The following is a 144,179-nucleotide window of genomic DNA, read 5'->3' on the forward strand; positions in this document are numbered from 1 at the left end:
CTATTGAGATTAATGAGATCCTGCTTGTCAGTGGCCAGACAATGGATCCTTTGAATTGGCTATATCTGAAAGACAAAAAAAAATTAGAGAACTCTCATCCTAAACAACTGCCTTGGAGAGCCTAGTGGCTCAGTCATTTAAGGGTCCGACACTTGGTTTCAGATCAGGTCATGGTCTCACAGTTCGTGGGATTGAGTCCCTCATCGGGCTCTGCTCTGACAGCGTGGAGCCTGCTTGGGACTCTCTCTCTCTGTCCTTTCCCCTCACTCACTCTCTCTCTCTCTCTCTCAAGATTAATTAATTAAAAAGAATTAAAAAAACAGAAACTAAATTGACACAACTGTCTTATTGGTACCTATAAAAGGGCCAAATTAAATAGAGGACACACAAAAATATAAAGATTAGCCTTGGGGACTCCCTTAACAAGATGAAAGAACAGAAGTTAGACTTACAACAAAAATTAAAACCAACATAAAGGTCTTCTCACAATCCAGCCCCACTGCCTGTTTTAACTTCCTTTTCCCTACAAGATTTACAGAGAGCGCTCTGGCCTGATCTCCAGGTCCAGGTATACAGGTTACTTGTGTACAAGCTGAAAGTCAGGAAGTGAATTTAGCAGAATCACCTGGGACTGGCAGTAATGCTTGCTTTGTGGGGTTCTGTAATTAGCTTCTCCCAGCTTCAGGTCTTCCTATGCAATGATCTTAGCAGATATTTCCTAGACTCTCGCTCCCCAAAGAATTAATGTCCCATAGACAGCAGCAGATTCTTTAAATTATAAAGCCCCTTTCTCCCCAGTTTTAGAGGATCCCACTGAATTTAAAAGGAATTAAAAAGAATTAATGGCTATTTACAAACCCACTCAGAAGGATCTTGTTTGGCTTCTAAGGGGTAGTCTTCCCATCCATGATTACATTGTAGTTATCAGACTAGCCACGTAACCCTCTGGAACATCCCCCCTCCAGAGGAAACAGGTGATCAGAATTTCTTCTAGGCCTTCCTACAAATGATTAGCTGAGGATCAATATTCAAGGACTGATAGACTTTTCCCCTAAGGTGAATCAATTCAAGGTTGAATCGCACACTCAGAAAGGCCTCTGTTAAAACATTTTATGCAGACTTCACAAAGGCACGTTGCATTAAACCCTGAAAATGCTATTTGTCCTGGCTGAAAACTGACAAGATATTTAAAAAAAAAAAAAATTTTAATGTAGCTCTGTAGTCAAAAGTTGGCCAGATTGGAAGCTGCTACTCAGAGCCTGATAGAAAATTTTAAAGACCTTCTCTCCTAAGCTAAAGAAAAACTATGTACCCAGGGGGAAAGTAGCATATTCAAGATAATGTAGTTGGATGGGTAGATCAGTCTATGATGTCACTGATGTTGCAACCCAATTCCTTGGGGATTAAAAACAGCTGTCCTTATTTTACAAATCCTTGCAAAACTAGAAACATGACCCCAGAAACAATTCAATGTCAATCTTTCCCTTTTACCAATCCCCAAACCTCCCTTCTTTATCTCAAAAGGCTTGTAAGTATTGTCCTCAGGAAACCAACATTTTTGTTGGAGGATCTTGGGTACTTTCTCTGTACCTTTGTGATGAAGATTTTCTTTTCTTTTTTTCTTTAAAAAAACTTTTTTAATGTTTATTTATTTTTGAGAGAGAGAGAGCACAGGGGAGGGGCAGAGAGAGAGGGAGACACAGAATCCAAAGCAGGCTCCAGGCTCTGAGCTGTGAGCTGTGTGTGCTCACAGCTCAGAGCCTGATGCAGGGCTTGAACTCACAAACCGTGAGATCATGACCTGAGCCGAAGTTGGACACTTAACCAACTGAGCCACCCAGGAGCCCCTGTGATGAAGATTTTCTACTCGCATTTTCTTTATAACCAAAGAGCCATTCTTCGAAATGCAAACTTTAGAGAGAAGTTTCTTATCGCAAGGGGGAAAAAAAAGAGGAGAGAGGAAGTATAGGAAATTGGGCATAGGAAAAATCTTCTCCACAAATGTTAGTAACTACAAAATCTCTGTATCTATCCATACGTCTGTGTATTGCTATGTGTGTATATTTAGATGTGTGATATTTTTCTGCCTCTGAATGTATTGTTAAAATTAATTTATAAAAGAGCTCTATTTAATTGGCTTAAAAATTAATCCTTTCTAAATTAAGTGTTTCTAAATCTCAGAAATATAATAGAGATTAACCCAAATGTTTTTGAGTTTTTGTGATCTAGGATAATTTTAAGTAAAATAAAAGCTAGTTTAAGTTTGTTGGTTTAATTAATACAGACAGGTCTTTAGTATTAAATATAGTACTTTTATTCCACCTAAGTTTACTAAAGGTCAAATAAGCTCAAATTATCTCTGTTACAGAATTTGTCAGCAAGAAAGATAACTTAAGATGATGGCTAGCTGTTTAACGTCACATGAAATTTTCATGACTAATCTAAACATAGTTGTTAAGAAAAATTGAATTAGATAAGATGTAAGTAAGATAAAAATTTATGAATGAACTTGTCATAATATTTATGTTTTAAGGTATGTTTACTTAAATACTTACCTCAAATCATTTTGGTAACTTAAAACCTTAGAGTTTTGCTAAGCTGAATTAGATGATGGATAATCATTAAATATCTAGATAATTTACAAATAAGAAAAAATATTGAACATTTATTACTAGCTCTTCTGCCTATGAAAGCCTTCCATTTTGTTCAGCTCCACAGAACTCCTTTCCATTTGCTACATGGGAATCTGCTTGATTCATGAATTTTGCCAATTACATATTCAAATTTACTCAGTTGAATTTTGTGGGTTTTAGAATTTTTTTATGTTTATTTATTCTGAGAGAGAGCGATTGAGAGCAAGTGGGGGAGAGGCAGAGAGAGAGAAAGAGAGGGAGAATCCCAAGCAGGCTCCCTGATGTCACAGAGCCCAACACGGGGCTCGAACCCACAAACTGCGAGATTATGACCCGAGCCGAAACCAAGAGTTGGATGCTCAACCCACTGAGCCACCGAGGCACCCCATGTGGGTTTTTTTTTAAGTTTATTTATTTTTGAGAGAGACAGAGAGACAGAGAGAGAACAAGGGGGGAGGGGCAGAGAGAGAGGGGGCAGAAGATCTGAAGCTGGATCAGCGATGACAGCAGAGAGCCCTAAGATCATAACCTGAGCTGAAGTTGAATGCTTAATGGACTGAGCCACCCAGGCACCCCTGTGGGGTTAAAAAAAAAAATCTTTATTTATTTTTGAGAGAGAGAGAGACAGAGAGAGAATGAATGGGAGAGGGGCAGGGAGAGAGAGAGAGAGAGAGAGAGAGAGAGAGAGAATCCCAAGCAGGTTCTGCACTGCCAGTGCAGAGCCCAACTCAGGACTCAATCCCACAGACCCTGAGTTCGCAACCTGAGCCAAAATCAAGAGTTAGATGCCTGACTGATACACCCAGATGCCCTGAATTTTGTGGGTTTTTAAAAACACCATTAAAGAAAAAGATATTTGGATCTGTTGGTAAATATGTGTCACATTGAAAGATCATACTGTGAAGAAGCCTATGCTTCTAGAAATTATGAAATGGATTAATAAATTTGCCAATGTAAAGAGTGCTGGTATGACACATTTCACAATTGCTTACTTTTTAGTTTTTACTAGGAATTAAGGTTTCTAAAGGCTAAGAATTCTAATTAATATATGGGACTAATGATGTGGAAAATTTTGGGGTTTGGAGCCAACAGCCAAGAAAGAATTCTTGAGATGTCATTAGTGCAAAAAGGTGGTTTTATTAAAGCACAGGGACAGAGCCCATGGGCAGAAAGAGCTGCACTGGGCTTGTGAAGGGTGACTGATTATATACTTTCAAATTGGGAGGGGGTTAGGGACAGCATAAGTCTCTAAGGAATTTTGGCAGCAAAATTTTGCAGGATCCTGAGGGGGCTAGCTGTTGTTAGGAAAAGGTCACTTATAACTGTCTAGTAAAACCTCAGGCATGAGACCCTTCAGATGCCTATCAGTGGGCCATATGCTTGGAGGATGATTGCTAACATATATTTGGGGGGTAGAGATAAAGGAAGTTTTCAAAGGAATTTTTACATGTTAAAGTAGACTTACAGGATCTTGGGGTAAGGGGTAACTAAATATTGTATTTGAGAGAGATATAAATAGACTTAGATGCAACCAGATAGCTTTAAGGAGATAACGTTGACCTTATGGAGCCAATAAAGCCTATTGTAAAAATTGGCCTGGTACCAGCTTACAGGGTTTTCAGAAGCCTTACTAGGTAAGAAAAGTCACTTCAGGGCAAGCACAGGAACTTCAGGATATTTTGGGGACCTTGACAAGAGGAGAATTCGTCTAAATCTCTAGGTATTGCAGGCAAAGTCTTATGGCAAGTCCTTGGTGTGGCTTCTTAGCCTCAAGAGGCTTTTAAAAATTCAATCGTAGATTCTTTACGAAAAGGTCCAGCCAAGTAGATTTAAAAGAGCCTAGTGGTCAATTACTATCCTTGATGTACTTATGTAAATAATCAGGCCAACTTTATTGAAACTAGATTTGTTTTGCAGATGAATTAGTCTTGCTGTGATTATCTTTGATCAAAATGAGAGCAATTGTACAGGGAAAAACTATGTTTCAGTAATATACTTTTGTGGATATAAATTCTAGTGCTGTTAATTGTCTTTGAGATTTTGTTTTCTACCTATAAACTGGACTAGACTGAATTCTTCTAATTTACTCCAAAATTCATCTATAACTCTTCAAACTGACATTTCCAATTTTCTCTCACTCTTTTGACTTGGAATCATTGAGAATTAAAACTGTCCTATTCCTGAACCCATGCAAGCCAAAGCTAGACAACTTGATATAAACCTCAGATAAATCACCACAACCATTAATGTACAGATAATCTTCATGCCCACCACTGTGCACGCCATTCAGAAAGACCACCAGAGACATTCAAACTGCAAATCAGAAAAATCTATCAGATTGTTACTGCCTGCCCTCACTCCATCCAAAGATGCTTCAAGCTGGACATCTAGAAGTCTTGTCTGGCTGCCTTCAGAATTCAGAAACTGGGATTATGATCTGCTCCAATTATGAACCTTTGTTCCCCCCCCCCCCCCCCCCCCCCCCGCCAAATGGCTCTTATTAAATACGTGATTGCTTGTACCATAGACCTAATATTTGGAGCCCACCTCAATCACTGTCTTTCGAAATGATACCCAACTAGGGTTTTGTTGTTGTTGTTGTTGTTGTTTGTTTATTTATTTTTTTTGAGAGAGAGAGAGAGAGAGAGAGAGAGCATGAGCAGGGGAGGGGCAGAGAGAGACAGAGACACAGAATCCAAAGCAGACTCCAGGCTCTGAGCTGTGAGCACAGAACCCGATACAAGGCTTGAACTCATGAACTGTGAGATCATGACCTGAGCCGAAGTTGAGGCTTAACTGACTAAGCCACCCAGGCACCCCTGAAATGAGACACAACTGTTTAACTGAACTGGCCTATTCTCAAGACTAAGAGCCTGGTTCACTGAGCTGGAGTAATCAACCAGCTTAACTTCTGGACTGTGAAACTTCTTGGGGAAGTTTCAAAGGTACGAGTGAAGGGGTTCAGAATAAGTCTCCCCAAGGGCACCTGGGTGGCTCAGTCAGTTACGTGTCCAACTCTTGATTTTGGCTTCGGTCATGATCTCATGGCTCATGAATTCAAGCCCTGAGTCAGGCTCTGTGCTGACAGTACAGAGCCTGCTTAGGATTTTCTCTCTCTGCCCCTCCCCTGCTTGTGCTTTCTCTCTCAAAATAAATAAATAAACTTAAAAACAAAAAAGGACAAGTTTCCCCAAAATGTGCCACTTTGGCATGTGGACTATTTTCAGCTGAAGGCACTTAAAACCCAGCAGACTCAAGAAAAATTTTTACCTCTCCTTAAACTACCTGAAAGAATTTAGATAGGGGGCTTGGCTCAGAAAAAGAAGTTTACCAAGTGATAACTTTTTTCCTAAACGGCAGGATAAACATCTAATTACCAAATATCTTCTCTGCTTTTCTAATTGTTCTGTGAATCACCCTCCTCCTCTCTGAACCCCTTGGCCTCTATCCCATTCCTTAGCTTAAGATGGCATATAAGCCTCAATTGTCAGGTTTGTCCTTGAGTTTCATGGCCTTATGGGGCTCCCATATGCAGGTAACCAACTTGTTATTCTCTTGTTAATCTGTTTTATATTGATTATTAGAACCAGCCAAAGAAACTGGAAGGGTAGAAGGAAAACTTTTTCCCTCTCAACAATCTTGGGAGATACCATGTCTTTAACATAAATACTCGGTTTCAGTGACAGAACCTTAGAAACCAGGACCATTAGATTGTGGGATATTTCTGGAGGGACGTTTCATGTATTTATTTGTAAATTACACTATGTAAGGAGAAAGGCTGGCTGTCTGCTTAATTTTCTGTTACTATGATTTCTTCTACTTCCCACAGCGTATTGTCTTTACTGATAAAAATTTTCACTATGTATATAAGGACTCTTTTTTTTTGCCCCATATTTTAATCCTTTCAGGCAGCTCTGTCTCATAGAACTTTGATGATATTTGTACTCTGTGATACATTAGCTACTAGGTACATATGGCTATTGAGCATTTGAAATGTGGCTAGTGCAACTGAGGAACTGAATTCTTAACTTCTGTGAAAGAAAAAAAAAATTATTCATGAGATTTGTTGAAAATGGTGAGGTAGGAAGACTTTATTCAAAGTGAGGGGGACTATTGCAATAGGTATAGGGACTACCGCAATGGGTTATGCAGTGGTGGAGAGATTGAAATCAACTTTGAATGGGACAGCATCCAATCAAGTAGATAAACTGAGGAGCTGTACAAATCGAAAAACTTTTAGAGGCAGAGGGGGCAGGAACAAATTATACTAAGCAGAAAAGGAGATTGCTTACTGCAAAATTACTTTCCTTCAGAGGATGGCAGCGGTCTATTAGGCAGATTACCTAACTAGTGCTGATCAGGTGACTCCTAATTGACTCATTTAAGATCCCATTCGTGGGAGAGCTAAAACAGTAATTAAGGGTAGGTTTGGTGACAGGCGGCTTAAGAAGCAACTCCATTTTAGGACCGTTGTCTTGTTTTTAACACAGAAAACAATCTACATTCTGACTAACCTAATAGGATTCTTGCTGAAGGCAGGCCAGGGTGATCAGACATCACCTGGGGGATAGTGGAAAATGAGGAACCTGATTAAATGTCCAGGGTGAACAGATATTGAGAATGGGGGATTCTGGATAAATTGGCTTAGTAAGATACTTGCTAAAATTAGACAATGCAGAGAAACACAAAGTCCAAAAGTCAAGGCCTAGTTGAAAAAGTACTCAGAGGAACCTGTATAGAATTTGGTCAAGGTGTGAGTCTTTGTCATTTCATTTAATTTTAATTAAAATTTAAACTTCAATATTAGACAGCATAGCTAAAATTTTTCTAACCCTTCACATTTTTTATGATGATATAACAAGATACTATAAGCATTTAGAATTTACCAACAATGAATTACCTTAACCTGAAAAGAGATGATTTCCATAACCAGCATGTTTGGGCTGTAATAGATGACTTGTCCTTTTTATAGGTAACATTAATTTTTAATCGTGTCACGTTTACTTAACCACCTGTATTCTTCCTAACTCCGGGAGAGGCTGCCTCTCCTTTTGCTATAGTGGATTATTTGGCACAAACCCCTCAGGTATACAAGAGCTGACATCAGGGCTGGTTTATGCTCTCTTGTGAGAGCTGAGAAATTTGTTTCAAAATTGGACACAGGCTGCTAAACTGACCTAGATGACGTTTAAAATAAAATGACAATCTCGCATTAAAAAAAAATTAGGAGTAAAGAGAAAAAGAGAAATGGGACAGCAATAAGTAAGGAGGTCTTCCCAAGGGATTTTGTTGGTCCGCTCCATTCCTGGGAAATTCGCGGTACTGCTTCACCTCCCCTGGTCCGGGGAGCACAAGTCCTGAGAGCGGGTCACCTTCCGCCCAACTTCCGACAACAGCCTCACGGTGGTCCCCTTGGCCCCGCCCCCTCCACCTGGGCGCCCTATGGGCCACGCCTCCCCAGGGCGCCCCGCCCCGCCGCCGTCCGATTCCGGGAGGCGCGAGTCGGCGCGCTGACGTCCGACGCTCCAGGTACTTTCCCCGCGGCCGGCCGGGCCCGGCGTGGGGGCGGGGCGGGGTGCGGAGCGCGCATGCGCCGCAGCGCCAGCGTTCTCCCCGGATCGTGCGGGGCCTGAGCCTCTCCGCCGGCGCAGGCTCCGCTCGCGCCAGCTTGCTCCCGCCGCCATGTCTGCCACCGTCGAGCGGGAGTTTGAGGAGTTGGATGCTGAGAATCGCTGGCAGCAGCTGTACTTGGTGAGTCACGGGCTCGCGCAGCAGCCGCAGTCCTCCGCCGAGGACCCAGGCTCGCGCTCGCCGGCTCCCTCCCGCCTCCCCCGCCTTCTGCTCCGGGCGGAAGTGGCGGAGCGCGGGCCGCGTCAGGGGCGCGCGTGCGCCGACCGAGTCTCTGATCCCTTTGGAAAAAAATGACTTTAGATGGGGTGGGGGTGGGGGGGTGTTCTTCGTGAGCGCAAGCGCAAAGTCGGTTCTCGAAGGCGGCTCCACAGCGGCACCTGGTGGCGGGCTAGGACAGGCTCCGCGGCCGGGGGTGGGGAGACCCCGGGAGGCTGGGGAGTACCGGTGAGACCCGTGGGCGATCCGAGAAGCTGCTGGGGGCCGTGAGGAGCCTGGCGAGGTTTGGGCGGGGGGCGCGGGCGGGCGGCGGGGAGCCGGCGGCAGCCTCGCGGTCGCTCGCACGCTCCGGTGCCAGGCTCTGCCCATGGACACCTTTTTCGCTGGCCAGGTGTTCTGTGGCCGCGCGGGCGGAGGCGGACCGCGGCACCCATTTCCAAAGGCGCGGCCGGCTCTTGCCCCGGTTGTTGTGGGTGACTCCGGGGCCTCTCGAAATGGTAGTGCCTAACCGTAGTGGTGGCGGAAGCTCGCGGCGAATCAGCAGTCATCGTGTTTTCAGAGAGCGCAGTGTCTTCAGCGCGTGGGTCGTCCTCCACAAACAGCTTCCAGACACGAGAAAAGGGTTTGGTTGTGTTAGTTAAAAGAAAGAATAAGGATGTTCTCTTTTAAATTTTATTTACTGAGGAATAGTTAACGTACAGTAAAATACACAGATTTTATACATGGAATTAAGCGAGTTTTCTAAATGTATATACCTGTGCAAGCCCCAAGTCAAAATAAAGAGCTTTTCCATTACCTCGAAGGTGCTGTCATGCCCTTCTTCCATCTCAGAGACCACTGTTCTGATTTCTTACCACCATACAGTAATCTTGCTTGTTGTTAAACTCATCTGAATGGAATCATGTAGTTGAATTCTTTTGTGACTAGATCAACTTGAGAACCCTTTAATTCAAATAGGATTTTATGCCTTTTGAAATGATTTAGATGCTTGTTCTGTACTGTTTAATTATTAGCATATTATTCCCAAGGTTGAATTGAGTGGTTGATGAGTTAAATGCTGCTGCTCCTGCTGCTCGGTTCACTCTTTTTACATTAAAAAAAAAAAAGTTTTCCTGTAAATTTGGATGATTCTGGGTTTTTCCCCATTTCATTTAGTTAAATGACAGTAAAAAGTGTTTCCTTGGTCATTATGATTAGAATGTAACATTTTCTTCTTGAACACATTATCAGGAAGTGTAATAAATACCCTGATTCACAGGAGTACAGAGTATGTTAGAATAGAGTACTAACTTTTAAGAATGTTGGTAAGGGCTTTACCATTTATAGAACATTTTAAATGCAAATTCTAGTAGGAATCTTTATGTGAGAGCCTGCCAGCTGTCTCTTCTTCTCCAGTTACATTTGTTTAAATAGAAGCTTCTGTTTCCAAGTTGCTAGCAGTATATCAAAATACAGCTCTGAGAAGAGAAAGGTGAATGCTGCAGCTTAATTCAGCTTAACATTTTGGTTAGACAGTTTGATTTGGGGGGGGGATGGCGGTATCATTAATATCTTTGAAAATTTAATGAAAACTGTAATCCCTCTCACCAGAAAAATGTACTTTCTTACATCCACTGAAAATTTCACATTTAGTTTCAAGGAGTTCAGGAAACCCTTCCATGGATTCATGCCAAGGAATCCTTCAGTGGGTTGTTCATTGCTCTTATTATTTTTTCCTAATGGAAGAAGAAGAGCACTCGTTTGGTCAGTAGAAATCATGTAATAAATATACCCTCTCTCTCTGACCCTCCCCCTGTTCATGCTCTGTCTGTCTCTGTCTCAAAAATAAATAAACATTAAAAAAATAAAAAAAAAAAGGGTGGGGGGGGCACCTGGGTGGCTCAGTCGGTTAAGCGTCTGACTCTGGCTCAGGTCGTGATCTCGCAGTCAGTGGGTTCGAATCCTGCGTCGGGCTCCTAGGCTGACAGCTCGGAGCCTGGAGCCTGCTTCGGATTCTGTGTCTCCCTCTCTCACTGACCCTGTTCATGCTCTGTCTGTCTCTGTCTCCAAAATAAATAAATATTTTAAAAAATTAAAAAAAAGAAAGAAATCATGCAATATACATGCTATTACAGTAAACGTAGGTCACGAACCAAGAAAGTTAGTAATGGAAAGCAAGTATAGGAAGAGATTTTCCTTTGACTCTAGAATATCCATTCAGCCACACTACAAACGTATTGAGCATCAGTGGTGTGCCAGTCCCTAGCTTTGGGCCTTGGAGATTCAACAGAGAATGCAACAGAGTTCCTTCTCTTGAGGAGTTCACATTCTAGGACTTGTTCTTTTGAGGGCCTCATTGCAATTCCCCATTTTCACTCATTTACTTGTAACACATCTATTATGTGTCAGCATTAGACTGAGTCCCAGCCCAAGGATCCACCCTGCCATAGAGTAGTAAATAGGTAAGAAGATGAAAACATAAAGTAAGAAATGCAAAAGCTAGTGTTAAGCACAGGGTGCTGCCTAGTCACCCAGAGGGGTGCACCTGGGAATTCTGGTGATGCTTCCTGGAGAAGGGATGACCTTACCAAAGTCTTGAAGGACAAGTTGGCCAGGTGTAGAGAATAAAGGAGGGGAAAAGAATTAGTGCCCCAGAGAAGGAAGGAATGTGTACAAAGGCACAGATCATAAAATCCCATGAGGACTACCAACAAATTAGTAAGATCATTCTACTAGTGTGATGGATGGGGCTAACTGTAGGCAAGTAGCACAGAGAAGTAGTCTCTTGAAATAAACCTGAGGAGAAATGTTGACCTCCTGAACTAAGGCAGTGGCAGGAGGAATGAAGGAAGGGGGGATACACATTTGAAGTGGGAGGGGGATAGATGTATTTGGTCTTGAAAATTGTTCAATTCAGTTTGAGATACCTGTGAGACATTAAAATGGAAGGAAATCGTTTAATATATCAATTTGGAGTTCAGGAGAGGCCTGAGCTATAAATAGCATTTTGGAAATCATGAGCACATAGGTGGTCTTTGAGGTCCTAGATGTGGATGAGATCCTCCAGGGAAAATAGGGAGAGTTTGGAAATGCTGAAGGCCAACAACAGAAATCTTGACCACCAACAACAATTAAGGGCATAGGTAAAGAAAGAGGAGCTTGCTAAAAAGAGTGGAGAGGAATAGCCATGGAAGTGGGGAGACAACCAATGGTGGGTGTGAAGGGAGTTGATGGTCAGGAGGGCCACATGCAGCAGATGGCACAAAGTCAAAACTGAAAGGGCCTTTTGATTTAAGGACTGGATGATCAATAGATACCTTTTTTTTTAATTAAAAAGTTTTTTTTTTTTAATGTTCATTTTTGAGAGAGAGACAGAGTGTGAGCAGGGGATGGACAGAGAGAGAGGGAGACACAGAATCTGAAGCAGGCTCCAGTCTCTGAGCTGTCAGCACAGAGCCCGGCCCGAGGCTTGAACCCATGAACCGTGAGATCATGATCTGAGCCAAAGTGGGACGCTTAACTGACTGAGCCACCCAGGAGCCCCAACAGATATCTTTAAAGAGAGCAATTTCATTGGAGTACAGAAGTCAGATGCTGAGCATTGAGAAGAGAAGGTGGGAAGAAGTACAACCAAGCAAGTGTAGACTGTTTTTTAAAATAAGCTCAGCTTGACCAATGGAGTGGGGAAGGTAGCTAAAATGAAGCACATTTATGTCCCTTCACTACTGAAAACCTTCAGTGGTTTCCCATTGCTCATAATGTAAAATTCAGATCCTTCTGTGGCTTGCAAGACCACATGGCCTGCCTGCCCATATGACTTTCTTCCCTCTTTTCCCCTGGGTTCTGTTCCTTGAAAAGTGCATGACCATTCTCCCCTGAGGGCCTTCATAATTGTAGCTGTCTTTGCCTTAGCACAACTTCTCCCCTTTTCCCCCGCACTTTTGCTTAACTGCCTCCTACTCATCCCTGAAGTCTCACTTCCTTAGGGGGTGCCTTCCTGACCCTCCCATGCAGGATATAATCCCCTGTTACATACTCCATAGCATCACATGACTTCCCCTTTCATAGCAATGTGTTGGATGCAATGCAGCAGCAGATTATTTAGGGAACACAAATTTGCATTAAGCAAACCACTGCTAACTTGAGTAGGGAAAAGTGTTTAAGTGGGCTCTCTGCTTTGATTATCACAAGACAGGGTGGTATTTGTGTTAGGTTTTTTGTTGTTTTTGTGTGTGGTGTTTTTTGTTTTTTGTTTCGGCAGTGCTAACTGGATTAGGAAAAGAAAAGCTTTGCTGTTTGTTTGTTTTTTTTTAACTTTTTAAATGTTTATTTGTTTTGAGAGAGATGGAGAGCACAAGCAGGGGAGAGGCAGAGAGAAGGTGAGAAAGAATCCCAAGCAGGCTCTGCACCATCAGCACAGAGCCTGGTGTGGAGCTTGAACTCATGAACTGCAAGATCATGAACTGAGCCGAGATCAAGTCAGCTGCTTAACCAACCGAGCCATGCAGGTGCCCCAAGAAAAGCTTTACTCTTGAGCAAAAAGTAGATGTAACTAGAAATTGGACTTGCTTAGTGGTATAAGAATTTTTACTTTACACCTTCTTGAAAGTCTTGCAGGAACAGTGAATTTATTATTTGAGTCTGAAACTCTTCAGCCCCTTACTTTTTTTCACCCAGTTTGAAAAGTTGGTTTTATAACACAGCTTTTGATAATAGGAGATTTTGTGTCAGAGCCAAACAGACTATGAATTTATCTTTTTCACTACCTCATCAGAGCTTCATGCAGGCAGTGCCAGTGCCTTGCACAGCATCAGGCACCTAGTGGGTACATGGTAAATATTGTTGAATAATGACTTCTTACCAGAAAAGGGTGACTTGATATGTTTACATGTTGGGGTGGGGGTGGGGGGAAGGATAAGCCTAAAGAGAGAGGTTGGAGGTTGAAAAATAGAAGGAATTACTGTTGGAGCCAGAAACCTTGGAAAGCAAGGTGCTGATGGGAGTAAGAGCACACAGGTTGAAGAACTGGCCTTGAAAGGGCACAACTAGCAGTAGTGAGATTGCTAGAAAAATCTAATTTGGTCTGACTGACAAACTAATGACATTAATGTAGTCTGAGGTTAACTCTTGCTTTTTGAGAAATGTTCATGATTGCTTTTTTGCTTTTAGTCACTGCTGATTGCTGTCTGAATCAGGCTGGGGCATGAGAGGGGCAGAGAAAGAATGGAGTTTTGTGAGCTTTCAGGGAAGGGAGTACAACTGTAGGGAAATAGCAAAAAAAACCAAAAAATGTAAGCCATGGAATAATGTTTCTAGTAAATGGTGGCTCAGAAAGAATTTGGTTGACTAATCAGAGTTTAGGAACCATGGAACTCTTAACTGGTCATTTTTCTTTATTAGAAATTTGTAGTTCAGGATGCCTGGGTGGCTCAGTTAAGCGTCCAACTTCAGTTTAGGTCATGATCTCACGGTTGGTGAGTTCGAGGCCTGCATCTGGCTTTCAGCTGTTTAGCGCACAACCTGCTTTGGATCCTCTGTCTCCCTCTCTTTCTGCCTCTTCCCCGCTTGCGTGTGTGCACATACACTCTCCCCCCACCCTTACCCCCCCCCCCCCCGCCCTAATAAATAAACATTAAAAAAAAGAAATTTGCAGTTCAAATATTGTCAGTAAGAGCAGGTTGTGAGTTTTTTTTGTTTGTTTTTGTTTTTAATGTATTTATTGTTTGAGAGAGCGAGAGCATGCACGCTAGCAAGTGGGGAAGGGGCGGAGAGAGGGTCAACAGAAGATCCAAAGCAGGCTCTGCGCTGACAGCGGCTAGCTCTATGCGGAGCTCAAACCCCACGAGTCACGAGTCACGAGATCATGACCTGAGCCTAATGCTCAGTCTACTGAGCTACCCAGGCGCCCCAAGAGCAGTTTTTTACTACTTGGGCGTCAACTACGTTTTGGAAGTAAGGTATCAAGGGAAGTCTTCTAGTATTTATAGTAGGTAGTCATAGGGTAAAAAGCAAAGCCTGCTTACTCTAAAACACTTCCTTTTGCATTGTGTACTACCCATTGCCCTGCAGTTGTTTAATCTTAGGGTTTGGGGTTTCACATCGTTGCATGTGCTCTTGCTGTATCAGATTCCTTGAATTTCCTTGAAAATAGCCTGTTTTCTCACACCTTGGAGTCTGCACATGTTGGATATGTTCTGTGCCTACCTTATCTATCTAGGAAACCTCTTTTAGACTAGACTGTGGTCTCTTTAGGCAAAGCTATATGTTCCTTCTCTGATTCCTGAACCCTCTGTGTTCTTTTATTGGAGTATAAATCACATCGTTTTAGAATTGTCTGTTAGCTCCTTAAGGAATGCTTTGTTTTTGTTTCCGCACCATTAGCCTGTAGTTCTGAGATGTTAGATGCCCAGTAGTCACTAAACAAAATAATACTGTTTCCTTTTAAAATGTCAGCACCTTGGGGCACTTGGCTGGCTCAGTCAGTGGAGCATATGACTCTTGATCTCAGGGCTGTGAGTTGGAGCCCCACATTGTGTGTAGACATTACTTAAAAATAAAATCTTAAAAAAAAAAATGTCAGCACCTTGGTTTATTCCAGCCCCCTCATTCACAGCTGAGGAGACACCCGTCCAACATGAGGTTATGATTTATGTAAGGTTACCATATCCAGTGGTGGTACAGATGGGATCCAAATCCTGTCCTTATTTTTTTTTATTTAAAAAAATTTCTTTTTTTACATTTATTTATTTTTGATAGAAAGAGACAGAGCATAAGTGGGGGAAGGGCACAGAGAGAAGGAGACACAGAATCCAAAGCAGGCTTCAGGCTCCGAGCTGTCAGCACAGAGACTGACGCGGGGCTCGAACCCACAAACCGTGAGATCATGACCTGAGCCGAAGTCAGATGCTCAACTGACTGAGCCACCCAGGCAACCCTGAATCCTGTCCTTATAATTCTCATTTCTGTGTTACCCCAATTTGTCAGTGTGACTGCTTACATTGCTTTCTCCTTAAGATCTACTTGAGATTAATGGAACAGAGGGAGTCATTTAAATTTTTCATAGCAAGGAGGGAGTGGAATGTATTATAATAGGTGGGGTCATTTTGGGGATTGGAGGCCTTTTACACAGTATCTAGGATCCATGGATTAGACTGGAAAGTGATTTCCAAGTCCCCTGAAACTGTATGTGTGAGTGTACCTGAGTATTTCATTTCTAGGTGATTGCATAGCTTTTGTCACATTCTCACATGGATCTCTATGACAATAGGTAAGGACCACTGTTTTAAGAGAGAGCAGCCTTGGGAATGGTACCCCAATAGAGAATATATAACTGGAAGTTATAACTAGGTTTGCCTCTGATATATGTTCTGTAGTACTGATGCCTGTCTGCAATTGTGGAAATTCAGACAGTCACAGTTGTCCCCTAGCCTTTCTAGCTTGCCTCTTTTTCATTTTTTGATTTTAATGTTTATTTGTTTCTGAGAGACAGAGACAGAGCACAGGCAGGGGAGGGGCAGAGAGAGAGGGAGACAGAATCCACGAAGCAGGCTCCAGGCTGTCAACACAGAACCCAACGTGGGGCTTGAAACCATGAACCATGAGATCATGATCTGAGCCAAAGTTAGACGCTTAACCCACCAACTGAGACACCCAGGCGCCCCTAAAAAAATTTTTTTAATGTTTATTTATTTTTGAGAGAGTGTGAGCAGAGGGGCAGAAAGAGAAGGAGACACAGAATCTGAAGCAGGCTCCAGGCTCTGAGCTGTCAGCACAGAGCCCAATGCAGGGCTTGAACTCACAAGCTGTGAGACAGATCATGAGTTGAGCCGAATGAAGTTGGATGCTTAACTGACTGAGCCACCCAGGTGCCCCACTTTTCTTTCTTTCTTTCTTTCTTTCTTTCTTTCTTTCTTTCTTTCTTTCTTTTTTAAGCCACTTGTATTTCCTTTCTTTTTTTGGTATGTTGGAGATCTTTACACATTGAGGAAGTTAAGTTTTTGTCATATATTGCAAATACTTTTCAACCTATCAGTTACCTTTGACTTTGTTTATGGTATTTTTTCATGTAGAAAACTTACGTGTTTGCAAAATCAGATTTATGAGCCTTTCTAGGTTTTTGTGCCATGACTTAGAAAGACCTTGTCTATCTAAGGTAGCCATCCAATTAAATTTTTTTTGTGTGGAAAATATATAATAAAATGTTCCATTTTAGCCATTTTTAAGTGTACAATTCAATGTCATCAATTCCATTTATATTGTTGTGCAACCATCACTGCTGTTTCCAAAACCCTTTCAGCACCCCAAATAGAAACTCTGTACCCATTAAGCAATAACTCCCTATTTCCCCCTCCTCCTGTTAACTTCTGCTCTACTTTCTATCTGTGAATTTGCCTATTCTAGAGACCTCATGGAAGTGAAATCACACAATGTTTTTCCTTTGTGTCTGGCATTTCACTTAGCATAATATTGTCAAGGTGGAACTATGCTGTAGCCTGTTATCAACTTCATTCCTTTTTATGGCTGACTAATATTTTTTTGTATGTATATACCACATTTTGTTTCTCCATTCATCTGTTAATGGACATTTAGGGTGTTTCCACCTTTTGACTATGAATAATGCTGCTGTGAACATGGCTGTGCAGATATCCATTGGAGTCCTTATTTTTAATTGTTTTGGATTTAGACCTAGAAGTGGAGTTGCTGGATAATATGGTAATTCTGTGCTTAGCTTTTTGAGTAACTGTGAACTGTTTTCCTTAGTGGCTGCAACATTTTACATTCCCTCTAGCAGTGTTTGAGGTTCTGATTTCTTCATTTCCTCACAAACACTTGTTATTTTCCATTTTTAAAATTATAGTCATGCTAGTAGGTATGAAATGGTTTAGATTGCATTTCTGTAATGACTAAGCATGTTGAGTATCTTTTTCATGTGTTTATTGACTGATTGTAAAACTTTGGAAAAATGTCTATTCAAGTCCTTCACTTTTTTTTCCCCCTAAGACTTCATTTTTTAAGAGCAGTTCTAGGTTCACAGGAAAATTGAGGGGAAGATACAGAAATGTCTCACATACTTCCTGACCCCATACATGTATATCCTTCCCTTTATCAAAATCCCTCGCCAGAGCGGTATGTTTATTATAATTGATGAGCCTACATTGATATGTCATAATCATCCAAAGTCCATAGTTTACCTTGGGGTTCATTTTTGATGGTGTACATTCTGTGGGTTTAAACAAATGTATTTGAATCCAGCATTATGGCATCATACATAAAAACCCTGTGCTCTCCCTATTCATTCCTACCTCCCTTTCCCAACCCCAGCAACCACATTGATTTCTTTTACTGTCTGCATAGTTTTGCCTTTTCTAAAATGTCATATGGTTGGAATCCTGTAGTAAGTAGCTTTTTCAGATTGGCTTCTTTCACTTAGTAATATGCGTTTAAGGTTCCTATGTGTCTTCATGGCTTGATAGTTCATTTCTTTTTTTTTTTTTAATTTTTAAAAAAATGTTTATTTATTTTTGAGAGAGAAAGCATAAGCAGGGGAGGCACAGAGAGAGAGGGAGACACAGAATCCAAAACAGGCTCCAGGCTCTGAGCTGTCAGCACAGAGCCTGACGCAGGGCTCGAACTCACAAACTGTGAGATCATGACCTGAGCCGAAGTTGGACACTTAACCAGTTGAGCCACCCAGGCGTCCTGATAGTTCATTTCTTTTGAACACTGAATCATATTCATTTGTCTGGATGTACCATAGTTTGTTTATCCCTCACCTGCTGAGGGGCATCTTGGTTGCTTCCAAGTTTTGGCAGTTATGAATAAAGCTGCTATAAACATCAGGTTTTTGTGTATATGTAAATTTTTTACTTCTTTGGGTAAATACCAAGGAGTGCAGTTGCTGGATCATATGGTAAGAGTCTGTTTAGTTTTGTAGGCCAAAACAGCCAAACTTTTTTAGGACTGTACCCTATTGGTGGGAATGCAAACTGGTGTAGCCACTCTGGAAAACAGTGTGGAGGTTCCTCAAAAAGTTAAAAACAGAACTACCCTATGGCCCAGCAATTGCACTACTAGGTATTAATTCAAAGGATAAAAAAATACTGATTTTAAGGGGCACATGTACCCCAGTGTTTATAGCAGCACTATCAACAATAGCCAAATTATGGAAAGAGCCCAAATGTCCATTGACTCATGAATGGATAAAGGTGTGTGTGTGTGTACACACACATACACAATGGAATATTACTCAGCCATCAAAAGAATGAAATTTTGCCATTTGCAATGACATGGTTGGAACTAGTGTGTATTATGCTAAGTGAAATAAGTCTGAGAAAAATACCATATGATTTCACTCATAATGTGGTATTTAAGAAACAAAACATGAACATAGGGGAAAGGAAGGAAAAGTAAGATAAAAACAGAGGGAAATAAATCATAAGAGACTCTTAACTATAGAGAATAAACTGAGGGTCACTGGAGGGGAGGTAGATGGGGGTGGAAGGATGAGCTAGATGGGTGATGGGTGTTAAAGAGGGTGCTTGTTGTGATGAGCACTGGGTGTTATATGTAAGTAATGTATCAATGAATTCTACCCCTGAAGCCAATACTGCCCTATATGTTAACTAACTTGAATTTAAAAAATTTTTTTTTTCAACGTTTATTTATTTTTGGGACAGAGAGAGACAGAGCATGAACTAACTTGAATTTAAATGAAATCTTGGAAGAAGAAAAAAACAAAACAAAATGGCTGTACCATTTTGTATTATCACCAACAATGAATGAGTTACTGTGTTTTATGTCCTTGTCAGCATTTGGTGTTGTCAGTGTTCCAGATTTTGGCGATTCTAATAAGTGTCTGCCTATTTTTATGTTGTTTGTCCTCTTGTTCAATGGTAGGAGTTCTTTGTATATTGTGGTTATTAATCCCTTATCAGATATGTGATATGCAAATATTTTCTCCCAATATGTGTTTCCTTTTAAGTGTATATTGTTACTTGATGTTCAAAAGCCTTTAATTTTGATGAAGTCCTGTGTATTTTTTTTGTCACCGTGTGCTTTTGGTATCACGATGTAAGAAACTATTACTATATCCATGATTATGAAGATTTTCAATCCCTGTGTTTTCTTTTAAGAGTTTTGTAGAGTTAGCTCTTACATTAGGTCTTTGATCTGTTTTAGTTAACTTTTGCATATGGTAATGGTCCAGTTTCATTGTTTTGCTTGTGGATATCCATTTTTCTCAGAACCATTTGTTGAGAGATTTTCCTTTCCACGCTGAATGATTTTGGCCTGCTTGTTGAAAATCAAGATCTGAGGGTTTATTTCTGAATTCTATATCCTGTTCCATTGATCTCTGTGACTGACTTTATGTTATACCACATTGATTTGATTACTATAGCTTTGCAGTAAGTTTTGTAATTGGGAAGTGTGTGTCCTCCAACTTTGTTACTCTTTTTCAAGATTGTTTCGACTCTTCAGGGTCCTGTGAAATTCCATATGAATAGTGGGATGACTTTTTTCATTTGTGCAAAAATTGTTGCTGGTATTTTGATAGCGATTACATTGAATTAGTGTATCACTTTGGGTCATTTTGTCATCTTAGTATTTAAATCTTCCAAACCATGAATATAGGATGTTTTTGTATTTATTTAGGTTGCCTTTAATTTCAGCTGTGTTTTGTATTTTTTAGTATACAAGTCTTTCACCTTTTTGGTTACGTTTATTGCTAAGTATTTTATTTTGATTCTATTGTAAATGGGATTATTTCCTTAATTTCCTCTTTGGATTCATTGCTACTGTATAGAAATACAACTGATTTTTGTGTGTTGATTTTGTGTTTTGCAGCTTTGCTGAATTTGTTTATTAGCTCTAACAGGCTTTTTTGTGTGGGCTCTTTAGGATTTTCTACATAAAACATCATGTCATTTGTGAATAAAGATAGTTTAACAGCTTTCTTTCCAATTTGGATGCCTATTTATTTTATCTTATTATTGCCCAGTTGCTCTGGCTAGAACTTCAGTACTGTGTTGAATAGAAGTGGTGAAAATGGGGGGGTAGGGTGGGGGGGTACCTGGCTGGCTCAGTTGATAGAGTATGCAACTCTTGATCTGAGCCCCGTGTTGGGTGTCAAAGATTACTTAAAAATAAAATATTTGAAAAATAAATTAAAAAAAAAAGTAATGAAAGCGGGAATCCGTGTCTTGTCTCTGACCATTTTTCCTCCTAAATAACTGCCTGCTTTTATGATACTGTTTGTTGAGTATCCTATACCTCTCTCCTTCCTCTTCCCCCCATTTGCCATCTTTGTAATTTGCGAAATTCCTATATGTGTGTATTGGGTGAATGAAGCATGAGCAAATGCCTGTATGATCTGATCTCTCTGCACTTGTTCATCCCCATTTCTTGTATTTTCCTCTCTTAAGCACCACAGGTTTTGTGTTGCTTATACTTCTTGTAAGATACCAGTTATTCATGCTTTCATTTATGTTTTATGTACCTTCACATCTTTGTGACTTTGAACAAGCTGTTTTTTCTACTTAGACATGTCATTCCCTACTTGTTTACATGGCATACTCCTGGTCATTGTTCAGGTTTATTCATGCACTGTGATCTTCACTTCCCCAGGTGAAAATAAATCCACTTTCTGTGTTTATTTATTTGTGTATTCTTTTTTTAGTTTATTTTTGAGAGAGACCGAATGTAAGCGGGGGAGGGGCAGAGAGAGAGGGAGATACAGAATCTGACACAGGGCTTGAACTCATGAACCAGGAGATCATGACCTGAGCCGAAGTTGGATGCTTAATCGACTGAGCCACCCAGACAACCCTCTGTTTATTTTAAATGTGAGCATACTTTTCTTATGGTACTTATTAGACTGGCTCCTTGATAGTCTCATGAAAATTCTCAAATTTGATTATAAAAAAAGAGAAAGTCATTAGATACAGTTGTACAAATAGCAGTAAACATTGACAACAAGAATAGTGATAGATAATGATAAGTGGACATAATTTTCCAGGTTCTTAATCTCATTCAGTAGAGGCTTTTTGTTGTTGTTGTTCTTATTTATCATTGAATGACCAAAATACAGTGATAAGAAAAAATCTACATTATTATTTGACATGAGAGAAGGGTCCTACCCATATATTTGAGACTTAGAGGATTTTTTTTTTCATTTTTATTGAGAAATCACTATACATTTAAGGTGTACAGCATGATGGTTTGATTTCCATGTATTGGAAAATGATTACGTAGGTTCAACTAACATCCATCTTCTTGTATAAATCCAATCAAAAGAAAAGAAAGGAAGGAGAAAATTTTCTTGTGATGAGAACTTTTAGGATTTACTGTCAACATTTCTCTGTATCACACAGCAGTGTTAGCAATAGTTACCATGTTGTATTACCTCCCTGGTACTTATTTATCTTGTTAACTGGAAGTTTGTATCTTTTGACCACCTTCCTCCAATTCCGAAACTGAGGGGATTTTGATAGTAAACAGTGTAAGCATCCACAAAAACTTGGGTAAGAGCTGATGCCTACGTTTTCTGTGAAGATGAACAAATGTTAGGCATGTGAAAAATTCAGCTCCTCAGAGACTCAACGGGGTGCCTGTGTGGCCCTGACTGGTTCGTAGACTCTTGGTCAGAGGTCATGATCTCAGTTTGTGAGATTGAGCCCTGTGTCAGGCTCTGCACTGAGAAGCCTGCTTGGGATTCTCTCTCCATCTCTCTCTCTCTCTCTCTCTCTCTCTCTCTCTCTCTCTGCCCCTCCCCTGCTTATGTGCACGAGCTCTCTTTCTCAAAATAAATTAATAGACTTAAAAAATTTAAGACTCGCTAGCAAAATAGTGCAAAATACCAAGTTAGCTTGACAAAAATCTCTGCATTTGGGAAAAAGATTTTTAAACTGAATATTCTGAGAAAGCATTTAAAACACATAAAGGTCTCAAATCTTTGTGATAGGCAGTTCTGAAAGAAAGACCCTGAGGTGATACAATGATCAAAGAAATAATGGAAGAATACCTCTGAGCTGAAGAAAGCCTTGAATTTCAAGATCAAAGGGGACCAGAAAGTCTTCACCAGGAATATATTTAAAAAGCAGGAAAACCTGCATGAATTTCTGCATGCATCCTGATGACTTTTCTAAGTATTCAGGATAAAGAAAAAGCCCTGCAAGGTAGAAAAACAAGTAATCTTTAGAGAAGAACCATTGACATTTGCATCAGACAAATGCACTCTGACATTAGATGCCAGAAGATAATGGAGAAATGTCACCCAAGAGCTGAGAGAAATGGAATAGGTGTAGAAAGTACGTTTGGGCAGTGAAGCCAAATACAATCTAGAGTTAACGCTAATAGTTATACTTGTAAACCTTACTTAAATGATAACTATCTTTGAAATAATTGCACATGTTAAAAAATATGGATCCAAAGTTCTAGCTTATTTCAAGAAGATTTGGGGGATTGAGCTGTAGGAAGAGAGAAGTGAAACCTAGAATAATTGTACTATATATTTACCAGTAGGGATTTATTAATAGATATTTTCACATTAGTAGAAATATATATAAGTCCAAACATGCTTTTGCAAAATTTTAAGACTAATTCCTGGTAAAATAGGAAATGGTGCTTTTACTTCTAAATTACTGGAAGTAAAGAGGAACAAAGAAAACGTGATTAATACAGAAAAAAAACGGGGAAAAGGAAATAAGGAAGCATAACATAGAAAACAGCTAATCGTTTCTGGGTGAAAGAATAAATCAAGACTGCCGTTAAAGACTAGAAAATAATGAGATGACACTATTCTAAACTTAGAGGATTTGAAGTTTAGAAGTTTGGACAGTCTTTAAAGTAAGAAAAACAAAAAAGAATATTAATGAGCTAAGTATTGTATTCAAGCTAGAAGAATGATAAAATGAAACAAAGCTTTAGAAGGGCAGATTGAATACACAGGAAAGGTAGAAATGAATGAGTAAGCATTTCCTCTCCCCTTCCAAATAGGTAGTTCAATTTTACCTATGATTATAGCCCTAAAACTAATGTGTCATCGACAGATATTATCTAGAGATAAAGTATAAAACACCATTCCCAAATTTATTCTGGGGATATAAAGAATTAGTAACACTATGTATAGTGTTATATAGTGTTACACAGTTATATAGTGTTACCATAGTAACACTATATAGTAACACTATAAAATTCATCCTCATTGATTAAAGGACAAAAAAATAAGTGTAGTCATATTGAGATCAGTTAAAATTGAGCAACAAAAATTTTTTGAATACTTAAGAATATACTTAGGAAATGTGTTGGGTTTTACAGTTGCACCAAAAACCTTAAAATACTTAGGAATAAACCTAACCAAAGAGGTGAAGGTCTATACACTGAAAACTATAGAAAGCTTATAAAAGAAATTGAAGAAGACACACACACACAAAAGAAAAGTATTCCATGCTCTTGGATTGGAGGAACATACACTGTTAAAATGTCAATACTACCTGAAGCAATCTACGTATTCAGTGCAATCCCTATCAAAATAACACCAGCATTCTTCACAGAGCTAGAACAAACAATCCTAAAATTTGTATGGAACCAGAAAAGACCCCTAATAGCCAAAGCAATCCTGAAAAAGAAAACCAAAGCTGGAGGCATCACAATCCCGGACTTCAAGATATATTACAAAACTGTAATCATCAAGATAATATGGTACTGGCACAAAAACAGACACTCAGATCAATGGAACAGAATAGAGAACCCAGAAATGGGCCCACAAACGTATGGCCAACTAATCTTTGACAAAGCAGGAAAGAATATCCAATGGAATAAAGACAGTCACTTCAGCAAGTGGTGCTGGGAAAACTGGACAGTGACATGCAGAAGAATGAACCTGGACCACTTTTCTTACACCATACACAAAAATAAACTCAAAATGGATGAAAGACCTAAACGTAAGACAGGAAGCCATCAAAATCCTTGAGGAGAAAGCAGGCAAAAACCTCTGACCTCAGCTGCAGCAACTTCTTACTCAACACATCTCTGGAGGCAAGGGAAACAAAAGCAAAAATGAACTATGAAAAGCTGCACAGCGAAGGAAACAGTGAAACTAAAAGGCAACCGATGGAATGGGAGAAGATATTTGCAAATGACATATCAGATAAAGGGTTAGTATCCAAAATCTGTAAAGAACTTATCAAACTCAACACCCAAAAAACAAATAACCCAGTGAAGAAATGGGCAAAAGACATGAATAGATACTTCTCCAAAGAAGACATCCAGATGGCCAACCGACACATGAAAAAAATGCTCAACATCATTCATCACCAGGGAAATACAAATCAAAACCACAGTGAGACACCACCTTACACCTGTCAGAATGGCTTACATTAACAACTCAGGCAACAACAAATGGTGGCAAGGATGTGGAGAAAGAGGATCTCTTTTGCACTGCTGGTGGGAATGCAAACTGGTGCAGCCACTCTGGAAAACATTATGGAGGTTTTTCAAAAGATTAAAAATAGAACTACCCTATGACCCAGCAATTGTACTACTAGGTATTTATCCAAGGGATACAGGTGTGTTGTTTCGAAGGGACATATGCACCCTGTTTATAGTAGCACTGTCAACAATAGCCAAAGTATGGAAAGAGCCTAAATGTCCATCGATGGTTGAATGGATAAAGAAGATGTGGGATATATATACAATGAAGTATTACTCAGAATCTGAAAGAATGAAATCTTGCCATTTGCAACTGCGTGGATGGAACTGGGGGGTATTATGCTAAGCGAAATAAGTCGGTCAGAGAAAGACAAATATCATATGACTTCACACATATGAGGACTTTAAGACAGAGAACAGATCAACATTAGGTAAGGGAAACAAAAACAGGGAGGGGGACAAAACATAAGAGACTCTTAAATATGGAGAACAGAGGGTTACTAGAGGGGTTGTGGGTGGGGGGGATGGGCTAAATGGGTAAGGGGCATTAAGGAATCTACTCCTGAAATCATTGTTGTACTATATGCTAACTAATTTGGATGTAAATTTTAAAAAAGTAAAATTTAAAAAATTTTATTAAAGAAAAAAAAAATGGATTCTACCAGAGCAGTAGGTAGTGTTCCGCATTTAAGCTGCTGAACAGTTATTTAGTGCTATAAATAGTCCCAAATACTATGCTAAAGATTTTTCTCTTAAAAGAATAAAGTTATTATAAGAATTGAAGAAAAAAAAAAAAAGAATGTGCTTTTTACCTTGTTGGCACAGGATATCTCCTGCCCATTTCCACCCCTGACCCCTAGTGGCAAAACCAGTACCCAGGGCAGGCACACGTGAGAAGGACACAGGTCAGCAGAGCCCCCTTTTTATCTGCAACCCAGCCCAGCGATTTCTGCTTGTTCTCTGGCTGGAACTGTGTCACATGACTATTCTTACCTGTATTGGAGACTGGGAAATACAGGTTTTTAGTTGGGCTAACTGTAAGTTGGAAAGTAAAATTAGGAACTTTGAGTAAAAAAGAATGGGTATTGGGATAGGCAACTAATATGTACCTCTGGAGCTGCTTTTTTAAGTATTGGATAGGTTCTGTGTTGAATCGACTCTAGTCTGGCATGGTGAAGAAAAAAAACTATTAGGGGTTTTAGTCTTCCTAAATGCACTGAAATTAAAGAAAGGTAAAGAAGAACAAATAATAACATTGGAAATGAGAGAAGGACCCTGTAAGAGTTATGTGGTTTTTTATTTTAATTAACTGAGAGAATAGAATGTATTTGTTATGAATATATTTCTTAACCCAAGAACTTGGCTGTTTTATGGTGTTTTGTAAATTAAAATTTCTTCTCTACCTCTATACTTGGGGCTCCATCTATTTAATTTTTTTTCTTTTTTTGGTAACATCAGTAATGATTTGTCACAGTGTACACAAATAAGTGTGTTTCTTTAGGCTAAAAATTGGAATCAGAAACTGACAGATAAACTTAACTGTGGAAAATAGGTTTAAATTTTTTTTAATGTTTTATTTTTGAGAGCGCGAGTGGGAGCAAGTAGGGGAGGGGCAGAGAGAGCGAGACCCAGAATCTGAAGCAGGCTCCAGGCTCTGAGCTGTCATCACAGAGCCCAACATGGGACTTGAGCCCACAAACCTAAAGATCATGACCTGAGCGAGATCATAACCGACTGAGCCACCCAGGTGCCCCCGGAAAATAGGTTTATATGTATAACACAAGCATTGAAGAAGGGCTCATGTAATGGAGGGACCCTCTGTGCCCAATAAAAATTTTTTTTTCTTAATTGAAGAAGTTCTTGATATAATCCGGATAGCAATCCCTTACCAGATACATGATTTGCAATGATTTTTCTCCCATTCTGTGGATTGCAACAACTTTTCAATCTGATTTTAAAACTATATAACATTAGAACTGATATTATACTAGTATTCATTAGAATTTTAGTTTATTTAGGGGCGCCTGGGTGGCGCAGTCGGTTAAGCGTCCGACTTCAGCCAGGTCACGATCTCGCGGTCCGTGAGTTCGAGCCCCGCGTCGGGCTCTGGGCTGATGGCTCAGAGCCTGGAGCCTGTTTCCGATTCTGTGTCTCCCTCTCTCTCTGCGCCTCCCCCGTTCATGCTCTGTCTCTCTCTGTCCCAAAAATAAATAAACGTTGAAAAAAAAATTAAAAAAAAAAAAAGAATTTTAGTTTATTTTAAAGTAATATATGAACTCAAGAATATATAAATATATGGTTTAAAACCCAAATGGCACAAAAAGTGCCCAATAAAAAGGAGTTAAAAGGACAGGTTACTTTGGAAAGAAAGAGGGACAGGGTAAGGGGAAAGCCTTTAGCTATATCTGATTTATGGGGTTTTCTTTTTTTAATTATGTAAGTTTCAGGTGTACAACTTTACTGTTTGACATCTGCGTACATGACAAAGTGATTACCACCACAAGACTAGTTACCATCCATCACCATGCAGTTGGCCTCCTTCATCCATTTCACCCACCCTTAAACCCCCTTCCACATAGGTAACCTCTAGTTTGCTCTCTGTATCTGTGAGGTTTTTATTTTGTTTTGTTTTGTTTTTAGATTTTACATGTGAGTGACTCATACAGTATTTGTCTTTCTCCTGTGACTTATTTCATTTAGCATACCTCAAGGTCTATCTATGCTGTAACAAATGGCAAGGTTTCATTCTTGTTTATGGCTGAGTAGTAGTGCATTGTTTTATTTACATATATTTCGCATCTTCTTTATCCTTTCATCTATCAATGGATGTTTAAGTTCTTTCCACATCTTGGCTATTGTAAATAATGCTGCAATGATGTGTTTTATTCCTTTTCTAAAAAGATTTGAATGAGATACTCAAAAGTGGCAATAAATGTTTAATTTCACTGATGGTAACATGAATGTGATATATATTTTTCTGTTTGATAGCTTTCATTATTAAAACAACTCTTTAGTTACATAAATCTGTACCCTTCCCTAGATGTTCACTTTTCCTCCCTGGAAGTTACTAACTTCTCATCTTCTAGAAGTATTCGGTGTATTCTCAGGCATATATATGTTTGAGTGGAGTGCTGCCTCCCCCCATGAGAGCCTATTCTTTTGTACTTTCTTTCACTACACAGTGTATCTTTGAAATCCTGTCATATCACTGTAGCACTTGGTGTCCTTTTTCCTGATTCCCATGTATTCTGCTGCGTTGGTGCATTGTGATTTATCTCCCCAGTTCACTCCTGAAGGACACTTAACATTCTTGCTAATTTTTCACTGTTATGTACAGTGCACATCCTTGTGTGTACATCTTCACACATACCTGTGTGGCTATGTGATATAAAACCCTCCTAGAGGGTAAGGAGGGTGAATCAAATTTATGGTCTTATTAAATCATTCTCAAAACATTGTATCTGTGTACGTTCTGTCAGTCATGTATGAGAATGCTTCTTCACTCTTATCTGCATAGTGTTTCAGAATTTTTTATTCTCACCAATTTGTGTCTCTACAGTTGATACAGAAGAGCTATTAACAGAAAACCGTATGTTTTAGTATTATTTCATATTAATATTTTTTATATGTTACTAACTTGCAATATGAAATTATTTGTACTTTGTAGTGTTTCAACTCTATAAAGTGTTTCAGATTATGCAAATAAATATAAGCTGAGACCTGACTGTTTAATTTTACATATAAAATTTATTACTTAATGTTTAAGAATGTTTATAATTAATGTGTGGAAATAGTTGACACTTTTTCATCTTTTCAGCTAATTACAATTATTTGTTAATGCGTTCATGGAAAAGTATTTGAAACTGAAAGGTAGTATTTCTTTTTATTTTTTTTGAAAGGTAGTATTTCTAGCCAACTTTTTTTTTTTTTAACGTTTATTTTTTAGAGAGAGACAGAGTGCAAGTGGGGAGGGGTAGATAAAGAGGGAGACACAGAATCCTAAGCAGGCTCCAGGCTCCAAGCTGTCAGCACAGAGCCTGATGCAGGACCTGGACCCACAGACTGCAAGATCATGACCTGAGCTGAAGTCGGATGCTCAACCAGCTGAGCCACCCAGGCACCCCTCTATCCAACTTCTTATAGGAGATTGTGTAACTTTGGTACTAAAACTGAATAAATAACATGCAAATAGAAAATTAGAGGTCAGTTTAACTTAAAAACATAGGTGCTTACATTTTATTTATTTTTTTTTTTTAAATTTTTTTTTCAACATTTATTTATTTTTGGGACAGAGAGAGACAGAGCATGAACGGCGGAGGGGCAGAGAGAGAGGGAGACACAGAATCGGAAACAGGCTCCAGGCTCTGAGCCATCAGCCCAGAGCCTGACGCGGGGCTCGAACTCACGGACCGCGAGATCGTGACCTGGCTGAAGTCGGACGCTTAACCGACTGCGCCACCCAGGCGCCCCGGTGCTTACATTTTAAATTAAATAATGATGGTACATCCAGACAGTGGAATATTATTCTGCACTAAAGAGAAGTGAGCTATCAAGCCATGAAAAGACATAGAGGAAACTTGAGGTCATTTTACTAAGTGAAAATCTGTTAATTGTAATTTAGCACATTACCAGAGTAAAGGAGAAAAGCTATATGATCACTTCCATAAATGTAGGGAACACACTGAATACAATTCAACACCCATTCATGATAAAAAAAATGTTTAGTCAACTAGAAGTTGAAGAGAAACCATCTTAATTTGAAAAGGGTATATCGATCAGAAACTCAAAGCAAATGTTATGTTTAGTGGTTAAACCTTAGAGGCAGTTGTTTACAAATCAGGGGAAAAAGTATGTCTATTTGATATTGATTAGGCAGTCCTAGCCAATGAAATTAGATAAGTAAGGGAAATAAGAGGTGTGAATAAATAAGAAATATGAAATATAGGGAAGAGACAGAATGATCACTATTTGGTTATATTGAGAAATTCAGAGTCACTACAAAATAATAGAGAGCTCAGCAAGATTGCTGGATGAGAGAGAAGCATTAAAAGTCCGTAAAAACAATTGTGTGTGTGTGTGTGTGTGTGTGTGTGTGTGTGTGTGTGTGTATGGCAGATTGCATTTTCCAAAGTAGCCAAACCAACATACATTCTCTGCACACACAGTGTGAGTGAGATTTCCTCCCACTGAGAGGTGGTCTGTGTTTCACTACTCTTTGCATCTTAGAAGGCTCAGTGGGTGAAAATACGAACTATAAAGTTACCTGTTCTGGGGCTGGTGGCATATAAGAGGGTGTGGAACCCACAGTAAGGTCATTTGCTAAGTGACTTCAATAATTTATTTATGCTTAATTTATAAAATTATCTGGTGCCTAACTTAAAATGCTTTTTCTCACATGTGATAGTGTGACCAAAGACCCAATTAATTTTTGCTGTTAATGCACACTTTAAAACAATTTTTTAATGTTTATTTTTGAGAGAGAGAGAGACAGAGTGTGAGTGGGAGAGGGACAGAGAGGGAGGCACAGAATCTGAGGCAGGATCCAGGCTCTGAGCTGTCAGCATACTTAACCGACTGAACCACCCAGCTGCCCCTCACTTTTTACCAGAATTCTCAGAAAAACGTATTCTATTTGGGTGAAAAAACAAATTGGGTGATACACCAAACAGCTGAGTGCCTAGTGCAGCTGTGTCCTCACAGAATTTCTTCCATTGTAGAACACAGAAAACTGTAAGGGTCCTAAAATGAGCTTCTGGCCTAGTGGTGGTTGCTAAGCACTTATGGCTCTAGAAATAAAATTTGAGGATATTTCTGGACTCAAAGTAACAGTAAAGTGGCATAAAGATGAATAAATAGATTAAAGGTTTTTTTTTTTTTAATTTTTAATGTTTATTTGTTTTTGAGAGATAGAGTGTGAGCAGGGGAGGGGCAAGACAGAGGGAGACACAAAATCTGAAGCAGGGTCCAGGCTCTGAACTGTCAGCAGAGCCTGACACGGGGCTCAAACCCACAAACCATAAGATCATGACCTGAGCCAAAGTCAGCTGCTTAACTGAGCCACCCAGGTGCCCAAGATGAAGAAACAGATTAAAGTTTTAAGGTAGAAACTCCAAAATAGAGATGGGTATTAACCCATCTGAGTGTGATGTGTTTAGCCTAGATACCTCCATTGCATTAGTTCTGTATTATATAACGTGTTTAAGGTTACTTGTAGGGGTTGAATATTGCATGGCAATATATAAATTCATCAAGAGCAGAGACTTTGGTGCCTGAACGACCTTTGTTGTCCTGCCACTTACTGGTTTTGTGACCTTTGACAGATTGTTTTATCTCTCAGAGTCTGTCATCCCTCACAGGGATAACTGTTCCTACCAGTGTTGTCAGAATTGAAATAGATAACGTAGGCAACGTGCTTTGTGTTGTACTTGGCATATCATAAGTGTTCAATAAATGTTACTGTATACTGGCTGGGAAGGTATCTGTTTTGCTATATACAATTTAAGAGGAATATTAAAATATATTTTTGTTATTTTAAGGAAATTCGCAATGAGTCCCATGACTATCCTCATAGAGTGGCCAAGTTTCCAGAAAACAGAAATCGAAACAGATACAGAGATGTAAGCCCATGTAAGTATTTGTGGTTTTGTGTGCATGTGTATGTTGGTTTGTTTTAGGCAGGTTACGGTGAAAAAGTTTGGGATAGGGTTGATAAATACAGTGGGTTTTTTTGCATATTAACATAATAAACGTTCTTTAAGGAAAAATTTCAAGGTCTAGAATAGAAGGAAGGAAAACTGCTCATAATTCATCCTTCAAACACAGCCACCGTTACTTTGGCGTACTTTCTACTAATCTGTTTTTCTTATGCATAATTTCCTTTCTTTAAAATAATTGTAGTCATATGTGTGTATGTGTATTCATAAACATACTTCCTTTTCCTATTATTCCATAGGCTTTGTAAGTTTTACTTAAAATATTTATCAGTATAGTTTGCTTTTTTCCCCAAATTATAAAAGTTGTATGTACTCACTGCAGAAAACTTTTAAAACAGAAATATGTAAAGGAAAAAAACCCATAATTTAAAAACAAATAAAAACTTTTGGGTATATATTCTTTTTGTATTTTTTCTGAACAAACATATATACACATTCTTTTAAATTTAAAATTAGAATCCTTCACATATTGATTGTAGCTCTTTTCCCACATAGCAATACATTATAAACATTTTCCTATATTAAGTCTTTTAGTGGCTTTAATAGTGGCTTTGGATGTGCCATTCTTTTGTGTAACGGTTCCCTTGTGGTTGACCATTTGGATTCTGATGTACCCACTCATGTACATGCAATGATGGTTCGGTGTTAGTGTGCTGAGTCCTCCTGTATAGACTGAATAATCTCACTCTATTCAAGGTCGCAGATTATATACCCTTATGTATGTTGTAGTCCTTGTTAGAAGGGTATGGACGTTCCATTGAAAATCTAATTACTGGGGGGAAAGTCCATACTTTATTTCTTCCATGAACAATGTTTTTCTTTGTGTCAACCAAGTACATTTCCATGAAAAGTATGTTGGCTAATTTTGGACAAATCAGATGGACTAATCTGTTAAAATATTTCATGTCTGTTATCAATTACTTATTAAATACTAGGTTTCTCTTTCCATATGGTGTGGGTGTGTGTGCAGGGAATGGGGTTGTGGGCAGTGGTTGTAACATTTAGGTGCTCCTTCACCCTCTTCAAATTTCTGGTTGAATATCCTTGAGCTAGAGACACTAATCTCCAGTGTTTACCATGACTTTGAAGACCCTATGTTCCAGGTGTACACTTTGCTTTGTTGCCTTTAATTTAAAAAAAGAAAAAAACAAAAAACCAAACTTTTTGTTTTGATAATTGTAGATTTGCATGCAGTTGTGAGAAATAGCACAAGGGTATCTTGGCCTAGTTTTCCCCAGTGGTAACCTCTTATATAACTACAACCAGGAAATCCACGTGGATGCAACCCATTCAGATCTCCCCAGTTTTACCTGCACTTATTTGTGGCTGTGTTCAGTTCTTTGTGGCTCTGTTACACGGTAGAGTGTGGGATTACAGTCTGGGCACAGACCAGTGGACCAGCCCTACCACAAGATCCCTCCCTTTTGTGGCCCCAGCCACCTTGCTCCCTTCCTCCTATTCCAAGTCCCTAGTTGCCCTTGTTTTTTTTACATAAATCTGTTGTAATTGCAATCACTGGATATGATAATTGATGTTTGAATTCCCTGATTAGTTTGATCAAATTGATCTAAATCGAGGAATTGGTAAAAATTGGAACTGAGATGCTTAAAAGTAAGACATTTGTAACTTAAATTCCTCTCAACTATACAAGTCAATGAAATGGTTGTGATTTGTCCCTTAATGTTAGACTTATTTACCCAACCACCTGTTGGACAGGCCAAGTTGAAGGCTGCAAGGAGAGCTTGGTTGTTACCAAGTGTACTTAGTAACCCTGCCTCCATCCTCACTGGCTTGGGCTCTTTTTTCTGCTAGTCTTCTCAGGAAGAGAGCCATTCGCCTTGTATGGGTACCTAGTATTAGGGACAGGCATTTCTTCCTCAGAGGAGGTGTGGCCCCATGCCCCCTGCTGTCTTTCTGGTCACTCTCTCTATATGGTGGTCTCCAAAGCTGCACTCTGCTATGGGCATGCCACTCAGTGAACCCTGTCCCTGCATCTTCTCCTTGTAGAAGCCTGGCTCTCCCCTGAGTAAACTACCTTTCTGTCTTTCTCAGGTAGAGGCTACTTGTTCTTGCTTCCCCTGTAACCACAGAACTTCCTAGTCCAAGCCATTACTCTCCAACTTGCATATTATAATGATCTCCTCTGAGACTCATGCCATCCAGACACATCACACTGCTGCCCTTGGATCTGTCCCGACTTACAGTCCCCATGTCGCAGCCTCCTCTCACATATTTGCCAAAGGCTTGAATGCTGAGGACGCCGTTCACTGTCTTCCTCTTTGCCCTCTCCTCTCAGTACCTCTTTCTTTGTGCCTGGATGGCGTCGTGTCCCTGGGAAGGAACCATGTAATGCCGTAGACTTACAGTTCTGGACCTCTCAGCTCACAACCTGAAATCTTAAACGCCGCTATCTTGACAGCTACTTTCTGTCTTCTTAGCCCTTGACTTCACCAGGATGTTTAGTTCCTTGATTTTTTCACCTATTGTAGTACATTACTTCCTTCCCCACCTTACTTATTGACTTTCTTATTGTTCTAATATGTTGGAAAAATAATCTCTGTGGGTCTGTAATTCTCCCTAACCCCATGAAACTTTGTCTCAAGTAGTTTGTTGTTCAGCTTCTGTAAGCTATCATTGGGTTCATGTGTGCACTTGGGTAAACTTGGGCACTGATTGGACCTGGGGTGCCTCACTGTCCTCCTACACACCGTTGTCATTCCCACTGCTCCTCCGCTCTGGCTTGTCCCACAGGAAGCCAGCTCTCAACCCACCTTCATGCCCACTACTCTCAGAATGTGATCTGCCTTCAGTCCTGCAGAGAAACATTTTAAAAATCAGGAAATAACTCTTCAGCTTCCACCACCTGGAAAGTTAATATCTCTCTGCACTCATCTTAAGTCCCAGGAGAAGAACCTCCCTGCTCTGATCCTAGGTTTGTATCCCAATGCCTCATTCCTCCTCAGGGACCTCATTCTCTGTCATTACCACTCTTAATCGTGTCTTCAACCTTTTTCTCACATCTCCTCTTCCTTATTCTATAAATGTGCTTCAGCTTCTTGTCATCTCAACCCTCTTCTCTCATCTCGGCCCCACTTGTCCTATTACCTGTGTGGACATAAGCACGTGCACACCTGTGTGCACAGAGTCTCAAAAGAAGACATCATACTATTTGCCTCTCCATCCTCATCACCTATGCATTCTTCAGCCCATGGTTCTGCCCCAACCTCCCCACTGAAACCTTTATTCTAAAGTACCATTTTCAAGCTTTCTAGTTTTGAAATGCAGTGAGGGACTTTCCATTGGTTTCTTTTCTTATCCCTCTGTGACTTTTGATAATGTTGACTCTGCCTTCCTTCCCTAAAACCATATTTTTTCTAATTTTGCTGTTACTTCTCTGGCTAGTCACCCATTTCAGAGCTTACCTTCCTTAGTTGACTTTGTCTTCTTCAGGGTTCTGTCTCTGTCTCTCCTCCTTCTCACTCTTAACAATTGTATGTATGAGTGGTCTCATTCTGTGGGTTTGTTACCATCTTTCTGCTTATCACCCTAAATCTCATCTTCAACCTAGGTCTCTCCTCTCAGCCATAAACCCATTTATGCAAGGCACTCATCTCTGTGTGGATGTCCTGTAGCTGCCTCAGACTCAATATGTCTAGATACTGAGCTAGCATTCCTCCCACACAGTCCATTGGTCCCAGCCCTGAGACCTGCTTTTTTCCCCATCCATAAATGGTGCCACTGTTGGCACATTTACTGCAGCTAGAAACTCAGACTCCTTTCCCATTCAGGTCCCATATCTACTTGATAACTAAGTAATTATAATTCCATTTTCACAATGTGTGGGGTTTTGTTTTTAGATTTTTAAGTAATCTCTATACCCATTGTGGAGCTTGAACTCACAACCCCAAGATCAGGCATCACATTCTCCACCAACTGAGACAGCCAGGCATCCCCCAGTGTGACCAGTTTCTGGTATCATTACTTTTTTGGAACATCCTCCTCTTTCTGACCCAGAACAGTCAAAATCTTCTTCTAATTATCTACAACCACTTCCCACTGGGTGTTATTCTCACACAGTGGAGGAGGTCATGAAGGTGGTGACTCTCACTAAATCTAGACAGCCCCAGGAATGTGTATTTTTTAAACACTCTCAAGATGATGTGGATGTACCTTACCTGATTGATAGTCACTTTATCATTTAAAAATATATTTCCATGCATAATACTTGACAGTTGTTGATTTGGTTCAGAAAACATGTATTGAAAACCAGCTACTGACAATATGCTTGCGTTGAGAATACCGTGAATATGTGTACCATGCCCTCTGATAATTCATAGTCTAGTGGGAGATACAGACCTGTTGTGCTTTATGTATCATGAGCTAGTACTGTGTATTGGTGGAGCTGTGTCTGAGGAGTTAGGGGTGGCTTTTAAGAGAATACATGGTGGAGTGCCTGGGTGGTTTAGTCGGCTAAGTGTCCGACTTCAGCTTAGGTCAGTGATCTCATGGTTTGTGAGTTTGAACCCCGCATCGGGCTTTGTGCTAACAGCTCAGAGCCTGGAGCCTGCTTCAGATTTTGTGTCTCCCTCTCTCTCTGCCCTTCCCCCACTTGCACTGTCTTTCTCTCTCTCTCTCTCTCTCAAAAATAAACATTAAAAAAATTTAAAAAAAATACATAGTAACCAGCTAAATAAAGGGGAACTGAACATAAATTATTTTTTTATGAGTCCCAGATTTTTCTAGGTTTTGATTCAGTAGGTCTGGAAATCTGTGGGTTTTTTTGTTTTTTTTTTTTTTTAATTTTTTTTTTTTTCAACGTTTATTTTTGGGACAGAGAGAGACAGAGCATGAACGGGGGAGGGGCAAAGAGAGAGGGAGACACAGAATCGGAAACAGGCTCCAGGCTCTGAGCCATCAGCTCAGAGCCCGACGCGGGGCTCGAACTCACGGACCGCGAGATCGTGACCTGGCTGAAGTCGGACGCTTAACCGACTGCGCCACCCAGGCACCCCATGGAAATCTGTGTTTTTAAACAGTCTCTTCCTTATGTGATTCTTATATACCCAGCTTGGCACCAGTCCTCAGACTGACATATAGAAACTACATTTGGAGGTGTGAATATGAAAACTGTATTCAAACAGGGATATTTTGAAATAGAATTTGAAGAAGTCCACAATCTTCCTATAATTGCCACAACCAAAAGATGCCTCTATTGTCTCCATTAACTGTGAGACAGTTGTGAAAGAGGCAAGAACTTGGTTGGTTTAGAAGAGAGTAAAAGATTGTAATAATCACTTGAAGAGTTATATTTATACTTTTAGAGACTGCTGGTAATTTTAAAAGTTTCTTTCTGCTTTACAGGTAGAAATTCTGTAAATCCTGTATTTGGTCTAACTGTCACCTGTTTTCACTGGCTCTGAAGCAGTTTTTTTTTTTTTTTTTAATTGTGGTAAAAAAACCATATAACATAAATTGACCCTCTTAACAATTTTTAGGTGTATGCTGCAGTACTGTTAACCATATGCACATTGTACAACCCATCTTTTCATCTTGCATGACTGAAACTCTGTACCCATTGAACAACATCAGTTTTCCCTCCCTTCAGCCCCTGGCAACCACCATTCTACTTTTCGTTTATAACAGTTTGATTACTTTAAATTCCTCATATAAATAGAATCATGCAATATTTATCTTTTTGTGACCAGCTTATTTCACTTAGCATAATATCCTCAAGGTCCATCCATGTGAAACTGTCAGTTTTTAAAGGAAAGTAACACAAAGACTTATGATTCTGGTAGTGTGACAGGTTATATAGTCCATAGTCCTTTAGTGCTACAAAACAAGAAGATTCTCAATAAACTTTTAAAAAAGTTACTAGGTGGGGAGGAAGTAAGGAAAACTTGCAGAATTCCTGTGCCCCTCCACCTCCAAAAAAACAAAAACAAAAAACTCACCAAATGGCATAGCTACCCTGAATGCAAATGCCAGTATTAGCTCTGAGATTTGTATTCACTTAATAAAATAACCTCAAGATCGATTAAGCAAAAAAGAATAGAATTATAGGAAGAAACTGACAAGTCCATATTCATGGGCTTCTTAATAAGATGAAATATAAGTAAAGAAATAGAAGATTTAACCACACAATTAAGCTTAATTTAATAAGAAAAATATGTAAAACCTTATGTCCATTTTCTTCTAGGACTTTGGAATATTTATAAAAAATGGACCATTGACTAGGCTGTAAAGTAAATCTTAACAATTTAAAAATTGCTGCCTTACAGGCCATGTTCTTTGACCAGAATGCAATTAAATTATAGATTATTAATAAAAGGATAAAAAATCACATAAATTTGGAGATTTAAAGATTTCCAAGTAATTCATGTGTCTTGGAAACTTTAAAATGCTTAAAAGTGAATAATATGTAAAATATGTAAATAAAAAGTGAACAATATATACAATGTTTATATAAAATAATATATAAAACCTAAAACTTTAATAAAGCAGCAAAATAGTAATACAAAGAAAATATGTTGTCTTAAATGTATTACAACAGAAGGATAAAAATTAATGTGCAAAGAATGTGCCCCAGTTCTTTCTGTGAGCTCATTATAGAACTTTGATATCCAAACCAGAAAAGTTAGTAAGAAGACTAAAAGTTACAGGCATATCTCCCTCATGAATATAGATGTAAAGATTAGCAAACTGAATACAGCAGAGTCTGTAAGTTTATTTTAGGAAGATAGGGGTGGCTTAACATTAGAAAATCTTTAAAATGTTGGTTCACCACAGTAACTAGGTAAGGGAGAAAAAATCATATGAACATTTCAGTAGGTGCAGAAAGATTTTTTAAAGTCAGTTCTTGCTCATGATTAAAAACAAAACACATAGCAAATTAGAACGGGAGGGGGAACTTCTGTAACTTAATATAACATAAGTCTAAATGATAACACATTAGAAACATTTTTTTAAAAATGAAGAACAAGACAAGGATGCCCACTATTACCACTTCTGCTTAACATTGTGCTTTAGTCCTAGTCACTACAGAAAGAAGAATAAGAAATGAAAGGCATACAGATTGGGGGAAAAAAAATTAAGACAGAAACAAAGCTGTCATTTTATCTGGTGCCATAACAAACCACCCCAAAACAGTGGCTTAAAACAATAGCAATCAGTTATCATATATACAAATATATGGACTCAGGAGATTCTTGCTCAGGGTCTTTCATGCTGATGGTAGCTGGGGCTGGAGTCCCCTTGAGGCCTTCCTCGCTCAGTTGTGGGCTGTTAGCCGACACACCTACAGGTGGCATGTCCATGTGACCTGGACTTCCTGGCAAACAGTAGCCAGGTTTCAGGAGTGAGTGTTCAGAGAGAGCCAGCTAGAAACTGCATTGCCTTGTGCCACCTAGACTTAGAAGTCACTCCAGTTCCATCACATTGTGTTCATTAGTGGCCATTCAGGTTCAAGGGGAGAGGACTGAAGCTCCGCCATTAGGTGGAAGAATTAACCAAAGAATTGTGGACATGTTTCAAAACCATCAAAATTATAGATGATACTGTTTTCTTGGTAATCCAAAAGCACAGATATATCAAAGAATTACAAGGAACCATTTTGATAGTCTCAGAATTATAAGACAGTAGATATTTGAGTTATTAAAATAGGTCTTTATACCTGACAGGGGTATGCTTATCTTCCTTAGCAGATTTAAATAAAAGCTGTTGTATAATAGTAATCAGAGCAAGTATAGATATACTTAAGTTTTATAGTAACTCTTATGTAAATATTTGTCAGTATTCTTATCACATCTGAAGTTCAAAAATAAAGACCTACTGCGCTTCGCATTCTCAAAATCCATTCTGTTGTCAGCTTCTGTTCATTCTTTTCTCATTCTTTGTTAGGACTTTGGCCTTTGGTTCTGTCTTTAATTTTGTTCTGTTGTTGTTGTTGTTTTTAATCTTTGATCTTAATCAAGGCAAAATCAAAGCTGTTTTGGACTTTTAATAATTTGTTTCTACAGGTCACTGCACTGGAGGGGACCCAAGATATAAGAATTAGAACTCTTGGTGAAGAAGCTAGAATTGATTAGGTGGGGAAAGAAAACTTGAACTGAACAACATGATAGCTGACTTCAGATACTTGAACTTCAAATGACAAAAGGAATTAATTATCCTGTATTAAGCTCAAACAATAGAACTGAGGTTCACAAGTGAATAGCACAGTTGGTGAATTTCAGGTCAGAATATGCAGGATCTTTCTTGCCCTGAAAAGCTACTATTTAAACATACAAATGAACCATATGAACTAGTGCACTCTCATTATTGTAGGTCTTTATTCAGAGTGTGGACTTCTCATTAGAGACATTCTAAAGAGCATTTGTGAATAAATTGTAGAGGATTGGTTAGATAATTTTGAAATATCTCTTGTATGCTTCACTTCTTGCCCCATTCCTCATCCCTTCCTCACTTTCTTCCCCCATTTGCCATTCTCTCCTCTTACACTGTTGATTCCTTAACAGGTGCAGCCTGGTTTTTTTTTTGTTTTTTTGTTTTTTTAATTGGACTACCTATCCCCCAGTAAAGTTTTGTTCAGTCTTCAAGACATAGGTATCACTCCTCTGAGAGGTACCTACTGAAAGTTACTAGTTTGCTTCTATAGCACTTTATTTCTGTATTCTGGTTCTAATCTTACTGCCTTATAATTTTATTTATTGCGTTTACTCTGTAGAGCAGTGACATTTAACAAGGATGCTTGCCATCTCCTAGGAGACATTATGGAAATTTGTGGGGGCTTTTTTCTTCTGGTGTATTTTTTTTTTCAACGTTTTTGTTTATTTTTGGGACAGAGAGAGACAGAGCATGAATGGGGGAGGGGCAGAGAGAGAGGGAGACACAGAATCGGAAACAGGCTCCAGGCTCTGAGCCATCAGCCCAGAGCCCGACGCGGGGCTCGAACTCACGGACCGCGAGATCGTGACCTGGCTGAAGTTGGACGCTTAACCGACTGCGCCACCCAGGCGCCCCACTTCTGGTGTATTTCTATTCAACTATCTACATATGTTAACATATAAATTACTTTGCATTTATTTTTATTTCAATTAGGGCATTATTGATATTTAAAAAATTATAGTTTCTGTTATCTCTAATAGGGAAGCTACAAAAGGTATTAAAGACATCATTAAGCCTCCCCTCTGTCCTCTGAATAATTCAGTCTAAAAGCCCTTGGGGTTGGGGACCCACATGTGGAAGGCATGTAGGTAAGGGAGGGCATCTTGGGGGGGCATATTTGAAGAGTTGAGGGAAGGTGAAGTGAGCCCTATGATGTTAGATTAGAATTAGTGTTTCAGTGGCCTGGCTCAGTCAGTTAAGCTCCTGATTCTTGATGTTGGCTCAGGTCATGATCTCATGGTTTGGGAGATCGAGCCCTGTGATGAGGCTGTGCTTTTGGCACAGAGCCGGCTTGGGATTCTCTCTCTCCCTCTCTTTCTGCCTCTCCCCCACTTATGCTCGTACACTCTCTTGTTCTCTCAAAATAAATAAATAAACATTAAAAAAAAAAAGTAGCCTGGAATGTCTTATAGTCCCAGAAGGTTAAGGATGCTGAAGAAATGATGAGGCTGTGTCAAACGGATATCGAAGCCAGCTTGAAGCCCATGGGCCAAACTTGGGAGTGATTTGAGCGTTGAAATAAATAATGATTATAACCTACTGAATAAAGTAGGAATCCATGAGTTTGTACTTCTATCAGTAATATGAATAAATGGGGAGAAAGGAAAGATCCACCTTAGTGTAGGATGTCAAGTAATGTTGAAATAAATGCTAAACTTGGTGGGTAAAACTTTGATGAGGAACAAAATATTTACATAGTCTTAAAGTGTCCTTATACAAAATACTTATTAATACAGGAGGAGAATAGTAAGTGTGCGGTGGAGAAATCTGGCAGACACCAACCTTAAACAGGTGATCATGACCAATTATGGGACACATCACATTGAAATCCTGAACTTCCCCTATGGAATGCAGTGAGTACAGAACATTACTCTGTGCTGAACTTGCCAAATGTGTATTATCTAAACTCATCCATGGGGAAATACCAGACAACTCCAATGGATTGACACTCTGTAGTCTTCAAAGGGTTATAAAATAAAACCCTTCCCAGGGAAGACTGAGGAATGGTTCCAGTTTAGAGACTAAAGAAATATGACATCTAAATGTAACATGTGATCATGTATTGGATCCTTTTGTTTAAAAGGTATTATGGGGGAGTGGGAAACGGTACCTGGGTGGCTCAGTCAGTTATGTGTCCGACTCTTGATTTTGGCTTAGGTCATGATCTCAAGGTTGTGGGATTGAGCCCTGCCTTGGGCACTGTGCTGGGCATGGAGCCTGCTTAAGATTCTCGTCCCCTCCCTACCCTTCAGCCCCTTCCCTGCTTGCATGTGTGGGCACATGCACGTGCTCTCTCTCTCTCTCAAAAAAAAATGTATATTCCCTTAAGTACCACATGATCATTGAAAGATTCCAATAAAGAAGTTTAAAAAAAGAAAAGATATTAGGACATTTGGTGAAACTTGAATGGGGTCTGAATTAGTAAAGTATCATTGTTAATTCTATGATTTTGATGGTTGTACTGTGGTTAAGTAGAATTGAGTCCTTCTTTGTAGAAAATACACACAGAAATGTTCATGGATAATCAGGTATCATGCTTGCACTTGCTGTCATGATTTAGGGAAAAAATTCTTTGTATTTTTCTTGGCATTTTTCTGTAAGTTTTGAAGTTATTTCAACTGAAAAAATTTTTAAAGATTATTTAAAGGGGAGGATACTGAATGCAAGTCAACATGTGAAGGCAAGAAAAGGAAATAAAAGGCATACACATTTGAAAGAAAGAAAGAAAACTGTCTCTATTTGCAGATAGTCTAGACATGATAGTCTACATAGAAAATCCCAAGAACCTCCTAGAACTAATAAGTGAGTTAAACCACGTTGCTGTGTATAAGAGCAGCATATAAAATTATCTTTCTGAGGCACCCAGGTGGCTCAGTCAGTTAAGCGTCCGACTCGCATGATCTCGTGTCATGATCTCGTGGTTGTGTTGCGTCCACATGACTCCTGAAACAGAATGCTACGGGCACCAGTGACAGTCACAACAAAGTTTATTGCAACGAGAGGCAAGGCCGACCGGTCGGCACCGACACTCTTCATCAGAGTGCGGCCTCGAACAGCCTGGGTACAGAGTTTTTATAGCCGACCACATCGTCTTATCATCACCTGGGAACAGAACAAAGAAATAGTTCCCAGATGGGGGTGGAAACAGTTCAGACTTTCTGCCGTTAAGCCACAACCAGTTGACATCCTTGTCCCTGCCTCTGGCACCACCTTTTCAAAGTTCTCAACATGCCCTTGCCCCACTCCAGTCAATCACCAATCCAGTTGATTTTCCTTGAACTTTTTGTTCCCTTGATTGATAGGACAAGGCTGTTATCTCTTAACCTACAGTGTCAAAACAAAGCTGTTACTTCTCAAGGCTACAGGTTAGCCCTACACTAACCCTTACAGTTGGTAGGTTCGAGCCCCGCGTTGGGCTCTGTGCTGACAGCTCAGAGCCTGGAGCCTGCTTCAGATTCTGTGTCTCCCTGTCTCTCTGCCCCTCCCCCACTTGTGCTCTGTCTCTCTCTCAAAAATAAATAAACATTAAATTTTTTAAAAATTATCTTTCTACCTACTAACAATGGACACAAGGAAAACAGGATTAAAAATATAAGGTCATTTGCAGTTGCTCTTAAAAAATGAAATATCTTGGAATAAATCTAACAAAACATGTATAGGGCCTGTCTGTTGAAAACAACAAAACACTGATAAAAGAAATCAAAGATGATCTAAATAGAGAAACATACCATGTTCACAGATTGGAACTCTCAATGTAGTAAAGATGTCAGTTCTCCCCAGATTTTTCTGTAGGTTTGACACAATTCCTATCAAAGTCTCAGAAAGATTTCTTGTAGATACAAACAAGCTTACTCTTAATGTGTGTGAAAAGGCAAAGGAACTAAAATAACTAAAACAATTTCAGAAAGGGAGAAGAAGGTGAGGAAGAATCATTCTGCCTGATTTTAAGACTTACTGTATTAACTGTGGTATCAAGATGATGTAATATTGGCAGAGGAATAGAAACATAGACTGGAAAACAGAACAGGGAACCTAGAAATGGACTCGTGCAAGTATAGTGAATTGATTTTTGACAGAGGTGCAAAGAAATTTAACGGAAGAAGGATGATCTTTTCTACAGTCAGTACTAGAGCAATTGGACATCCACAGCAGCCCCCCCCCATCTCAACCTAATATTCCTTATACAAAAATTAAAGTGGATCATAGACTTCAATGTGAAGTATAAAACTTTTAGAAGAAACAGGAGAGAATTCAGGACCTAAGGCTAGAGGAAGAGTTCTTAATGTGACACCAAAAGCACTGTCCATGAAAGAAAAAAATCAGGAAATTGGACTAAACCAGAATTAAAAGCTTTTGCTCTGCTAAAGACCCTGTTAGGGAATTGAGGATGAAAAGACAAGGACAGACTGGGAGAAAATACTTACAAGCCACAAAGAACTCAGACCTAGAAAATAAAAAGATCTCTCATAATTCAATAGTAAAAGACTAAAGCGTAAAACAAAAAAAGTCCAATTAGGAAATGGGCAAAAGATTATGAACACAGATGTCAGTAAGCATATAAGCATATTAAAAACATCATTAACCATTAGGGAAATGAAAATTAAAACAATGGTGGTGAGAGTGAGAGATCACCACACACCCACTGAACAGATAAAATAATGAAGCCACAATACTCTAAGAATGTAGAGAAACTGGATCTCATATAAAGCTAGTGAGAATGTAAAATGTGTAGCCACTTTGGAAAATAGGTTGGCAGTTTCTTAAACTAAACATACCTTATACAACCCAGCCATTGCACTCCTGGGCATTTATCCTAGAGAATTGCAACATTATGTCCATACAGAAATGTGTGTGTGAAGGTGCATAGCAGTTTTATTTGTAATAGCTCCAAATTGGAAACAGCCAAAATGTCCTTCCAACAGGTGAGTGGTTAACAAACTAGTATATTCATACCATGGCATACTACTCAGCAATAAAAAGAAATGACCTATTGATAACATGCAACAAGTTGGATAGATCTCAGAAGACTCATGCTGAGTCAAAAAATCCAATCTCAAAGGTTACATATTATATGATTCCATTTTTACAGCATTCTTGAAATGATAAAATTATAAAGAACAGATTAATGCGTTAGGGATGGGGTTGGTGGGGAGTATGACTGTAAAGGGATTGCACAGAGGATCTTTGTGGTAATGGAACAGGACTGTCTATCTTGATTGTGGTAGTGGTTACACAATCTCCACGTGTGATAAAATAGCATAGAACTGTACACACCCACACAAATCTGTGCCCATAAAACGAGAAATTGGAGTACAGTCTGGATTATACCAATATCTTTCCAGGTTTCTGAATTTGATGGCTTCCTAATTTGGGTACTGGGTAAGGGTACTGTGCTAGGCAGTGGGAATACGTAATGAACATGACAGGATCCCTGGCTACACAGAGGTTAACCCTAACAGAAGGCCACAGATGGCTGGAGGTGTGGGCACTGCTGCTGCCCCAATTTCTGAGTGTATCAAAATCTTATCATAATGGTAGCCTTCTAAGAGAGGACCCCCACTGTAGCCATGGCTCATCACTTGGGCAGCTCACCTATAGAGTACTTACACTGGAAGAAGGAGCAAAAATGTACAGGGAGGGAACTTAATGTCCTGGGGAAATGTGGCACATCTTCTAGTACCATGGGTTATACTTGGAACGTGGGAAGGGAAGGTGTGATTGCTTATATATTAAAATACAGATGCATAATGAAGTAGAAATTTTAAGTTCCTATATATTTTTAAAATAGGACTTTCCAAGGAGTTTTGTAATGGATACTTGGAGTATATTAGGGTCAGTCGGTAAAAATAATCAAGAAGGATTTGTCTAGTCCAGCCATTTCATCTTACAAGAAAACTGAGACTAGTGATGTGGCTGTTATCACAGGTTGTAGTAACTAAGTTGGATGCTGATAATGTTTCTGAAGTAGCAGGTTATTCTTTTCACAACTGTGAAATCACAGCTGTGTCTGTGGTCATGTAGGTTGGTAGAGCCAGGACACACATCAGAATCTACATCTTTAGGCCCCGTAGATGGTCTTTCATCTGCGCCACAGAGTTCCAGATGCCTATGCTGGAAAGTTCTGGAGGTGTCTGAGCTCTAACCTTTTTACTGAATTAGGTTACTCTCCAAGTCAATTAACATAACGTCATCTCCCGCATAGGTTTCACAATGGTTTAATAGTGATTTGTCATTCTAACAAAATTCTACCGTAGTTTAACAATTTAAATATGAAAATTTTCTGGAATTCAGTGTATAAACAATGCTTGAACACTTGCCAACCTAAATTGTTATGGCGCTGTACTGGGTAGATGCTAAGAAGATGGAAGTAGAAACTTTTTCTCTGAGTTGAATTTAGGAGGTGTGACTAATCAGTACAGATTTTCTTAACTTTCTGAACCTAACTTGCAGGCTCTTTCTCTACCCTTTGTTCATTTGGGCTCAAGCTCCATTATTTGTGTCCCTCAGACATGTTGGGCACATACCCACCTTAAGTATTAACTTTGCTCTGTGCTTGGAACGCTCTTAACCAAAATATCCATATGATTGACCTCCTCCACTCCTCCAGGTCTTTGCTAAAATGTCACTGTCTTAATGAGGCCAACCTTCCCCCCTATTTAGAATTGTAACCTATCCTGCTCCTCCTCCCCAGCATGATGTTCCCCTTCACTCTGCATTTTCCCCCCATAGCATTTGTGCTGTATAACATATCATTTACTTAGTTGTTTTGGCTGTTGTTTCCTTTTCTGAGAAGGTGAGCTCCACAAGAGTATGGATGGGTCCTGAGTGCCGAGAGCAGTGCCTGGAATGTGGAAGGATTTACTAAATATTTGGTCTGTATTGTTTCTGTGGTGTCCCATGGACTTTTGGATGTAAGGAAGGTACTTTCTGCCAACTCCCTCTACTCTCCATGCTCTCTCTCTTCTTGAAGAGGCAATTACGAGTTTCAAGGAGATGGTTGAGGTGTTGACTGATAATATTAAACTAAAGTTTCGTATGTCTTATTTTATACGCACTATTAAAGAGGAAGGATATCCGTGTTCCAGAGTATATTAATGTATTTTACACATTTTTAAAGGATACTTCTCAGGCGTTCTTTCCATTGCAGAGACATTTAGGGGTAGATTAAAGACCTGTTTTTAGATTTGGAGATGTGTGGAAGTCAAATTTAATCAATGACCTTGCCCTATCAAGCGTAGAAACTTGAAATCTTGATAGTTTGAATGAGTTGGAAGTCTCAGTTACCCTATTGTTTCAAAAAGAGGGGACCTACTGGAACAACATGTATTTATTTACTTGGTTAGCAAGTTGGTGGTGGTGTGCACTGGGATGTGTTTCATTGTAACTCTCTCTGCTCCTGCCGCTGTTTGGCTCTGTACTCATCGTCTCTTGATTAAATTGTTAGTGCATCAGTGTGTTAACTTGTCTTCTTGTTCCAGTCTATCCTCTAGAGTGCGCGTAGTTATTTTCTTGAAATCAAATGTGCTTGTGTCAGCCCTTTAAAGAGCTTTATTAAGGTAACCTGTGCCTGGAGTGCAGCACACAAAACCCTTCAGCGTCTGGCCTTAACATGTTTTGGGATCTCTTTTGGCTACCCAGTTCTTGAGCCTTTTTGAATTTGCCAGTCCATGATACACCATTCCTTTTTCCTTTTGTGTGTGTGTGCTCCTTCTTCCTCTAGGTAGCAAAGCCTGCTCATCTCACTTGGCTTCCTTAGGGATCAGTTGGTCAGCTTTCTTCACACAACGCAGTGCAATTAAGATAGTGGTAGGAATTACTACTTAATAGAATTTTTTTCTTTTTAAAAGCTTTAAACAAATTATTGTTATCTTTATGTTGCTGTTGCCTGGCTCCTAAAATATATTTGTTGAATGAAAATTGCATAAAAGTTGTTGAGGGTATTAAATGTGAAGAACAGAACTTCATGGTGAGGGTTCCCTTAAACGGGCTATTTAGAGAAGGTCATTCATAGGCTGGATCTTCACGGAAGTGAGATTTGTGTGACAGAGATGAGACAGAAATCGTACCTGATGTGAAGAACAGTGGAAGGCAATGGAGGAAGAACTTAGGGTGTGTGAAAAGGGTGGTAAAGGAGCCAACTTGGACGTATCAGAGATAATGTAGTGTGGGAATTATGTAGTCCCTCAAGTTACAGACCTAGTTTGAATCTCCTCTTGTGCTCCTCTAGTGTGTGTATGGTTATGACTTGACTCCCTGAGTGTCAGTAAAATGAGCATGATAATGTCAACTTCATAGGGTTGTGAGGACTGAGAGAAGTAACGCGGTAAGATGTGTCATACGATAACTGACACATATAGGCACTAAATCCTATATAGCGGTCCTAGTTGGTTATGTTGTCAGTAAAGGAACTATTCATCAAATTGAGTTTTATTTTCAGAGGAAACAGTTGAAATGTTACACTCTTGTATGTGTTTCTTCATTAATGCTTATGATGACTTGGATTTTAGTTCTAGCTTTTTTTGGCTCATTGCTTGATTCATGAGAGAAAATTATATTTTTGTCTCAAGTATTTAACTTACAGAGTCGAAGATGGTTGACATGTCTATAAAATGTTTATTAATTTTTGAGAGGGAGAGAGACAGAGTGCAAGCAGGGGAGGGACAGAGAGAGAGGGAGACAGAGAATCCAAAGAAGCTCAAGGCTCTGAGCTGTCAGCACAGAGCCCAGTTCAGCACTCGAACATACAAGTGGTGAGATGGAGATCATGACCTGAGCCAGTCAGACACTTAACGGCTCAGCTACCCAGGTGCCCTGAAGTGCTTTGCATTCTTGCAGGGAGGTAACATGTGAATATAGACATCAGTATTTGAAAACTTAACAGTTTCCTCCTGGTTGAGAACAGGAGAATCAATGGGGAACATCTTTCAATGCTGTACTTACTAATGGAGACATGGTCTTCTTGCCCAGTTGATGATAGTGATTGTTTATCTCTACCTTGGTGTAACCTAGGGAGGATAGTTATGATGGATGTAAATCCATTTTCCTGTTTGACCTGGAAGACTTTCCAACTTTCCAAAAGAAGATCTTTTTACAATTACGATAAAAGGTGAACCAGTGAAGCGGTGTTAAAAAAAAAAAAAAAGGCTTATTATGACATTAGTGAAAGAGGAAGCTAATCTGTATTGTCAGCTCAGGCCACAGCTAGAGCGTCATTTCTTGACAGATGAAACCATTTCTCGGAAAACATACTGTTTGAGGGTGGGAGGTGAAGGGAATCTTCATCAGATGTTTGCTTAATTTTTATCCAGTTTACAAGCTGCAATTCTATTGGATATTGCATTTCTTTATTCTCTTGGTGACAAGAATTAAGAGCAGATGATGCCCCCATTAAAAAAAAAAAAGCATATGTTCTTGATAGTTCGGCTTTTGGTGTTATTAGATGTTGAGAGATAAGATTTCCTGTGAAGCATGGTTTGATTGCTTGTTGGTATCTCTTGCAATGTAATTTGAACTGTCTTCATTTTTCTCCCTTTGCTGAATTTTTTTTTTCAACGTTTTTATTTATTTTTGGGACAGAGAGAGACAGAGCATGAACGGGGGAGGGGCAGAGAGAGAGGGAGACACAGAACCGGAAACAGGCTCCAGGCTCTGAGCCATCAGCCCAGAGCCTGACGCGGGGCTCAAACTCACGGACCGCAAGATCGTGACCTGGCTGAAGTCGGACGCTCAACCGACTGCGCCACCCAGGCACCCCTGCTGAATTTTTTTAAAAAATAAAAAAGAGGGAGATAACCATATACTTACCTAGAATGATGATAATAATACTGTGGGCTTTAGGGCTTATTACTTAGAGCCCAGGTGTTAGAGGACTCCGTCTCTTTGATAATCGCATTTCAGAGGTTTCTGGGCAGAATAAACTCTAGGAGAGGAGAAAGCACTTAACTTTCTGATGTTTTTGTTTTTGCATTTTTGTACTAATTCAGAAGTCCGAAGTTTGATTTGGAATGAACACTTCACAGATTTGGGGCTGCCTGATAATAACAGGGCAGAGAAAGGGGACATTTGACTCCCAGGTTGTGAGGGGACCTGTGTCCACTCTCACAGATATTTTAAACCATACATGAAGTGATTCTGAGTTGGGGAAGAGGCATTGCCTGTTATAATTGTTACAGAAATCATAAAGTCACAATTTCTCATAAAAAGGCTGTGATAGTTTCAGTTCCTGAAATGTTCTGTATAGTTACTATCTTTGTAGATAGTTATAACATGATGTTTTATTTAACACTAGAAACTGTCTTGCTTTTGTTTCCTTTGAAATCAAAAAGTTAAATACACTTTAAAATTTTATTAATCTCCTTAATAGAAAAGAAGAATTAAAATAAATTTCTATGGCACAAAAACAGACACATAGACCAATGGAATAGAATAGAAACCCCAGAACTAGACCCACAAACGTATGGCCAACTAACCTTTGACAAAGCAGGAAAGAACATCCAATGGAAAAAAGTCTCTTTAACAAATGGTGCTGGGAGAACTGGACAGCAACATGCAGAAGATTGAAACTAGACCACTTTCTCACACCATTCACAAAAATAAACTCAAAATGGATAAAGGACCTGAATGTGAGACAGGAAACCATCAAAACCCTAGAGGAGAAAGCAGGAAATACCTCTCTGACCTCAGCCGTAGCAATTTCTTACTTGACACATCCCCAAAGACAAGGGAATTAAAAGCAAAAATGAACTACTGGGACCTTATGAAGATAAAAAGCTTCTGCACAGCAAAGGAAACAACCAACAAAACTAAAAGGCAACCAATGGAATGGGAAAAGATATTTGCAAATGACATATCAGACAAAGGGCTAGTATCCAAAATCTATAAAGAGCTCACCAAACTCCACACCCGAAAAACAAATAACCCAGTGAAGAAATGGGCAGAAAACATGAATAGACACTTCTCTAAAGAAGATATCCGGATGGCCAGCAGGCACATGAAAAGATGCTCAACGTCGCTCCTCATCAGGGAAATACAAATCAAAACCACACTCAGATATCACCTCACGCCAGTCAGAGTGGCCAAAATGAACAAATCAGGAGACTATAGATGCTGGAGAGGATGTGGAGAAACGGGAACCCTCTTGCACTATTGGTGGGAATGCAAATTGGTGCAGCCACTCTGGAAAACAGTGTGGAGATTCCTCAGAAAATTAAAAATAGACCTACCCTATGACCCAGCAATAGCACTGCTAGGAATTTACCCAAGGGATACAGGAGTGCTGATGCATAGGGGCACTTGTACCCCAATGTTTATAGCAGCACTGTCAACAATAGCCAAATTATGGAAAGAGCCTAAATGTCCATCAGCTGAAGAATGGATAAAGAAATTGTGGTTTATATACACAATGGAGTACTACGTGGCAATGAGAAAGAATGAAATATGGCCCTTTGTAGCAACGTGGATGGAACTGGAGAGTGTGATGCTAAGTGAAATAAGCCATACAGAGAAAGACAGATACCATATGTTTTCACTCTTAGGTGGATCCTGAGAAACTTAACAGAAACCCATGGGGGAGGGGAAGGAAAAAAAAAAAAAAAGAGGTTAGAGTGGGAGAGAGCCAAAGCATAAGAGACTCTTAAAAACTGAGAACAAACTGAGGGTTGATGGGGGGTGGGAGGGAGGGGAGGGTGGGTGATGGGTATTGAGGAGGGCACCTTTTGGGATGAGCACTGAGTGTTGTATGGAAACCAATTTGACAGTAAACTTCATATACTGAAATAAATAAATAATAAATAAATAATTTCTAATAATGTAGGTGAATTTGAGAGTTTTGTTTGTAATTAGTCCTGAGAAGAAAATATAGGTTCAGGGAACATTTGTAGCCACTTCTAAATAGCTATAGAGTTTTCCTTAAGGATTACCTTTCTTTTTTAGTCTTAATCTAGAAAAATTAAAAACTTTTTTTCCTGAGAAAATTCAGTGTTCTTTTGCTTTTGTTGATTATATAAATAAATGTTAGAGGGAAGTAGGGCCACTGTTTGGGGCCAGATTGTGCAGGACACTGGGTGTCCTTCAGGTAACACCTATTGGCTAGACCCCAGGGCTCCAGGGAATGTATCTGTGCTTTTACCCTTGTGTGATTCAGTGTTTTCCATGTATTGGAATGACAGCTGGTATAGATTTTGAAGCTGAAGGGAAAATAACTGAATTCTAGTTCAAGGTTCTGAGGGGAGGATGGCAGAACTCTTAAAAACAATCTGCCAGAGGTCTTTCTCTGGGCTTATTTCCTCCATAACTGTGGAAGGGTCCCAGAAGGCAACCTGCAAGATAACTGAATTCCTGGAGGTTCCTGGGAAGGAATCTTCCCAGTTTTTATGGATTCTTGCTTCTGTTGGCCAAATTGCTTTTTTCACTTGTGCAATAGATATGATTAACCTTTGGGGTTTGTGTTTTCTGTGATTACAACATGAGGAAATACATTCCTTTTGTATTATATTTTAGTGGAATGTGAATTTTAGGGATTGTGTAGCATTCTAAAAGCATACATCTCCTGATACATGTTATACAGGAGATGTATGGTCTTTATTTTGCTAATTAGGTAGCTGACCTTTTTACCATCTCACATAATTTAACAGTTAAAGGGTGATTAAGCTGTTAAAAAAAAAGTGTTTAAAAAAAAAAAGTGCTTGCTGACATCATCTTTCCGAGAACACTAGTATAAGCGATTTACTATAACAAGATCTTAGTTTTTCCTGTTGGCAAATGACATGTAATATTTACAGAGGTCTTGGGTTCAGTCCAGGAGAAACAGTTCAGATAAATTGATGTGTGAAACTGTAGCTATTTAACATTTTCTTTCGTATGGAGATCATGTGAACAGTTTTTTTAGTTTAAAAGTGGGGAGAAAAAGGACATTTAGTATAGATTTCCTTCAGGGGAGCAGCTTAAATTGAATGTATTCTCCAGAGTTAAACATCAAACATCTGTTCAGTTTATAATTCAGTTATATTCTTCTAACAGTTGTATGTTTAGGATACTAAGCCAGTGTTAATTCTGTTGTATGTACATGCCTTCTGTCCCTGAGAAACCTTCTCCTCCGTTTCCATCAAAATGCTACAAGGTTGGGGTGCCTGGGAGGCTCTGTCCATGAAGCGTCCAACGTTTAATGTTAAGCGTCCGACTTTATTGGCTCAGGTCATGATCTCACTGTTGGTGATTTCAAGCCCCGCTTTGGGCTCTCTGCTGTCAGCACAGAGCCCGCTTAGGATCTTTGTCTCCCTCTCTCTCTGCCCCATTCTGCCTCCTCTCAAAAATAAATAAACATTAAAGAAATGATACAAGGTAAAGTTTTGTAGTCCACATTTTTAAATCAGCATAATTTCTAAATCTGTGAGATTTTTTACTCCCCCCCACCAAAGCATGATTTTTAAGGGCTCCATTAAAGTAGTGCATCTTTCATATATATTGTAATTTACCTGTTATTAGGCATTTTGGAAATTTGTTATTTCCCCTTTTGTGTGTGTGTGTTACTGTTAGACTGTGCTTATCTCTGGGTATATCCATTGGTTTCATTCACAGAAACGGAAACCTTGGATTTGTAAGAGTTTATGCCTATAAACCAGACATCTGAAAGTTCTCTTATAGTCTCATCTAGTGCTTACTAAGGGGCTAGCCATGGCCTGGACAGCACTTCAAAAAGGTTTTGGAAAAATAAACTTTACAAAAATTTTTAATTAAAAAAGAAATTATCTCTTCAATTTAATTTTTATATTTTGATTAATAGATTAAATTTTTTTTTCATATTTATTAGTCTCTTGTGTATTGTCCTTGTTCATCTTTTAAAATGGGGTCTCTGTCATTTTCTTATTGATTTGTAAGTACTCTTCGTATCTTAATCCTTCTTTGGTTGTATATGTTGTAAATACATTCTCTTAATTTTGAGGCCTGCTTTTTCTTTTTTTAATTGAAGTATAGTGGACATACGATATTATACTAGCTTCAGGTGTACAATATAGTGATTCAGCATTTATATGTTTATATATAAATTTTATATGCATTATAAAATGCTTACCACAATCAGTGTAATTACCATTTGTCACCAGAGAAAGTTTTTACAATATTATTGGCTGTATTCCCTATGCTGTACCTTTCATTCCTGTGACATTTACTTACTTTATAACTGGCAGTTTGTAACTCTTAATCCCCGTCATCTGTTTCACTCATCTTCCCACCCTCCTTTCTCTGACAACCACCAGTTTGTTCTCAATATTTATTCATTTTATTTATTTTATTATTTTGAATTTTGAATTTTTTTAATTTTTTTTTTTTTTTTTTTTTTTAAGAGAGGGAGGGAGAGAAGGGGGAGAGGGAAGGAGAAAATCTTAAGCAGGCTCCATACGCAGGGTGGAGCCCGACACAGGGCTTGATCCCATGACCTGAGCTGAAATCAAGAGTCAGATGATCAACCAACTGAGCCACCTGTGTGCCCCTGTTCTCTGTATTTATGAGTCTGTTTCTGCTTTTTTTAATTTGTTAATTTTTTAGATTCCATGTATAAGTGACGTCATACAGTCTTCCTTTTTCTTTTTTTTTTTTTTGGCCTGACTTATTTCAATTAGTGTAATACCCTCTAGGTCATCCATATTGTTGTAGATGGTGAAATTTTTACTTTTAAAAGCTAGAAATATGTCTAAACTAGATATGTTTATCTATTGTGTTATAACACAGTCTAATGAGGCGTCTTTAGTTGTCTTGTAAAGAATTAGAATATTCTGGAGCGCCTGACTGGCTCAGTCAGTACAGCATGTGTCTCGATCTCAGGGTCATGAGTTTGAGCCCCATGTTGGGCATGGGGCCTACTGAAAAAAAATTAGAATATTCTCTCTGTATTTAAATATTTTTAGCACTTAATTTAAATATAGTTAAATACTAAAAATTATTTAAATATAGTTGAATGCAGATCTATTGAGGAATGAAGCAAATGTAGTTACCATGGAAATCAAGTCTCCTCTATTTGAGGCCGGTTGTGGTTTTTTTGGTATTTTTGTTGTTTTTTTTTTTTGTTTTTTTTGTAGGTAGACCTATCAATTCTTAGACCCCAAGACTCTAAATGATCCTTTTACTTTTAGGAAGGTAGGTGCTTTATTCCTTTCACCATATTTTACTCTTTGGTCAGTTTTTCTAGTTACAGTAGCTAATCAAGTACAAACAAAAGCATTTCCAATACCACAGTAACAAACAAAAAGATTTCATTTTTATACTTCCAAAAAAAGGAATAATTTAGGACTTGATTCAACTCTTTTGTGGTGCTGTTATTTTTCTTTGCTTTGTTTCTTCTATCATTTTATTAATACCTAGAACATTAATATCAATAAAAATGAGAAGTTTGAAATGACAATTATGGTTTGTCATTCTCTATTTCAGATGATCACAGTCGTGTTAAACTGCAAAATGCTGAAAATGATTATATTAATGCCAGTTTAGTTGACATAGAAGAGGCGAAAAGGAGTTACATCTTAACACAGGCAAGTGATGTGGTGTCGAGCAGATGCCTGGCAATGCAGTTATTGTGGTTGGTATGCTTTGAAACATAGCTAAAAGTATGTCTTTACTTCTTTTGGAAATGAGATGCTGTTTGTTTTTTCTGTTGTTACATAGTAGAGTGTAGACATTTTAATGTTTTGCAGGTTTGTATGTGAACATGAAAGTAATTTTTAATGTTGCACATTCCAAGAAGGAAAATGTTTTAATGAAATGGTTTAGGCCAATTCTTTTCAGGCAAATTATCTTCCTTGCTTTATATTGATACAAAGCGTTTGTTAATGCTTTGTTAAGTTCTCTTCACATAACTTGTATCATAACCAGAGGCCCTTTGAAAGCCCTTCTTGACCCACTTCTCTGACATACAGTTTCAGAGAGTTTGAACATGCCTTTGATGGGTATCTGCCCTTTGTTTGGAGTGAGGGTGGTAAGACCAGGTGCCCAGAATACTGGCTAGGAAGCCAGAGACCGTAACAGTTCCCTTTGGCATTCTGCCTGATTGCTTCTTGGCACATTGGCCACACCCATATTCTAGCACTACTACTCTTCCATTCTTAGATAATAAAAATTATTTTGGTTTATCCACACCAGCTTCCCTTTATCAAATGACAGAGACTTAATGAACAGTACTGCTATATCCCCCAGTTACTGATTTTTAAATTTTAAGTATAAGCTGTATGTTCATAATATTTGAGGTTTTTAAAAATGTAGATCAGAATAACCTATTATTGAAAGAGAAAATGGGTGGCTCGGTTCATTCAGTTAAGTGTCTGACTCTTGATTTCGGCTTAGGTCATGATCTCATGGTTTATGAGAGCAAGCCCTGCATTGGGCTCTGTGCTGACAGTGTAGAGCCTGCTTGGGATTCTCTCGTCTTTTCTGTCTGTCACTCCTCTGCTTACCCCTCCTAAAAGTAAATAAACATTAAAAACAAAACAGAGAAAACAGTTTCATATAGTAAAAAGATTAGACTATTTCTAGTTGGCAGGAAATGAAAATAATTTTACTTAAAGTAAAATGCTCCTGTATGTCAAAAAAGAAAAAGAGAAACAATCTAAGTTAAAAAAAAACAAAAAACTGGCAAAGAACATAAATTCATAGTTCAAAGAAAAATATAAAGGTAGACAATATACATATGAAAAGATACTCAATTTTTCTAGTCATGAGGGAATATACATTTAATAACCACTTTTCACCAGTCAGAACAGCAGAGATTTAAAAGTTTATAATACTCAGTGGTTACATATGTATAGACATAAAGATACATGTGAGGGTGTTTATTGAAACTTAATTTTAATAGTACCGGACCAGAAAGAATAGGACAGAAATAATTTGTGAGGGACTGGCTAAATAAATTATACATATACCATTAATATTGGTTATTTCTAAGAATTAGGAATACATAGAGTTTAATTTGTCATTTCCTGCCCTTTTGTAATATTTGGCATTTTTTATGAGCATTCATGACATTTTTAATTAATTTTTTTTAACATTTATTATTGACAGAGAGACACAGAGCATGAGCAGGGGAGGGGCAGAGAGAGGGGGAGACACAGAATCTGAAGCAGGCTCCAGGCTCTGAGCTGTCAGCACAGAGCCCAACGTGGGGCTTGAACTCCCAAACCGCAAGATCATGACCGGAGCCGAAGTTGGATGCCCAACCGACTGAGCCACCCAGGCACACCCCGCATTCATGACATTTTTGATAAACTCATTTTTAGAATTTCAGTTTATTTTCTATTTGAAAAAGCTATAATGTTCAAAAATAGGAAAGAATAATTACTCTAGATCCCTTATCACAACCCTCTCTTTCTCTTTCTCTTTCTCCCTTTCTTCCAATTTCCCAGTCTCATTTATTGGTTCTTCTTATTGTAGTCCAAATTTTGTAGGTGTTTCTCAGGATTCTGATTTAGGAGTTTTTTCCCCTTTTCAGTTTACACTCAAGGCTTCAGACTCTCTGGAACCATATGTTCAACCTTCGTATCTTAAGAGAATGTAGACTCTGGATTCATAGTATTTATGCCCAAATCCTGGTCCCACTGCTTCACTGGGTATTCATCCATCTAACAAAGATTTATTGAGTATCTACTGTGTGGTAGGCATTAAATAAAATAGACATTAAGTAAAAATGCCATTATGAACTTTACATTGTAGTGAGAGATAAGATTAATAAGAGCTAGGAATTTTGTAACATTGTTCTGTACTTTATGTTTTGTGTGATTTAAGGCTCAGGCTAACTCTCTCTGGTAAATACTGTCATCACCCTGATTTTATGCATGAGGAATCATCTAAAGAGACCAGGAACATTAAACAACTTTACCAAGGTCATACGGGAAGTGAGCTGAAGCCAGAATTTGAAGCCCCATTGACACTCTGGGCCATGCTCTTAATCATTCAGCTCTACTAGCATAATAAAATTGCTGTGTGACCTTGGACAAGCTACCTAACTCTCCAAGCTTGTATATATATCTATATTATTGATATATAAATATATCTATATTATCTATGGAATGATGTTGAGCAAAATTCTTATGGTGCCTGGTACTATGGTAAGCCCTCCAGTGATTATTTGTTGTGGCATTTGTTATTACTTTTTTATTTGTAGCAGTAATAATGATAATAATTATAAAATATTAGAATATAAATACATTTATTAAATATTAGAATTTAAACATTTATATAAATATAAAATATTATAAAGTCCATAACAATAAAGAAAATACCTGATTAACGCACTCCTAATTGTGTTTAAGCATCCTGTCCCTGTTGGACTGCTCTGCATGTCCTGACAGAATCAGAGGCTGTTTTCAGTTTTTTATTCTTTTCTGAATTTCCACCCTATATTTTCTAGGTCTTTACTGGATATTTTTTTAAGTTTATTTATTTTTGAGAGAGAGAGAGACAGAGCATGAGTTGGGGAGGGGCAGAGAGAGAGGAAGACATAGAATCTGAAGCAGATTCCAGGCTCTGAGCTGTCAGCACAGAGCCTGATGTGGGGCTCAAACTCAAAGACAGCAAGATCATGATCTGAGTCGAAGTTGGATGCTCAGCTGACTGAGCCACCCAGGTGCGCCTCTCTTTTTTAATCAAGCCATCTCCCTTCCTGTTTTTCTCACCTGGGCTAAAGCTGTCCTCATCATGTACTGAATCCTAATGCAATAGCTTTTTAACTTGTTTCCTTGCCACCAGTCCCTCCCATCCTAATCCATCTTTAACAATGCCACCAGAATTATTTTTGTAACATACAAATCTGATCATACCACTTCTTAAAAACTTTGGTGACTGTTTCCTGTATTCACTCTGGTTTCGTACACACTTCCATACTTCCACTTCATCCTCATTGATTGCTTTGTCTCTCCCACATTTGCCCTGAACTTGCATGTGCTTTGCCTTCTGTTTGGAATGCACCCTTACTCCCCATCCTTCCATGACGCCTCCCTATATCAGTGCCCTCGTCATTTTTAAGGCCCTGCTGTAGCATCCTTCCTACTCCTGAAGATCTGATGGTTTACCCCTTACTCTTATGGCACTTGATATTTTTCAGTTAGTAGGACAAGGACTTCTTGCCTTTTTACTTAGTAAGCTCTTTGAAGGCTGGGAATATTTTAAAGGACAGAGAAAACTAGAGATGCTATATGTTTAATAAAACCTCAGCTGTTCTGATTGTCCTTTGTAGCTTATTATTTTTATCATCTTTTTCCTCTGAGTTTTTGCAATTAAAATATATATATATCTCAGTCCTTGGTTTAAATCTCCATTTTGCAGGAAAAAATTGATAGTATTGGGGCACCTGGGTGGCTCAGTTTCTTAAGTGTCTGATTCTTGGTTTTGGCTCAGGTCACGATCTCATGGTTTTGTGAGTTCAGGCCCTGCGGATGCTGTCTCTGTCTCTCAAATAAATAAACTTAAAAAAAAAAAAAGGCTTTAAAAAAATTGATAGTATTGCTTGTAGATGGGAAAACTGAGCAATAAACCCACCCCTCTCCCTTTTGAGCCACCAGTGGAGTGTGTTTTGTTTTTTTGTGTGTGTATACACTAAGGAGTGACTTCTCTGGTGAATTGATAGATCCATTTATTTAGATGAAAGAAAGGGCATTGATTTTACTGGGGATTTTCTCATTGCTCTTTTTTATTTTTACACTTTGTTTTAGAAGTAGATCAAGTAATAGATAATGTACATTGAGGACAACAGTATCTTCAAACATTTGGTTGCAGTTTCTCAGTATTCTGAGATTTCCAACCTTTTTATAATTTAGAAGCTTAGAGTTTATTAATTCAAATAATATTTCAGAGCATCTGCTATATACTAGGGAATACAACTGCCTAAAAGATGCTTTCAGCCTTGAACCACTTGAATCGTCTTGTTTGACATGGGAAGCTGATGTTCCAGAACACCTGGCCTCCAGCCCCTGATGCTGCCTGTCACTCTGCCCTGTGAAAGGGACGCATGCTGCCTTATTAGCTGCAGTAGAACCTCATTCACTTTCACCTTTAAAATTAGTTCCAATTTGGCCGTGGCCTTTTCATCTCTTATTTGCCCTTTCTTCTGCCCTATGCTACCATTAAGCAAAATGTGAAGATAATTGGAAGTGCATAATATGATTTGATTTTTTTCCCCCATGACAATATTGTAATATGAACCATTGCCCCTTTTAAGTCTGCTATTGAGGTTGTACATGCTGTGGTTTTTGTAGATTAGCAGCTTTGTAGTGGTTCAGGTACTTTGATATTTCTGCTTTTTCTGGAAATCTTTTGCCAGTTAACTTGGGTGGTTGGTTGGCTAGTGATGGCATAGATTTCTTCTTTTGTAAGACTGCCATGACAGTCAGGGCCTCTTTTCCTAATATGAAAGCTGAAGGGGACAGAAATTTCCTTTGCAGCTAGAACTGGACTAGTCAGATACTCCTGCCTGTGATCTTGACTTTGGTTTATTTATAGGTTATGCGTAAATGCTACAGCCACCTTAGTATGGCGATGCCAGCAAAGCAAGGTGATAAGGAGTTGCCAGTGTCAGGAGCACTGTACCAAGCTGACTGGTTTGAGCAGAATCTTGCCTGGACGTTGGTTCCCACCAAAGCCTGGCTCTCCAGCCCTCAACTCCGAAAGTCATCTGATAGCCTAAAAAATTCCTTTTCTGCCTAAGTAAATAAAAGTCAGTTCTGATCACTTATAAACAACTAGTACAGACCTATTTTTTAAATCAAGTAGATTTAAAGTTATGATTTACTTACTATGATCCAATAAACTGTTTCAAACCAGAAACATACTTGAAGGAATTTTCTTTGAGCCTTGTTCCATCTCCTTTCTCTTACCTACTTTTTCTTGCCTGTTCTTACAGGGTCCACTTCCTAATACAGGTTGCCATTTCTGGCTCATGGTTTGGCAGCAAAAGACCAAGGCAGTTGTCATGCTAAACCGAGTTGTGGAGAAGGAATCGGTAAGTAATACTTAATATTTACAACTTGGCGTACTCCCTGTTATCATTAGCTTATAAATGTTTTCATATTTGTTTTGGGATGTTGATTCATTCATTAGTTTGGCTTTGAATTGCTGAAGTCTAGAGGTCAGTCTGTTTCTGACCAGAAGAACTCTAGTATAACCTTTTCCTTTCTTGCTGTAAGCATTTAGGTAACGATTGCACACCACTACCCTCCAAGATGTAAATGTCATGAAACAAATATTGACCAGTAGCGATACGTAGATCTTTGGAATCCCTAGGCTTTATTAGAATTTTTATAGTTTATTGGGGCTCCTGGGTAGCTCATTCAGTTAAGTGTCTGACTCTTAATTTCAGCTCAGGTCATGATCTTACAGTTTGTGGGTTCAGGCCCCACAGCCTGCTTGGAATATTCTCTCTCTCTCTCTCTCTCTCTCTCTCTCTCTCTCTCCCCCCCTCCCTCCCTCCCTCTCCTTCTCACTCTGCCCCTCACTCCCCTGCTCACACACTTTCTCAAAATAAATAAATTTTTAAAAATTTATAATTTACTATTATCAAAATCGTGAAAATTTTATAAAAGATTAAAGTCACAGGGTTGGTTTTTTTTAATCTTGATAAATTTTAATTGGCTCTTAGGCCATGAGACGTGTAAAATTTACATGTATCAGTATGGAAATGTATAAATTTATTAAAACTTTAGGTGCAGTCTAAACAAGTATTAATAATTATTTAAGTCTTTAACTTTTGTAGCTTTAGGTTCCTTTTCTGTCAAAGAAGCAAATTGGAAAGTATTGTCTGTAAGATCTCTTCCAGCCTTAAGATCTTGGACTGTTCTACTTCTTCAGATGCCTGATTCTTACTTTTTTCTAAATTCATAGTTGGTGGCTTTTAATGGTGATACAAATTATTCTACTCTCTTTCTAATCTGAAATGGCACTGACATACCAGAATGTCCAGCAGTGTCAGCATAGTTTTTTATGGTGGCTTTTTCATGGTTTTCAGTGTGACTTAAAAATTAAGTGATGATGACATTGTTTGAACAGTTTGAGCAGCATTGCAAACTAGATGATTTATAAGTCTCATCTCTCTTTTTGGAGTATAATTACTAATTAATAAAAGAAGACTGCCCATGGAAATTAGAAATCATATTTATAGTGCTTGGATCTAGATACTTAATAAGATTCAAATTTAATTATTTTGGGGAAGATTATTTCATGGGTGGTATTACTTTGTGAAGAGTCCCATAATGTCTTTTTATGGTGTTAGCAGTCATTGCTGGTCAGGGCTTACTTAGTTCCTTAATTAATTAGGGGTTATGAAATAGTGGTATTTCAATTTTATCATTCCTTCTTGAATTTTTGTTGGAATACTTCTATAAAGAGAAACTTCCATTCTTGTTAGTTGACACTAACTAACTATATAGGAAAAGAAGTTTTCAAAGTAGAGTTCATTTCCTAGTGTCCTCAACAGGTGACCAGGTAGGTTTTTTTGGTGTGGGGCAGGCACTGGAGGGGATCAATTATTATGAACTCATAGATTCAAACATACTTGATTCGTTTCACTCCATTGCAGTTATTGTCCTTATTAGTATTCTAATATTATTATCCTTAATATCCTTAATAAATAATAAGGATAATAATAGTATTATCCTTATTAGTATTCTAATTAACCCTCCGCTGGTTGGCAGAAATCTCTTCAAGTTGGGCTCTGAGTCAGAAACCTAAGAGTCAAAACCAAAGAGTCTTTAATAATTTTCTTAATATCTGGAATGACTACTTGTTGAAGCTTATGTTAACCTCTTCTTCATAGAGTCAACCATGTCTCTAAGGAGCCTTGGTTTCCTTTTAATGGGCAATGGTATTTCAAGGTGGCAGTAAAAATAGGGATGTTTGATGTTGGACTGGTCATTATTTTTAGAGCTTTTCAGTGAAGAGAGCTAAGAAAAAAATATGTTTGTGTGTTAGATAACATACTTCAAGGGTTCATACTGATACTTTTGATTCAAATTTAGAACTGTAGGGGTTGGCATAACCCTTTCTACCTTGTATCTGTTATCTCCTTTTTCCATACTATGAATCCTGCTCCTCAAAGACACTACGGATAAAGAATATCTTATAATGACTCTTTACCTTTGTTCCATATTACACACCAAAAATACTCATAATTAGGGTATCAACTCCAATACCAAAGTAATTACTAAAAAAGTTTAAAATTTTTTCCATCTTCTGTTTTTTAAGTTGTATTTTACCTACGTTTTCAGAGTATATAACATACTATAGTCTCTTTCATATCCCTTTTAAGCTCTTAGTTCTACGTGTAAATATATATTTGATATTCATTGCCAGTGTTGTTGATGTCTCTCCAGTTGTCCTGTCGATAGCTCATTCTCTAGTGGATCCTAAGGAAGGACTCATGGGCATTAGAGTTCCTGATTTCTTACCTGTCAATGACAGTTTATCTGCTGTCTTAATGCTTAAAAGTCACTTTGGCAGGATATAAAATCTTGGCTCACATTTGCTTTTCTTTGAGCAACTTAAATACATTATTACTCCATTTCCTCCTGGCATAGCAAATTATTGCCAAAGTAAATTGAACATCGTATTTTATTTCCTTTATAAGTCACATGGTTTTTTTTGTTTTTGTTTTTTTTATCTAGGTTACTCAAAGTAATTTTTTTTTCTTCAAATTCCATTAATTTTACCAAAATATGTCTTTGGGTTGGTCATTCTGGTTCAGATTTTTCCAGGTGTGTAGTGTGGTCTTTCAGTATATGATTTTTAAAGAAAAGTGTATTGATTATACTTGTAAGTATTTTCTGTGTGCTTGCTTTGATGTTCTTCTTTGGGTCCTCCAATTACGCATGTTAGGTTTTCTTTGCTTATTTTTATATTTGTCACTTTCTCTCAAATCCTATGTCTCTTTCTTCATTTCTTTTTTATTTCAGAAATGTCCTCCTTTCCTCATCTTTTTCTCCAGAGACAATATCTGCAGCATTTATTCACACCTCTTTGCCTTTCAATTTAGTCTTCATTTCAGAATTGATATGTTCTTTGATTCCTAATTTTTTTTTTTTTTATGTCTCCTGTCACATCATTTCTGAGTTGTTCACATTCTCATTTACTCTCTTTTCACTTCTTGTATCATATTTAAAATGTCTTTTAGCACCTTTGGAAGTACCAGCTCATAGTATTCATTTGTTTGGAGGTATTGTTACTGTTTGTGATTTGTAGTCGTTTCTGATTTGGACAGGGAGAAGTGGCCCTATTTTATAACGTTTTTCTGGTGCATTCTTCCTGATGAAGTGGCTCTTTATCTCACCTTGCCTCAGTCTGGTGCCCTCATAATTTGGCTTTGGGGGAGATGCTTTTATTGTCACAAATAGGAATTCCATATCAGTAGTTCTGCCACAATGTAACAACTCTAGGTAGAGGGAGCTTATCTTCTGATTTGCTTCTCTGACTTAATTTTAGTAAGTAAATATACAATGTTATTTTCAGAATAAGTAGTATTTAGTAGCAGATTCATGGATATTTTTAGAAAATACTTGTAAAATAAAGCCTTTTCAATACTGTTTGAAAAAAGATTCTTACAAGAGGTTGATACTTTTAGAAATATGAAGTGAATACCAATATGATGTTAAACTGTAGGTTACCATGCTTTAGAAGTGACGGATTCATTTTTATTTTATGAACATACCTACCTGTTTATGACTTTTTTAGTATAAGTTACAGGAACATTGTGCAAACCTGCTTTTATAAAAATGTCAATCTTCTTAAAATACATTAAGCATCAAACATAGTGTAATTGTTCATAGATTTGGGTACTTGAAAAAAATATAGCATGAATGTGTGTGGTTTGTCTTCCTTTCCCAGCTTTTTATGATTTCATCATGTCTATGAACTAATATATACATATTCTTAAATTTAGGTTAAATGTGCACAGTACTGGCCAACAAAAGATGACCGAGAGATGCTATTTAAAGAAACAGGATTCAGTGTGAAGTTCTTGTCAGAAGATGTGAAGTCATATTATACAGTACATCTACTGCAGTTAGAAAATATCAATGTAAGACTTTTCATCCCAAAAGATTGGACCTTATGTGTTGATTTTCTGAATTATTCTTTGTCATTAGATTTGAAGCTTGGGGCTGCACATACATTTCGATATTGTCTATAATACTATATAATCATAATCATTATGTTTCATATTTATGGTAGCTCTCTGAGGACTCCTGAGAAAACCTAGAAGTTAAGAATTTTAAAGTTCAGCTTGATATATGAGGATTGAAGATAATTTATTAAAATTTCTTGGGGATTGAGAGGGAGAGAGCTTTAGAATCAGGCCACCCTGGATTCAAATCCCAGCTCTGCTGTTGAGTTTAAATGTCCTTGGGACCTGTTTCTCAACTTTCCTCATCTGTAAAGTGGAGATTGTAATAGCTCCCTTTCAGGGCTGTTTTGGCAATCAAATGAAGCGGTGTATGCAAAGCACCTGATGCAGAATAGGTGCCCAGTAAACACCATGGCACTTGGTACTTACAAGAGTAGCAGGCTATTCAAGAAAATAACTTACTGGAATGTTGTTCATTCGAATGATTCACCACAGAGAAATTTGAGGGAAATGGTGAAATAAGTTTAGCATATGGTCTCAAGAACATTTATTTGGATCTTTTCCAGAAATATAAGAATTGTTCCTTATTTTTTGGTTGAGATATCTGTACATGGTGGATTGTGAACCTGCTGCTGTTAAGCTGGGGATCAGGACGTTTCTCCCCCCTTTTACCATCTACCTGTCTTGTGTTGTAATTGGGATAACTGGAAAATATGAAATGAGAGTGATTCTGAGATGCTCTTAGGAGCCAGGGAAACTAGAAAATAGGAAAATGTTTGCCAAAAAATAATTTCAGGAATACATCTGTTTCAGTTAACCATTAACTGAATTAAGTGATTAATATGTGATCATTGTCCAAAAAAAGCTTTATAGAGAAGGGATATATAAAGTGCGCACGTGCATGCACACACACACGCACACACGCACACACATGCACACACACACCACAAATACACGCACTTTTAGTTATGTAGAAATACCTTGTATAGTTGATCTCTTGGAACCCCTCTGTTTTTTGCTGCCCACTCTAAGCACAGGTGCACATAGTGTGCTTAGGGCCCACTCCCAACTGCCCATGACATCCATAACTAAGCTTTTCATGTGATCTCTTAGGTTATCTAAGAAGTCTCAGGGTTGGGAATTACAAGGCTTAGATTTATTTATAAATTTCCCTTACTGTAGTTATTTTGCACCAGCTATTCCATTTACATATGTCTTTAAGTTGCCCTGAGATACATCAATAATTGTTTGTGCAGTGCTTATTCCCAGAAACAGAACTGCTTTTCCATAAACTTCTCATAGTTCTCTGAATCATCTTCTCTTGGTATTTATCCCAAGTACCTCATCTGCTTTGGCATTAAAATTAATTTGGGGCGCCTGGGTGGTGCAGTCAGTTAAGCGTCCGACTTCAGCCAGGTCACGATCTCGCGGTCCGTGAGTTCGAGCCCCGCGTCAGGCTCTGGGCTGATGGCTCAGAGCCTGGAGCCAGTTTCCGATTCTGTGTCTCCCTCTCTGTCTGCCCCTCCCCCATTCATGCTCTGTCTCTCTCTGTCCCAAAAATAAATAAACGTTGAAAAAAAAAATTAATTTGGATGGAGAGGGTCATAGATATTTTTCCCTGTTTCTGAAACCTATCCTAATTAAGAGTTGATTAACATGATAAAATAGAATGACTTTTATATTTTATCATTTTGCAAAGCACTTTTACGTATATATCACTTGACCCATATTCTTCCTATGATTTGATAGAGTAAATATTCTTAATATCTCTGTATTTCGTGTATTTTTTAAAAACCTAAAATCCATTAGGTTATAGGATTTTTTCCATAAATAGATTACTCAGCTAATAAGTGACAGGCTCTAGAACTCAAATCCAAATCTCCTGACTTGTAATGATATGGGGCTAAGTCTTTTGAAAAAAGTATGAATTGTCAAAGTAAAGGAAAACCCTTGGTTTTGAAGCATCTTTCTGGATTTGAGGCCCGCATGTGAACTGGCCGGCCAACCATTGGCCAAAACTGTGTTTTAGTTGCTAGCAACTGTGAGATTTCTTATTGGCCTGGTTCAGAGTCCACCATAATTAATAGCAATATTATGTTTACATTCTACTTTACAGTCTTTAGTAAGAGCTAGGAATGTTAGAAGAATAAAGTAGCATTTCAGTGTGAGAAGCAGAATTGCATTTAACTAGGTATTTCAGTTCTGGAACCAGATGGTCTGAGTTTAAATTCCAACTCTGCCAATCCTGGCTGTATGATTGGTCCCACTATTTACCCTCTGTGCCTCAGTTTCTCATCTACAGAATGAGGATAAGGACGCACGTACCTCAGAGGGTTGCTGTAAGGGTCAAGTGAATTAATGCTGTTAATAGGCCTAAGACTCCATGCAAGAGTTACAATTATTAGCTTTAGTTGTGTGTATCTGTTTACTTTGTAATATTATTGAGCTGGGAAGGACTGCAGGAGCAAGGGCAGTTGACCAGAACAAGTTGAGGGAGACAAATACCAAAAGAGAGAGAAAGGTGATAGTGCAGTAGGTGAGTGGTCAGCCACCTCACCCTGAGCTGCAGAGAACCAGTTTGCTTCTAAAGGAGTCTGACTTGTATGTATTAACAGGTCTGAGGCCAGGGCTATTGTCTGTGCAGACCCTGCTTTTTTAGAGGCCTCTGGTCTAAGAGAGCAGTAAAGCTGCACGCCAGTGAGAGCAGTAAAGCTGCACGCCAGTGACACTTCCCAGTGTCTTCATCAGAGCTAAGAGTCTGAACTTTTGCCCCTGAATGAAGAGATTCCATCTTTGCTTTTAAAGTGGCCCCATGGCTTAAGCTACGAAGGAGCTTTTGCAGGGCTTTTAAAATATAAGGTCATCTAGAGTGCTTATTTGTCTTTCAGGATTTTCTTTTCAGTAGCCCTTCACTATTTTCCATAATATTTTTGGCCAGCTTTATGTTTATCAAGTTCCAGGAATACTGTTGTAATGCTGGCTGCCTTCTATTTCTCTGTCCCTGTAGAGTTGCCCAAAACAGGATGAGTGCCTAATTATTGTGATGCTCAGCTGGGATTTGATTCAGAATAGTTTAAACAGTTTATCCCACCTGGAATGTTATCTTCTCTTCTCTGCCTATTTATATCCTGCACATCCTTCAGTACCACCTTGTGGCCCATTCCTTACTTAGGTCTTTCTCAACTTATCTCTGACACATTCATTCTTGACAGCTATGATCGTCTTACACTTCTGTCCATAATTTAAATTTTACCATCTTATAGTATAGGTATTTACTTTGACTCCATAACAAGGTTCTCAGCTCCCTGTGGATAGTCCTTACCTGTTAACTCTGTGCTCCCCTCTGCCATTGCACTGAGTATGTGGTATTCTAAAACACAGTCATGATCCTTCCACCTTGCTCTTAAAAAATCCTTCTGTTGCAGGGGCATGTAGGTGGCTTAATCAGTTATGCGTCCAACTTCGTCTCAGGTCAGAATCTCCTAGTTCGTGGGTTCAAGCCCTGCATTGGGCTTTGTGCTAACAATTCAGAGCCTGGAGCCTGCTTCATATTCTGTGTCTCCCTCCCTCTCTCTGTCCCTCCCCTGTTCACACCCTGTCTCTCAGAAATGAATAAACGTTAAAAAAAAAAAAAAAATTTTAAATCCTTTTGCGGACAATGCAGAAGTCCAGGGCCCAGCACAGCCTGGTCCTTCCTACTTGTCCACCTCCATCTCCTTCAGGCACTCAGGGTTTGTTCTCAAACAGGTTGTTGGTTGGGGGCCCGCACCTCTGTGTATTGCTTTTCTCTCTGCTTAGAATGCAAGCCCCATGCCTACCTGTTTCTGTCACTCTCCTCCTGATCTAGTGAGTTCTGTTCATCTTTCAAAATGAATTGCAGTAACTAAATCTTTAATACAGATTGTACAATGATCATGGCAAAAATTGATGAGGGACTGAACTAAGGCACTTACAGTGAGATACAGATTTGATAAAAAAAAAAAAATCTGCATTTAGGAGATAAGGTTCCCAAACTTCGCTACTCCTTCATGTAGAGGAAGTATTAAGTACATATTTCCAAAACACTGGAAATGTGGAGAGGCTTACAATTGATAGGAGCTTTTTAGAAGCTACAATAGAAGCAATTGGTATAATTATTTCAGAAAAGGTATCTGTTAAGCATTTACCATGTGCAGGCATAAGTTGGGTACTTTACATTTAATGTTTCATTTATTTCTCACAATAGCCTTATAAGGTAAGTACTGTTTGTAACCATTTACAGATGACAGTATTGGGCTAATGAAAGTCTTCTGGGAATATTATCTTGGTACTTCTGTAAATACCTGAAGTGTGAAAATAATTGGGCCTAGGACCAAAGAACTATATAGATTTCTTTATAATAGAAATATAAATAGAAAATTCATAATCTTATTTATCTGTATAAAATAATAGTTAAACTTGAATTTGAATCACTTTAGGTAGCATACACTTAAATTGCCATAGCTGACTCAATTCATAGATTATCTTCCTGGCTTCCATATATAATGAATTAGATATCCTTCAGAGATAGAATTCTCCTTCAACAACTGTAAATAAGATTTTGTCTTAAAAAGAGCAGTGAACCACTGACATTTTTGCAGTGTGGTATACATAACACAGCATTTTACAAAGAAGGTTTGGCAGGCACGTGCACATGGGGATGGAGACGGGGGGCAGCCACCTAATTGCGGTTGCAACCAGGTGTGCATGGGGTGTGAGGTCAACAGTGGGAGGGAATGGAAGACGCCAACTGGGCAGCACAGGAGGACTGATGTGATTTGGTAACCTGGGAGAAGAAAAGGCTGCTTCCACTAGTTTTGAAATAAGGAGTTTGTCAAAAATTGTTAAGTCTACGTGTAGAGCTTGTTTGGAATAAAGATGAATTTTGTTTTAGCTCTGTAGTCTTTGGCTACCCTTTTTTCCCTCCTCTCATTTTTTTTCCAGCATGAAGAGGAGGGAAAAGAGATCTAATCAAGCATATAAACATTCCTTTTTTTATCTCAGTACTAAACATATGGATCTTATTGCTTCATGAAGTGGTCCGTTGGCAACTGTATGATTTTTGTGAGCTGTGATTTTGAATCTTGTTTCAGTAGGGGCACATTAATAAAACTAAACTTCTCAAGAAGTTCTTTAATTTGGTCCTGTTAGGGGAAAGAAAAAGACTGATTCTCAAAAATCTATTAGTGGGGAAGACTGCATCATACAAACAGTCGTGAACATTTCTGGAAACTGACTTTGAGTATCCCAGACAGCATGACCTGAATTTGAAAAAAATCAAGAGACTGCTAGTCTTGAGCCAAAATCATACAAGCAGAGAAAAAGGAAGCAGTTGCTTAGGATTGTGGGTTAACTATAGGTTTTGAGCCAGGAGGTGATGCAATAAGTGAGCATACAACCACTTGGGAACACTGAGTCACACCCTGCAGAGCACGGCTCGCAGGAGAGTGGGGTTCTGGTGCCACCCCTCTGAGACCTGGGCGCTGCAGCAGGTCCACACAAGACCTGCTTGGAGCTCATATGGATCAAGTCTGGCCCCGCTGTGTATTGTCAGCACTGCATAGCGGCAGATGACCACAGCAGGGCAGTTGTCAGGGGAGAAAAGGGGTTAAACACTCCCACTGAAGTCTTAGACCCCATTTAAAGTAAAATGTGACTGAGTTCTCTATGGCTCTGAGCCAGCCAGAGACCAGCCACTTTAGCCCATTCCTCTGTTGATGTTGTGTTGTTACGTGTCCATTTATGGCTTTGTAAGAGGAAACTGAAGTTTAGCCTTCTTAATTTGGATTGTTTTAAATATCATTTTTAATAAAGTACATTTAATTCCCTTTTTTTAAATATATAGTAAGATACAGTCTTTTCAGTGTACAGTTCTGAGTTTTGACAATGCATTCAATTGTATAACACCCCTCCCCCATCAAAGTACAGAGCACCTCCATCACCTTCCCCCTGTGAGTCTTACAAATTTTCCCAGGTTGCCTGTGTACAGTCAGCCTTACCCCACTCCCAGCTGCTGGCAACCACTGAGCTGGTTTCTATCCCTATAATTTTGCTTTTTTCATACTGTCATATCAATAGGATTATATAGTATATAGCCTTTAGAGTTTGGCTTCTTTTCACTTACCATGCTTACTTAGGAATTTAAAAGGAAATGATTTGAAATCTAGTAATCCCAATGGTCACTTTAATTAATAATAGAGAAATCATCTAGTACCTTCAGTATATTGAGAACCTATGGATCAGAGTATCTTTGGAATTGTGAAAGCCAAATGTTAAGAAAAATCAATCACTAGAAGTATATAATTTGAAATTAAAAAGTTTCTGTAGTGTATTTTATCAGTGTTATACCTCATATAACCAAATCTGGGATTTGGGAGTCTTAATCTCTACTTAAAAAAAAAAAAAAGGAAAATTTATTTTCTAAAAAATGAAAGCTAACCTTAATTTTGAAAACTGGTACCAAAAGCACAATGCTGTAATAATAATCTTAAGCTCTTAACCATTAAAAATAACTTTTTTAAATGTTGCTTATATGGCTTCTCCCTCCAAAAACGTCCTATAATGAAACTGAGAAATTGTGCAGAGACATGCTTGAGGGTTACTGCTTCGTTTACAGAAATGAAGACGAGAAGGCACCGAAGTGCTCCTTGGGGCAAAAGCAGCTGGCAGAAGCTTAGGAACATTTTCATAATGAGTTAGTCAGAAATAAAGCTCATCAGGAATATCCAGGAAGTGATAGTGAATGCCAGGCAGGCTTTAAGAGACAGGAAGCATTTAGCATATTGGTAAACCATTTTAGCACATCACAAAGTCATATAAACAGTTTTAAGATTGGAAATTATTGCCATGGGGAAAAGCAGCAATTAGAAGAGCAATTTCAATAAAAAATGTGAAGATTGTTTCTTTAAATTAATTCTTGAGTTGCTTCTCTGATCCTGGGTAGCACAATCTACAAGATGACTCGTATAACGAGAAAAATTATATCTGAAAAATCTTGGGAGTGCTTAAAAAGGAAACCACTAAAGAATGTAAAATTATACTGGTGAATTTTTTTTTAATGGAAGAAAAAAACCCACGATATATGAATTAAAATCCTGGCAACATGTATGGTTCAGGTTAGTGGCTAAGAACCCAGACTACTGCTTCCGATTCTGGTCTGCTGTTTTCTAAATCTGTAACCTTGGGTAAATTGCTTAACCTTTGGCCTCGGTTTTCTCATCTAGAAAATGAATTTTAATAGGATTGTTGTATGAGTTGAATACATAAGAAGCTTAGAACATGCCTGCGAAATAATGTTTTAGAAATGTTAGCTATTATTAATAAATTCCAGATTCTCCTAAAGAACTCCACACTTGTGTGAGTGATTATCAGAAACCAAATGAAAAATCATGGTACAAAAGTCCATAAGGATTAAAAGCATTACACAAAATACATAATCTCTCTGAAATAATTTTTTTTTTTTTTTAAGAAATTAGAACTAACTCTTCCCCCCTTGATTTTCACTTTGTAGAGTGGTGAAACCAGAACAATATCTCACTTTCATTATACTACCTGGCCAGATTTTGGAGTCCCTGAATCACCAGCTTCATTTCTCAATTTCTTATTTAAAGTGAGAGAATCTGGTTCCCTGAATCCTGAACATGGGCCTGCAGTGATCCACTGTAGTGCAGGCATTGGGCGGTCAGGCACCTTTTCTCTAGTAGATACCTGTCTTGTTCTGGTAAGTGCTTCTTATCTAATTTTAGTCTTGTTTAATTTTTACTGTTTCCACTGGCAGAAGTAAGCTCTAATACCACTATCCCAGAACTGTGATTTTCAAACTTCTGCCTTCTTTCAGAAAAACCTAAACAAACCTCATTCATACCCTTTGAACTGCCTCTTGTGAGAGTGCTGGTCCTGTGTCCAAGGTGATTCTAGAGATCTCCCAGAAGACTTTTTTTTTGTTTTTTCCTGATAGCTTTATATTACAAAAACAATAAGCCTCCTCCCTCTTTGTTTCTCAAATATAAATTGATACGTAATATTGAATTCCTGCCTCCTCAGACAAGCACTTCATTTCTCTTGCCTGAGTTTCCTTATTTATAAACTAAGGATAATGGCACTTTTCCTCACGGGGGTGTTGTGAGAATTAAATGAATTAATACATTTAGAGTACTCTGAAGAGTCTCTGGTATTTTGTGAGATACAAATATATGTTAGTATTGTTAGTCCCCTGAGACTCCGATATGTGCCCCCAAGGGCTGTATTCTTTCTCACCACCCCATTCCCAGCCCCAGCCTGGATACAGGACATTTTTTAAATGTCCATTTTTCCTTACTTGGGTACAGAGCACCTCTAGAGTATAAGAATAGTTGAGTCTTAATACACCTACCGTATTACTTTACCACTCTGCCTATATGTAATATACCTCAATCAGAAACTGAATTGTTATATGGCAATTCATGTAACAATTGTTACATGTAGCCAATTGTTACTGGCTAGCTCAGTCAATAGAGCATGCAACTCTTAATCTTGAGGGTCATGAGTTCAAGCCCCATGTTGGGCATAGAGCATACTTGATTTAAAAATAAAATAAAATTTTTTTAAAAAGATGTTTAAAAAAAAGCCAGAGTGTTACATTAAAGTGAACTTTGACATGTCTAAAAACTCTGGTGTCTATGCAGTTAATGGTGAATATTAAAAACTGGATTGTGTGTTTGTGCCTATTCCCTGCCAAACATAACTTCCACTTTTTGTTTTTCATTTGTGGTGAGGAGTACGGTGGTTATAATACCAGATCTATAGTCCAGGGCTGGTGGGGCGACTCAACAGTGTCATAGTGCATCTAGGCTCTTTCTGTCTTCTCCACCATCTCTAGGTGGCTACTGGACACAGACATGAAGCAGAAGGGCATTGGGCAAAAAAAAATTATTTCTGCCAAGACCTTTAAGAAAAAAAGAAGAGCACTAATCTCAGTGGGTTTATCTTTACATTAAGCCAGAACTGGCCATAAATCCTTCCTTAGGCAAACACTGGCCAAACTGAATGAGATTACTGTGATTGGTTTGGAATCAGTTGTATATCAGCTAAAGGCTTCCACCTACTGCTTGAACAGTTGAGGTGTGGGGGTGATGGTGGATTGGGGTGCCTGTTTTGTACAGAAAGAGTTACAGCTGCAGTGGTAACTTCTTGTTCTTGGGGGACACACACTGCTCATTGTAAAGCGCTTAGCAGCTATCCTGTATTGCTTCTTTTCCCTAGACCCTAACAACAGAAGGCTTGAATAATTTTTACCTTTCTTGCAGATGGAAAAAGGAGATGATATTAACATTAAACAACTGTTACTGAATATGAGAAAATATCGAATGGGACTTATTCAGACACCAGACCAACTCAGATTCTCATATATGACTATAATAGAAGGAGCAAAATTTATAAAGGGAGATTCAAATATACAGGTAAATTTTTTTAGGGGAAAAAAATACCTGTGTATTATATATGATTAGCATCAAATAACTGCACTTCATTTAAGCACATATTTTCTCCCTTCCTTCCAAAAAGCATATTTACATTCACGTGGTAAATCCAGCTGGCTGTCTTAAAACTAAAGTTTAAGCTTATTGCCTCATACATACCTCAGCCTCATGTTAAATCCTTCCTGTTAACTCAGAAGCCCCAGTGGGAATAAGATTTCATTAAAGAAAGCGAAATGTTTATGTAAGGAGGGTATAAGCATTTAAGTATTAAAATAAACCAGAAATCGTTCGTACTTTCAGCTCATTAAAAACCTGACCCGTGATTATAGAATAATTCATGTAATAAATACTTAATTTTATAACAGTGAGCAACTTGAGTACTTATGGCAGACATAATGAAATTCCAGTACAAAGTTATGTTTCTCTGGGTTGCTGGCTGTACTCTCATGAAGATATTTTTATTCCACATTTGCAAAGACTACGTTCAAAGACTGATATCAGAAATCTGTGTAATGTACTAACATAAAATGTAAAATAGAAACAGAAATAACAACAGACCCCCATTTCTGGTCTGATCTGATCACATAGTATTGAACATAAGTCGATAAAATCTCTTTATGTTTCTCTTATGAACACATATACTGGCTCTTTCATATCTGTGATTACTAGCCAAGACAGGAATATTCTGAATAAACCGCCTTTTATAACTTAGATCAGACCATCTGTCATAATGGAATTAAATATAAGTTAGGTGTCGTGTAGATTTCAGAGACATTAAAATATTCTTAAGCAGTTCTGTTCCTCAGCTAACTCTTCTCATCATTAGTATAATTGTAACTATTCAAGACAAACTATTACCAGTGAGATTTTAAAGTTTTATTAAAATCATGGGGCGCCTGGGTGGCTAAGTCGGTTAAGCGTCCGACTTCGGCTCGGGTCATGATCTCACGGTTCATGAGTTCAAGCCCCACATCGGGCTCTGTGCTGACAGCTCAGAGCCTGGAGCCTGTTTCAGATTCTGTGCCTCCCTCTCTCTCTCTGACCCTCCCCCGTTCATGCTGTGTCTCTCTCTGTCTCAAAAATAAATAAACGTTAAAAAAATTTTAAAGTTTTATTAAAATCTTGCCATTGGCAACATCATGAATGGAGCTAGAGAGTATAATACTAAGCGAAATCAGAGACAAAGATAATTACCATATGATTTCGTTCATATGTGGAATTTAAGAAACAAAACAAGCAAAGGGAAATAAGAGAGAGGCAAACCAAGAGACTTAACTGTAGAGAACAAACTGATGGTTACCAGAAGGGAAGTGGGTGGGGAGGTGGGTTAAATAGGTGATGGGGATTAGGAAGTGCACTTGTGTTGATGAGCACAGAGTGATGTATGAAATTGTTGAATTACTAAATGATATACGTGAAACTAATATAACAATGTATGTTAACTGGAATGAAAATAAAACCTTTAAAATGAAGAAAGAAAAAAATAAAGTTCATTTAAAATGTTTTTTTCAAATATTTATATAGCATTAAAGAATACTCTTTAGTAAAGAAAAATATTGCATCAGTCCACAAGGTAGTATGTAGCTTAGCTTAGCCCACAAAGCGTGAGACCCTTCTTCCATTAGGAAAATGTCTTTTTTACCCCAGTGAACTCTCCAGTTTAAATCTGGAGTTTAAAAAAGTTAAGTAGTTATACCAGACTTTTTTCACACACTTGTATGTTCCCTAGTTGTTTCACTGCTCATCTCCTGGATGTTCTTAACACACTAATTGTAGGGAAAGTGTGCCATCCTTTGGATAGTATCTCTCCCTCCACTTTAAAATTTTTTCAAGTTTCTTTAGTTTCAGAATATATACACACTTACTTTGAGAATCTTTTTCACTACAGAGATGAATTTTATGAACATACTTTTTGTGGTCTTTATTATTATGACAGTGTAGTTTGTGACTTGAGAGAGTTTTTTCTGTCTCAATTCATCTGGTACGGTGTAGCCATCAGAATCTCCTTTGGCTGCATTAGCACTTCATACAAACCCAAGGCATTCTCTGCCCCTTCTTCAGGAAGACATTGGAAATGTCTCTGTATTTTTCAGGTATTAAGGATCAGAAAAGCCTATTACCCATTTGGAGGGGTCAGTTTCCACAGAAATGACTTAAAGCTCCTATAATTTATATGTGCTGTAATTTTTTTAATTATAATGATAATTAATGAGTATCTGTATTTTAATGAGTAAATATATATGGGTTTATCTTACATAGATATTTTTCTCCTCCTGGAACTTTGCTACAATACTGTAGCCATTAACCACATGTGTTACTGAGTACTTGAATTATGGCTAGTTGGAATCAAGATCTGCTTAAAGTGTAAAATACATACCAGATTTTGAAGATTAAATACAGGGAGAAAAAGTATAAAATGTCTCAATAATTTAAAAAATATTGATTATATATCTAGGGCACCTGGATGACTCAGTTGGTTGTCTGACTCTAGATTTTGGCTATGGTCATGAACTCACAGTTCATGAGTTTGAGCCCTGTATTGGGCTCTGCACTGACAGTGTGGAGCCTGCTTGGGATTCTCTCTGGCTCCCTCTCTCTGTCCCTCCCTTCCTCTCTGTCTCTCAAACTAAATTAAAAAAAAAACACTTTAAAATATTGATTGTATGTTCAAATGACAGTGTTTTTTATATTGGGTTAAATAAAACATAGCTAAAATTCATCTTTTTTTAACACAGCTGCTAGACATTTGAAAATTGTAAATGTCACTATATTATATTTCACTGGACAGTGCTGTTCTAGAACCTTAGCTTAGAATAAAAATCTAAGAAAAGGAAAGTTCCCCGAGATCCTAAATTATAAGATCTAAAGTTAATGTAGAAACCCCAAACTGCATGAATATAACTGTAGCCCATGAAATTGTCTCTTTTGACATACAAGGATATGATAGCCAATTTATAAAAAGACTCTTCTTTCTCTCCATATGCCTACCTCCTCCTCTTTACCTCTGAATTTTAGGGAAAGTTAATATTTGTAAGAAGAAGGAAGCTTCTTTCTTTGTGAGCATGGTGGCCAGGGGTGTGGGAGGGTGATACTTCCTGAACCTGTGTCCCCCCAGAGAACTGTCTGTTCAGCAGCACCCAAACCTTATTTCTTAGTCTCTGTTATTTGTTCCTAAAGGGGATATCTGTCTTCACCTTCAGTCTTAATTTAGATTTGTATTGTGTGAGTGGTATTTTCATTATTGGATACAGTTTTATGGTAGTCTTCCTATGAAGGTTTTTGACATATGTGGATAGAAAGTGATTTAGAACCTGTCAGGAGAAAGGAGAGCTGTTAATATACACATCAAAGGTGATTGTTTCTGAAATCAATAAATACATGCTACATAATTGTAATCATTGGGAATTTCCAATGACCTTGACCTACGTAGATAAATACAGGTTAAGTTCTAGTTGTCTCTAAAAACATATCATTTACCGTACATCTTTCTTGGCACATGGCTGGGCATAAAAACACGTTGTAGTTACTGGTATTACCACATATTAGCACACTCCCGGTATCCATGATGACAGCAAACTTCACAGAGTAAAATATCCAGATTGGCAATTCAGAATTAATCTTGTAAGATCTCTAGTTGGTAATTTGATACTACTACTAAAGCAAATGATTTATTTTTAACAAATTATAGTGGGTTTCAAGTTTAACTGCTCCTTCGAGTGACTTTTCTTCAGTGAAAGATGGGTAGGGTGGGGTTGCAGGCACTGTGCAGGGTGATGTGCAGGCAGCACGTGATGTGTAGGGTTTCGTTCAGTGTGAGTGTAGAATTAGAAAGGGAGATGAGAAACTCTCAGTCCAGATAAGCTGTCCTCCAGGCCTTCAGATGAGAGCTTGAATGAAGTAGCTGAATGCAGTATTGATTCCTTGGCTTCACCAGTCAGCAGTGACAAGCCTAGGCAGATGATTCTGGAGTGCCTGCTTGCTTGTGGGTCACAGGGAAGGCAAAGTTGAGTGAGTTTGCTGCCCAGAGACATGGCAAAATGACATTTTCTTTAAAAATTCACTAGCATTAAATATCTCCTTTCCTCCACTCCCATCCCTTTTGCTGAATCCTTTTCATGTTGACAGATTCTGAAATTTGTTGCATATTCTGGGAAATGGTCCAGTAAGACTTCATTTTTGTCATTGTTTTGTTTATTGACATTGTTGAGTTTTGTCCAAGTATAAGGCCAAGTTGATATAACTAGGACCCCAGTGAAGAATTGAAATTAAAAAAAAAATTTTTTTTGAACAGCCTAAATTCTGGAGACAATTTCACATTTTTATTGGGTACTTTCTTAAACTATGTGGTATCTGAAATTGATGAGCTTTTCACAGGTACAGTTAATCAGGGATTATAGCATTAAAATCTGGGCCTGCTGTTCATTAGCTGCATAACCTGGGCAAATTACTTCTGTTCTTTCAGCCCATCTCATCTGTAAAAGGGGATAATCATAGCAGAGGTAGCACCTCCCTCCTGAGGTTCTTCTGAGGATTAAGAGCTGGTGCAGTTGAAGTTTTAGGTCAGTGTGGGTATAGTAAGTGCTTGAAAAGTTTCCCCACATGCATCTTCAATATACAAAATGCTGTCTGGACTGAGTAACAAAAATGTAAAACAGGGGAAGAAAGAAACCTGACATAGTCATCTGAAGTGAAAACATCTTACTCTTGGAGCACCTGGGTGGCTCAGCCAGTTAAGCATCCCACTCTTGGTTTTGGCTCAGGCCATGATCTCATGGCTTTGTGGGTTCGAGCCTCGCATTGGGCTCTACACTGGCAGTGCGGACGGAGCCTGCTTGGGATTCTCTCTCTCTCTCTCTCTCTCTCTCTCTCTCTCTCTCTCTCTCTCCCTCCCCCTCCCTCCCTCCCTCCCTCCCTTCCCTACTCATGCTGTTTCTGTCTCTCTCAAAATAAATAAATAAATAAACTTTAAAAAACACCTCTTACTCTTACGTTTCATTACAACTATTTCTCAAATACTGGCAGAATGTTCTTTCTGGATGTGGTTTACATCACATCCTATGAGGTCCTTGCTTAGGAGAGGTTGGTTCCATTCCATTATTTCTCACATAAGTTCAGAGACTTCTTTCATTGATGTCTTTCTTTCTGGCCTCATCTCTCAGGGCCAAGCTCCACATGTTCTTCATCTGCTTAGTCAGATTGTACCATACTGTATTACACCCTGTCCTCCAAATGTAGCAAATTACAAAATTTTACATTCTCTAAGTGTTTTGTAAATTACTTTTAAAAAGAGACACATTAATTATGCATCACAATAAAATAGCTATATATGGGAAAGGTGGAATGTGGTAAAATGCCTTTTTCCTTTTTAAGTCCTCTGTCGTAGGTAGTGAAACAAGTTCGAAACTAATTTATCAGTGTATCAGTGAATTTTCCGGGGATTTTTTTTAATCTGAATATATAAGCATTGTTTTTAACCATGCAGTTTTTTAACCAAAGCAACTCCAGGGAAAGATTGTTTCACTACATTCCAGACTAGTATAAATTACAGTGTTACATCTCTGTTCAAGAACATTAAAATCCTCAGGCAGTAAGTTACAGAGTCTCTTATTCATTAGATTCCAGACTCCATGCTTCTGTGATAGGATCTTCTAAGAGGGCCACCCCTGTCCACACCAGGTCATTTTGCACCAGTTTCAGAGTCACAGATCATCCAAACCATTGGCTCTTGCTGCCACCTTTTCTAGTCTTGTCATTGTCAGAGAGATGGATTGTTGTGTTCCCAGCCCTGGAAGGACTTGAGGTGTTCCCATGCTGAGGTTATGCTTGTCTTCTCCCTCTCTGGCTAGCACTTTGTCACTGCCTTCATCTTCCAGGTGCCCAGGTACACTTTGTACCTCTTCCTCTCTTATAAGGGATGGTGACATTGAGGGCAAAGGAATCTAACATTTGCCAGACATGGTGCTAGGCATGTTATGTCTCATTAATCACAACAGGTGATGACAGCCTGTTTGACAGATGAAGGAAATGGAATTTCTCTTCATCTTGGTCTAAATCCCGCCTCCTCTATAAAGTCCAAGCATGCTAGCAGAGTTTTCTCTAGCCTGGTGATGGGCTTGCTACCTGAATCTGCTAGCATATGTGGTAGGAAAAAACCAAATTAAAGTCCTCTGGCATCAGAGAGACCTGCCTGGAGATCTCACTGTTGTTTCTCCACCAGACCAGACTGTGGCAAGGAACTAGGACATGCTAGATCACATTCAACTGCCATCTTGGTCACTGTTCCAGTGATAACATACCTGTGGGTTAGGAGTCCAGCAGAATCTGGCTTTAGCTAAAATCTTCCTATGACTCATAGTTTGGTGAGGTCCTGGTATAGTTTATCTTAAATAGGTTAAAGTCCACTAAATTTCATTAAGATTCAACTATATAGTGATGTATATAAATATTAAATGCTATATTATTTTTTAATTTTGAACTTACCCATCTACAAGAGGTTTTGGTAAAATGCCTTTTTTTTGTTGTTGTTAGCATCACAGGGTTTTCTTTTTTTTTTTTTTTTTTTTTTTAATTTTTTTTTTCAACGTTTATTTATTTTTGGGACAGAGAGAGACAGAGCATGAACGGGGGAGGGGCAGAGAGAGAGGGAGACACAGAATCGGAAACAGGCTCCAGGCTCTGAGCCATCAGCCCAGAGCCCGACGCGGGGCTCGAACTCCCGGACCACGAGATCGTGACCTGGCTGAAGTCGGACGCTTAACCGACTGCGCCACCCAGGCGCCCCTCACAGGGTTTTCTTAAGTTGAATCTAGAATTTCAATTCATATATCCTTCTTATTTAAAGAAAACCACAATTTTAGTATTTGCATTTGTTTTTCATTTCTCTTCCCTACCTAGAAACGGTGGAAAGAACTCTCTAAGGAAGACTTATGTCCTGCTTTTGATCATTCACCAACCAAAATAATGACTGAAAAATACAATGGGAATAGGATAGGCCTAGAAGAAGAAAAACTGACAGGTGACAGATACACAGGACTATCCTCTAAAATGCAGGATACCATGGAGGAGAACAGCGAGAGGTAAGCTGATGGCAATAGCATGCTTAAAAAGATGAGACTTTTTTATTTTAATAAATTCAGTGGATATGAACTAATATAGGACTTTTGTTTATTGAATTAATGTAGCTATTCACTTACTTATTACCTAAGGGTATTTGAGTAGTATATGATGACATTGTTGATCTCAAAAGCGCTTTGGCCCTATTATGAGGCCAGTACTGATAGAAACCAATTGGAAAATGGCTTAACTCAATACTAACTTGAGTGCTATAAAGCTAATATAATTAGATGCTAAAGCGTACAGTATATAGAAAATAAGTTGTATGAATACCTAACATTTGTACAAGTATTCGTGTTCATATTTATGGTTGTAATGGAATTGATAATATGCCTTTAATGAAATGATAAAATAGTTAAATGAATATTTAAGCATCGTTCCATTATTGGAAGGGGAAGAGTCTTTTAAAAAAAAAAAATTACACAAAATGCCCTTTTATACTTTTTGAGTTTTGAAGCCATAGGAATCTAAACGATTTCAGTTTTTAAATTAAACATTTCCATTTCTAAGGCTCTGATTATCTCTCACCAGTTAGGAAGCTGGTATCCTCAGGTATGAGTGAAAGAGCTCATTCATTTCCTCTCTTCATCTGTCAGTGATGTTCTCTCTCTTCTTTTTGTCAAATAGCTTTTTGTGGAAAATTGCATGTTGTAGTCCTGTTTGTTAACATTGGGATGTTGGGGCACCATGAAAATTATTGAGTTCTCCTATACATTACAGTAGCTTCACTTCTGTGTTTCAGCAGTATAAAAATTACCTGAAATCCTATGACAGGTAACATGACAATAAATACATATGTGTTATTATGTATTGTACTGAAGAGTTTAGTGACTTAGCAGTGTTACTCCTTATTTATGGCTCTAGTGGTTTTAAACTAAAGTTAAAGCATGAAGTTGCTTATTTATTCCTTCTTTCACTTTAATTAGAATACTTTTAAACCAAGAGATCAAAATTGTTTTAAATTGTCTTTATCAGTAATAAGATTCTCAGGTTCCTAATGTTGTTGTTTTGGCTAGTACCATGTGCAGAATTAAATGGAACACAGGCTTGATGATTGAATCGGTATCCTTAGTATTTCAAAAGTGTTGATTTTTAATCTTTCCTAAAGAGGAAAACCACTCAGGAGTTACAGAGTGATTGCGGAGGTGGTTTTATTGGGGGCAGGGGAAGTGGTGTGTGCATACATAGGTTGTTTGCTTCCCCCACCCCCAGGATAGAGCAGACCAGGTCGGGCTTGAAAGCAGAGGCAGGGCCCCAGTAGGAAAGTAAGGAAGTAAGGATTGTGAGCAGAGAAGACTGAGAGCAAGGTTGTAGAAAAGTGAAAGGGCATAAAAGAAAGATTGCCATGAAAAATTGTATTGTTCAATCCTAATAAATTTTAATACTGATCTTACAGCTTTGCATTAGGGAGGCTAATAAAATAAATCAAGATCTTGTTGAAGGAATTTCAGTTTCAAGGGAATAGAACACAATACGTTTTCTTTTATTTTCATTATTAAATATCCTTCAAGTCAGTTTTTTCATAATGAAGGTCACATTCCTATAGTCATGAAATAATTTAGTGAGTTATAAAAAAAGCATTTTTTAAATAATAGAATACAATAAAATAGAAATTAGAGTTTAAATTAGAGGATAAAATAGATCAGAGTATCACAGATAATAGCTAAGTATTTTAACATCTTTACATAATATAGTAATTCTATACATTGGCATATATATTGTGTACATGTATAAGTGTATTTATGTGTGAGGCTACTTTTATGTGATGACCGTAAGATATTTCTTGCTGTTAAAGTTTAAAAGCCAGTGTTCTCAATTGTAGTGTAACCCATAAACCCAGGTCACTGAGTAGAGAACAGTTTGGATAAATGAAAAGTCAGGTTACTTGGATCCTTCTCCTTTGTGTTTGCATAGCATGAAGTATGCCTGTCAGGACATATATTGGTAGTAGCCTGCTGTGGGTGCCACTGTAAGGAATTCCATGTGGCCTTCCGAAAGCAAGGGCCCACAGGAATCGTTCCCTACCGATTTGTGGCTTTTGAATCATAGAATTGTTTAGACCTGGGAAGGTTATTACATGGGCATAATTTCCTTAGGCCCAACTAAGTAAATAAAGATTCACAAATAGAAAATAGCTCTTACTTCTCTCAAATTGCATTCTTAAATTAAGTAATGTCATCTCTTGGTACTTGTTTTCGTTCCATTCCTGAAAACATATAGTACATTTTTGGAAAGCAAGAGCCTCTATTCCATTATTCTACATGGGAAAGAATTCTGTTTTCAACCCAATCAAAACCACAACCAGTTTCTCTAAATATCATAAAAATCCTCTTTAAAAAATCCTCATGGGTGCCTGGGTGGCTCAGTTGGTTAAGCATCCGACTTCCAGCCCAGGTCATGATCTCATGGTTCGTGGGTTCAAGCCCTGTGTTGGGCTCTGACCCTATTGGGGTTCTCTCTCTCCTCCTCACTCTGCCCCTCCCCGACTTGCTATCTCCCTCCCTCTCTCTCTCTCAAAAAAAAAAAAAAAGAAAACCTCTTAAACTCTTACATAATATTTAAAGCACTAATTACATAATCATGTAACAGTGAACTCATATTGGAGTTATATGGTAAATATCAACACTGGATAAAAATTATAATTATCTTCTATATTGCAATGAAATTTTTAAATGAAATAATCTATTAAAGATTCTATATGAATTGCAACCTGGTTGTTTGGCCTCAGGCTTCTGGCAGGAGAAAGTACATGTAATCTTTTACATATTTTATGTATGTTTCACCTGCACTTGGTTACAACTTAATTTCTTTTCACTGGCAGGTACACACATATTTGTTAATAATGAATTTTAAATACAGGTAATAATTTCTGCAAGTCATTACAGCAGAGTTCAGACTGCCAAAGATACCCAGGTATATGATAGGTAAAGTGAGGAAGACATTAAAATTCAAAGGGCACACAGAGATAAGCAAAATAGAGCCTCAAGTTGCCAACATATTTAGGGAGTAAAACAAGATCCCAAATTAGCAACATGACTTATTTACTGTAAATTAAATGCTGTAAGGTAAGAATAGAGGGATTCTAGGGGTCGAGTGGAGGGAGAAATGGAAGAACAGAATTGAAAAGAACATTGTTAAAATAATCTAATATATAGTGTATATTCAAATTTCTCTAGTTGTCTAAAAGATCCACCTTATAGCTTTTTAAAAAAAATAATTTTATTGAGCATAAGTTCAGTGGATTTAGTACATTTATAGAGTTGTGAAGCCATCACTATAATCTAATTTTGGAATATTTTCATGATCCCAGTCTCTGTAGCTATTTAAAGAAATAATTCAAGATTTAATCAGGGATCATGGATTGTATTTGATTGATGTTAGTCTTTAGTCTCCATTAATCTGGAACTTTTCACCACCACTTTTTTTCCCCTTGCCTGACCTTGACACCTTTGCAGCTGCTGTACCAGTTGCCTTCTAGAACACCCCACAATCTTGATTCCTCTGATTGTTTCTCATTATTAGATTCAGGTTAAACATTTCAGCTGGGGGGGGGGGGGAGGCGGGGGAAGTTGGCTCTTAATGTAGTAGACTGACAAGGCATTCAAAATTTGTAATCAAGCTACACAACTAGAGAGCTGGACTTAAGAACACTTACTGTGGCAATAATGTTTAATTCAGAGGCAAGGAAACTGGTTAGGTTTTTGCTGTATTATAGGAAATAAGTGAAAAGAGGAGATGGAGTTTGTGAAATTTTTTTAAAGGCAAGATAGTAATGTACATGTTGCCATTAGCCATTCTTCTTTATAGTGCCCTAAGACTGTGTGTCTTGGGAGTCAGAGAGCTTCCATTGGAACAGACATTCTGTATTGAATAGGAAGATGGATGCTAGAAATAAGTGTGAAATAAGTGAAATAAACAACGTATTCTCACAAACAGATAGGTAGGCATCCCATGGTAGCATCTTCATGGAAGTATGAAGCAGATAGCTTTTATGAGTGGCCTTTGTGGAAAATCACGTAAAGACAAAAGTGGCTTAGATGCCAGAGACTCTTATCCTTCACCTCTTCCAGCTGCTTAGGAAGAAAACAAGCTGACAGCCTCCAGCTCACATTTCAACAAAAGAAAGCACCATACTTATTTTCAGGTCCTGCCAAAAGTATTTATTAATAGAAAATTGTACCAGAAATTGTTGAATTATTAGAGTACATCTCTGGACCACTTAGAATATTGAAAATCCTCCCCTTTTTCATTCTAGTGTTTTAACGAGTTTAAAAATGTGGGTCTTGGGAGGTGGGTATTTGGGTTTAGGTCCTCTGCATTAGAGTAACTAAGTCTTACCATGCACTTCCTTTCATTTGTTTTTATGTATTCTAGCGTTCTACGGAAACGTATTCGAGAGGACAGAAAAGCTAACACGGCTCAGAAGGTGCAGCAGATGAAACAGAGGCTAAATGAGACTGAACGAAAAAGGAAAAGGTGGTTATATTGGCAACCTATTCTCACTAAGATGGGGTTTGTGTCAGTCATTTTGGTGGGCGCTTTTGTTGGCTGGACACTGTTGTTTCAGCAGAATGTCCTATAAATAACAGTTCTGTCCCGCAAGCTCCCGCACTAATAGCTGACAGTGTTGCGTTAGTCACAAGGGTTTGTCTGTTAGCAAACTCCTCACACCCCAGAAATGGTGCGGTAGAATAGACACCAACCAGACAAGTGATATATTCAGTCCCCAGCCCAACATCTCAGGACACTGTCCCCAAACTGTAAACAGCTATCTGAAATAAAGACTTGAATGCTTGTTGAAAACTGGTACATTTTGCAACTGTATTCGTACATGTTCAGTGTAATATTTCACCTGACCAGATTGAGAAATCCTCAAAACAAAGATTTGTTTTTGGAGGCTATCTGGATTTTAACCTGCACCTGATAACAAGCAATAAATATTGTGGTTTTATCTACATTATTACTGGAAAGAAAATGACCTTTAAATAATGCGTGTAATGTATAATGTACTGTTGACATGGGCATCAACATTTTATATTCTTAATCATTTCAGGGTAAATATATTTTATAAGTATTTAATCTTACTTTTGTAGTTAAATGTACTTTTTAAAAGCTCAATATGCAAAATCTGTTACCATAAAAAAAATAAATTGTATGTTGATTCAATTGTACTGGATACATTTTCCTAAAGAGAAGTTTGATATGAGCAGTTAGAACTAACTTTAAATAAGCACTTTTTACTATATATTTGCATTTCTTTTATGTTTTACAGTTTTCCCAAATTTAAAAAGAAAAACAAACAAAGAAACAAAAATTTTCCCTAAAAATATCTTTGAAGGAAAATTCTCCTTACTGGCATAGTCAGGTAACATTTGGTCTCAAGACTTTGTAAAGAAATTGGTTTCTGTAAAGCCCATGATGGATACTGTTTATTTTTCATGAACATTTCAATGTAATGACCCTAATTTATAGTTGGGGTAAACCATGCTTTAGGAAATAAAAATAAGGAGCAGCATTTTATTATCCACAGTTTCAGTTTACTATACTGAAGTTTTGAAGTAAAATTTTTTCAAGTTCTTTCTACTTCAATAAATAGTATGATGATGTACAAACCTGACCTTGTCCCTTTAACTTCTTAATGGGTATTTTTAAAGCATATTGTCTGGTGAATTTAACTGCTCATTTGAGTGCTAGCCTTCTTCATATCCCAACATTCCATTCAGTGTTTAACTTGTTTAGCTTAAACTTTAAATAGTTGTTATAAATTTAATTACTGATATAATAAAATCACATTATTTCACTGTTTTTCGAACTACGCTTATTGGATTTTTGAAGGGTCGCCCCGAGGTGGTTGGAAGGACTCCAAGCTACCAGCCTTTACTTTCAACCAGAGCATCTCTGCTTTATCTATTTTATATACTACATAAGATCGCTGCATGAGGTTTAATTATTTTAAGGGGACAGTTAAAATCTTAAAAACAGTTTGAAAACCATTGGTATAGATAGGTATTTTGAATTGATTTGAGTAGCCTTCTTGAATGTGTTAAATTATGCTGAAAGTCTGAAAGCAGGATGTAGGTGGTACTACATATTAAATAAGATTTACGTAACTTGTGCCTGTGTCCTAATTCAGTATTACTGTGCCCTGTAACCTTTAAATGGAGAGGAGGTAAGAGGGACTTTTTTTTTTTTTTTTATGTCTGTCTGCATTAAACCTGTGTTCAGGTACTGGGACCCGTCATTATTGGTTTAAAACCTTTCTAATTTGCCTTGGTTTATATTTGCTAAAATGCAGTATATTACTCTGCAAGTAAAATACGGGTAGATCATACTGAGTGTCCAATTGAAAGTAGCCTTGCCTGAAACAAAAAGGTAAAAACTTCTTACAAAAAACAAATGCTGATAATGATGCCCCTTTGCAGGGTAAATGTGCTTCCCTGGATTCTGGATTTTAGCTTTGCTTTTTGTCTGCTTTCTTTCCTTCTGAGTGGTGTTTTTTGTCATATATCTTAACAATCATGTTCAGTGTAGTGAACATTTGTTGATAAACTTCTGCAGGGGTTAGTCATCTTTCCTCTCAAGCAGATCCTGAAGGATAGTGTGTTAAGTTTTTACCAGTAATAATATTTTTGGTGGGTTCCATGTACTAATTATTAAAAATACATGTGCTGTGGTGCCCAGGGTCATCATCCTGGCCCCTTTATTGCAAGCGGTGTGCTAGTCAGAGGGAAGGACACAGACCGGGCTCCTGCCTTCTCGGGTAACAGCCAGACGACAAAGTTAGCAATCCGCGGTAGGTTTTACATTTTACAAAATTTGTGTGTCCTAATATTTTCTTTTTTTTTTTTTTTTTTTAAATATTTTTTAACATTTATTTATTTTTGAGACAGAGACAGAGCATGAATGGGGGGAGGGCCAGAGAGAGAGGGGGACACAGAATCTGAAGCAGGCTCCAGGCTCTGAGCTGTCAGCACAGAGCCTGATGCGGGGCTCGAACTCACGGACCATGAGATCGTGACCTGAGCGAAGTCGGACGTTCAACCGACTGAGCCACCCAGGCGCCCCAATATTTTCTAATTATAACAGATTTTAAAAGTCAGTTGTGTAGTTTGACTTTAATGAGGTAGTATTATTTTTAGAATAGGTTAAGGACGAAAAAAAGGTTTTTTAAAAAGCCAGAGGCTTTATCATTTTTAAGAAAGGATATCTACATTAATATATAGTGCATTTGTGTTCATATCTGTCCCTGCCGATAAACTGACAGCTGTCTTTGATTTAATGCTGTCTTCTCTGGCTATATCAACTGGTCACGTATTTGTTTTCAAGTGTAGCTAAGTATTTTATGCTGGCCTATTAGCAATTTTTATCTATGCTTGCTTATATATAACATGTAAAAACAGTTCTCCATTTTTAGTTTATCTGTATATGAAATAAAAATAATACCTTTTCCTGAATCCTTAGAGGATTAAAAAAAAAGTAACATGTGAAAGTGTATAGAGAACTTTAGATCAATATAAAGACCATTCTTCATGTTTAGGATATATTTTATATATGTGCTCTGTCCTTTTCCTCTTCTATCTTCAAATTAATGCTGACTCTGCATTGATATATTTCTACCAAAAGGAATGAACAAAAAAGAGGAAGTAAAAAAGCATTGATTTTTTTTTTGGTTTTTTTTAATATCTCTGCTTAACAGGTATGTTACGAGAAGTAATTATAACTCTTAAGTTAATTTTATGTACATTTGTGCTTTTGTCCCTTTCATTTTAAATACACAAGAATTGATGGTATGAATCAAAAAATACATATTGGTTTAAAAAGTAGTTTATGGAATGGAGCAGCCTCCACTTTTTATATCAAGTCCTTTGTTTTCAGTGGCAGTTCAAAGTATTGGTACCATTTATTGATTGATACCAATAAACTGCTACCATTTATTGATCATTTACTATGTACCAGGCACTGTGCTAATATGCACTTTTATAGATTATCCTATTAAATCCTTACAATACACTTTTGAAGTAGGTGTTGTTATTAAGCCATAATCAACCTGAGACTTAACATTGCTATGTTCTTTTATGCTGCAGTCATTGAAAAGGCTCTGTAGATTAGAATCGATCATTCTCAAAGAAAGACTTACCTCCTACAAGTCCTTTCCCTCTTAGAAAAATATCTGACTAGACTCTATGTAAATAGACACAGGCCAGAACCTGATTATATTAGAAATACTGTCATTAACCTTTGTATATTCTATTTCAGCAAGTACCTACATCCCCAGGGTGCCTGCCTGGTTATTGTACAGATTTTAAAATTTGGTCTGCCTTGGTTTTTACTTTCAGACACAAAACCTAACAGAGGTTTTTTTTAATATAGTCTCTTATAAGCCTAATGCCATTATGTATGTCATCTACTTCTTCCTATGTTCAGGCAGGAGTTGAGGAATCACACCTTCTGTAAACATCTATTTGGTTTTTTTTGTCCAGCAGTCCATGTGGGTTTGGCAGGGGAGTGGGGAATAAGGATTAAGGGCTTGGATGTCCGAAATCTGTTGCACCCCAATGGTGGGGGGGAGCTGAGGTCAGACCTTGGTGCAGTGATCTGGTCTGAAACTAAGTGCAGAAGTGTCTGTTCTGTGTTCTCCTTTCTACATCAATAGCTAATAATAAAGTCTCTCTTATTTTAAGAAACCTTTCATTTGGCCTTGACTATTTAGAGGATAGGGGCACAAAATCTTACAAATAATATTTTGAAGGTAATATTCTTCCACATAACCAAACTAAGTTCTACTGACTTAATATGTGGGTCTTGGTCATTTCTTGAATGATTTATTCTGGAGTTGACCTGTTTCTTTCATCTCTTTCCCTAGTTCATTTGTTTAGATTTGATTCCATTTTTTTAATACTTATCTTCAAAGCACTATTTCAGGATGACGTCATCCATAGTTCCTACAAGAGTGAATATGTTAGAACTTCAGCTCTCTCTTGTTCCATCAGGTCTGTGATGCATAAGTGCTGACTTGCTTCAGTGGGAAGAGACTCGGGTTGTGTGAGCTGCACAGTGCCTGCTCTGCCTGGGCCTCCCCAGTCCAGATACTGCATGCTTTCAGCTACTTCCATGTCCTCGCCATGAGATGGCCATTTCATTGTCCCTCCAGACCTGAGAATTTAAGCTTTTAATTTGGGAATTTTAAGCCACTCACTTCCATGGGTAGTGTTCTAAAGAACAAACTTCTAGGAAAATGGTTATGAGTTTAGCCATCTCATTTTTCCCTCATCAGCAAGCATTTTCTCAATATTTACCACATTCAGATTGCTCCAGCAACAGCAATTCTGCACAAGTGCTTTTCCTCAACATTCTTCAGAGAAATAGCCATTAAATTTTGGAAACTTCTTTGGGGAAAATGTTTTCCTCACTGTCATTTATTCCATCACAGGGCATTGCCAAGTTTAAGCAGTGACTCAGATGAGAAGCTTTTACTTGGTATGAAAGGCTTCGTCTTTATCAGTAACAACCTGACAGTGAAAAATTTTGAAGAGCTCTGACTATCTCTGGGTAGTCCACTGGGAGACTGCAAAGTTCAATCTTTTGAACTCCTTCTATTTTGGTTTCATAATGTAGAGCGGAATATAGGAATTACAGGATATAGTGGAGATAGTACAGAGTCTACTTTAGTACTGTGGTTTTTCATTAGGTAGTATTAATATATGTGTGTGTATATGTATATATATATGTAGTACATATATATATAGTACCTATTATATACATAGCATATTATATATAGTATATATTAAATACACAGTATTTATAGTATATAAGAATTGCATGGAAGGTTTTTTCTTTATAGAGACCATTTTTTAAAGAAAAGCATCAATTCTTTATTGTTGCTCTAATTTGACATAGATTTTTGTAGTTGTGATGGTGTCAGTATTTCAAATTACTACTATAAAAAAAAACCGAAGTTATTTTGAGTTTGGTGAATTCAGGAAAGGGAGACTAGATATGTTTGTTTTCTCTATAAGGCAATGCTTTCTTTGCTCACCTTTATAAAAGGTTTTGTGATTCTTTTCAGTAAAAAATAGTGTGAATATCTGGTGGCAAAAAATACTTCGGATGCAGCTTGACTTTCTATTACTTCAGGTATGAAGCCAGCTTGGGAAGATCATGCTCAGTCTGTAAATCTGGCCCTGTTCCAGAATGACAGTGGGCAGTGTGCACAGGTGCTTTCTCCACAGAAAGCTTGCAGTATGCACGGCTAATTCCACTTGATTTGTTTGAACCCATTTTTCCTTTGACTTGTTAAATCAGCAAAAAGTGATTCAAGTGAACATATTTTTTCCTAAAATAAAGCCCGTCTTCTCAGTCCTGCAAACAAATACATTCTTTTAAAATAGTTAACACTGCCAATGATTCCATCTGACTTTTTCTATCCCCCAGAATAATATTTACAAAGAAAAAAATGAATTTTTAAAAATGCTGTCAAATTCTTTTAGTCGTTACAAGTAATAGTTTGCCATTGGTAAGTGAATCTTTAACACTGCTGGGGAAGACGGCAATGTGTTATTGGACACCTGCAGTTCTGCCAGTCAGCTTAACTGCATAATCTAAATTTAACCTGCCTAACACCTCTTCTACATACATTACCCTATTTTAAGATAACAAAAGTCAGAGGAGAATAAGTAACTTGCCCACAGTTGCACAGCTAGTACATGACAGCTGAAATTCAGACTCCTGTCTGTGAAATTCCAGTAGCTCCATACCTCACTCTGCTTCTATTATGACTTTGTTTTTTATGGAATATTCAAATACTTAAGTGGAAAAAATTAGACAACCACTTGTTAAAAAACAAAGTAACCCTCTTGTTTTTTAAGTGAAACAAATCGAAGTTTTTCCCTCTAAAAATTTTTGTGAAAACAGGTTGAACTGCCACTGAACAACACCAGAATATTCTCTAAAGCAAACCATTATTTGATTCACTTTGATTGAGTGGATTAAATTGCTTTGTTTTGATGGGCAGATTTTCTCAATGCATGGGAAATAAATATGTTTTTTACAGCAATCAGAGTCAGTAAGAAGCACTTTTCCTTACTATGCCTGCTTTGGTTGAGGGCTCAGCAGAACCCAGCAGTAAGCATCCGTAGTAGGTTTTGTGAACTCAGAGACAACTAATGAGAATGTTTCTTGGTGACTTGACATTTCTCTGTGCTGGACAATCAAGAGAAATGGGGTATTCAGAAGACCAGGTGCTTGGTATTGTTATTCTTCAGTAGGAAGAGTCGGTCATTAGGAAAAAGCCCAGTTTGTAGTATTTGAAAGTTTTTGACTAAACGTTATGGGAGAATGTGTGGGTATGGTTTATATTCCTATTTATACATATGGAGACAATAATAAGTATTTATTTAGATTTGGGGTTTTTTTGTGTGTGTCATAGCAAAGGAAGTCAGGAGACAAATGGAAATAACATTTACCTCCAGAGTTCAGTTACTTGCAAATATTGTGAAATACCATCAAAAACTGCCCTTAAAATAGTTATTTCATCTGTCTGTTGCTTGTTTAAACTCTCATTAATCTTTACTTTTTGACATTAAAATACAATATGTCAATTATTTTATGTCTGTGTTTTCTTTTATATTGGTAGTAATCTAAATGATGTCACTTCGGTTCTGTATTGCTATAATCATTAGTGTTATCCTTCAGGACAAAAAAGCATGCTGCTAACAGTCCGTGACTTAAAGATATAAGCCAACTTTATGTTCAGACCTTACGTTCATAATATTTTTAGCAGTATGATACAGTGGAGGTCCAAATTGGATTAGACTTTTGCATTGAATTCCAAAGTATTGGTAAGTCTAGCACATACCATATAATCTTGCTAAACTGTTGTGGGTACATTTTTTTTAAACCCGTCTGTCTGTCAGTATTTCACATGGAGGTCATTTCTTGAGTAATGCAGGATGACCTGAGAAATTCATAGTTAGTAATTCTTGATAAAGCCGTATGAGTTACGGTGCTTTAACATGAGTCTCCCTCACACCACCAATTCTGTTTGAAAATCGAGCACATAAGCAGATTTACCAAGATAACAGTGAAGCACTTAGTGTGGTTGAATGTGATACGTTGGAATGTTTTTTAGTTGCTTTTTTAGTTCGTTGTTAGTCCTTTTATGTTTGTGTGTGTCTATGTATGTCTGTGTGTTTGGTAAATCTGAATTGAATAGATGACTTCTTATTTTATGTTTTAGGCCAAGATTGACAGACACCTAAATATTCATGACTTGAGAATATTCTGCAGCTATAAATTTTGAACCATTGATGTGCAAAGCAAGACCTGAAGCCCACTCCGGAAACTAAAGTGAGGCTTGATAAACCTGTAGATTGCCTCACATTTGTCTGTTTACAGAGTAAACTTTACATCCAGGGAAAGAAGAGCACCACCAGCAGAAGACTTTGCAGAACCCTCTAATTTGATGTATTGTTAAGTTTTTTTAATGTGTGTATGAAATGTAGAAAGATGTAAAAGAAATAAATTAGGAAAGACTACTTTGTATTGTACTGCCATTCCTACTGTATTTTTATACTTTTTGGCAGCATTAAATATTTTTATTAAATAGACTATGTTGGTTTGTGTGCCTTATCTTAGGACAGCACTGCTTTAGATAATGAATGTTTCCTTAAGAGTTTACTCTCACTTTTTTATAACTCATAATCGATGTTTAAATTGAAATCGGTTCAAAATGTTGGTCACTTGCTTTTAAAAATTTTCTTTAGTTACCTCTCAAGTAGTCTTCCTGTCAGAATAGGTTAGATGAAAGCACAGAAGAAAAGTTATAATACTCCTTTTGTTACTTGGAAAAAATATTAATATGGATTATGGTATTAAATTATTTTTTAGTAAGTGTAGCAACTCAATGCAGTTTTTAAAATCATAGTGTTACTCTTGTGTTGGATGTTGTGTGTTCCTCAAACACTTCCTGTTATAAAAAGACCAAGGGTTCCCTCTTGAGTGAGAAACTTTTGGCTTCTTTACCATCGAATTTCCCAACCAAGCAATGTGTTTGGGCTGTGTATGCAGTCAGTTGTCAGGTTACTGGTGATATTCTTCTTGTCTAGACACACACAAGCCTGTGTGTCATGTGAGTATCACCTTAACAGTATAACAAACTCATAATTGGTTTTGTTTTGCCAACTGTGAAATTTTTATAATACTGTTTATTGAATACATCTGTTTCATCTTTTAAAAATGTAATGACTCTCCTTATGTTCATTTTGCCTTGCTTTCCAGTGTTTCTGGTTTATTTTGGGAGTAAGCAAATTCTTGATCCCTAGTAAATCTTTCATAAAGAATGCATGAAAAATTCATTATACCATAAAGTAGTGCAGGAGGATAATCCTCCTTTTTAAAAAAATACTTATTTTGAGAGAGAGCACACACGTCTGTGTGCGAGCTGGGGAGGGGATGAGAGGGAGAGAGAGAATCCCAAGCAGGCTCTGCACTGACATCGAGGAGTCGGATGCTTAGCCGGCTGAGCCACCCAGGATAATCCATCTTTTGTGTCAGCGAAGTTCTTGAAGGTCATCCACACTCAACTAACTACTTCTATTTCCTCATTACCCGTATACTCTTTACCCCAAGAGTGTCTGACTTTGTCTGGTATCACTACAGAAATGCCCCAGAAAAGTCATCTTAGCTCGTATTGTAGCCAAATATAGTTAACTCTTCAATTCTTACCTTATGACTTCTTGACAGCAACATTAAGAACTCCTTCTTTGAAACTTTCTCCTTAGACTCAATGAGACCTCTCTGCTTTCTTTACCTGTCTTTCTGCCTGACTCTTGTTTTATTGTGGTAAGAACACTTAACATGAGATCTACCCTCTTAACAAATTTCTAAGTGTAAATTATGTTGACTGTAGTTACAATGTTTGATAGATCTCTAGAGCTTTTTCATTTTGCTTAACTGAAGTTTTATACTTGTTGAATATAATTCCCACTTCCTCCTGGCCCCCAACCCCCACCACTGGCAATCACCATTCCACTCTTTGATACTATGAATTAGACTATTTTAGGTACTTTATGTAGTGGAATCATGCAGTATTTGGTTTTCTGTGACTAGCTTGTTTTACTTAGCATAATGCTCTCAAGGTTTATCCATGTTTTTGCATACTGCAGAATTTCCCTTTATAAGGCTGAATAGTATTCCATTGTATATATACAGTTCACCCTTGAACAACATGGATTAGGAGTGCTAACCCCCACAGGAAAATCTGTTTATAACTTTTGACTCCCCCAGAACCTAATTACTAAAAGCCTACTGTTGACTGGGAGGTTTACCAATAACATAAACAGTTAACACATATCTCGCACTTGTGTTATGTACTACTCATACAATATGCTAGAGAAAAGAAAATGTTAGAATCATAAGGAAAATACATTTCAAGTACTATACTATATTGTTACCATAAGTTTATGTTCTGTGTGTGTAAGATGAAATTGTCAGAACCTGTATCAGTATTGTCTTACATGATTCAAAAAACTGTAGATGTGATACATATTACTAACACTAGATCAAAAATGAAAAGATAATGTGGAAAAGAAATTAATGTTTCTTTATAGGAATAATGATTTCATGCGTTGATAACAAGCAGCAATATGATTGCGTTATGGTAACCTAATGTGATCAGTATGGTTATTTCACAGTGGCTTGGTGTAATCAATATGATTGTTGCAAGATAGCCTAACATTACAGAAATGAATGAACTGTTATAAAATTTTTATGGCATATTGCATTAGAGTCATATTCATAATACAGTATTAGAAACATTAACATTTGATGTATCTCGGCAACACAGTTCATTTGTGAGTTTTTTCAAATTGTTGCAAATCTCCAAAAAATACTTGTAATATATTTTGAAGAATATCCACTAATACGTGGATCCACACAGTTCAAACCTGTGTTGTTCAAGAGTCACCTGTATATGCCACATTTTCTTTATCCATTCATCTGTTGATGGACTATTGGGTTGTTTCCACATCTTGACTGTCATGAATAGTGAGTGCTGCAGTGAACATAGGAGGGCTAATATTTCCTCAAAACCTTGATTTCAGTTCTTTTCGATAGATACCCAGGAGTGGGATTGCTGGATCACATGGTAGTTGGATTTTTAATTTTTGAAGGAACCTCCATTCTCCATAGCAGCTGCACCATTTTGCATTCTCACTGTCAGAGCACAGGGGTTCTAATTTCTCCACATTTTCAACACATTTTGTCTTGTTTTTGATAATACCATTCTGATAGGTATAAGGTGATATCGTGTGTGTGTGTGTGTGTGTGTGTGTGTTTGTTTGCATTTCCCTGATGATTAGTGGAGTTGAGCATTTTTTCTTACACCTGTGGGTCATGCATATGTCTTCTGTGGAGAAATGTCTATTCTTTGCCTTTCAACTGGTTTGTTAGTTTTTTCTGATATTGTAGGAGTTCCTTATATATTTTGGAGACTAACCTTTATCAGGTACATGGTTCGCAAATATTTTCTCTCATTTAGTAGGTTGTCTTTTCATTCTGTTTCTCTTCTGACTCTAGGACTCCATCTTTGGGCCTTGGATTTTAATTTTAACACACTTAACCTTGAATGATCTCATCTTTGCCCAAGTCTTTATCTGATTCTTCTGTGCTGATTATATGCAACTTCTTCCACTCCTGCTCCAATGTCAGCTCTGAGTTACAAGCCATGTACCCAATTCCATAAATGGTAATGGCATAAATTTCTTAAACTCAAATACTGAATGCTACCTTCCTCCTGTATTTTCTAGTTCATTTGGTGCCACCCACCAGAAACTGGAGATTCATTGTAAGTTCCTCTACTTAGGCTCTACATCCAGTCGGTCACAAAGTTCTGTTAATTTTTCTTTAAACTTTCATTACAGATGGGGAACACAGCAGTAGACTCTCGTGCCTCCTGTGGCATGCCTGTTTGTGCCAATCCAGTCTGCACAGCCTCCCCAAGTGACTTAAAGATCTGAGTGTCACCCTTCTTAAGATGATCTAATGGCACCTTAGAAAAATTTGCCTTCATTTTAAATCCCAAAAGCCCCAGCATGCTGCGTACACCACTTCATCTTTTGGCTGTTTCCTGACTATCCTCCTTTTTTTGTTGTTTTTTGTTTTTCCCCAGTTTTACTGAAAAATAATTGACATGCATCACTCTGTAAGTGTAAGGTGTACCGCATGATGGTTTGATTTGCATATATTGTGAAATGATCCCTAAGTAGGTTTAGAGTACCCACCTTCTCATATAGATACAATAAAATAAATTTTCCTTGTGCTGAAAACTCAGGATCTACTCTCTCAACTTTCATACGTATCACACAACAGTGTTAAGTCTAGTCATCATGTTGCACATTACATCCCTAATACATGTGACTGGAAGTTTGTACCTTTTCTCACTTCTCCCTCCCCACACCATCCACCTCTAGTAGCCACAAGTTGGATCTCTTTTTCTCTGAGTTTGCTGTTTGGTTTACACATATAAGTGGACTCCACATATTAAGTGACATTATACAGTATTTGGGTTTTCTCTACTTCTTTCACTTAGCAAAATGCCTTCAAGGTCCATCCATGCCACGAACGGTAGAATTTCCTGTTACTGTTTTTTTGTTTTGTTTTTTTTATGAATGAATAATATTCCACACATATCACATCATTCTTATCCATTCTCCCATTGATGAACACTTAGGTTGTTTCCATGTTTTAGTTATTGTAAATAATGCTGCTATGAATATGGGAGTGCAGATGCCTTTTTTGAGTTAGTGTTTATTTTTGGATATATCCCCCCAGCAGTGAAATTGCTAGATGACAAGTAGTTCTATTCTTAATTTTTTGAGGAGCCTCCATAATGTTTTCCATAGTGGCTGCACCAATTTACATTCCCACCAAGAGTGCACCAGGGTTCCCTTTCTCCACGTCCATCCTCTTGTCTTTTTGGTCATGGCCATTCTAACAAGCATGAGGTGATATCGCAGTGGTTTTAATTTGCATTTCCTTAGTGACTGGCGATGAGTATCTTTTCATGTACCTGTTGGTCATTTGTATATCTTCTTTGGAAAAATGTTCAGGTCCTTTGTCCATTTTTTAATTGGATTATTTGGATTCTTTTGCTGTTGAGGTGTGTGAGTGCTTTATACAGTTTAGATATTAACCCTTTATCAGATACATAGTTTGCAAATCTTTTTCCCACTTTGTAGATGGTCTTTTCAGTTGGCTGATGATTTCTTTTGCTGTGCAGAAGCTTTTTAGTTTGATGCAGTCCCACCTGTTTATTTTTGCTTTTGTTGCTTAAGCTTGAGGCGTACCTGCCTGTTCTTAATGGGCACCCTAAGCGGCTGCTATGCCAAACTATTTGGAATTAGTGGAATATTCCTTGCTCATTCATTTGTTGAATGAATATTTATTGAACGCTTATGTGGTAAGCACTGTACTAGGGCTTTCGTATTCAGTGATCGGGGGAGAACATGGTTGTGGTCGACTACAGTCTTGTGGGAGAGCTAAACAGTAAGCATGTAAATAAGCAAATATGCAGTTAAAACTAGTGTTAAAGTGCCATGATGAACAGAGGTACCTACTTAGATGTGGAGAAGAGGGCTTTTCAGACTTGGGAAATCAGAAGCAGAGTTATTATTCAGGGATGCTGGCACATTCTGTTACTCTCCTTGGATAAGGATAGGGCCTCACAAGAAGTTTGGCTCAAGAACAGGAGAGACCAATTTGTAATGTCATTAGGTTAAAGAAAAGTGCTTAGATTGCTCCTGTCTGTTCTTTGGAATGGCAGTAGAAGCCCCCAGTTTGGAAAGAGCAGTGGCAAGGCAACAATCAAAGCTGTCAGACCTGGTGAGACACTGCCCTGTGGTCTTTGAGACTCACAGGCACATAACTCCTGAGGGTTCTGGCGTTTAAGGGAAGCTCCTCTAAAATAAACTATATCTGCCATGGCCCTGTGGTGATCACCTTACTTTTGATAACAGTTTATCTTAATTGAATCGGAAATTTAATGTAACCTGCTGGGTCTTTGGATGGATCTCTGCCCAGCAGTTCTTAACCCACTTGAAATGCTGCAGCTGGGGCGCCTGGGTGGCGCAGTCGGTTAAGCATCCGACTTCAGCCAGGTCACGATCTCGCGGTCCGGGAGTTCGAGCCCCGCGTCAGGCTCTGGGCTGACAGCTCAGAGCCTGGAGCCTGTTTCCGATTCTGTGTCTCCCTCTCTCTCTGCCCCTCCCCCGTTCATGCTCTGTCTCTCTCTGTCCCAGAAATAAATAAAAACGTTGAAAAAAAAAATTAAAAAAAAAAATGCTGCAGCTACTGTCAAAATGAGATTGATGTGAAAACCCCACCACCACGATTGTACTTTGGATGGCATTTTCAGAAACCCAAGAAGTGAGCAGTGACCTGACTTCCCAGGTGGAGACCTGATGGTATGTGGCATGAGACATCTGGGTGGTTGAGGGACTCATTAAGAGCAAACCATACAGCAAAATTCACCCACTGATCAGTACTTCAGATTGCCTGGCCCAGTGAACAGCTTAAGGAAACCAAGATAACAGCAAGGCAGCCCAGCTCACAGCACAATTCCAAGCTTCTCCTGATCGAGGCTGTAGGAATACTTAAGGTCCCCCCGCCAAAAGTTGATCAGTCAGTGGGATCAGAGAGGTCCCAGGAACACCCCCTCTGACTGCCATGCAGTGGCATTCCAAGCAGAAATTGAATAACTACCATTTTAGGTGTGGAGGAGAGAATGAAGCTGAGGAATGTGTTAACTTTTCATGTCTTGTGGGGAGAAATGTGCCGTGGGGTACAGAAGGAAATTGCAAGGAGGGGAAAAGTAATCAGATTCCTTTATATAGTAATTACATTGACCTGTGTGAATCAGTCTTGCTGTTGTTACAGGTAAGATTGGAAAGATCGGTGCTAAAGCTCTGTAAGTTGTGCATGTTAAAAGAGCGAGACAAAAAAAAAAAAGATATTAAAACAAGGAATAAAAACTAATATTATGTCTGAAAAATAACAGCTTCTAAGTAGAAAACTAAAAATTCTTTAAAAAAAATTTTTTTAATGTTTATTTTTGAAAGAGTGAGAGAGAGAGAGAGGGGAACAGAGGATCCAAAGTGGCTGAGCTCTGACAACAGTGAGCTGGATCCAGGGCTTGAACTCATTAACCATGAGGTTAGGACCTGAGCTGAAGTCAGACGCTTAACTGACTGAGCCATCCATGAGTCCCTGAAAATTAAATATTCTTAATTCAAATGACTGTAAGATGATTCCATTTAAGTGTTAAATCTGATTTCAGTCTAGTTCTATGTAGAACTTATGGCAGGGATGGGGACCTTTACTCCTTACCAAATATTCTGTTTACTCTTCGAATTTCCGTTCCCCGGCCCCACCCCTGCAGCTGCATTGGGCATGTGACTAGTTCTGACTGTGAGATGTGAAAAAGAAGTGAGGTGGGGAAAGCCCACGCGCAATTCTCCCAGCCTTTCCCCTGCCCAGGCAACTGAGGCCAGGTGTTCTGATAGTTTAGTTAAAAGATGGCAGAGTCTGCAAGCCTGAGTCCCTAAAAGTGATAATATCAAACGGAATTCCTTGCCTTCAGGGGACGTGTAATGAGAGTGAGAAATGAACTGTAGTGTTAAGCCACTGATACTTTGAGATTGTTTTTTATCCATAACATAGACAACTTAGATAGAAAAGGATGGTAATAAACTAGAAGTGTTGGGGTTGGAAGGCAAGGTGCATATTTTGCGTTTTATGGAAACTTTCTTGAGTCCAGGGCTTTTAATCTGAGGAAGAGATGAATAAAACATTGTTGTAATGCAGTCCAGAGATTCTACTTTATTTTAACTTAGATTTTAGTTAACATACTGTGTAACATTTGTTTCAGAAGTAGAATTCAGTGATTCATCACTACAACACCCAGTGCTCATCACAGCAAGTGCCCTCTTTGGTACCCATCACCCATCTACCCCATCACCCACCCACCTCCCTCTGTCAACCCTCAGTTCTCTGTCATTAAGAGTCTCTTGTGGTTTGCTTCCCTCTCCCCTTACCCCCCGCCCAATTCTACTACTTTCTACCAAACATTTATATTGATCTATTCAAACTGAGTGAATTCTACAATTAAGTTTTTATCTGTCACCTAGATTTAAAATGCAGAGCTGGACTTCTTTCTACAGAGAGATAGAAATTTTAAAAGATATATTACGTGTGGCTATATACAGACTATTACAGATATGGAAGCATGTTATGGACCCTGTGGAGCAAAGAGGAAATCATTTGTCTTGGAGGAGGACAAATTATTGGTGTTCATTGGTAAGAATGTGTAAAGTTGGGGTAAAGGAAAAACGAGTACCTGGTGAAGGGAACAAACCAAAGCACTGGAGGAAATGGAACTAGAGGGGCCATGGCACCTCTTAGAGGTTAAGAGAGAGGAGCAGGTGCAGAGAGAGCCCTTGTGACCAGAGAGGCTCACTGAGCCTTTTGAGACCATCATTCCGGAGCACCCAGCCACGCCATGCTGCCATTTCTAGCCTTGGAAGCAGCTTACAATGCCTGTCTAGGCACTGACAGTGGGCTGAAAGAGCCATGACAGCAGGAAGTAAAATGAGATGTGGGGAGATCATGCAATCCCCTGCTGCCAAGTGAGGAGAAATGGAATCAGGTTTGGATGTGTTACTTCTCAGAATAATGAGCTTCCAGATGGAGTTGTCAGCTGCTCCCTGAGAGGAGACCAAATTCTCATAATCATCTCACCCCTTCTCACCCCAAATGGCCAGTGGCCATTTGTGGAGGTGACAGTAGAATGGGTTTGGCCTGTCCCATTATCCATAACAGCCCCAATGCAGTTAGTTCACCTGGAACATGGAAATCCCTCAGGGTCACAAAGTATACCAGTTAAGAAATATTGTGGCTAGTATGCACAGATTGGATAAAAGAATGGCCTTCACAGGATAGAAATTCAGGCACATGTAGTTCAGGACTGGTTGGGCAACTCAGGGAGCCACATGCTATCTGTTTCTCTACTCCACCCTGCATGGGTCTTATTCTCAATGTTATCTGAAGTCCAAGATAGCTGCTGGAACTCCAGTTATCACATTCACATTCCAGGAGAGCAATAGCCCCCCTGGCTCAGCTTGCGTTAAGCAGGCTCTCCTGAAGTTGGCATTCCACTCTCACCTCCTTTGCCAGAATTTGTCCACATGCACGCACTTAGTTGCAAGGAAGTCTAAATATTTCAGCTGGGTATATTGCTGCTCTGTATAAATGGAGTTCAGCCACCCACACACAACCTAGTATAGGCATTAAAAATAAATCCATTGCCCTTTTCTGCTGACATCCAAGCAGGAAGCTGAAAGCCTGGTAAATGTGTTTGGTTTGGGGAACAATCAGTCCGTGCATTTCTGGGTCCATGTAGCACAGGACACAGTGTCTTTACATTTCACCTGTGGTGCTCAAGTGATAATTCTAGAATGCAACATTGGAAGAATGGACATGGCACCATTTTGTCCATATAAGGCTTCATGTTTCTGTATTGAGTTTTCTATGACCTGTACTTTCTCTAATAGAAACTTCAAGGATACCACTACTCCAGCCAGGATTGGGTGCAGGGTATGGTATGTATGGAAGAATGGATGATAAACATAACAATGCAATATTATTATCAAAATGTGTCTTTTATGAATTGATACTTGTAGGACCCAGACATCATTTTTGTAAGCTATATGAGTCAAAAGAAATTATTCCCACTGAATTTTTTTATGTTACTAAAGTATCTTGAGCAATTCTTAATATTAATTTGCTTGTGTTTGGGATATTCACTTCCACACTCACAACTTTGTCGATGTTTCTGTCCTTGGCAACCTCCAAACTGGAGCTGTACAGAGAGGGAGATTCTAGGAAATGTTGTTCTTTGTCTGATGCAGTAGACCTGCCATATGGCCCCATTCCAATTGTCTGCATCCTTTCTAGTCAGTTAACTCGTGTTAACACAAGAGACCCTGGGAGGCAATTCAATACATGTTGTAATTCAGCCATGCTTAGGTTAGAGTTGGGGTGTGCTTTTCAGAAATCTTAGCCTTCCCTAGGGGACCTGGGTGGCTCATTTTGTTAAGTGTCTGACTCTCGATATCGGCTCAAGTCATGATCTCACAGTTTCATGATATCGAGCACCACATCTGCTCTATCAGCGCAGAGCCTTCTTGGGATTCTCTCTCTCTCTCTCTCTCTCTCTCTCTCTCTCTCTCTCTCTCTCTCTCTCTCCCCCTCTCTCTCTCAAATAAGTAAGCATTAAAAAAGAAGAAGAAGAAAAGAAAAAGAAACCTTAGCCTTCCCTGTGGTTAGGGTTTTGAGCAGCCATAGAAATGTTCAGATTCCTTATGTGGACTTTGAGCTGGGAATTTAAAGCCTTAAGATTCTTATTCTCTTTCTTCCCAAGTTCTCCAGCACACTTAGAAACAAACCAATAGCTTTATTATAGTCTTTATTTTTACTAATGTCATCTGTGGCAGCAAGTGCTTAGTCATCTAGAGCCTTGCCTTTTCTAGGTATCTATCTGATTACATGTATCTACAAATGATAATTTGAGTAAACTGTTTTGCCAGAGCATGCCACAGACTGTCAGTGTCCCTGTTACACTGGATATAGAGTCATTAATATCCTTAAATCTAATTAGACCAGACAACCAAATTCAGAAAGCCCAGAATCAATTGAGAGAATTCAGCTTTAAGATTCCATTCTTTGGGGCACCTGGGTGACTCAGTCGGTTAAGCAACTGACTGGCTCAGGTCATGATCTCAGTTTGTGAGTCGAGCCCGGCGTCGGGGCTCTGTGCTGACAGCTCAGAGCCTGGAGCCTGCTTCAGATTCTGTGTTTCCCTTTCTCTCTGCCCCTCCCCTGCTCACACTCTGTCTCTCTCTCTCAAAAGTAAATAAACATTTTTAAAATTTTTAAAAACAAGATTCTGTTCCTCTGGAAACACCCCACCTCCAGTACCAGATTCTGTTATCAGTCAGGGATCAATTCGAGAAGCAGAACCACTGGGAGGTATGGGTATATGTAGGCATAAATGAAACTATCAAGGGATTTGGCCTCTTGTACCTTGGGGAAGCCAGTTAAACAGGCTCTTTAAAGCTGTTGTCTCAGCACCTGCAGCTAAAACCTGAGGTTCACGGGTGGGCCATGGTTATAAAATGTTATAAAGTGGGGAAAGCAAGGACAAGTGGGAACTCAGAAGCATAAGCTGGACCCGTGAGGGTAGGCTGGAAGCTGTGACAGCTCTGTCAGCCTCTAGTGGTACGGGTGTCCTGCAGGAGAAGCTGGTGCCATTTGTCACAAAGCTGACGTCCAACCATGACCCAGAGCTTGGTTCAGGGAAGGTGAACAGTGCAGCCCACTGCTTTCCCATACCTGCAAGTTGAGCCCACTGGTAGGTGGCAATGTGTACAAGCCACATAATACCTACTGCTTCAAGTCTACCCTCCAAATCTCCCGTAAGTCTCTTATGGCCACCTTAACTGGAAATGTACAGGGAGATGAATTCTGGGAAATGTAGTTCAGCCTAACAAAATTGGACATATTCCAAAGCCACCACATTGCTAATATTTGTATACTAGGATTAGATATCACAAAGGATTTCTGGAACCAGATCAGCAGAACTGCTGAAATAGACCACTCTCTAGAGAGAATGGAAAGAACTTATCCTGAATCCTTCCTTGCAATGGTATTTACCATCAAGTGCTTCCCCAAACTGCTAACACTGGCATTATGAATTTGCAAGTCGTGCTGCCTTCAATTAAAGCTAATCCAATTCTGGGGGGAAGGAATAGTATTCTGGTGTGTGGTACAGTTTGTCTTAGTGACTCTCCTGTTAAATAGTCCTTGCCCTAATGGTTCTGGAATCTGCAGGGAAAGAAGATATTCAGCTTTTAATGGTCTAGTAACCGGCCCCTATCTTGGGTTTCCCAGAAACCAAATCTAAAAGACTTGTAAACTAGAAAAACTGCAGATAGGTAGGTCAGGGATATATAAAGGTGTATGCACACACACACACACACACACACGAGCATGCACATATACATGCATAAACCACATCCACATAATTGGTTTTGTTGTTAGGACACATTTCACAGGTCACAGCTTAGGTTTAGAGAACTGTTAATATTTTCCTATAACTGAACCTAATTTTTCCTTGAGTGTTCGATCTGCTTGATAAGCAGAAGAGCAAAGTACTCTCTTTCAGGTAAATGTGGTCAGTGGAGGCAGGTGAAGGTGCAAACCCGAGGTTCTATCCCTCCTTCTCTCTGCAGAGGCATCCAAGTTCTCACCTGCATCTTGGCACACAGGGTGGGGAAGGGTGGGACTGTGGTCCTGGCACATCTCCTGCATGGGCTTCGGTTTGTGCAGCCTGGGGCGCATTGGCTGGAACCACAGTCCTGAGGCCCCTGCAGCCCTCTTTCAGCCTTTCAGGAAGCTTGAGGATGGGGAGGGAGGCTCAGGGGGCCACCTCCTACTGCTGCCTGTTACATCTGCTCTGCTGCCATGTCCTGTGATACCAGGGACATCTGGGGGGCTGGCAGTCCCCCAGGCTGTACCCTGAAAAGAGGGCCCAGGCCTCTTATCTCTCAGACTCTCTCTGGGGTTTCTATTGTCTCTTGCCCATAGTATTGCAAAACAAGCCACAGATGGTTGGCAGAAAAGCCAACAGACATTTATTTTTTCGCAGTTCTGGAGGATAGAAGCTCATGATCAAGGTGCCCACAAATTCACTTTCTGGCTAGAGCTCTCTTGGTGACTTGGAGACTTCTGCCTTCTATCTGTGTCCTCACATGACCTTTTCTTGGGCGCCCGTGCATAGACAGAACAAGCTGTCCGGAATCTCCCTCTTTTTGCAAAGACACCAGCCCTGTTGGATTAGGGCCCCACTCTAATGACCTCCTCTAACCTTAAGTACCTCCTTAAAGGCCCTGTATCCAAAAACAGTCACATTGGAGTTAGGGCTTCAACATGTGAATTTGGGGAGGGGGGCACAATTCAGTCCGCAACACCCCATTCTTGGCTGTAATGGGATGCAGGGTGTCTCCTGGGAGACAAATGTTTTCTCCTAGAACTTTTTATCTCTTTTTGAAGACATTTGAATGTATAAACTCTGCTTTAATCCCTTTGGGTTCTTAGCATTTTGGCACTCAAACCTCTATTCCTTTCTCAAAAGCCTGACTCCTTTCTAGATGTCTGGGAATGTGTCCTATCTTAACTTTGGGGAAGGTTACACAGAAGTTGACATATTTAAAACTTAACCAAACTGTAAAGTTCAGATTTGTGTACTTCACTATCGGTAGGTTACTACTCAATTTTATTTTATTTTTTTAAAGAAGCCCAACTCTTATTAGCAAAACATTTGCTTTCATGATGACTCTGTGGGTTTCAGAAGCCTACATAACCTAGATTTTAAGTCCAACATTAAGCACGGGCCCTCTCTTGTTGTATTCCTCTCAGGACAATCCTTCCTGAGACTGAAGTTGGGTTTGGATATGTCTGACTGAAAGGGGAGAAGGTCACCTTGTGACTTGCAGAAGGATGGGAAGGGTGGGAGGGGAGGGCGTCAGTTCATATCCACATAGCAGTAGCAGTGTCTTTGGTTGGATCCACCAAGAAGAAAAACTCAAATAGCATGACGGGAGAACTAGCAGCCTGAGAAGGTAGGGGTGAAATACAGCTTTTGGTACTGTTACATATATATGTTTATATTTTAAGCATATTAATATTTATATTTTAAATATATACTTATATTTCTATTTTACTATGGCCATGTATTACATAAAAAGTAACATCTGCACCGTTAAATAATACTTCAAAAGATCTACTAAAAATGACATGGAAGATGTCCATGACGTATTGTGAATTCAAAAGAGAAAATTCAGTAACAGTGGGTGTAGTAAGAGTATCACGTTGCTTGCTTGCACACACACAGCTGGAAAGAATCACTCCAAAATGTAAGCCTGGGGACTAAGATAGAACTGGGCTTTATCCCTTTTGTTTCTACACATCTTTTCTGTTTGAAATTTTTGCAGCTAGCCTGTGTTACTTTTATAATGACAACTTCTTCCTGACCAAAATATTTTGCTGGTGGGAGTAATTCTGGGTTTGACCTTTTCCTATTAAATATGTGAAATTTCATGAAGAATTTTAAGCTACATTTTAGTGGCTGATTCAGACCCTTTACACTGAGGGGAACTCCAGTTGGGAAGTAACGCATGGGAGGTGATACCAAAAAGCTAAAGCATGCATTCACAGAGAACATGCCTTGTAGTCACTGAGGTTGCAACTGGAGCCAAACTGGGAATTCAGTTCAGATTTCCCTTCTTTAAGGAAGTCTGTAGGGTCCTTCCCCCTGACCCCACCCATTTTCAAGAAATTTGAAGCAGTAGAAGTTTTAGACCAGATTATTTTAAAGACTTGGCTAGGGTGTAAAGATAATGAGAGGAAAGGGACAGCAGTGGTAACTCTGATAAAATACCATTTCACAGAAATATTTTTATACCAGATATAGGCTGTGGTGGCAGACACAGGCATTTTAAAGGAAAACTAATAAAATTTTTGTAGGATGTCAAGCAGATTTTTCAAAGGAAAGATATTATCTATTCCTGATGCCTTGCCTCAGAATTATTGACACTGAAGCTGTTTCTTAACATTTCATGGTGTTTTATTTTTTCATTATTCTTTCTCATTGCTATCAATCTATATTCGTGCATTTGGAGGCCTGGTCTTTCTATACTGCACTAATAGGTCTCTGACATCTTTTATTGTTTTGGTGATGTGACATTGGGCTAGAGGTTTATATGCTGCAACCAAGGTGATGCTTCTTCCCATCTTCAGGGAGAGCACAGAGGACAGAGAAGGGCAGCCACATGCTATTACCAGCTGCATCTGCACAGGGTGGTTCTGGGGGGACACAAAAGGACAATGTGCAATTCGTTTTACCAACACACATTCTTGAGTACAGTGCTATCAGAAAGAAGAATGATCTGGTATCTTCTGTTCTTTTGTAATTTAATATAATTTTTGTAGCTTGTTAAAAAGACCAATAATAACATCTCTAGCTCCATCTAAATTTGAGGAGGAAATTAGCATACCCCCCGAAAAAAGAGTTATAAACTATTTTTTAGCTTAGATGAAGTTGCGAGACAGTTTTGCAGAGTTTCAAAGCACAGAAGAAAAGGTTTTCCTTGATGGAAAGACGACAGTCCTAATCTTCTATGAATATCAACTGCATATCATCTCCTGACTTCTCCTGACTTCAAATACCATTTTCATTAAAAAAATGTTTTTTAATGTTTATTTATTTTTGAGAGAGAGAGAGCATGCAAGCAGTGGGGGAGAAGAGAGAGAGGAAGACATAGAATCTGAAGCAGGCTTCAGGCTCTGAGCTGTCTGCACAGAGCCTGACATGGGGCTTGAACCCACAAATCATAAGTTAGATCATAACCTGAACCAAAGTGTGACACTTAACCGACTGAGCCACCCAGAAGCCCCTCATTTCTTTTTCTTAACTAATTGCTCTGGCTAGAACGTCTACTACTTTATTAAATAGAAGTGGTGAAAGTTAATGTGTTTGCCTTGTGCCTGCTCTTAGAGAAAAAGGTTTTAGTCTTTTATTATTTGAGTATGATGTTTGCTGTGGGTTTTTCATATATGGCTTTTATTAATTGAGGTATTTTCCTTCTATTCTTAGTTTGTTGAGTATTTTAGTCATGAGAGGGTGTTGAATTTTGTTAAATGCTTTTACTGCATCAATTGAGATGATCGTGTGGTTTTTGTTCTTTGTTCTGTTAATATGATGTATTACATCGATTGATTTTCTTATGTTGAACCATCCTTACATTCCAAGAAAGAAAATCCTATTTTTCATGGTATATAATCTTTTTAATATGTTGCTGAATTCTGTTTGCTATTTTGTATTTTGTTGAAGATTTTCATAACATTTTCACCAATGTTCATAAGGGATATTGGTCTTTAGGTTTTTTTGGAGTGTGTTTTCTGGCTTTAGTGCAGGATAATGCTTACTTCATAGAATGAATTAGGAAGTTGTTCCCTTCTGTTTAATTTTTTGTAAAAGTTAGGGAAAGACTGAAGTTAGTTCTTCTTTAATGTTTGGTAAAATTCACCAGTGAAGCCATTAAATCCAGGGTTTGTTTTTGTTTGTTTGTTTGTTTTCGTGTGTTTTTTTTCTAATTAAGAGATTCGTAATTACTGATTCTATCTCCTTACTAGTTACACATCTATTTCTATTAAGATTTTCTATCTCCTCGGATTTAGTCTGACAGGTTTTGTCATTTCACCTAGGTTAAACAATTTGACGGTATACAATTGTACATAGTACTCTCTTATAATCCCTTTTATTTTTTAGAATTGGCATTAATGTCCCCACTTTCTTTTCTTACTTTAGTGATTTGAGTCTTCTTTTCTTAGTCCATCTAGCTAAAGGTTTGTCAATTTTGTTGATCTTTTAGAAGAACCAATGTGCAGTTTCACTGATTTTCTCAGTTGTTTTTATTCTCAACTTTATCTCTGCTCGAATCTTTATTATTTCCTTCTTTCTTCTGGTAGCTTTTGGTTTAATTTTCTTTGTCTATTACCTGAATACATTTGCTCATTTGAGATCTTTCTTCTTTTTTAATGCAAGCATTCAGAGCAATAAATTTCCCCCTTGGCACTGCTTTCATTGTGTCCCATTAGTTGTGACATATTATGTTATGTTTTCATTTATTTCTATTTACTTTCTAAATTCTCTTGTGATGTATTCTTTGATCTATTGGTTGTTTAAAATATGTTGTTTAAATTCCACAATTTGTGAACTTTCCAATTTCCTTCCTGTAATTGATTTCTAACTTTATCCCACTGTGATCAGACAAGATACTATGTATATTATCTGTCTTTTTAAATCCATTGAGACTTAATTTGTGACACAACAAATGATCTATCCTGGAAAATGTCTGATGTGCCCTTGAGGTGAATATGTATTCTGTTGTTCTTGTTGGGTAGAGTGTTCTGCATATGTCTGTTAGACCTAGTTGTGTTATTGTGTTAAGTCCTCTGTTTTCTTATTTCATGTCTGGTTGTTATATCCATTGGGAATGGAATATTGAAGTCTACAACAATTATTTTAGAACTGTGTATTTTTGCCTTCAAATATTAATTTTTGTTTCACCTATTTTGATGGTCTGTCATTAAGTCTGTAATTGTTTATAACTGTTTTATCTTCTTGCTGTATTGAAGCTTTAATCGATGTATAATGTCCTTTGTCTCTTGTAAGCTTTTAAAATTTAAAGTCTATGCTGTCTGATATTAGTATAGCCACCCCTGCTGTCTTTTAATTATTACTTACTTGGAATATCTTTTTCCATTCTTTCACCTACAACTTACTTGTGTTTTTGGATCTAAAGTATCTCTTGTAGGGGCACCTGGGTGGCTCAGTCGGTTAAGCATCTGACTTTGCCTCAGGTCATGATTTGATTGTGAGTTTGAGTCCCACATCAGGTGAGCTCAAGCCCCACTTTGGGTAAACACGAGCCCTGCTTCAGGTGAACCCCACTTCTCTTTCTCTGTCTCTCTGTCTCTGTCTCTGTCTCTCTCTCAGACTCTTGTAGTATTCTCTCTCCTCTCTCTGCCCTTTGCTCACTTGCACCTTCTCTCTCTCACTCAAGAAAAAATTAAAATAAAGTATATCTTGTAGACAGCCTATATTTAGATCATTCTGCCAATCTGTGTCTTTTGATTGGAGCATTTAACCCATTTATATTTAAAATATTTTTTTAAGTTTACTTATTTATTGAGAGAGAGAGAGAGAGAGCAGAGGAGGGACAGAGAGAGAGGGAGAGAGAGAGTCCTAAACAGGCTCCATGCTCTCAGCACAGAGTCTGATGCAGGGTCAATCTCATGACTGCAAGATCACAACCTGAGTTGAAATCAAGAGTCCAATGCTCAACTGACTAAGCCACCCAGGCACCCCTAAATTAATTCTTGTGAAGAAGGTACTTACTTCTGTCATTGTGTCATTTGTTTTCTATATGTCATATAGGTTTCATTGCTCATTTTCTGCATGACTGTCTTCTTTCATGTTTATTGATTTTTTAGTAGTAGAATGTTTTAATTTCCTTCTCTTTGTGTGTGTGTGTGTGTGTGTGTGTGTGTGTGTGTGTGTGTTCTGTAGCTTTTTTTTGTGGTCAACATTTCTTCCAAGGAATATCTGGTGGTAATGAATTCCCTCAGCTTGGTTTATCTAGGAATGTCTTCATTTCTCCCTCACTTTTGAAGGATAGTTTTACAAGACATAAGATTCTTTGTTGACTTTTTTTTTCTTTTTAGTGCCTTATATATATCAGTCCACTGCCTTCTGGCATCCAAAGTTTCTGATAAAAAAATCTACTGAAAATCTTATTAAGGGCCCTTTGTATGTGACAATTTGCTTCTCTCTTGCCACTTTCAAATTTGTTTTTTGCCCTTCAACGCTTTAATTATAATGTGTCTTGTGCATCCCTTTGAGTTCATCTTACTTGGAGTTTGTTGAGCTTCATGGATGTTTATATTCATGTCTTTCATCCAATTTAGGAAATTTTTGACAATTATTTCTTCAAATATTCCCACTGCCCTTTTCTCTCTCTTCTTCTGAGACTCCTGTAATGTGTGTGCTGTCCCACTTGATGGCATCCCACAAGTCCTTTAGGCTCTATTCACTTTTCATCAATTTTTTTCTTTCTGTTACTCAGACCCAGTAATTTTAATTTTCCAATCTTCAAATTCACTGATTGTTTCTTCTGCCTGCTCAAATATGCCTTTGAATCCCTCTAGTGAATTCTTCATTTCAGTTACTGTGCTTTTCAGCTCCAGAATTTTTTTTGTTTATTTTCTAGGCTTTCTATTTCTTCATTGATTATTTCCATTTTGTCCATATGTCATTTCCTTGATTTTCTCCACAACTTCCTGTAGTTCCTTGGGTTCTTTAGGATAATTTTTTTAAGTTTATTTTTTTAGGTAATCTCTACCCCAGTGTGGGGCTTGAACCCCCCACTTTGAGATCAAGAATTCCACACTTTTCTGACTGAACCAACCAGATGCCCCTAAGATAATTGTTTTAAAGTCTTTGTATAGTAGATCTGCCATCAGCTCTTTCTAAGGGACAGTTTTGTCTGTTTGTTTATTTGTTTGTTTGTTTGTTTGTTTGTTTTGGCCATACTTTCTATATGCCTTGTCATTTTTTGTTGAACACTTGGACATTTGAATCTAGTAATGATAATTCTGGATATCAGATTTTCCCCTTTTCCCCAGGGTTTTAATTTTCTTTCCATTATTTTCCTTTCCTCTTCCCCCTCTTCCTCCTCTTTCTTTTTTTCTCTCACTTTCTCCTTCCTCTTCTTCCTCTTCTTCCTCCTCCTCCCCTTCTTCTTCTTCTTCTTCTTCTTCTTCTTCTTCTTCTCCTTCTCCTCCTCCCCCCTTCCCCCTCCTCCTCCTTCTCTTCCTCCTTCTTCTTCCTCTTTGTTTATTATTGTCAGCTCTCTATATATCAAGGACAAGACTGAAGTGTAAATTAGTATCTTTTCAGGTCTTTTCTGAGCCTGCATTTTCTCTTGGCACATAGTGACTTTCCAACTCCCCCCATATATGAAGTTGCTTCTGATTGTCCTAGTCTTTAATGTCTGGCTCCCAAAAGTGAGAAAAGAATAAAACTGAAGCAGGGAAAATCCACTGGCCTATTAAATCACCTGAGTTTCACTTACAACAATAATGTTGTTGAGTGTACATCAGAAAAAGCAATCATAGGGGCACCTGGGTGGCTCAGTCGGTTAAGCATCTGACTTTGGTTCAGGTCATGATTTCATCGTTTGTGAGTTCAAGCCCCTCATAGGGCTCTCTGATCACTCATAAGTCAGAGCACAGATCATTGATATTTGGATTTTTTTCACCACCTTGGTTCCCACACACTCTGAAAGCTGCTCCTGGAATATGTGCATGGCTGCCTGATACATGTTGGGGCATAAGTAGCTGTTATTGTGCTAAGAGCTGAAATTGACTGAAATTAAGCACAATTTACCATCCAAGTCTTCCAGTGGAAGTTTCAAGCCTTCAATACAATCTAGAGTTCCAGAGCAGTTACATCAGACATATTTTACCAGTGCAATTGCTGTCTGCATAGGGAGAAAGATTCCTGGTGCTTCCTACTCCACCATCTTTCCAGAATCCTTTTCCCCTTCACTTAAAAAATGTTTATTTACAGAGAGAGAGAGAGAGAAAGAGAGAGCGCGCAAAGGAGGGGCAGAGAGAGAGGGAGAGAATCCCAAGCAGGCTGCTTGCTATCAGTGCAGAGCCTGATGCAGGGCTCAATCTGAGGAATTGTGAGATCATGACCCAAGCCAAAATCAAGAGTTGGACACTTAACCTACTGAGCCACCCAGGCACCCCTCCCCTTCACTTTTGAAGGATAATTTACCAGGTCACAGAATTCTAATAGGTAGATTTTTTTCTCTCAATACTTTAAATATTTCATTCCACTCTCTTCGTGTTTGTGTGCTTTCTAAGGAGACATCATATGTAATTCTTATATTTGCTTCTTTATAAGTAAGGTGTTTTTCCTCCTCTGGGTTCTTTAAGGATTTTCTTTTTCTTTTTAAAGTTTATTTATTTATTTTGAGAGAGAGAGAAGACGAGAGAGAGAAAGAGAGTGAGTAGGGGAGGGGCAGAGAGAGAGGGAGAGAGAGAATCCCAAGCAGGCTCTGCACGGACAGTGTGCAGACCGATGTGGGGCTTGATCCCACAAACTGTGAGATCATGACCTGAGCTGTAATCAAGAGTAGGACACTTAACTGACTGAGCCAACCGGGTGCCCCAGGGATCTTCTCTTTATCTTTGATTTTCTCTAGTTTGAAAATGATATGCCTAGGTATAGTGGGGGGTTTTGTTCTTTTGTTTATTTGTTTGGGCATTTGTCATACTTGGTGTTTTCTGAGCTTCCTGGATCTATAGTTTGGTATCTAACATTAATTTGGGGGAAATTCTCATGTATTATTGCTTAAATTGTATTTTTCTGGTCCCTTCTCTATTTTTTTCCTTCTGGTATTCCCATTATGCCTATGTTTCTAGTCATCCCACAGTTATTGGAAATTCTGTTCTGTTTTGTTGGGCTTTTTTTTTCCAGTCATTTTTTCTCTTTGCTTTTCAGTTTGGGAGGTTTCTATTGACATATTCATGAGCTTGGAGATTCTTCCCTCAGCAGTTTCTAGTCTACTAATGAGCTCATGAAAAGCCTTCTTCATTTTGCTTACAGTATTGTTGGTCTTTAGTTTCTTTTGGGGTTTTTCTTAGAATTTTCAACACTACTTATATTGCCCATCTGTTCTTGGATGCATTCTACTTTTTCCATTAGGGCCCTTATTATATTAATTAGAGTTGGGTTTTTTTATTACTATTTTAGAGAGTGTGGAAGAAGGGGCAGAGGGAGAGTGAGAGTGAGAGAATCTTAAGAATGGAGCCCAGCACAGGACTCCATCCTATGATTCTTCATGACCTGAGCCAAAATCAAGAGCCAGACGCTCAACCAACCGGGCTACTCAGGCACCCCTAGAGTTGTTTTAAATTCCTAGTCAGATAATTCAAATATACTTGCCATATCTGCTTCTAATGCTTTCTTTGTCTCTTCAAATTGTTTTTTTAAATAATTTATTAAAAAGTTAGCTAACATACAGTGTATACAGTGTAGTCTTGGCTTTGGGAGTAGATTCCTGTGATTCATCACTTTACATACAACACCCAGTGCTCATCACAACAAATGCCCTCCTCAGTGCTTATTACACCTTTTCCCTGCCTCCCCACCCCCATAAACCCTCTTTGTTCTCTGCATTTAAGAGTCTCTTATGATTTGCCTCTCTCTGTTTGTAACTTATTTTTCCTTCCCTTCCTCTATGGTCTTCTGTTATGTTTCTCAAATTCCACATATGAGTGAAAACATATTATATCTGTATTTTTCTGACTGACTTATTTCATTTAGCCTAATACCCTCCAGTTCCATCCACATTGTTGCAAATGGCAACATTTCATCCTTTTTCATAACCGAGTAGTATTCCACATCTTCTTTATCCAGTCATCAGTCAATAGACCTTTGGGCTCTTTCCATAATTTGACTATTGTTGACAATGCTGCTATAAACTTTAAATTGTGTTTTTTGCCATCAATATGTCTTCTAATTTTTTCTTTATAGCAATATATGTGTACCAAGTAAAAAGAACTGCTACCAGTAGGTCTTTAGTAATGTGGTGGTAAGGTGTGGGGAGAGGGAAAGCATTCTGTAGACTTATAATTGTTTCTCAGTCTTTTTTTTTTTTAATGTTTAGTTTTGAAGGAGAAAGAGAGCATGAGTGGGGGAGGGGCAGGGAGAGACGGAGACACAGAATCAGAAGCAGGCTCCAGGCTCTGAGCTGTTAGCACAGAGCCTGACGTGGGGCTCGAACTCACGAGATCATGCATGACCTGAGCCAACGTCTGATGCTTAACAGACTGAGCCACCCAGGCGCCCCTGTGTCTCAGTCTTTAAATGGACTTATGTCCCTGGATTGATCTTCCCAAGTACTTCTCATTCCCCCACCTCCACCTCTACCACTTTACCCAGAACTGGGTGGCCAGAGTGGACTGAAATTGGATATTTCCTTTCTCCCAGGTAGTTTAAGTTCTGATAAAACCCCAGCAGCTTTGGCTCTGGCAAATAGTTTCTCCTGAGAACAGACTTTGTTAAGAAGAATAGAGTGCTCTGGTGAATTTAAAAATGATTACTTTTCCCTTCCCTCTGTTAGAAACAAGAGGATATTTTTCTCCAGTATTCACTGTGAGCAAGTGGTAGAACTTCTGGAGGTAAAGCTAACAAAAGGCCCCTCCCTATGACTCCCCCTGAAGTGTTTAACTCTCAGACTAGCCCACAGTGAGCCTCCAGCAGGTTTTCAGTTATAATTGAGGTTTTCCTACCTTGGCATTTGTTCCGCCAGGGGTTTCTGCACTTGGGATTCTGTTCTGGTAACTTTTTCTGCCTATTTTTGAGAGCAGAGGTTTGCAGTGTGACTCTACTTCTCTGACGGATCTAAGAAGAGTTACTTTTTCAGTTTGTTCAACTTTTTACTTGTTAGAACACAGTGACAACTTTCAAGCTCCTTACATGCTGGGCCAGAAATCATAAGTCCCTTTTGCTTTTTCCTTTTGAATATTTTGTTAATTTTAGTGTCAATGATAAAATTGAGGGAAAAACAAAGTTTTAAACGTTCCTTTAACTAAGTCCTTGACTGCTCCATGCCAATCTTATTTTTCCAGATTCCTTTAAAGAGATTGAACTACAGCTACTGCTAATGAAAGGTCATTGTCAGCTGAGAACTCTTGACTAAAAGGAGGCTTTCCAAAATTGGAGACAACTTAAGTGTGCATCAAAAGGGGCTTGGATTAAATAAACTGTTATATATGAATAATGGAATACTATATATTGACACGGGACAGTGTTCATGACATATTGCTTAGTTATGAAGAATAACAAATTGTCCCAAAATACATATGATATAATTCAATTTTTGTATAAACAAATAAGAAGCACACACATTCACTCATACTGAGAAACATAGAAGTCATTTTATATATTCCTGTTAAAGGTTTTCAAGGACAGACCTCAAAATCTTAGCAATGGTTTCCTGTATTGAGAGGAACTCATCAGGAGGGTGAGGTGAGGAAAGGTGGAAACATTGCTAATAAATATATACACTTCTGATAGTGTATCCATGTTATTATTCAATTTTGTTTGACTTCAATGGAACCAGAGATAATCCTTTGCATTAAGTAGGATTCCTGGACCTTATAAATCTGATATAAACAAATAACTGAGAAACTCAGTGACAAACACAAATTCCAGGGAAAGAATCTTCTAATTATAATGACCTAAGAATAGACTCATGCAGTCTTATTTCACGGAGTACATTTGTGTATTTGAGAACAAACCATTTCATATTTAGTTCACAATTGGACACATTTTTCCTCATCCTAAAACCAAATACTTGTGTAATTTGTACTCTACTCTCTCTTACCAGGTTCCAGAGGTGACACGATATTAACTTCTTTCCAAGCAGTTAAGCAAATAAATTGTAAAACCAAAATACTTTGTATTTTAAAAGTTATAAAAATCTCTAAACTTTCTTGTTTTTTTTTATGTTAATTCATTTTTGAGAGACAGAGGGAGAGAGCAAGAAAGCATGAATGGGGGAGGGGCAGAGAGAGAAGGACAGAGGATCCATAGCAGGCTCTGTGCTGACAGTAGAGAGCTTGATGTGGGGCTTCAGGTCATGAACCCTGAGATCATGACCCGAGCTGAAGTCAGACGTTTATGACTGAGCCACCCAGGCTCCCCAGAACTTTCTTGTTTTAAAACACTGATATGGTGGTGTCTGGGTGGCTTAGTCAGTTAAGCACGTGACTTGGGCTCAGGTCATGATCTCACGGCTCATGAGTTTGAGCCTCACATCAGGCTCTCTGGTGTCAGCACAGAGCCTGCTTTGGATCCTCTGAACCTGCCCCCCCCCCGTGCCCCTCCCCCACTCATGCTTGCTCTTTTTTTCTCTCTCTCTCAAAAAAATAAACATTAAAAACATTGTTAAAAAATAAAACACTGAGAACCCAGAAATGGACCCACAAACATATGGCCAACTAATCTTTGACAAAGTAAGAAAGATCCAATGGAATAAAGACAGTCTCTTCAGCAAGTGGTGCTGGGAAAACTGGACAGTGACATGCAGAAGAATGAACCTGGACCACTTTCTTACACCATACACAAAAATAAACCCGGGGCGCCTGGGTGGCGCAGTCGGTTAAGCGTCCGACTTCAGCCAGGTCACGATCTCGCGGCCTGTGAGTTCGAGCCCCGCGTCGGGCTCTGGGCTGATGGCTCAGAGCCTGGAGCCTGTTTCCGATTCTGTGTCTCCCTCTCTCTCTGCCCCTCCCCCATTCATGCTCTGTCTCTCTCTGTCCCAAAAATAAATAAACGTTGAAAAAAAAAATTTAAAAAAAAAAAAAAAAAAAAATAAACCCAAAATGGATGAAAGACCTAAATGTAAGACAGGAAGCCATCAAAATCCTTGAGGGGAAAGCAGGCAAAAACCTCTTTGATCTTGGCCGCAGCAACTTCTTACTCAACACGTCTCCGGAGGCAAGGGAAACAAAAGCAAAAATGAACTACTGGGACCTCATCAAAATAAAAAGCCTCTGCACAGCGAAGGAAACAATCAACAAAACTAAAAGGCAACCGACAGAATGATATTTGCAAATGACATATCCGATAAAGGGTTAGTATCCAAAATCTATAAAGAACTTAAAACTCAACATCCAAAAAACAATCCAGTGAATAAATGGGCAAAAGACATGAATAGACACTTCTCCAAAGAAGATATCCAGATAGATGGCCAACTGACACATGAAAAAATGCTCAACATCGCTCATCATCAGGGAAATACAAATCAAAACCACAATGAGGTACCACCTTACACCTGTCAGAATGGCTAACATTATAAACAACTCAGGCAACAACAGATGCTGACGAGGATGCAGAGAAAGAGGATCTCTTTTGCGTTGGTGGGAATGCAAGCTGGTACAGCCACTTGCACCAGCATGGAGCTTCCTCAAAAAACTAAAAATAGAACTACCCTATAACCCAGTAATTGCACTACTAGGCATTTATCCACAGGATGCAGGTGTGCTGTTTCGAAGGGATACATGCACCCCCATGTTTATAGCAGCACTATCAACAATAGCCAAAGTATGGAAAGAGCCCGAATGTCCATCGATGGATGAATGGATAAAGAAGATGCGGTGTGTGTGTGTGTATATATATATATATATACACATATATATACATATATATATATATATACACAATGGAGTATTACTCGGAATCAAAAAGAATGAAATCTTGCCATCTGTAATTATGTGGACGGAACCAGAGAGTATTATGCTAAGTGAAATTAGTCAGAGAAAGACAAAAATCATATGACTTCACTCATAGGAGGACTTTAAGAGAAAAAACAGATGAACATAAGGGAAGGGAAACAAAAATAATATAAAAACAGGGAGGGGGACAAAACAGAAGAGACTCATAAATATGGAGAACAAACTGAGGGTTACAGGAGGGGTTGTGGGAGGGGGGATAGGCTAAATGGGCAAGGGGCACTAAGGAATCTACTCCTGAAATCATTGTTGCACTATATGCTAATTTGGATGTAAATTTAAAAAAATAAAAATAAATAAATAAATAAAAACAAAGGAAAACAAAAAAAATTAAATACAAATAAAAATAAAATACTGACATGAAGAGGTAAAGAAGGGTATTCAGAGATTATCCTCATGGTACCCCTGATGCAAATAGGGAACCTATTATCTCTGGTCCTATATTAAGCCATCAGTTTACATCTTATTTCAATACTTCTGGGGAACAACTTTAAAGTTCCTTCAGGAACTTTAAATACATCCAGGAATACCCTACTGGGATAACCTGGCCAAATATGTCCAGGTGGATTTGCAGAACCTCTGAGGTAATGAGTACTGGGGGTTGAATAGTATCCACCCAAAATCATGTTCTTGCCAGAACCTTAATTAGACGTAGGGTCACTGGGGATGTTATTAGTTAAGTGAGGTGAAGTCATACTGGAATAGGTGAGCCCTTAATCCAGTGTGACTGGTGTCCTTATAAAAAAAAGGAGAAAAGACACAGAGACACAGACATACAGGGTAAGGGCCATGTGATGACAGAGACAGAGATTGGAGTGATGACACTATATACTGAGGAACACCAAGGACAGCAGGCCACCACCACAGACTGGAAAAGGCAGGGGAAGAGCCTCCTCTAGAGCCTTAAGAGAGAGCATGACCTCACTCACACCTTGATTTTGAACTTCTGCCCCCAGAGCTATGAGGGAATACATATCAGTTATTTTAAGTCATCTAGTTTGCAGTAATTTATTTCAGCAGCTCTAGAAAACAAATGTGTAATGTCTGTTTTGTAAAAGTATTAATAGAACTATATAAGGCACCTTTTAATTTTAGCAGAATTTCATAAAGAAATGATACAGTAGCATTTTATAAGGACATTATTTTTGAAAATAATTGTGTGCATTTTTTTAACTTATAAAAATTTTGAATACAGAGAAAATAGAGAGAATTATATAAATATATGCCCATCAACTAGATTTAAGAATGTTTCCTGGAGCACCTGGGTGACTCAGTTGATTGAGTGTCCTACTCTTGATTTTGGGTCAGGTCATGATCCCAGGGTCCCAGGGTCATGGGATTGAGTCCCTCACCAGACTCCATGCTGGGTGTGGAGCCTGCTTAAGATTCTCTTTTTCTCCCTCTGCCCCTTTCCTCTGCTTGCACGTGCTCTCTCCAACAATAAAAAAATAAAAAAACTAAATGTTTTAAAAATAAAAAAAGATATTTTTCCCATATTTGCTGTGTCTGTTGTTTGTAAAGTATTGTGAAATAAATTACATAAATCATTCATGTCCTTTTAAATGCTTGATTATACAATTCTGAAAAAATGCAGAAAACATCCTACATAACCACACACCATTATAATATCTAACAAGATTAAGAATTCCTTAATGCCATCTAACATCCCATCCATATTAACATTTCTTCAACTTTAGTGGAGGCACCTAGGTGGCTTAGTCTGTTAAGTGTCAGACTTCAACTCAGGTCAGGTCATGATCTCAACATTTCGTGAGTTCAAGCTCTGCATTGGGCTCTCCACTGACAGTGCAGAGCCTGCTTGGGATTCTTGCTCTCTTGTCTCTCCCTGTCCCCTCCCCCACTCATGCTTTTAGACTCTCCCTCAAATAAACAAACTTAAAAATTAAAAAAAAATAAAAAATTTAAATTTCTTCAATTTTGTCCCCAAAGTATCTTTTATAACTGATTTGTTTAATCTAGGATCCAATCAAGGACCACACATTGCATTTGGCTGTTATATCTCTAGGTGTCTTTCCTAGGTAAGGCCCCCTTACCTTTTTTGTTTGTTAATGTTATTGACTTGTTGGAGAGACTGAACAACGAATGTTGAATGGACTGAATTGTGTCTCCCCCAAAGTCATATGTCGAATCCCTAGTTATATCTGGAGGTAGGTAGGGGCTTTAGGGGCTAATTAAGGTGAAATGAAGTCATGAATGTGGGGTCCTGATTTGATAGGACTGGTGTTCTTATAAGAAGAGGAAGAAGCATGAAACCTCTCTCTTTTTCTTCACACACACACACACACACACACAGGAAAGGCCATATGAGGACACAGCAAGAAGGTACCTGTCTTTGAGTCAGGAAGAGAGGCCTCACCAGAAACCTACACTGCTGGCACTTTGACCTTGGACCTCCAGCCTCCAGAGCTGGGAGAAAATAAATGTCTGTTAAAGCCCTCAGTCTGTGGTATCTTGTTATGGCACCTGAACTAATACAACTATTGTCCTGTAAAATATCCCACCTTTTAGATTCATCTATTTCCTCATGGTGGTGTTTAACTTACTCCTCTATCCCCTATGTTTCCCATATATTAGATTCCATATTAGATCTAAAAGGTTACTTAAATTCAGGTTAAATACTTTTGACAAGTCTTCATGAGTGATGCTGTATACTTCATATTGCATTCTAATTACTACACACGATACCTGTTTTTTCCACAGTTGATGATGTTAAATTGTTCATTTCAGGTGGTATGAGCTGATCTCCCCATTGAAAAAATGTCCATATGGCTTTTGACTTTTAACATTTATGTATTTTTGAGAGAGAGAGAGAGCACAAGGGTGGGGTGGGGCAGAGAGAGAGGGAGACACAGAATCCAAAGCAGGCTCCAGGCTTAAGGCTATCAGCGCAGGCCTGATGTGGGACTCGAACTCACGGATTGCTAGATCATGACCTGAGCCAAAGTCGTATGCTTAACCAACTGAGCCACCCAGGCACCCCAATATGGCTTTTAACTTTTGATTGAATTATTTCAGATATTCATAAAGTTGTTTTCAGAGTCCCAGATTGCTCTAAATGTTTTCCGTTAATGAGCTGAGGTAAAGCAGGAGAATTTACAAAGTATACCAAAACAAACTCTCACGTAGGAGACACAGCTCAGTATTCAGGTTCAGAAAACTTGTGATATAACAAAGATATCACTTCTTAATTTCTTTTTCTTTTTCTTTTTCTTTTTTTATTAAGTTTATTTACTTATTTTGAGAGAAAGAGAAACAGAGCACATAAGCTGGGGAGGAGCAGAGAGAGAGGGAGAGAGAAAGAATCCCAAGCAGGCGCTGCACTTCCAGTGCAGTGCCCGACATGGGGTTTGAACTCACAAATCGTGAGATCATGACCTGAGCTGAAGTCAAGAGCCTGATGTTTGGGTCAAAAGATATCGTTTTTTAAAAATCAATGTGCCTTTTGTCTTTCATCTTTCAGATTATAGATCTATCGGTTAGGATGTTTTTGACTGTGAGCAACAAACTTGACACAGACTTGCTTAAATAATAAGAGAACTATATCTCACAGAAGGGTCCAGAAGTAGGGCAGGATCCAAGTTAATTATAACCGTGTCTTAATACATGGCGCCCTACTTGCCCCAGTGTTCTCTGTTGATGGGGGGGGGGGGGGTTGGAGGGAGGGGAGGGTGGGTGATGGGCATTGAGGAGGGCACCTGTTGGGATGAGCACTGGGTGTTGTATGGAAACCAACGTGACAATAAATTTCATATTAAAAAAAAAAAAGGAATGAGAGAACCAGATTGCAGAGCCACAGATTAGAGGTTGGTTAATTCTAGATTTATGTTATATTTATTTTCAAAATCTAGGAAATACAAAAGGCAGTAGAATACATTTCTAGAAATTAAATAAGACAAAACTTAAGAGTGAAGACTGAACACATGCTATTGAATTTACCTGCTATGATCCATCACGAACTTTTACTTCCCAATTTTTAATGTATCTTCTGTGGCATCATGAGAAATCCTAGAAGACTAGTAAAGGCATCAAGAAACTAAGCAAAAAAAAAAAAGTTCCTGGGGCCCTAGATTGGTCCTGTGTCCCTGTCCGCAGCTTTGACTCACCCTGAGGCCAAGGCCCGCTGAAGTTACCAGGTGGCCAATGCTGCATGTGTCCTCATCCAGGAGAGGCAGAAATCCCAGGAACAGATCTAGAATGCCTGTTAGTGGGGCCCTGCTATCTTTGCCGATTCAGCATCTTACCACTTCTCTCTGGTATGACTCCTTTATCTTCCTTATGCACACTCAGTGCATGCATTTTGGTGGGGTTGATTGCCACCACTTCCTATCACTCAAGTGGACTTCCTGGCCTATCCCAGATGTGGTCACTGGTGCAGGATATGGCCTGAATTCCCAGGTTGAGCAGGCCCCTTGGAGAACAGAAGCATGTGCCCTGGTCCTAAGACGGAGGGTGTAAGCCTGGAGTTGCTGGGACGTTCCCCGGAGAGGATCTGACCAAGAGTGAGTCCAACACAGCAGGGTTAAGAAATGGACAGGCACCAAGCCCAGGTGACAGTGTGTTTGAAGCAACAGACTCTGCTTCTCTCTACTATTACTAAGTTTTAAAAAATGCTCCTTTTATGCTCTTTACACCATTTTGAGGCTTTGTCATTCACAAGCAAAAAGTCACATTTATACTACACTCTACCTTATTGTACTATACCATGCTACACTACACACACACACACACACACGTTCTAAAATGAAGATACAGGAAACTATATGCAATGTCGTTCTTGAATTTGGAGTCACCCATTCTTAACAAATCTCCTTGTTCTATGTATTCATTCCCAAGTTAAAGAATCCCTCTGTGTGGATTTGACATGTGGTCTCTATTTTCCTGTGGTTCTGGAACACAAGGTGGGTAAGCAAAACTAGGCAATTGTTCCTCTTACAGAGCTCCATCTTGGACTTGTTTTAGTCTGGGAATACCACATGTCCCTAGCAGTGGGCCAAATACATTTTTTTTAAGTGAAACTCAGGGCAGAATTATGGGGCTTCACTTTTTTAAAGTGTAAGCTATTACATGGTTGGCTAACCATTTTCAAATATTTGTCTTAATTCGCGATTGATGGTCAATTCCATTAGGCTCTTGTTCTTCCAAACACCTATACGTGAGTATGGGCTCTGATTCTCTGTTCTGTCAGACCCCACTGTGACTGGGAGCACCCCAGTGGAAGGAAGCATTTGGAAGAGTTCAGACAGTGAGAAGCATCTCTTATGGCTGGAGGCCCAAATCCAGTGCTCTGAGGGTAAAGGGGAAGAAAAACCCAAAGCCCAACCAGGGAAGCACTCGCTGACACAGTGCAGCTGTACAGTTCACCTTCCACACGTGAAGTGTGAGGCCATTCTCATGAGGCCTTTCCCTGAGCTCCCAAGGTCAAGGTTTCATGTTTTACCCCAAAGACCTGTCTCCAACTTCTCTTGCAAAAACCAATAACTCTATGTAAAACCATAGTCTATATCTTGCATTTTCCTGAGAGCTAGAAGGTGAAGAAGTTAAGAGGTTCCAGGAAAAAAGGGTGACAGATCAGACATGGAAATAGAGGCCTCCGAGGACAGCTCTGTCTCTTCATGATTTCACTGGACATGGCTTCGTTTGCAGATTTTATCCAAAGTCTCAAAGATTCCATGCATCATTTGCAACAGCCCTGAGTTTGTCTGTACTTAGAATATTGAGCTGACCACTGTACTCCTCTTTGACATTTGACACCACTCTTTGTCCCAGGGGCTTCCAAATGATCGTTTTTAACAAATTTTTTAAAAGCTCATCAATTGGTGCTTTAATTATTTTCGGCCTGTGTGTTTAAATTCAGAGCAGTTTCAAGAGGGTACTGTTAATAAAACCTATGGTGTGGCTGGGTTTTCCTCATGCAAACCCCACATCTCCCGGAGCAGGCTGCTGACTTTGCCAAGACACGGACCACCTTTTGTGGTCTCGCCTCTTCATCCTTTGCGTGCACAGTCACTGAAAAACAATTCCTGGAAGAAATGTCCTCAAAGATGTTGACACTTACTGCCTCTTGAAAAAAAGCTTCTCAAGTTCTGAATTGTAATGACAGCATTCAGAGTTTCTTTTTTTTTTAATTTTGTTAATGTTTATTTATTATTCTTGAGAGAGAGAGACAGAGCATGTTCGGGAAGGGGCAGAGAGAGAGACACACACAGAATCCAAAGCAGAATCCAAATTTGGAATCCAAATTCCAAACTCTAAGCTGTCAGCACAGACCCCCACGAGGGGCTTGAACCCATGAACAGGGAGATCATGACCTTAGCAGAAGTCAAATGCTCAACCGACTGAGCCACCCCGCTGCCCCCAGAGTTTCTTATTATGGCACTGGGTATGGCTGTGCAAGGTGAACTGAATTCAGTGAGACTTGTTTACAGCCAAGACAGGGACTTGACTGAATGAGATTCTAATTACTTAACAACCAAGCAGGCCATACGTTAGCTGGAATTTTAGAAGCAAGCAACCAAAAATCCTTTACAGAATACTTTCAGAGAGTAATCCTAGAAAATATAAGTGTCTTGGAAATACCATGTCTTGTGTCAAATCAGTTTTATAAGCAATTACGCAAAGACTGAAAACTGGTGTTTGGCAGACAGAATGACAAAATCAGCACTTGTTTTTCCTTGTTTTCATCCTCGGGGAGTACGGAAGGAGGTCTGGTCCATCAGCTCAGAAGTTGTATACAAATATCTCCACTTACATGGTTTATCCTTCATTTATTCACCAACAGGAATTTTTCTGAGGACCTATTATATACATAGAAAGCAGTTGAGTTAAATCCGAAGGATGATTCCTGCCCCCCAGGAGTGGATAATCTACACAGGGAGATAATCTGTACACACGGTTCAGTAATCATTAAGTAGCAATTCAAGGAAGCACTTGATTAGGGGCATGAATGTCAGGGACAGACAAGAAACACCAGGAAGTTCAAAGGTCAATGGGCTAAACGTGTGTGTGCTCCAGCGGTTCCAAACACTTTAGGGAGTGGACCACCATTTTTTATAGACCACATCCATACACATTCCAAGACTCAAGAGACAATCCAAACAAATGCTTGGAGTTGGGAGGGCAGTGGGAGACAGTGAGGGCCCAAGCGTGAGTTTTTATAGATGGCCCAGGACTAAATGAGGTGGGAGAGTAGGCTGGGAACAGACAGAAAGGCTTGGGTGACACACTGAAGGAAGCATTAGATATTTCTGAGACAGGAACATAAAAAAGTGATCTGGCAATGGTGACTGTTTCCCAGACGAATCTACTTTTTTTCATAGCACTTAACCACCTTTCAACATGTTACACAGGGTACATTTTTCCTATGCTTCTTACTTATGGCCGATCTAGAATGTTAGTTTCCCAAGGGGGCCTAGAAAAGTGCCTGACACATAGTGGGTGCTCAATAAATATTTACTGAGTAATTACTATTTTCAAATTTGTCTCAAGACCAAAAATGTTCAAAATGTCAAATACTGAAAAGTGAGATATTAAAAACTAAGAATGAATTTCTATGAAACTCAACTGTCTGACTTAAAAAAAAAAAAAAGCCATGACAGAGAAAACAGTGGTTAGGTTGGGAAAATGCTGGTCACAGCAATGTTGGGAGGAATCATTTTACACTGGAAGGGAAGTGGGAAACCATGCTGTGGGTGGGAAGGAGTAGGAGTTGGAAGAGATCACAGTGTTGGCTTCTATTCAGAAGCCACTAATTATCTTCCTCCAAATAAATATTCAGTGAATTGTCACTCAGCATGTTGAATTTAGTTGGGAAAACTGATCATTCAGCACTGTATAAAAAAGCCTTAAAACATGCCTAAATGCTAGGGGCACTTGGGTGGCTCAGTTAATTAAGTGCCTAACTATTCATCTCAGCTCAGATCATGATCTCACGGTTGCTGCCCCACATCGGGCTCTGCACTGATAGCACGGACGGAACCTGCTTGGGATTCTCTCTCTCTCCTTCTCTCTCTGCCCCCTCACCTGTGCTCTCTGTCTCTGTCTCTCTTAAAGAAATTTTTTAAAATCCTTAAATGCTAAATTCCGAGAAACATATGACCTACCAAAACTGAAGAAAGAAGAAGAAATAGAAAATTTGAACAGACCAATTGCCAACAATGAAATTTAATCAGAAAAAAAAAAAAAAAAAAAAAAAAAACTCCCAACATGGAGCACCTGGGTGGCTCAGATGGTTGAGTGTCTGACTCTTGGTTTCAGCTCAGGTCATGATTTCACACTTTGTGCAGTTGAGCCCTGCAACCAACCCTGTGCTATCAGCACAGAGCCCGCTTGGAATTCTCTCTCTCCCTTTCTCTCTGAAACTCGCCCCCACCCAATAAATAAATAAATAAATAAATAAACATTAAAAAAAAAAAAAAAAAAAACTCCCAACAAACAAAAGTCCAGAACCAGTAGTCTTCCCAGGAAAATTCTGTCAAATATTTAAAGAAGAGTTAAGCTGTTCCAAAAAATAGAAGAGGAAAGAAAACTTCAAATTAATTCTATGAGGCCAGCATTACTCTGTACCGAAACCAGATAAAGACACCACAAAAAAGGAGAGCTACAGGCCAATATCTCTGATAAACACAGATGCAAAAATCCTCAACAAAACACTAACAAACAGAATCCAACAATATATTAAAAAATCATTCATCATGATCTAGTGGGATTTATCCCTGGGATGCAAGTGTAGTGTAATATTCACAAATCAGTCGACATGATACATCACATCAACAAGAAAAAAAAATTAAAACCACATGATCATTTCAATAGATGCAGAAAAAAACATTTGACAAAGTACAACATCCATTCATGATAAAAAAAATCCTCAACAAAGTAGGTTTAGAGGGGACATACCTCAACACAATAAAAGCCATATATGAAAAACCCACAGTGAACATCACACTCAGTGGGGAAAAACTGAGAGCTTTTCCCCTAAGGTCAAGAACAAGGCAAGGATGTCCACTCTCATTACTTTTATTCAACATAGTTCTGGAAGTCCCAGCCACAGCAGTCAGACAACAAAAAGAAACAAAACGCATCCAAATTGGTAGAGAAGAAGTAAAACTTCCACTATATGCAGATGACAAGATATTATATAAAGAAAACCCTAAAAATTCCACCAAAAAAACTACTAGAATTGATACAAGAATTCAGTAAAGTGGCAGGATATAAAATCAACATACAGAAATCTGTTGCATTTTTCTCTTTCTCTTTTAATGTTTATCTTTGAGAGAGAGACACAGAGTGTGAGCAGGGGAGGGGCAGAGAGGGAGGGAGACACAGAATGTGAAGCAGGCTCCAGGCTCTGAGCTGTCAGCAGAGCCCAACATGGAGCTCGAACTCGTGAACGGTTGAGATCATGACCTGAGCTGAAGTCATACGTTTAACTGACTGAGCCACCCAGGTGTCCCAAATCTGTTGCATTTCTTTTTTTTTTTTTTTTTTTTCAACGTTTATTTATTTTGGGGACAGAGAGAGACAGAGCATGAACTGGGGAGGGGCAGAGAGAGAGGGAGACACAGAATCGGAAACAGGCTCCAGGCTCTGAGCCATCAGCCCAGAGCCCGACGCGGGGCTCGAACTCACGGACCGCGAGATCGTGACCTGGCTGAAGTCGGATGCTTAACCAACTGCGCCACCCAGGCGCCCCTGTTGCATTTCTATACACTAATAGTGGAGCAGCAGAAAAGGAATTAAGAAAACAATCCCATTCACAATTGCACAACAAATAATAAAATACCTAGGAATAAACCTAACCAAAGAGGTAAAAGACTGTACTCTGAACATTATAAAACACTGATAAAGGAAATTAAGGAAGACACAAATAAATGGAAAGACATTCCATGCTTATGGATTGGAAGAATAAATATTATTAAAATGTCTATACTCCCCAAAGCAATCTACTGATTTAATACAGCCCTATCAAAATACCAACAGCATTTTTCACAGAATTGGAACAAACAATCCTAAAATGTGTATGGAATCCCAAAAGATCCCAAATAGTCAAAACAATCTTGGAAACAAACAAACAAAAAAACCTCAAAGTTGGAGTTCTCCCAATTCCAGACTTCAAGTTATACTAGAAAGTTATTGTGATCAAACAGTATGGTACTGGCACAAAAATAGACACAAAGATCAATGAACCAGAATAGAAAACCCAGAAATAAACCCATGATTATATGGTCAATTAATCTTTGACAGGGTGCCTGAGTGACTCAGTTGGTTGAGCGTCCAACTTTGGCTCAGGTCATAATCTCATGGTTTGTGAGCTTGAGCCATCAGGTTTGCTGGCTCACTGCTATCAGCACAGAGCCTGCTTTGGATCCTCTGTGCCCCTCTCTCTCTGCCCCTCCACTGCTCATGCTCTCTCCACCCTCTCAAAAATAAATAAACATTTAAAAAGCTTTTTGACAAAGGAGGAAAGAATATACAATGGGAAAAAGACAATCTCTTCAACAAATGGTGTTGGAAAAATTGGTCAGCTACATGCAAAAGAATGAAACTGGACCATTTCTTTCACCATACACAAAAATAAATTCAAAATGGATTAAAGACCTAAATGTGAAACCTGAAGCCATAAAAATTCTAGAAGAGGCAGTACACAGGCAGTAATTTTTCTGACATCAGCTATAACAACATTTATATGTCTCCTGAGACAAGAGAAATAAAAACAAAATTAAACTATTGGGACTACATCAAAGTTAAAATTTTCTGTACAACAAAAGAAACAATCATAAAAACTAAAAAGCAACCTACCAAATGGGAGAAAAGATTTGCAAATGACATATCCTTAATAAAGGGTGACTACCCAAAATATATAAAGAACTGATACAAGTCAACACCTCCAAAACAAATAATCCAACTTAAAAAATGAGAAGAAGACATGTTGAACAGACATTTCACCAAAGAAGGCATCCAGATGGCTAACAGACACGTGGAAAGATGTTCAACACCATTCAACATCAGGGAAATGCAAATCAAAACTACAATTAGATATCACTTCATACCTGTCAGAATGGCTAAAATCAAAACCACAAGAAACAACAGGTGTTAACAAGGATGTGGAGAAATAGGAATCCTTGTGCACTGTTGGTGGGAATGCAAACTGCAGCTACTGTGGAAAACAACATGGAGGTTTCTCAAAAAGTTAAAAACAGAACTACCCTCCCACCTAGTAATTGCACTACTGGGCATTTAACAAAAAATACAAAAATACTAATTCAAAGTGATATATGCATACTTATGTTTATAGCAGCATTATATACAATAGTCAAATTATGGAAGAAGTCCCAACTATCCATCAATAGATGAATGGATAAAGAAGATGTGGTATATACATATATGATGGAATGTTATTCAGTCCTAAAAAGGAATGAAATCTTGCCATTTGCAATGACATGGATGGAGCTAGAGAGTATTATGCTAAGCTAAATAAGTCAGAGAAAGAAAAATACCATATGATTTTAGTTTTATTTGGAATTTAAGAAACAAAACAAATGAGCAGAGAGAGAAACCAAGAAACAGACTCTTAGCTATAGAGAACAAACTGATGGTTACCAAAAGGAAGGTGGTGGTGGGGGGGGGGTTGGGTGAAATAGGTGATGGGGATTAAGGACTGCATTTGTCATGATGAGCACTGGGTGATGTGTGGAAGTGTTGAATCATTATATTGTACACCTGAAACTAACATAACACTGTTTGTTAAAATACATAACTGAAATTAAAAACTTTAAAAAAAAGAAAAGAAAACATGCCTGAATACTAAACGTTAAGTGTATCATCTTAAGTGTGTGCACACACATGCTTTCATACGTGACTTTATTTATTTATTTATTTATTTATTTAGAGAGTGAGTAGGAGAGGAGCAGAGGAGAATCTTAAACAGGCTTCACGCTCAGCACAGAGCCCAATGTGAGGCTTGATCTCACAACAATCCTGGGATCAAGACATGGGCCAAAATCAAGAGTCAGATGCTCAACCAACTGAGTCACTCAGGTGCCAAGACATCACTTATTTTAACTTAAAAAAAATGTTTATTTATTTTTGAGAGAGAGAGAGAGAGAGAGAGAGAGGCAGTGTTGAGCGGGGAAGGAGCAGAGAGAGAGGGAGACACAGAATCTGAAGCAGCTCCAAGCTCTGAGCTGTCAGCACAGAGCCTGATGCAGGGCTCAAACTCTGGAACTGTGAGATCATGACCTGAGCTGAAGTTGGACACTCAACTAACTGAGCCACCCAGGTGCCTAGATATGACTTATTTTAAATAAGAACAATCTGCCTACACAGATGCAGTCTGCTCATTGCCATCCATGGGATGTACATTTGTTTTTCCAGTCCTGGAAATGGAGGTCATGAATGTGAACCAAGTTTCCTTCCTTGGCAGGTCCCTTTGCCACCCTGGTATGAATTTGTAAGAAAGCTGCCTCCACTCATTCCCTTATCATCACTGGGTACTGAGCCCACCTCTCTCCACCAACTTCTCTCCCCTTTCCCTGGTGCCACAGTATATTTAAATGCCTCAAATGTGACCAGTAATGTTACTAGCTACCCAACATAATTTTAAATGGAAAATTATGTTGTACTCCTCGAATGTATGGCACTGTTTAAGTTTTAGAAATAACTAATGTGATAAGAGATTGACCAACAATGATACTGTAGAGGTTCAGAATGTCATTTCAAAATATTGGCATATGGTATATGTAACTTTGGCATATGGATTATTTTGAAATAAACAAACTTAAGAAACAGCTGGTGCACAAAGGATACTCTGATCCTCCTTTGCCCCCCTGAAAGCAGAAGATAAATCTTTTTTGTGAAAGATAATCTTCCTGTACCAGGAGGGTAGAAGCCCTCCTTATCACCAGAGACAGAGAGTTTAAGGCAAAGAAGACTGTATACAGAAAACCTGTGACATCGTCATCATATTAATACTCCTAGCCCAAACCCTTTTGGGTTGTCAATTCTTCACAAATTTATTGTTTCTTTGTCTTAAAGGTATACAAGGTGGTGCTCCTGTATGCACATTTGTTAATACAGAATTTAAATTGTTTTATTTTTGTCTTGTTAATCCATATTTTATTATTGGGAGGAGCATTCCTCAGCCAAGAACCTAGAAGGGTAGAGAGAAAATTGTTTTTCCTCTCCTACACTACTTTGTAAGTTGAAAATTCCACACGATGGGTCAAGTTATGCTCTTCAAGTATGAAGTCACCAGCCCCCTGTGTCTGTTAGTGCCTGGGGTCCTCTGTCCACCCTTCTCTGTCCTGTCTCCCTCCCGTAGGACCACTCTGACAGGACCACATCTGCAGGCTCCATTGCCCACTCCTTTCCAGGGGTTTAGCCTTTGGGGATCCCCAACAAGAGTTTGTGGGACAGACTGGTGAGGTGAGACAAAGAGACAATTCTTCTAGAGATGATGGTGGCTCTTAGCAGGTGATGGTGAAGGTGGTGAAACATGGTCAGTTGTAGATATGGTGAAAGGGGAGCCTACAGGGATTGCTGACAGATTGTGCATTTGTGAAATGCAACAGACGGGAAGGGTGCCTGGGATTTTTGCCTGAGCAACTGAAGGAAGTGAAAAACCTTAGTGGGGGTAGGAAAGAATGATAAGGAATTGGCTTGACCAGGATGGCAGCAGTTTGGTTTTAAACATGGTGAAGTACAGATATCTCCTACATGCGCATGAATTTGGCATGCTAAGTAGGCAGTTAGATGTTTACATCTTGAGTTCAGGGGAGAAGCTGAGCTGGAAATATAAATTTAAGAACCAGCAGCATGATGGAATTTTAAGCCATGGTACTGAAGATATTAAATATTGAAGTTTAAAAAATCTCTATCATTTCAAATATATATTGATAAACATCAGCTGTTCTAAACCCTATTCACAATGCAAATTATCTGACATGATTTATTCATAAGTAAAAACACGCACAAAGCATGTTCTAGTTACTGTACCTCTGGCTTTATACTCTCTTCTTGGAGTCATTTTACCAAAGATAGTAAGTAAATTTATGATTACATCACAACCTGTTTCCTGGGCAACCTCTTTAACTCCAGATTTTTCTCCTAAATTATTATCACTTTAATTGAAATTGGCCTGTTTTGTTCCCATGAAATATCAATCCCTTTAGACTGAATTTGGAAAATGTTGCCTTCTTCTGAATATGAGGACACTATAGTCTGGCTCAAAAGGAAGTATGGAAAGCACAAGTAACTCCTGCCATTTAGTGGCAATATTGAAACAACGAGAACATCAAGTTGATTTCAGCAACCTGTTACCTTTAAGAACCTGGTTCCTTTGTGGGTGGTGGTTGGACTTGAGTGTCTGCTGTTGAGGGCGCCCCCTATGGCTCAGGCACTAAAGTTCTCCAAAGCAAAGTATTCTGGGATATAACATTTCTCCCCTTTACTTCAAAAAACAGTATGTTAACCCTAGAAAATTTAAGTTTTGTGGGTAAACAAATAGAAAAATATGAAACATCAGCCATAAATAACTGCTGCTAACATTTTGGTAAATAGCTACCCCAACTTTTTGCCGTAGTGTACATATTTTTCCTCCCCCTAAATTGAGATTATATGATAGAGTGTTTTGTAATCCATTTGATTTAACCATATGGTTAAATGAACATTTTTTTCAAGTCATTATTCTTCCATAACATGTTTTTGTGGTTAAAGAAATGTATATGGATGCATCAAAATTCAAGGTAAATGAGGGGCACCTGGGTGGTGCAGTGGGTTAAGCGACCGCCTTTGGCTCAGGTCATGATTTTGCAGTTGATGGGTTTGAGCCCCGTATTGGGCTCTGTGCTGACAGCTCAGAGCCTGCTTCAGATTCTCTGTCTCCGTCTCTCTCTCTCTCTCTCTCTCTCTCTCTCTCTGCCTCTCCCTGCTTACACTTTGTCTCTCTGCCTCTCAAAAACTGAATAAAAATGTTAAACAAAATTTTAAAAATTCAAGATAAATGAGGGCCTGGGTAGCTCAGTCTGTTAAGTGTTTGACTTCAGCCCAGTTCATGATCTCATGGTTAGTGGGTTGGAGCCCCATGTTGGGTTCTGTGCTAACAGCTCAGAGCTTGGAGCCTGCTTTGGATTCTGTGTCTCCTTCTCTCTCTGCCCCTCCCTCACTCATGCTCTGTCTCTCTCTCTCAAAAATAAACATTAAATTTTTTTAATTTCAAGGTAAATGATAAAATAGACACTCATTTCATACATACATCATTTCCAACAGATTTCCATTGATTTCTACATGTTGGTTACTGTGAACTATTGTCTAAGACCATTTTTAAAGATGTTATAGATGTCCCAACTTTACATTTAACAAATCTCCAATTTCATTTGTTTTTAAGTTTTCATTGTTCCAAAGACATCTTGTTTATAACACGTCTGTAAATTACATATGGATTTCACAAAATGCTTCAGTCTTGGGCCACCTACTTCAGAAGGATGAATCAGTGTTTTAGAGAGGGTAGTGGCTGACACACAGCTCCAAACAAGGTCCCTCAGGCTTTCATTCTGAGCTCCACTGGCTGTTAATTCACTGTTACGTACTACAGTTTTAAGAAATAGGCTTGCCTATTTTATTTTTGTACACAGCAGATTAGATGTTCAAGGGTCAGGGAGGGGTGAAAGAATCATGGTGGGGGACACAGTATGAATGGCTGAGGCAGGGACTGTTAATTACACACAAAATGACAGTAGAAGGACACTCCCATCATTCTTTTTTTCTTTCCATCAAACATTTATTAAGCATATGATATGTACCAGCACTAGGAAGATACGCCTAGCTGTCTAGGAGAGAAAAACGAATCGAGGTTCACAGAGACAACTGCACAGGGTTTAAAAATATAACATAGTCAACAATAACAACACTTAGGTTCACTATCCTCTATTTAGAAAGCTGGGTGAACCATAGAATACTCATTGGAAACGTTTCCTTCCAATGGTTAAACATTAAAAGTGTTGGCATTTGAAGGAGAGTCTGTTACTTGGAGAGTTCTCATAACTAGGACACCTCATTGCCTAACCACCATTTTCAGGGTAGTTTAGTTAAAATGCAAATCAACAAAGGCTATGAGAACAAAACCACCACAGACAGCATCAGCACAATAGACCGAATATACTCACAGGTTTTATCTGGTTCTCTTGAGAACTGCTGTGGAATTAAAAATATGAATATTATTTACATAAAGTATTACTGAAATACATACACAGAATTTATCATTTTGGAATAAACCATTTTCAGAGTATCTAAATGAAGAGACTATTCAATTATTCTAATCTATTTAGGATTTTGAATGGAATTACTTACTGTCACATTAAGTTTCATCTTCACCTATTTTTTTTATTGTATCTGACTTATCTTCTTCTCAAAGGGGGAAAAAAAGACAACTACATTTCTACCAACAGCAAGGATTTTTTTCCCTCATAAATTTACCCAGTAGAAGTATCCTCAAAAAACCACATAATTTCAAGGTCCAAGGAAGCAAAAACAAACCAACAAGATAGTTGAAGGGAGAAAATAAGATTTAAATTTTTTTATTAAGTTAGAAACTAGTCAGTAGAAATAACATATTTTTAAATCGATGTACCATTCTGCATTGTGTAAATGACATCCAAGATGCTTAGGTTTTTGTAAATCAAAAGGAGGTAGATTACATGTCAAAGGAGAAAACAGTCTAACGGTTCCCTCTACTGGATGTTTTAATAGAAAGCTAGACCTACTGAATTCCTGCATAATGGGAATACACAGGAAGTCTGAGAGGATACAGGACAAACCTGCATGGTGGTCTTTCTGGAGAGGAGGGGGCTTGACAGGAAGGTTGAACTGAGGAAGCATTTTCCTTCCATCTGTATTCTTTATATTTTTTATAGTGAGAGTGTATTCATCACTTATATAATTAGAGAATTGTTTTCAAAAGATACAAAATTCTGCATACAATACAATCTCAATTTAAAAACGTATTTTATTTTGAGAGAGGGAGAAAGAGCAGAGGGGGAGGGGGCAGAGAGAGGGAGAGAAAGAGAGAATCTCAAGCAGACTCCACGTCCAGTGCAGAACCCGACATGGGGCTTGATCTCACACCCTGGGATCATGACCAGAGCCGAAATCAAGAGTCAGATGCTCATCACTTCTCGGCCTTTTGGCTAATATCAAGTGAAGAGTCAGATGCTCAATTGACTGAGCTACCCAGGCGCCCTCCCATTTTAGAATTTCATACATTTATGTATATACATATATGGGTAGAATTACACCAGAAGGTCAACAGCTTTTCATTTTGGCTATAAGGATTATAGATGATACCTATTTTCTTCTTTATGCTCTTCTGTATTTTCTAAATGTTTTGCAATAAGCATGCATTGATTTTATAATTAGGAAAATATTCTATTTATCAGTAAGAAGTTTTAAAAGCTGGTAAATATTAAGTACATAAAAATGTCTTCTTTCAATGAAAAAGATCTTGTTTCAACAATTTTTGTCTATTCAATCTCTGCTTTTAGGTAAGAGTTTATTCCCTAAGAATAAATACATATTGCCAGAGATGGAAATTTAGTACTCAAAATCTACCAAGTTGTAAGACTGAAATAAGTCATGAAATCATATGCAGGTAGTTCCCAACTTGTTTGTGGATTGTGTGTTTCTACCATGTGGTTGTTTAGAACTCAAAAAAACACTTCACCATAGGAATAGTGCTGTAAATATAGTCTCAAGTTGAACCACAAAAGTCTATTTTACCAAAAGTATTGCTAACCTAGTGTGTTAACTGAAATAAAAGTAGTAACCAATATTTGCAATAAAGCATAGTAACCAAGATGTCCTTAATAGTGGTATAACCCAAATGAGAGCTGGGGCCCTTGGTCCATAAGCTGATTTAAACTTCCTCCAACTCCAGTACTGTGGTGTGGGGAAGCCCAAGCCTCTAAATTTCTGTGAATTCAAAGAGACTTATTTTCTTATGGTGTAAAGATAAAAAAAAAATGTACTCATATTAATGCAATGTGGATATGACTCAAGATTCTGTAGGGGAGAGGAGGAGGGAGCTTATATTGCTCAATTTAAAGATCCATTTTATTTATTTATTTATTTATTTTTACATTTATTCATTTTTGAGAGACAGAGAGAAACAGAGCACAAGCAGAGGAGAGGCAGAGACAGAGAGGGAGACACAGAATCCGAAGCAGGCTCCAGGCTCCGAGCTAGAGCCCGACGCAAGGCTTGAACTCACAAACCACGAGATCATGACCTGAGCCGAAGTCAGATGCTCAATCGAATGAGCCACCCAGGCACCCCTTAAAGATCCATTTTAGATTAAAAACTTTAGTGTATCAAAGGACTCTATCAAGAAAGTAAAGTCCATCAACTGATGAATGGATAAAGAAATTGTGGTTTATATACACAATGGAATACTACGTGGCAATGAGAAAGAATGAAATCTGGCCTTTTGTAGCAATGTGGATGGAACTGGAGAGTGTGATGCTAAGTGCAATAAGCCATACAGAGAAAGACAGATACCATATGGTTTCACTCTTATGTGGATCCTGAGAAACTTAACAGAAACCCATGGGGGAGGGGAAGGAAAAAAAAAAAAAAGAGGTTAGAGTGGGAGAGAGCCAAAGCATAGGAGACTGTTAAAAACTGAGAACAAACTGAGGGTTGATGGGGGGTGGGAGGGAGGGGAGGGTGGGTGATGGGTATTGAGGAGGGCACCTTTTGGGATGAGCACTGGGTGTTGTATGGAAACCAATTTGACAATAAATTTCATATATTGAAAAAAAAATAAAATAAAGGGTTAATATAAAAAAAAAGAAAGTAAAAAAGACAACCCATAGAATGGGAGAAAATACTTGCAAATCAAATATCTGATAAAGGTCTATTACCCAGAATTTTAAAGTTTACTAATATAAAGATAAATACCTGAATTAAAAAATGGGCATAGGATCTGAATAGACATTTCTCCAAAGATATACTAATGGCTAATAATCACATGCATAGATGCTCAACATTATTGGTCATTAACGAAGTGCAAATGAACCACAATGAGGTACCAATTCACATCCACCAGGGTGGCCATGGAAAGGATGTGAAGAAAGTGGAACCCTCATACCTTGCTGGAGATCACGTAAAACGGTGCAGCCACTGTGGAAAACAGTTTGACAGTTTTTCAAAAAAGTTAAAAGAGTTACCCTCCGACCCTGTGATGGAACAATCCCAATCCTAAAGTGTATATCTGTGATGGTTAATTTTATGTGTCAATTTCACTGGGCCATGAGGTGCCCAGATACTAGCTTCAACAGTATTCTGGGTGTGTCTGCGAAGGAGTATCTGGGTGAAATTAATATTCAAATTGGTAGTCTGAGTAAAGCAAATTGCCCTTCCTAATGTGGATGGGCCTCCATCCAGTCAGTTGAAGGCCCGAATAGAAGAGAAAAACTTGGGGCGCCTGGGTGGCGCAGTCGGTTAAGCGTCCGACTTCAGCCAGGTCACGATCTTGCGGTCCGTGAGTTCGAGCCCCGCGTCGGGCTCTGGGCTGATGGCTCAGAGCCTGGAGCCTGTTTCCGATTCTGTGTCTCCCTCTCTCTCTGCCCTTCCCCCGTTCATGCTCTGTCTCTCTCTGTCCCAAAAATAAATAAACGTTGAAAAAAAATTTTTAAAAAAAAAAAAAAAAAAAAAAAAAAAAAAAAGAGAAAAACTTAGTAAGGGAGACTTCACTCTGCCAGACTGTCTTTGAGCTGGAACATCAATCTTCATCTATCTTCTCCTGCCTTCAGACCTGACTATCTTGGGCTTCTTAGAGACTCTCTATATGAGTCAATTGCCAATTCCTTATAGTATATCAGATATACATATATACTTATATATGTATCAGATTAATACATATATATTTACATATCAAACTAATACATATATATATTTACATATATATTCTGTTTTTCTAGAGAAATCAGACAAATACAGTATGTAAAACAAATGAAAGCATATGTCCATGTAAGATTTTGTACACAGATGTTCATAGCAGCATTATTTGTAATTGTCAAAAAGTAGAACAACTTGAATGTCCATCAACTAATGAATGGATAAAGAAATCATGGTATAATCCATAAATAGAATATTTGGCAGTAAAAAGGAATGATGTACTAATATGTGCTAAAACATGGATGAACCTTGAAGACATTATGCTAAGTGAAAGAAACCAGACACAAAAAGCCACATATTCTATGAATCCATTTATATGAAATGTTCAGAAGAGACAAATCCATAGAAACAGAGTAGATTAGTTGTTTCCAGGGGTTGGGGAAGGGGAGAGATCTTTTCTAACTGCTAAAAAAAATTCATTAACATGAGTAAGGAGATTCTTTGGGGGATAAAAAAAAAAAGGTCGTGAAATTGAGGGCTAAACAACTCTTTAAATATACTGAAAGAATGGCTAACATTAACCACTCAGGCAGCAACAGATGTTGGCGAGGATGCGGAGAAAGAGTATCACTTTTGCACTGCTGGTGGGAATGCAAACTGGTGCAGCCACTCTGGAAAACAGTATGGAGGTTCCTCAAAAACCTAAAAATAGAACTACCCTACAACCCAGCAATTGCACTAGTAGGTATTTATCCAAGGGATACAGGTATGCTGTTTCGAAGGGGCACATGCACCCCAGTGTTTATAGCAGCACTATCACAATAGCCAAAGTATGAAAAGAGCCCAAATGTCCATCGATGCATCCATCTTTATCCATTTATCAATGGATAAAGAAGATGTGATTTATATATACAATGGAATACTACATGGCAATGAGAAAGAATGAAATTGTGCCATTTGCAGCAACATGGATGGAACTAGAGGGTATTACGTGAAGCGAAATTAGTGAGAGAAAGACAAATATCATATGACTTCACTCCTATGAGGACTTTAAGATACAAAAGAGTTGAACATAAGGGAAGGGAAGCAAAAATAATATAAAAACAGGAGGGGGACAAAACATAAAAGACTCTTAAATATGGAGAACAAACAGAGGGTTACTGGAGGGGTTGTGGGAGGGAGGATGGGCCAAATGGGTAAGGGGCATTAAGGAATCTACTACTGAAATCATTGTTGCACTAAATGCTAACTAACTTGGATATAAATTTAAAAAATAAACTAAATTTAAAAAAATTATGCCAGAACAAAAAATAAATAAAAATTAAAAATGTTCTCTAATAAATTTGAAAATTTGAAAAAAATAAGTCAATAAATATACTGAAAAACACTGAATTATATATTTTAAACGGTAAATTTTATGACATGTAAATTATAAAATTAAAGAGACAGACTAGATAGTTTAGAGCCCCTGATGATCCCTTTCTCTTTTGGGGGTGGGGGGTGGGTAGGAGGAAATTAATGGAGGAATTGATGGTCCAATAAAAGGCCAAATAGATGATCTATTTGATGAATAAGCTATTTTGGTTACTGTTTTTATTCCTAAGTCTTATTCCTGAGATTGCTCTGGTTTTTAAGAAATTTCTAAAACCTTTCTTGTGTAATTAAATAGAATATACTGAATGTAATGAGATTTTGTTTGTAAGAATGCAGTCCTCTCCTAGGAGAGAGAGCCATCTGTGCAATCTTCAGTTCTCTTCACAGGGAAACTGAGCAAATGTGGAAGGTCTGGACCTTGAGCCATTCCTATACAAACTCCAGGACAGATCCTGGGAGTTTTTGTTTAACTAAATCTCTGATAGCTGTTTCTTTTGTCTTTCTCCTAAAATTGAAGTGTAGATATTCTGGTTATTTGAATCCAGGTTTAGAAAACTGAAGTTTCATGTGATAGTGATATCTAAGAAACTGTGTCCTCTTTAACCTAATCCTTGTGTCTATCTATTGGACAGCTAGGTGCTTTTATTCTCTAGGTTATACACTCAGGACAACTGAAATTAGTGTATATTTTTATTTTTATTATTTTTTCAAGGTTTATTTATTTTTGACAGAGAGAGAGAGAGAGAGAAAGAGAGGAGAGAGAGAGATGGAGTGTGAGAGGAGGAGGGGCAGAGAGACAGGGAGACACAGAAACTGAAGCAGGCTCCAGGCTCTGAGCTGTCAGCACAGAGCCTGATGCAGGGCTTGAAGTCACAAACTATGAGATCATGAGCTGAAGTCGGACGCTTAACTGACTGAGCCACCCAGTAGCCCCAAAATGAATGTATTTTTAGTAAGCCTGGACCAAGGACGTAAATTTAGTTCTCCTTACGTTGCTTCTGTCACGTCTGTTTTGGTGTGTGCACAGGACTTCTCTCTCGAGGTGGAGAGGCTCAGAATGGATTTTTCCTCTGTTGTGTTTCCATTGTGTGCATCTGGCACCAGTGGCCTGGCACAGGTGGAATTTCATCATGGCCAGAAAGCATCGCCTGCCGCGCTTTCCAGGCAAGCAGGGCAAATCCCTCCTGCACTGGGGCTGTCGCTACATGACCAGCAGTGACCCCAGAGTAGAAGTGGGGTGGGGGGTATTGCTGGGGCCCCAATTCATTTCTAATAGCATCATCTCCACACATCTACTCTTTACTTTCAAAATCCTGCGAGCATCAGTAGCATCAGTACCAAATCTAGACGTTTCAGAAGTATTTGGATTGTTTGACAACGAAAGGTCTGTGTCAAGTGAAGCTACAATTTGGAACTGGAAAACCAAAGACTACTAAAGTTTGTTAGCACAGCCACACAGCGGCCAGGGGAAAGAAGAGTTAATGAATGTACCTGTGTACAAGGTACTAAGCCTGGAAAAAAAGGTCTAATTCAGATATTTCTGTTCTACCCACTGTCTAGCCTGATCTCCGCTGCAGTACCACAAAGCTTTTCATCTGTCCCTCCCAGAATCCTCTCCTCATCCCTCACCACCAGCTTCTTGTTTCTCCTCTAACATACAGAGCAATTTAGCTGCTTTGGTTTCTAATCCAATTACCACAGTATTGAAAGAGCACACATGTGTGATGACAATGAGTCCCCAGTACACCCAGTACATTCTGCTTAGTGAGAATTTTCACTGAGCTCTCCCAGATAAAAAATCCTGCATATACAATTGTTTATTCACTCAACAAACATTGGCTGAGTGGCCACTAGGTGTTAGGCGCTGGCACACAAAGATAAAGCACAGAGTGGAGAGTAGGTGGTAAGAAACTCAGGCCACTGACACTACCCGCTGCCCGGATGTCTGTTTCCTGCCTCACTGCCTTTGTGCGAGCTCTTCTCTCTGCGGGTGTGGCCTCCCCTTCCCTCTGTCTGTAGGATTAACTTCCACTCAACTTGGACATCACTTCCTCAGCGCAGCCCAGCCAGGCTGTTTTCGGGTCATCTCCTCCCTGTTTCTATAATATATGCATATTTTTACCTTTACACCTGCCACAGGGAACTGAAAATAACTCCCCAAAAAGGGGAGGAGGGGAGAAAGCTCAATGCCCACCACATTATTTTCAGTATAGTTTTGAGTTTCAAGGATTTTATTTCTCCTGATTTACCTTCTGAAAAGGAATAAAGATGAATTTTGGCATAAGCACAGAGAATTGCCCTAGGAGCTGAAGGCTCCATGGGCCTGCCAGTATCCTGCCTCCCTGGTCGCCATTTGTACACTTGTCACTACACAGCTGATGGCCTGTGAGGTGGCACATGGGCCAAAGGCCTGGGAGAGGCTTCCAGGCTTGTGCCGGACTGGACAGGAGGGGCCTGGTCACCGTTGCTTCCCTTGGGGAGCCAGCATGTGGGTCACCGGAATTGGAGGAGTGTGAAGCAGAAACAGGGCCCGCAGCAAGGCAGGTAGTCAGCTGGAGGAGCGGAGGCCAGCGGGCTGAGCTCTGCCAGGCTGAGTTTGCATGCAGTGGGCTCTCCATGGTGAACAGCAGAGGGTTGCTTCAGGTTGTCACTGGGTCTAAGGGGACAGTGCAGATCTCAGCTTGCGGTCCCCATGAAGCCTGGTAGCACATCTTCTGAGCTTTCCTCTGCCTCTCAACTTCTTTAGACCACATAAAAACTCATCACCAGAGATGTCATCTAAATATCTCTCTGATACAGGTGAGAAGAAAGATAAGAAAATTAATACACTAGAAATGGAAAACCTGGGGCACCTGGGTGGCGCAGTCGGTTAAGCGTCCGACTTCAGCCAGGTCACGATCTCGCGGTCCGTGAGTTCGAGCCCCGCGTCAGGCTCTGGGCTGATGGCTCGGAGCCTGGAGCCTGTTTCCGATTCTGTGTCTCCCTCTCTCTCTGCCCCTCCCCCGTTCATGCTCTGTCTCTGTCCCAAAAATAAATAAACGTTGAAAAATAAAATAAAAAGTTGGGTGTGTATGTACACTTGTTATACTCTATACCTTTTTTGGTAATTATTATTTTTAATTTTCCCTAAAAACTCTGTTCTTCTTCCTATAAACTTTATTGTGGCAAAAAACACATAACACAAATTTACCTTGTTAACGATATCTAAGTAGACAGTATAGGCTTGTTACCTATATGACCATTGTTGTACAGCAGATCTTTAAACTTTTTCATCTGGCAGGACTGCAACTCTACACCGAGTGAACAACTCCTTGATTTTCCCTTTCCCCAGGCCCTGGAAACCCCCATTCTGCTTTCTGTTTGTATGAGTTTGGTTACTTTAGATACCTCATATAAGTGGAATCATGCAGTATTTGTCTTC

The 144,179-nt window shown here is 38.7% G+C and overlaps 1 protein-coding gene across 5 annotated transcripts; it reads left to right on the plus strand.

Moving 5' to 3' along the window:
• Positions 1–8,182: 8,182 nt before the first annotated feature.
• Positions 8,183–94,041, plus strand: PTPN2 (protein tyrosine phosphatase non-receptor type 2). Of its 5 annotated transcripts, XM_047827609.1 has the most exons (11): positions 8,550–8,708; positions 31,424–31,514; positions 55,187–55,287; positions 60,642–60,740; positions 64,668–64,805; positions 72,379–72,588; positions 74,153–74,305; positions 81,218–81,399; positions 85,811–85,912; positions 86,709–86,801; positions 93,672–94,041. In XM_047827609.1, exons 1-10 carry the CDS (start codon positions 8,565–8,567, stop codon positions 86,758–86,760), a joined length of 1,272 nt encoding a protein of 423 aa, XP_047683565.1. In that variant the 5' UTR covers positions 8,550–8,564; the 3' UTR covers positions 86,761–86,801; positions 93,672–94,041. The 5 variants fall into 5 exon arrangements, with proteins under 5 accessions (XP_047683566.1, XP_047683568.1, XP_047683565.1 ...); XM_047827612.1 differs by lacking the exons at positions 8,550–8,708; positions 86,709–86,801 and adding an exon at positions 8,186–8,384; XM_047827611.1 differs by lacking the exon at positions 86,709–86,801.
• The last annotated feature ends 50,138 nt before the right edge of the window (positions 94,042–144,179 follow it).

Source organism: Prionailurus viverrinus, chromosome D3, assembly GCF_022837055.1.
Source record: "Prionailurus viverrinus isolate Anna chromosome D3, UM_Priviv_1.0, whole genome shotgun sequence".
Classification (NCBI taxonomy): Eukaryota; Metazoa; Chordata; class Mammalia; order Carnivora; family Felidae; genus Prionailurus; species Prionailurus viverrinus.

What these genes read in the sequence shown, in the direction of transcription:
- PTPN2 (XM_047827608.1), top strand. Translation starts at nt 8,565, where the DNA reads ATGGGGTGGGGGTGGGGGGGTGTTCTTCGTGAGCGCAAGCGCAAAGTC. An exon ending in ATACAGAGATGTAAGCCCAT is followed by an intron (nt 31,515 to 55,186) that starts GTAAGTATTTGT and finishes TCTCTATTTCAG; the next exon opens with ATGATCACAGTCGTGTTAAA. An exon ending in AGGGAGATTCAAATATACAG is followed by an intron (nt 74,306 to 81,217) that starts GTAAATTTTTTT and finishes TTCCCTACCTAG; the next exon opens with AAACGGTGGAAAGAACTCTC.